This window comes from Schistosoma mansoni, assembly GCF_000237925.1.
Source record: "Schistosoma mansoni, WGS project CABG00000000 data, supercontig 0062, strain Puerto Rico, whole genome shotgun sequence".
NCBI lineage: Eukaryota > Metazoa > Platyhelminthes > Trematoda > Strigeidida > Schistosomatidae > Schistosoma > Schistosoma mansoni.
This window is the reverse complement of record NW_017386029.1, coordinates 967,179-1,070,556: the sequence shown is the minus strand read 5'-3', so window position 1 is coordinate 1,070,556 and position 103,378 is coordinate 967,179. Positions and strand designations below refer to the sequence as shown.

General features: G+C 36.0%; 3 protein-coding genes and 3 non-coding genes across 7 annotated transcripts; 3 read left to right on the top strand and 3 right to left on the bottom strand.

The window, feature by feature from the left end:
* Window positions 1–15,304: 15,304 nt before the first annotated feature.
* On the bottom strand, window positions 15,305–22,048 carry Smp_044680 (hypothetical protein; the record flags this gene model as incomplete). Its single annotated transcript, XM_018790559.1, has 3 exons — window positions 15,305–16,245; window positions 20,870–21,684; window positions 22,023–22,048. 3 exons carry the CDS (start codon window positions 22,046–22,048, stop codon window positions 15,512–15,514), a joined length of 1,575 nt encoding a protein of 524 aa, XP_018646189.1. The 3' UTR covers window positions 15,305–15,511.
* A 286-nt stretch (window positions 22,049–22,334) lies between these two features.
* On the bottom strand, window positions 22,335–50,849 carry Smp_146260 (hypothetical protein; the record flags this gene model as incomplete). The annotated part of the gene is made up of 5 exons (XM_018790558.1): window positions 22,335–22,378; window positions 26,130–26,262; window positions 43,526–43,671; window positions 43,915–44,181; window positions 50,843–50,849. 5 exons carry the CDS (start codon window positions 50,847–50,849, stop codon window positions 22,335–22,337), a joined length of 597 nt encoding a protein of 198 aa, XP_018646188.1.
* Window positions 31,325–33,572, top strand: Smp_sma.28s-95.1. Of its 2 annotated transcripts, none has more exons than XR_001974609.1 (1): window positions 31,325–33,018. It is a non-coding gene; the product is annotated as a ribosomal RNA (ribosomal RNA). The 2 variants fall into 2 exon arrangements; XR_001974608.1 differs by having other exon boundaries at window positions 31,880–33,572.
* Smp_sma.5.8s-114.1 lies at window positions 33,684–33,837 on the top strand. The gene has a single exon (XR_001974611.1). It is a non-coding gene; the product is annotated as a ribosomal RNA (ribosomal RNA).
* On the bottom strand, window positions 33,686–33,839 carry Smp_sma.5.8s-23.1. Its single transcript, XR_001974614.1, has one exon. It is a non-coding gene; the product is annotated as a ribosomal RNA (ribosomal RNA).
* Window positions 50,850–61,386: 10,537 nt separating the features above from the next.
* On the top strand, window positions 61,387–80,523 carry Smp_146250 (alpha-l-fucosidase, putative). Its single transcript, XM_018790557.1, has 5 exons — window positions 61,387–61,597; window positions 69,425–69,755; window positions 76,644–76,985; window positions 78,246–78,448; window positions 79,660–80,523. The coding sequence occupies exons 1-5, from the start codon at window positions 61,389–61,391 to the stop codon at window positions 80,084–80,086; spliced, it is 1,512 nt and encodes a 503-aa protein (XP_018646187.1). The 5' UTR covers window positions 61,387–61,388; the 3' UTR covers window positions 80,087–80,523.
* The last annotated feature ends 22,855 nt before the right edge of the window (window positions 80,524–103,378 follow it).

The window sequence follows — 103,378 nt, the reverse complement described above, 5'->3', positions numbered from 1 at the left end:
CAAATTCATAAACACTAAACAAAAGAAAAAAAACATAAAAAGTCGAGAAAACTAACCAGAATTAAGATATTGCCCCATGGACTTTTGTGCGAAATCGAAAGCACAGGGAGAGATAGTTTGTATGTTATCCTGAACTAGGTGAAAATCAATAAAACTTGGTTCATAAAATGCTTAAGATCTATTGTGAAACCAGATAGGGAATATGGTTTGGTACTTAAGCTAAATTACAATTAATACTTCCTAATATAAATTGTTATTTGCTATTTTATGATATGATGAGGTCTGATTTACTTGTATACAAACTGCGTATGTTTTTGAGATACATGAATCATATAGCGGAGGCTGATATTGGTGTTCTGGTTTCAAACAGGAAGGGTTAGGCGAGAAGAACCATTAAGAACTTATACTTGACTTTAGGCTGCTCGTAGTGGTTAATGAGTCATTGGTCTGGTCATATAAGTCGGCATTTCTACTAGAGATTCAGTCACGTGATATATTTAACCGACCATAAGGACATAACATTAACTCTAAATCTTAATTATGGATAAATATAGGATCAAAAATAAAATCAATAGGAGATACAATCAAAATAAAGAAGTAAACAATGGCAGGTTAAAAGCCAATAATAACCAATCAACTTTGAGGTCTACAGGATAAGCTGTAAGCCATATATAGAGAAATTTGAACACTTCTCTTCTACCTGGAATTTGTGCCGATGATATCGTTCAGTATAACGATGAAAGCTCCACGACCAAACCATCCAGCTTAGAGAACAAAACTCCATCAAAATCTAAATTTCATCCTCAACTTTCTTAAGTCGACAAACAGAAGGGTAAAAAAGTCCCATTGTGCTATATTTTATGTTAGTTGGTGACGAAAACACTACAAAGTTACAATCCTGATTCACAACACTAGGCTCAATCCTAATATGTAAACTTATTTTTCTCTTTTACGATAGTGAATAATTCAACATCTATGGTTTAATTATTCATGTCAAAACTACGACTCCATTGTAATTTTATTGCTTTCCATTGTTTATTATTATGCAACTAAACACTACTTCCTGGTTGGCCGTTCAAGGTCGTCAGTATTGTATCCCAAGATAACATGTCAATATTATCGCCGTAAACAAAAGAAATCAGACAGTAACATGTACTAGGCAAATAAAACCTGTTGTTGTTCAAATGTACCATCGGCAAACTTGGATTAAGAAGTAATTCCCACATTTCTCAGTCTGTTTATCCACTTTTTTTGTCTTTAACAAGAAATGGGGTATCCTGTTGATATTATGAGCAGATGAGATTATACAGTTGACATTAAACAGTAAATCACTGACTTATCATGCAATCAACTGCTTTTCAAAGATTTACCACAATCAATCCAAACAATAACCTGTTCTTTAATAGTTGAAAGCGTGAGTCAATTGAAGCTAGACCACCATCAAAAACCTGGAAGCACTGGACGGCTGTTTCGTCCTATTATGGGACACCTCAGCAGTGAGCATCCACGATCCCGCACTCGCGAGATTCGAACCCAGGACCTACCAGTCTCGCGCCAGAGCACTTAACCGATGCTGAGAACTCCCACAACAAGATGAAACGGCCGTCCAGTGCTTCCAGGTTTTTCCTGGTGGTCTAGCTTCAATTGACTCACGCTTTCAACTATGAAAGTACTAAATCTCCACAAAACCCCTTCTGATAATAATCTGTTCACTGTGTTTCGATAGATATCTTTTATTCTAAGAAATTAATGATTTTATGATTACACTTCTCGTTATCTACTAGAAATGAATGTTTTCTTTGTTTTCAACTTGCATTTTTTTGGCACAAAAACTATTTGGCATCTATTCAATAATGTTTTAAAACATTACGAATAATTAAAAATAGTCACCTAGAGACATATTTTCAATCAGTTAGTTTTATGAAAAGCTATTGATTAGTACAAACATCTAACAATCCTGCATTCAGACACGAACATATTCATTACTTAGTAATGAAAAGGTTATCAGTATAAGAGTAAATAAAAACTAAGTTCGACCAGTGAACAATAAACATAGACTAAACTCGAAAAGATCACATAAAAAAGCTCACTAATCTAAACTGTATGACCTCTCTAGTGATTCACTATACTTTGAACATTCTGATGAAGCATACAAAAGTGTAAAGAAGTATTTTAGTATTTATATATATTACATAATTCAATTTACCTAAACTAGGAACATTGAAGGCCTAGTGTCATGTATGTCATGTATATGTATTAATGTCCCAGCAGATTTATGGACCACTATTACAGTCTTCAGCATTTCAATTTTGAACGAAATCAGCAACATAAATGAAGCTTAACTTCTGAGATTAAATCAATTGTATACAACGAATGTGATTTGTGGTGGTCGATATTTGATATTATCCTTAAACCTAGTATATTGTTCGTCCGGCTACTAGATAACGCCCCAACAGTGTATAAATCAGAATGCACATACGAAGTGTTGATTACGTTTATTATTGAACCACACACAGATATCCAAAATTACAGGCACGTTAAGCAAGTGAATGAGTGTAAGAGTCAGATGAGCGAGCGAGTCAGCGAGTCAACGAGTAAGCGAATCAGGTTTAAAATGTACATTATATACGTACGGAAATGCATGAATCATCGAATCAATTAAGCGATTAATAGTAAGGCTAACAAAATGAATATATGTGTAGGCAGTAAACAACGCTCAAGCGTACATAATAGAGGTAAAATAGTATATATAGGTTGTTATTGTACGAATAACTGTCCGTTAAATAAGTTAACAAAAGGGCTTAACCAAATTAGATATGAACAACTTGTAGTGGATGTCGAGTCGAAGACGGACTATGATCACCACTACAATTCGTTTACGCGCCCAGAAACGACTTGGTTCCTTTGATAGCTCGTAAATCAGAAGGCTTTATTAATCCAGATCAAGTATATTTATTGGCGATCTCGTGGTATTGAAGTAATACCGAGACGTGCCAAAGAGTACAGGCAAAATGGGCAGTGAGTGAGCAAGTTCGAACCAAACAAGGCGGAGAGCGAAACAAGAAGTGAAACTGATACAGTTAAACAAATACAGTAAAACAATCTCTGGTACAATTGGTTACAATAATAATAATTGTTTCCGTTATTCCAATCGTGTTCTTATCGAGACTGGCCGGTCACTACAGGAGCCCCCCGCTAGAAAGGGTTTACACTTTCGATACGTAGCGGTTTCGTTCGTGGGACTGATCGCGAAACGTGAAATTGTAGGACGAAGGCGTTGGCAGAACAGGAAGTGATCGTTGATCCTCGAGTTGCCACCAAAAGTCTTTGACGTAGAACGGTACAAGAAGGAACGTACTGTGTTGATTGTTTGGATTAGCATGCTACACCAGAGTGGTTTGTATCCAGAATCTGAAAGTTGCGTTCGTAGAGGTCCGGACCAGAAACGCTGCAGACGTAGGACGAAACCAGATTGAGCCAAGGAACCAGATGCGACCAGGATAACCATGTTCGGGACCAAATGTATACTATACGTATTTGGAGCCAGAGAGGTCGACTGAGTGCGTTGACTAGAGCGTGGGTGATCAAGCCAGCTTTCGCCAAAGTTGACTGAAGTCGACGATACCGTAACAGCGATGGTCGGAGGCGTAGGCTCGGGGTAAACAAAAAAAATTGAGAGAAAAAGAGAAAAGTGTAGCATTCGTGTAGTATAGGGTTAGGGTCCTATACTGTATCCGCAGTTGGTTATGAGGTTAGTCGAGAAAGCGTACGGGTAAGCGTACTCGGCGACCGGAACGTGAGACGGTAGTCTCGTTCGAACCTCGTGAGCCTGCAATCTCATCCGCAGTCAAGGGCGGTGTGGTCTGCTGGTCTGGACGTGAGACGGAAGTCTCGTCCGTAGACGGGGCAGATGACACGTGCTGTTGACTGGGACGTGAGAATGTGGTCTCAGGTGCATCTAGCGTGGGATCCAAAGTAGATGTAGAGATCCCGCTAGAAGCTTTGATAGGTCTAGCATTGGGTCTCGGCTTATCAGGTAGGGCGCTGTCATCGACGTGTGCTGGCATGAGACGATCAATGCTGGCTATTTCGACGCGGCCATGTCGATCAACTTTGAAGGTCTTTTCGTGACGGGAAATCACGTGAAAAGGGCCTTCGTAAGGCTGTTTGCTCAGATTGACCGTAAGTTGTCGTGTACCATAGTTAGGAATGACTGAGTCATTCGCAGCGCGTAGTCGAAGCATCGTAGCTTGAGACTTACTGTTACTGATAGGTACGACGGAAACTTGGGCACCTGTATCCACTAGGTACCTAGCGTTAGTGCGATAATCGTGCACGTATAATAAACGGTCAAACTGAGGTGAAGGCCCGGTGAGTACGGCCGTATTTACTCACCGGCTCGGGAGTTTCCCGCCTTGTATGAGCAGGGAGCTCGACAATGACGGGCACCGGCCCCGAAGGCACGGTGGAACCAGCACCAACTCGAACTCGCTTCCGAAACCGCCTTCTGGCGTGGCTTGGAAGATGCTCGCTTGGGGCGAGTCGTTAAGGCTTTTCGAGATTGTGACCTGGGTCGGGGGACGTAGGGGGCTGGCACATTTGAGCGGTCTCGGAAACTGAGACGAGTATGGATACATCTGTCCCTATCCCCATGAGCCGAAGATCGTCTAGTATCGAAATCCATGTTTGTACGAGAAGTAGAGGCAACAATATAGTTGTCTTTGGCGCTAGCACGTGCTAGAATTTTGTCTGCTATGAGGGCCACCTTGTTCAGTGGGGTGTCCTCGAGCAGGGCCGTAAGAGTTGGTTGGATACTCGCTGGTAATGCTTCGAGCCATAACTCTTTGACTATTTCGGAGTCGGTTGTCGTGTTTCCTGCAAGGGATTGCAGGCGCGTGAGGTGGTGGCTCGGCTTAGCATCACCCATAGGGTGACGTGCTAATAGAGTCCCCAATCGTTCCTCTCTTGATGGGAGGAAATGTCGAAGGATGGCATCCTTAAGACGGTCGTAAACGTTCGGAACGTTCGGATTGAGGACAACCTCACGAACAGCAGTTAAGTGATCCCCGGGCAATGATTCCAAAGCATAGGCGTACTTTTGCCTCTGGTTGGTTATGCGGCGGATCTCAAATTGAGATTCCATTGCCGCGAACCAGACTTCTGGATCATGAGGGATGAAAGGAACCGGTCGAAAATTAATAGCCTGTACCTCGGAGTCTATAATATTTATACTATTCTTATCGTTATCCACCATAGTAAGTTGCCAAGATATTATATATTGAAAATATCAATACGAATATATGCAACAGAAGTGGATAGATAAACAGACTCACCGAATTGATCTGGGTTGGAAAAATGGCCAAGTTTGAACTGTGCTCGATGAATTGGGTTACCAGTTTTGGTTCACCAGATATTTTGCGTGTTCCGAAATACGGCTCACCAGTTTGTAGTGGATGTCGAGTCGAAGACGGACTATGATCACCACTACAATTCGTTTACGCGCCCAGAAACGACTTGGTTCCTTTGATAGCTCGTAAATCAGAAGGCTTTATTAATCCAGATCAAGTATATTTATTGGCGATCTCGTGGTATTGAAGTAATACCGAGACGTGCCAAAGAGTACAGGCAAAATGGGCAGTGAGTGAGCAAGTTCGAACCAAACAAGGCGGAGAGCGAAACAAGAAGTGAAACTGATACAGTTAAACAAATACAGTAAAACAATCTCTGGTACAATTGGTTACAATAATAATAATTGTTTCCGTTATTCCAATCGTGTTCTTATCGAGACTGGCCGGTCACTACAGACTCAATCGTACGTGAGCTGCCATAGATTCATATAATTCCAGAAGATTTTTAAAGTTTCGCCAATATTGGTAATAAAATTTTGATTAAGGGCATCAGAAAAAATGCTAAATTTATTTACTTTCCTTATTTTATTTAGAGGTTTCCGAAATACACTAATTGGACAAGCGCAGACGAGATCATAATTTCTGAACAAAGCAATCAGATGCGAGGTAGCAAGTTTTGGACTTCAACGGCATTTCATTCATCTATATGACTAAGCAGTATTTTGGCATTATAACTGAAATCAGTTCAGAATAACAAACTTAAATCTAATCTTCATTTCTAAACTCTAATTACTCACTGTCGTCAGGCCATCAAAAGTAGTTGAATTCTGTCGATCACTTTAACCCTACTCAGAGCCCGCCCTCAAATTATCGTCCTACCCAGGTGTAAAGTCGAGGGAGGATTTTCTTGCTTTCCAGAGAATTTTTACTGGCAGTTATAAGTGTCGTTCAACATCATTTCTGCTTGATTTTTCATTAATTTTGTTATGTAAATTTTCTTAAAAAATTTATCAACTCACTCAGTTTTTAATACTTTGCTAGGGATGTATTGTAGTATCAGTTGTTATGTTAAGCCCACATACTTTATTCTAGCTACTGGCCAAGCCAGTTCACCTGTATATTGAGTCATCTTTTGATCTTGTTAATCATTTGCTCATTAACCTTGAGTACTTTTTATATGAGCGTATATGTGTGCACACTTCGTTCTTATTCATCATATGTCTGTCACTCATTTTTGTCCGACTATAAATGTTGATTAACGCTTGCTTAAATCGAGTTGGCTTCCCAGCCATCTCCACTGCATGTCATTTCCGCCTCGTTCGCTTCCTTCACTTATTCGCCTGTTCACTCGCTCGTTATTATTCGCTCAGGTGTTGTTAACTTTCTGACCTGAGTTATTCGACAATAAACTGTAGTTGCTGCTATCCTTTGTCTTCTGATTTTACGCGCCGTTAAGTTGAGGATTATAACGGTCATCGAAGTAAACGATTAACGAATCGCGGCACTACAGTATACTAATTGCTGATAAATTACTTCAAAATAATTACTTACGTACATCTGTTACTCCTCGTGGAGGAGCATCTTCACCCAACTCCGATCTGGGTAATCTTTTTCAGTTGTTTCCAAATAATAATAGATTAAAACCCATAGGACTTTCGTAAATTTCATTCACGTACATTGAGTAACAGCATACATCGAATTCCGAATGTAAACATTAATAGGTTATTACTTGTAGGATTCCGATTGTACATTTGATGGTATATTTCATTTTATGAAATGTGCCTTATGATTTCGTAATTACACCATATAAATAGTATTAAACAATTTTAATTGTATGACAACAGCTACATAAAGCGTGAACAACTTCGTGTGGCATGTATTACATATCAGTTGAAAGAAGTTTCAGAGTATCGTATCATTACGTAAGAATATTACTTTAAGTATCACAAAAGAACTAACTTTAATTGTGTTGTATTAAGCAAGAACTCAGATGGGAAAGATAAATTTATTAGTTAATACAAAATTACAGAATGTCTTCGTAAAATACGAAAGCTGTACATCAAATACTTCATTTCCAAGTCTCCCATCAATTGTCTCTAACAAATTTCGTCGTTTCTTCATTCCTGATGTTATTACAATTACTCTCTGTTTACGTTTCTTTCCTCTTCAATCCGAACATTCTTCTGCCAGGCATTCCACTTCTGATTCGTGTTACATACTACTTATGTCGGCAGACATAAATAGAATACACAATAGTGCAATTTTTTACGGGGAAAACATCAAATGAACGATGAAAACATGTCAACTCAGAAGAAATAAAAGAAAATTGGGTAACAGCCAAAAATACCGTTAGATGAAAATAGGCAATAAAAAACATAGGGATGGCTAGATATAATCAATCAAGTAACTAAATTCAACAGCCTTCAAGTTATTCGCATGAGACTGTTGCTCAGTGGAGGTAGTAAATGAGAGTAAAGCAATTTCGTAAATTGTAAGCAAAGATGGATAGTGGCTAGCAGTGGAATCCAGGACGCGCGTTTCGTTCAATTTGGGACTCGTCAGCTGGATGTACCTGCATCTCAGAGTTGATGTCCCAGATGTGGGATCTTGGATGCACGCTGGTAACGAATCTCATGCTAGAACAAAAAGGACGTTCAGTGCATCCAGATTTTCAATCATAGTCTAAGATCAGTTTGTGATATAAGCTGTGAAAATTCCACACTCCCCACAAAGCCTTCCGTAATATTCATAATTCGATTATGGAACCAATTAATTGATAAGCCTTAAATACGATTAGAAACCTGAATTTTACAATTTAATGAATGATGAAAGAAAAACAGGCACTTTCAACAATCCTAGTTTGTTTACTAGTTAAACAAAGCTATTGATAAGCAGATAGAAGATATTTATGTAGTTCCAAATATAATCATTGTAAATTTCAAGCTAGACTAATGTACCTAGGGTAATTGCGCCTTCTACAAACAACAGTAAATAACATTATTTATTGGGTTCACTTGAAAGAAGAACAAGCCAGATAATGATTAATGTATTAAAAGTACATTCTATAGCGTAATCAAGAGAATTTAAAGTTAACAAATATAAATTTATCCATAAACACTCTATTGATTGTATACTGTTTGAAAGAATTTGAGTACATCTGTAAATGCCTGTCAGTAGGTGTGAACTCTTTGTATTGTACGGATGGTTTTATAGTCCCATTTATTGATAAACCTAACTGAAGGCTTGAATCGGTTTTCTAAACTCTTCTAATAACCACAGGCAAAATCTAAATGACAACTTAGACACGAGATAAAAGGGGAGAAATATGCAATGAACGCTTTACTCCAACGTTATTTTGTGAACAGAAAATTTAGGGTATTTATAGCATTTTAGACGGCATTAGGCTTCTGGGAAGTCCAAGGACCCTTCTAAAGATAATAGCAGGATAGGTAATCATTCAATCAGATGTTTCTGAGGTACTTCCATTCAGCCCTGATTGAATAAAATGTTTCCCAGCGTTTTCAGAGCCATTTGGGGCCTTTCTCGAGGAATATTCTGGGTCTCTGTGATGATTAGAAGTATTTGAATTATTATACAAACTAGAAATCTCAGAAATAACGCAATTTAACCAAGAAGAACTACATGTACATGAACGAACGTTTTGTATTTGTAATTGGAAATCAGTCATCAAGTATAAACGAATCACTAGTTCATACAAACTTCACAGTTTCCTCAACAGTTATTATCAATAATGCTGTTTATTGCTTTATGATTAATCTAACAGGGTTCTTTGTACCGTTCTAGTTGCGCCATATGGTTGAACTGTGCTATTCAGATTGTGAAGAAGCCTAGGTAGTGTCTGGTTTATTTAAAATCTAATACAGAACTACTCTCTCACGGCATATAATTGTGAATTGAATAACTGTGAATGTTTTAACGATTATTGACTCATTTATTTAAACCTACATATATTTATTTAAAACGGAAAAATTACAGCTTATTCAACTATACACACACTCATGTGTACTAAATGTACTTACTCATCGATGACTGAAGATTTTCACTCACTCCATCTTAGATCAATAGGCAATACTTACTAACTTAAATCTAACGCCTCTCTTTGAAAATAAGTTGCTGGCAAGAGATATCCAGAAACCTGTGTCCTAGGCTCCCTTTTCCGGCTGTTACCAAGTGAAATTCATGATCTAAATATCCACTTCCGATTCCCAGATCTTTAAGTTATGTGAGCTGCATCTCTTCCTTTTTCCTTGAGGATTTCAAGGTAAGGCTTACAATGTGATGGAATGTGATGATTTTTTTCTGAGTGTGGTTTATCCACTTCAATCGTCATTTCTGCAATTTCCTTCTAATCCGTAAGTTGGTTTATTCTCACAAGATGTTTTAAATTCATTCTTTGAAAGCCATCACCATTAACTGTTGGGACTTCTAACGTTTATAAATACCCGTGTATTTTTGATAGAGATCGTAGTTCACAAAGTTTTAAGTCCGTACAACAGGAATGTCTTGACGTTTGTATTGCAAATTATGACTTCGGTGTTGGCTGACAGTTCGTTTAAGTTCCGTATGTCCTTCAATTTGAAGAATGCTCCTCTTGTGTTAGGAGTTTGTGTCTTCAATTTAGCACCAGATGCTCCTTGTTCATTAGTGAAGTTGCCCAGGTACGTAAACCTTTCCACCTCTTCCAAGGTTTTTCCATCTAGTGTGATTTGTTTGGTGCTCACTGTTTTATACTTAAGGATCTTACTTTTATTTTTTTTGAGTGTCGTAAAGTACTGCTGCGGAAGCCGCTACTACAGTAGTTATAGTCGTCAACATCTGTTATAGTGTGTGTAATAGAAGAGCTAAATCATCTATAAAGTTCCAGTCATCCATCTAATTCAAGAATATGACCTTTAACTCTAACTTATTAATATATCTGTCGTACAGTTTATGATTACACATAGTGATTATGTAAATTAATGATCAAATATTTTTTGAATTTAGACCTTATCTTAACATCAGACAACATTGAGAAACTTTTGGTAATTACGCTATAATCAAAATATAGAAATTTTTGTCCTGTCATTAAATTGAACTTACTGTAACTTTATATATGATTAAATATATTGACTCAGCCATTCAACCTACCTGCATATTTAGATCGAACTTTAGATGAACATATTCTAATGATAATAAGAAATCATTTGAATACGAATTAAAGCACACAACTGCGCATAAAGTTTTAAGTCTGTGTTGGTTACTATATATGTACTTGAAACCAGGATCCAACACATTTCTGACGAAGCGAAATAAGCGCATCAAGGGGATTTATTAACCCCAAAACACGACGGCGGCCCTAGTCGAAAATTCACTCACTATAGATTGATGGTTCACCCATTTTGATTATGAATTAGAATAAAATCACATATGAAAAATACCCAAAATCATAATAAATCACATGCTGAATGTCATACTGTTACGTCTTTCATCTGTTTACTCAATAGTAAACAGAAGATAACTCTTATTGATCTATGTTTCTATGATTCTATGTTTATACAAACCTTGAAAGCAGTTTTCTGGACTGTCATTGACTTGTCTGCATATTATCACTTGTCACTATTGTTTACCTTCGCACTAGACAAGTCCTTACACTTATACCTATTACGTCTGAAAACCAAAGAGGTACGTTTTTTTTATCTACGATGCACTCCAACTGCACCTCCAAGCTCAATGATATCTGCAGCTACCATGTAATAATTTTTTTTAATATGATGGGGATTTTTAAACATAACACGATAGCTAGTAATCCCTTGTTTATTCTTTCAGATCAACATGGATTATTGTTTTATATACAGTTAGTTTCCTACCGGGGAATGCAAAATTCGAACTCTGTTGGTGTTATTAATTGATATGCATATTTGCGGCACACCGTTTCCGAGGGTATTTGCAATGTTCCTGTTTGTTTCTCAGATATCATTTTAAATGAAAATAAGTGTATGATATCTCGGTTCTTCGATTTCTGCGTATCACTTCTACGTTACCATTATACGGCTGTTTTATTTGACATTATTCTGTATGCCTATCTTTGTCTTAGGTCAGTACTCCTGAAGCTATAGCAACCATCCTATAATCAATTCCGATTATAGTCAATTTTGGTTAGGACCTTTTTATAACTTAACAGACATCGTTATTTGGATAGTAACAATTTGCATACTCTTTACACTGCTATACCACTAGAGCACATGACGCTCTATCCGAAATGTTGACTACTTAAATATCATTCGATGACTCACACTCCTCCCCATATATGTACGCACGCAAATACTATTATCAGCCTTTGTTTTGCTTTGTTGTGCCCTTATTAAATGTGACTATAAATTGCCTGTGTAATTGCTTGCTATTCGCTCGCTTGCTCCTCGTTCGCTTCCTTCGCTTGTTCGCCTGTTCACTCGCTCGTTGATATTCGCTCAGTTGTTGTTAACTTTCTGACCTGAGTTATTCGACAATAAACTGTAGTTGCTGCTACCCTTTGTCTTCTGATTTTACGCACTGTTAAGATTAGAATTATAACGGTTATCGAAGTAAACGATTAACGAATCGCGGCACTACAAACCATATTTTAAAGCAGAAGTTGTCCATGGTCCCTTTGGGAAGCACCTGATCGGTAAGATGCAAGCATCTTGGGAGTCGACAGCCCGAAGAAACGTTATGTTGATTTGATCACTTATGATATGCCCTTAAATAACTCTGAGTTAATTGGAATTGCAGGGGCTAAAAACACCAACACTACATAACACAAATCCTTAAGACAGCTTTCTTGATATCTAGAATAAGTTTAATGTTGCTATACACTCCTTATCTGGGACTGGGGATTTTGAGAATGCGTAGGAGTTATTTTCACAGATTTTCTTCAAGTTAGCACATCTGGTTTGTACTGAGCCTAACTACACGTGTCAGGATAGTAAACATGAGTTCTATGTTGATTATGTAATCTATAGACGATTAATTTATATACACGTCCCATATGTGAATGACATTAATCAAGTAGTATACACACCAGTAAACGGAATAAGATACCTGTTCTCAATTCGGATGACATTCTCTACTACTAGATTACCGGGTACGTGATCGGTATATATATATCAGATGTGAGGGCGAGGATCGGCAAAGCAAGAGCAGCATATTTACAACCGAATAACATCTGGAACTCCAAACAATTGTCAACCATCACCAAGATCAGAATTTTCAATACAAATATCAAGACAGTTCTACTGTATGGGGCGGAGACGTGGAGAACTACGAAAGTCATCATCCAGAAGATACAGGTGTTTATTAACAGTTGTCTACACAAAATACTTCGGATCCGTTGGCCAGACACTATCAGCAACAAGTTACTGTGGGAGAAAACAAACCAGATTCCAGTGGAGGAAGAAGCGCTGGAAGTGGATTGGGCACACTTTGAGGAAATCACCCGATTGCGTCACAAGACAAGCCCTCACATGGAATCCTCAAGGCAAAAGGAGAGGAGGAAGACCAAAGAACACATTACGCCGAGAAACAGAGACAGACATGAGAAGAATGAACAAAAACCGGATAGAACTAGGAAAGAAGGCGCAGGACAGAGTGGGTTGGAGAATGCTGGTCGGCAGCCTATGCTACATCGTGAGTAACAGGCGTAACAAAACAAATATATATATATATATATATATATATATGCGTACAAAATACTCTGACCCTTCACTTTCAAGAATGCTGACGACAGTAGTGAAAATAACATATACTAATTTCATGTGTTGATGTCATACTTTCCCTGACGAAGCTCGGATCATAAAGCCGTGTGTAACGTTGAAATTATTTCCAGTTTTAAGCGTCGAAAACTTAGCGAAATTTCTTCTTCATATTATCATATAACCGTCATAATATTGATATACGTTTTGGAATTTTTCGAATTACAAATTTGGATAGGGTGCGTCCCCGTGAATTTGTAATGCATCCACCTCCTAATGCTCAACATGTGTGCAAAATACAGTATTTTTCCGTTGATTTAGTGGATAAATGCTGGACATAAATTCATAATTTCCAACGACCATTTGATTCGAAGCTCTAATTTCCACTTTATTTGGTTTTTTTTCTATCCGGCAAGTTGAGATGTGCTACAGTGTCGTGCTCACTGATGACATATGTGAATAACTTTAGATAATTAAAATGAAATAGTAAGTGACAATCATGCTCTTATATTTAGGACTGTAAAATTTAGTGGACGGAAAAATAAAAGATATTGCATTTTGATTTGACTTTGAAAAAAGAATGGTTATTTACACACTAACAAACTACATCCAACTTTTTGTAAAACATTTTACTCATTCATATGGAAGACAGAAGAGAATCCCTTCAAAATGTAAACTATTTTCATAGTACATCATAAAGACAAGTTACTAGATTTCAGGTCTTTTGTCATATGACCTGAAATATATATGTAATGATTCTCTTTTATACTACTATCTAATATCAAGATTTATTTATAATACTCCATGACCTACACATATTGATCATTTTGTTTTGTCTTAACTCTCTAATTAGAACAATGAATTACAGATTCATCCATGCTGAAAATGTTTCTTTGACTTGAAATGGTTACTCACACCATGTACTTCAATACTATGACTATTATTCATTGTAAATTGTATGATTCTTAAATTTATCTCATTCTCTCCATGAACAACAAAACATATGTATGTAAGATATTGATTAAAAGAACATACTGGTGATATAGATATATATACCAACACCTAGAATATTTGTATGCAAGCCAACAGTGATAATAACATATTATTACTGAATAGATAAATGTATACAAAAGAATAACAGTGACGAACAAAAGTTACTGTAATGACTAGATATCTTAAACATGTTTCACCGACTAAAACGTTAGTAATTTTATTATAAAACAACTACAAATACGATTTTGAAGCTTTAGTTAATAAGCTTATTGAAAGATGCAACCATCCTATTGAACTATTCATTTTGCGAGTTTTGTAAGACACTTTTTCAGCAGAGTGTTGCTGTCCCTAACCGACTTTTTCCCTATGAAGGTAAAAGTAGTCTAACCACATTTTCATGTTGAAGTAAAATCATTAAACCACACTATTTTTGTAGCTAGAAATTCAATATGGTATTATTACCGATGGTTCGAGGAGTGAGTTTCATTAAGTTACTATTCATCATATAGAAAAAAAAATGAGTGGGATAATAAAACTACCCAAGTAGGGTTGATTTTACATTGCTTGATATTTTGGCTTTGTATCGAATGAAAAGCGTCGATATGAAATACCCCAAAACCGGATATACGCTACCAACAGGAAGCAATAGATTTGTTTCATACCAGAAATTGTCACTAGTCATCTTGAAGTGACTGTAAAACTGCGGGAATGAATATTTTACAGAGGGTTCAAACATTAATTACTCAACCATTCGGAACTATCTGGCAATATCGTTCAACTACCTTAAAGCCGATGACCTCATTCATAAATTGATCAACAGATCTGAATTTTTATCAGAAACTAAATAACCATAGAGTGACTGGTAAAAACTGAATGCTTACCTTGAAGGCTGACCTTCGACGTTCTCAAGAATGTTAACCATAGAGTGACTGGTAAAAACTGAATGCTTACCTTGAAGGCTGACCTTCAACGTTCTCAAGAATGTTAACATTCTTCAAACAACGATGGTAGTTTTTGGAATAAAGAATAGCTAAAGTTATGAAAGACGGACTAATAAGAAAAATACTTAGTCAAATAGATTTATGTTCCTTTTCTTTTCTCATAAAAAACGGGTAAACTTATGAAACATGGGGAGAATATATATAAATGGCTTTTTTTTTTAATGAATGAACAATTTGATTGGCTTTATTAACTCTCAATATATGAGCTTAACTTCGAAAAAATGAAAAAAAAACTGATTCGTTCAGAGGTTTAATTATACAACTTGAAATACTTCAAAGTTTAAAAACAAATAATTGAGTTCATCTGTTTTTTGCGATAATACAAACGTAAAACAATAATTACCGAATTGTCTAATGCACAAAGAAAACAAATAGCATGTAGTCTGATAAGTTTAAACATATCCAGAATAGTCATTATAACTATATGGTCAAAACATTGTACTTAGGCACTGGCTTCAGCTGCAGGTGTTATTCGAGTAGATTCAACAGCAGGTTCGAGTGAATTCTGTAAGTTAGAATTTGTGTTCACTTCATTGTGTTTAGTTTCATCAGATGTTTTTAAATCTCGATTAGAAGATAATTGATTCTTATCTTTTCGTTTCACTGGATGTCCACGTCCTCCATTCGTCCAATTACTACGTCTTCCAAACCTGCTACCATGATTACGACGTTGTCCAGATTCACCATCATATATCCCTACATTTCTGCTTTCCTTATTGTTAAGTGTAGATACCCCTGTACGTGAAGGACGAACTTCACGTCCGTGAGTACGATTTTTTGTATTGCTAGTGTCAATTAGATTGTTCTCCTCGTCTATTTCTATGCCATTCACTCCACCTGACACATTAGACGTATCCTGAGATGAAACTGTTGTACGTTGTTCCTTATGTGTTGATCTATTTTCAGTGTTTCCATGGATAGATGAGCGTATGGCATATTGATCTTCCAATCCTAAACTTTTTATCACCGTATCTAACCTTGAGCGAAAACTAACCAAATCCTCTAACGGAATGCCGATAACATTACGATGTAGATCTGTAACTTGAGAAATGTGAATTCGTTTTCCCCATCGAGTATCTTTTAGATTAAACAAAAACCTTCTTTCACCCGATATACTGTATAGTGATTGAACTTTTGGAATTAAGTCAATTGCTCGATAGCGTGTCACAACATCGGCTGCAAAGTAAAATAGCAAAAATAGCTCAAAGATCAATTACAAGGGATTTCTAGATTTAACTTAAACCGATTATATCTATATATCGGGTATAAAAAAATATCAAATCATTAATAAAGCAATATGAAAAAGAACATAAACAGGATACAGCTTTAAAATTCTTTCCTTGATAAAAAGCTTTTGAATTAACATTTGAATTAATGTAGATGAGTAACATTTCTTACTTACTTACTTACGCTTGTTACTCCCAAGAGTAACATTTCTACATTCATATTAAATAAATCAAATAACCAAGTTTAGACATATTTTCAACATAGAAATGTCTAGCAGAATGATCTCTAATAAACAAGTCTACAACTTTAATGTACTCAGGGAGAAGAATATTCCACTTCAAATAAAAAGGAAATGGATGAAGTCCACCTAACAACCGGTGTTTCACAATGTAAAGTGACTTTAGCAATCAGACAATCATCTCGTGAAATTTCAATGAAAATGATCCCCAAAAAACAAGTCCATCATCACCACTTATATTTAGAACACCAAAATAGGAAGCGCATATCATTGAATGGATCATATAAAATCACTCATGTTGACAATATAAACAATTGAATCACAATGATTAGGATTCCCCACATGTGAAAGCACCATTTATAGATCACTCAGTCAAAATAATAAATGGAAAGTAACCGACACAAAAAAGTACAGCGATCCTGATGGAATCATAGCCTCATATTGAACCATGGAACATTTCACCGTACGGTTTAGAAAAAAGATGACTTACTAATTATAATTTGACCGCACACTAATAGAACAATTTAAGGATAATTTAATTGGTGATGGAAGCTTTCAAAAATGGTAACCGATGGCCAATTGAACATATCTGATTAAAACTGTACACAAATCATGTCTATGAAAATTGAATAAGTCTGTAACAATCATGAGCCATTTAACCTGTTTGAAACAACACAACGTATCATAATGTTTATAAAAGTTTACTTCACTAACATTCACATAATCTCGTTAAAAGGTATTCATACAGAATTTTAAACCTGAAAAAGTTCAATAGATTTCATTGATGAAAGTCTACCCTGAATTCGATGTGCTTTTAAAGCTGAGGTCCAAATGTTAAGGAAATTAAAATTTAGTATGAGATACATTTACTATTTTATTCAACTCTGAATTCGTAGAGCTCAGATTTAATAACCAATTTTAAACTTCTAAATCGCAGTTATGTGCACTGATCATACATATATAGCATATGTGGACTACCAAAAACGTTATTGTTAGCTAAATTTGAAGTTCCTAGTAGACATTTAGTGTAAACATTCCGACGAGATTACGAAAATAATTGGTTCGATGAGTAACATATATCAGGTATAAAAATTACTGGCAATCACTGAATGAACTGTATGAATAAGTATAATATAGAGTCGAAGTGAGTATCGTTTGATAACACCGTAATAAATACTATGAATTTTGTTATCCTGGAGCTGATTATCAATAAACGTGCAATGCATCATTATTAATTTAGTGCCACTGAACTTGAATCATATTAAGCTTGTTCGAATTTCTATTTCAAAGTTCTCCATCGACACTATTTGTTGTTGTTCTATGACCTGACATAAATAAAGCTTCTAGTTTCAAATAAAAACCTTTTTAACCGGATTATTTTTTCAGACTTCAATTAATAATTTGATGCATGTATTACTTTAGAACGAAATAACCATTTAAACCTTCGGATTACTTATAGTGTATGTTGTAACTTGAATCCAGGCTTCTTGTCCCTAGTAAGATGTTAGATACTCGAGTTGAATTAATAAATTGTATACGTCAAGGTTTTGTATACTGAAATCTGGAAATGGCAGTCACATTACAATCGTTGGAATTAAAAATAGTCAGTGATCCTAGGATACAGTCAAAAGCAATGGCATTTTGCGTAAGAAGAAATCCATTTACAATAGAGTGACCAATTGAACATATATGCTCAGAAAGAATCGAATACAAAAATACGATTTTCTTTGTGATTAATCCGTACCCCTGAGCAACATTATCTGGTATTTTATTATCCCTAGTCCTCCTATCCAAACTAAAAGGATACACTTTTCAGACTGATGTATGGGTATTATACTGATAAGAATACATTAAATCACGATACCTCTACAGAATAATAGAGTAGTGAGTCAAGATCTTAAATGGAAGCATAAGCTTTGTTTTCGCGTAAAAATGTATCAGCAGATTACAAAGAATGGTAAGATATTAACTATTTCAATGTTTTTTAAAATTCACAATGATCAAACACTTAAATTATAGGCTCGTTACAAGATATTGCCTTAAGAAATGCGGAAAAAACCCAACATTGGAATCAATATCTTGAAAAATTAAAAATTCTATCGTAAACTGAACTACTGATAATTAATCTACGCCCACTTTTAAATCATTAAAAACTGAATAGCCATTGCTAAAATTAAACTCAAATCACTTGGTTACATAATAAATAAAAATTTTAACTTAAAGCCTATTTATGAGCACCTTATAAGATTAGTGAGGACACAATAGCTTTTTTAAATACTGATATTCAGGGGACAATCACAAATTTAGTCAATTTACAAACAATGACTGAGAAGTAGTGGATTGACGATTCATAATGAACATTTTATACAGTGGACGAAAACTTAAGTCAAATTCAATTTTAAACAACCCACCACTAAAACTTTCAGTTTTCATATCAAAAAGTGTGGCGCATATGTATCTGGTACCCCTTTGTACCAATATGTATGTGTTTAAATAAATAAATAAATAAATTATTTACCATATCAAAAAAGATCTCTATTAGTGGACTACACGTAGTGTTGAGAGATGTCAAAACCAATAATAAAAACCAACATTCTGTTTGAAAAGAGATAAGTTTGAAAAAACTTATCTTGCATAAAAACAGTTCTCATAAACACTGATTTCTGAAAAACCACAGTACATTGATTAGATGATGTGATTAAGAATGAATACACTTACGATTTGTGATTGTGAGATACTCATCTATACAACCAACTGGCGGCCTGCTTAAACATCTGGGCTTCCTGTTACTGTAATCTATATATTTCAACAACTTATCTAACTTAATTTGTTCTAATACATCAGTATGGCTATTAATCGCACAACCTAGTCAGGTGCGTTTTTGAAAAGTGTACAACCTTTCACTGTAAAAGTTACCAAAGGCCTAATCAGAGATATCGTGATTGCTTGCAATATACACCGAAAAGAATGTACATTATTCAGATGTCAATTGACTGGACTGCTAATTTCTAACTGGCGATTACTCAATATTTATCGTCAGGATCGACGAAGAAGTAAGAAACGGAAACTTGTTGAAATACTTGGTACTGAGGATTCGATATTGTACCAAAAATATGATATTGAATTAAGCTAATAATAATAAAAATAAAAAAATAAAAAACTCTTCTATTATCTTGAAGGTCTGTGGTTCCACAGCTAGTATAAAGAGACATTTAAAACAGTTAGAAAAAATATTCCTCTATGAGTTACACAAGTTGTATGACAACTAATGATATTATCACTCAATCTACATTTCAGCAGATCCAACATGATTTACTCCCTAGACGTTGATGCGGAAATAATGATTAAGTTCAACAGTGATGAAAATACCACTATGGAATTTTTAAATCTTTGAGATTTTAAACGTCAGAGGTGTAAAAATAAAAAATTCAACTCAACTAGATATTCTATATAATACTAAAAATTCCCATTGTATGGATAAGTACTACGCTTATACACGAGAACAATGTTGATGTCAATAAGAACTTCACGCTTTACATTAGTGACAGTAATATTCATAAATCGATCTAAGCAGTTTGTGAGTCAATGATAACAATGAAATGCATTGCACCACTAAACATAATAAGTTACAAATTAATAGTAAAATGAAATGTACTCATTGTGATGAGAAAAATAACAACTTGAATAGATTATTTCAACACACAAAGTAGGTCAAAATGTAGAAAAATAAAGTGATTAAAATAATAGTATCCACAACATCCCTTCTGATATTAAAATAATAATCATTAAAGACCACGTGATGAAAGGTATGCGAATAATCAATTTAGATGTATTAGTGAAAATCAGTTATGAAAGGGGTGAAGAAAAACAAACAATGGACGTGAATAACTGGTCAAGTCTATTAAGTCTAATCAGGTCAACGAACGGATACTATTACAAAATCCGTCTGAACACAGATCAGGATAGTTGGCTCGGATTATTATGGCTTCTGGTATATGTAAGAGATGAGACTGAAACCCATTGGGAAGCTACAAAGGTATACAGTGACTCAGATGACTGTTTTATCTACACCTAACCAACTTACCTACTATATATTACGTGTGGAATTTAATACTTTCATGTTTCTCACCAATAAAAATAAATGTTGCTCTATATTAGGGCAAAGTCTCTAGATCTAACTGAAACAATATTGTTCCCCTGTTATTATATATATATATATATATATATATATATATATATATATATATATATATATATATAGTAAAACGGCTCCCTCCTAGGTAAAATCACGGTCAAATCTTAGATTTGGATTGCTAAGAGATAAATATAACTCACCAAGAAATGTTAATAGCTGAGGCATCAAACTCGCATGCAGTTCCAAAGTACCACGCGTTTCCCAGGAGAACTGACGTCGACCACTTCCATTAGTGGTACTACCAATACCACTGCTATCCAAGGTTTGCTCACCATTTGAAGAATTATTTTTTCGAACTTCTAGTGGAGCTGAAATAAGCCATCGCTTGTCAGGATCAGCTTGGACTGTTTGTGTTGGTTCTTCTGAATTAGTTGATGTGTGTTTCGGCAAAGGATTACGTGCCGTAACCTCCAGTGTACATCCTGTTGCTTCACACACTATTCTAATAGGTTTTAATAAACTAAGCTGGAAGGTGTGGGGTTTGACTCCTGAAGACACTTTCTTGGTAACTTTTGCTCCCCCTTCAACCTGTGATACTGTTTCACCGGATGTTTCAGTTAAACTTGCCTCTTCTCCAACTTTGGGGGAAGGTGAAGAAGTACACTCAATTTCACTATCTTCAGAGCTTTCTGCTTGGTGGTCACCAACCGTGGCACATGTCATAAGGTGCTTCAACAGTGTGTTACAAATAGAAACAGGAAGACTAACAAAGTCATTTCCCTTATAATAGTCACGCACAGTAACCCATGGCTGGGGTATCATACTTGCAGTAGCTGCATTTGCGTTGCTATTAACCACAGGACCTTCTCTAACTTCTAAAACATATGCTTCACGGACTGGATTTGATCGACGACTTCTGATCACTTGTCGTAACAGTGGACGATTTGCTTCGCCAAAATTGAGTATATGTGGGGGTCTTCTACGAGGATTTCTGGTTGTTCGAACTGTAGGCGGTCTGACGAACATGTGTACACAAAACAAAATAAGCTTTCAAAGTTGAATGCTTGTTATGATAAATTTAACTTTTTTCACTAAATAAATAAATAGATGAATATTATGTACCAACAGCTAGTGGTCTAATCACAGATTTGATAGGAATGTACAAACAGTTATTACAGTGGAATGTATACAAGTAATCCTAAAATCAGTGAACGAGAATTCAACGCGTTGAAATCTTTAAAATGTATTTTGAATAATTGATTCCAATTCAAAAAAAACATGGTCGTCTTCTTATCGATCAATTATTATTGACCTACAAATTGCGTTAGAACATTCGTTAATAATAATATTAACCTTGTCATAGAGTGATATACAGACATGTTTTGTGCTATACAAGGCCGTAACTACGCATTGATATGTTGTGTGTGTATCACTTTTTTTTGTAAAGCGGTAGTGTCTAAATATTACAATAATTTATTTGCACATCAAGTTGTTAACCAAGTTTTGTTTTAGAATTAAATTTAATTGGTGTAAAGATGCTTTTCTCAATCCTATACTGCACATCAGTTTAAGGAAATCTGTTTGGTAATCATCCAATAAACCATAGATGAAATATTCACTAGTTGCTATAGTAATTTTGCAAAGAATTACTTTAATTCATATTTGTTATTCATACAAAACATTCCATAAATCGATTTGGATTTCAGCTGCTATTCAATAAAAAACCGTAGGAGGAAAATAACTTGTAGATGAGAGTAAATAAAGAAGAAATGTATGAAGTTTTCAGTATAGGGTTGTGGAGATTGTAGAATTTTATTGAAATCATGAACCGACCTAAGTTAGACCACCATTGAAAACTTGTAAGTACTGGATGACCGTTTCATCCTAGTATGGAACTCCTAATCTGTGCAAATTTACTATCTCACACGTCAAAAAATGCCCCACGACCCTTGGTCCCGTTTGTGGGACCGTGCATACACACAAATGAGATGTCTCATACTAGGACAAGATGGCCTTCCAGTGTTTCAAGGTTTTCAATGGTGTTCTAACTTAGATCGGTTCATAACTTAAATGAAAGCACTTGTAAAAGTTTATAACCTATCATGAAGAAAATTATTGTTGAATTGAAGTGGAACTATCATGGTGGCTTGCATAGTTCCTTCTATGTATATTTCTTGGAGAAACAACAGACAATTGAATTGAAATATGCATACGTTAAGCCCAGTAGACTAGGTGATTCAACAGTGAACTAAATACTGAATGGGAATTTCTTGAAACATTGAATACTTGTTCCGAGAATTTTCCACTGTAATCATATACATGATATTGAATAATGTAATTAGTAATATTAGACTGAGATTATCTGGAACTCCTTCAATGTTTACTGGGTGTGTCCTTCCCAGAATTGTCGATAATTTTTCCGTTTATTGAAGCTATTCAACAGGAAACATTGGACTCAGGTTTCTTACCAACTGCCACTCGTCATCAAAGCTTACCCCCAATACTGATGCAACTGATGCTCCTTGTGCTATTCGGACCCACGTCACATAACACGCTCTCATAATCACTGAGCTATTCAACCAGTGGCTGATCTCCTGTAGTATTGATTTATTCAAATTGATGGGTCACTGTTCAATGATCAATCACTTTATCATTAAATTATTTTTGCTAAAGTGATATTCAGGCTTGGAGAACAAAGCAAAATAATCTATATTCTCATATCAATTATATCTTCAGTCTAAGTATTGATAAAAAAACATCTGAAATTTATGCTGTATCGAAAACGCTTGATTGTAGATTGTATTGAAAAGCAACATTAAGTGTCATTGAATCTAAATTTTAAATCCGACAGTCCTCTTAAGAATTACATTACAAATTTATACAAATTTTTTCAACCTGAGATCTCCCTATCTATCACTACTATTATCTAGGAGATTAAAATAGTCAAAATGGGTCTTGAATAAAATTCTGTTGCTTCGTAAACACATAAAATTCAGTTTAACTAATATATATCACAGACAATGAGTATACTTTTACATAGACATTATAAACAAAGTGGGTGGTGGCTGGCAGTGGAATTCAGGACGCGGGTTTCGTTCTATTTGGGACTCGTGAATTGAATGTACTTCCATCCCGGAGTTGATGTTCATTCCAAAACTCGGACTCATTACCGTTCACTTCAAACGCCATCACGTTATCTACTTAGTTACTGAGTTCAGATAGCCACTAGCTTGTGAAATAGAGTGAAATTTTAATTCGTTTTTGTATTGTTTGTTTGAATCTTCCCATTGATGTTTAGGACTGCAGTTGATCAATCTCTTATAATGCTTGTGACTTAAGGTAATATTAAGTCAATCCGCACAGAATGCAGATATGCTAATAAGAAACTGATCGATTGCAGTCCTGATCATTAATGGGAAGATTCAAACAAACAATACAAGAATGAATTCTACGTAGACAGTTATTTATCGATTCGCAGATGATGCTATCGATGTTAGTTAATAGTGAATTTTGCATAAATACTTCATATTGTTTCAGGAACTATTGAATATACAGTGATCGCATTATGAGTTGCAGTTGTTTTAGATACAGGGTGGATTCCCTCCAACAAGGTGACTCAGAGCGACAGACTTACAGATTAAACTGTCTGTAATTTGGAAAGGTGAAAATGAAAGAGTTTGCTGAAGTGAATCTATTATGTACGAAATTGATATAAAAAGAATATATCTAGTGACAACTTCCTATTTTTTAGTGTATGAAGATAAAATTTGAATTAGACCAAATGATAGGTTAATTTAGTCGATTGACTAGTACATAACAAGTTATGGAGCTCTCTAATCACTTTGAATAACAATGAAAACACGTTTTCGAATGAGTATCACCTCTACCAAGTGTAAATTGTTGCTTCAGGATTGTTCTGCATAAACACTGATACTAATTATACGAAATGAATTAGTTGGAAGTAACAGCCACTTCACTTGTCTTGGAAGTCTCATTTCACCAGGTGGGTTGGTGTCCGATGATGTTCTATCATGGATTCGAAAACTGTATTGGCTCTAACCAGCGTCATTCGTGACTTAAGTCAAGTGTCTGCTAAACAACCAAAGGAAGAGTATACTGAACAAATGTTTGTACTGTTTTGATCTACGACTGTGTTATGTGACCTTCAAAAATAAAGGATATTCATCGGTGAATAGTATGTGACCATAGATGCTTTGAAAGCCTTGCTCGAGTATGCTGGAAAAATCGAATAAGGTTAGACTCATGGCATTAAGTTAAGATGAAAAGTCGATTGATGAGGTAACAGATCTTCATCAGTTCGAATGATTAGGATTTATATTATTTGTGCTAAACCATCACCGCTCGCCTAACGCACGATTTTACATAGTGTAGGAATGTGTTGGCAGAAAACTTGTAGCAGTTAAACCAAGACGTGGTAGCAATCCATAAATTCAATGACTGGTGGATTAAGCTAGGTTAGTGGATACAAACTAACTTTTAGAAGCCCTAGTGATTATCGTAATCAATGATTGGAGACAATGAATTACAAAGCTCGAAATTACTCATAATCATACATTCACTCCTTATGGATCGTAAGATCAAAAGTCCGATTACTAGTAATAGCACTACAAATATTCTTGAAAATAAAAAGTAAATTATTAACACTTCACTCTTTAAATCTTCATAATAAAGATGAATACATAATGGATTTTATGATCATACTAAAAATTTCAAAGAATTTATAAATTATACATTATTGAAGATTGAATCCATATAAATAAAATGAAAGGATAAACAATGAACAAATTTCATCATAGTTACTATCTGTTACTTCATGTTTCCAGGTGCACGCACACACACACACACAAACAAACCTGTACGTTATGTATACAAACATATAAATACACTATCTGAATCACACACTCACGCACACACACATATATCAATATTTGAATAGCAAAAAAACAAAAAGTCAATCTCTATAGAATATGATGATCCATAGCATATCAATTAAATAATGATAATAATTGATAATTGAATTATGAAATTGAATTTAATCCTTTAAAAGGAAATAATATATCTTTTCTGTTTAAGCAATTACAGTTTTATCTCCAGCCCATGCTTCACATGAATCAGTAAAATATGTAAATAATAAAATGATTAAAGCAGTTAAAAATATACCACCAGGCCATAGAAGACCATGTATAAACATTGATGATGTATATAAACGATGTAATATAGCTGCAGCATGATTAGAATCTAATTGTTGAGTAAGAGGTAGATGATATCGATTAGTTGGTGATTTATTATCCATTGATATTAGTGTAGAATTATTTAATATTGTAGAAGATTGTGAAATTGAAGAAACAGATGATGATGATGATGATGAAGAAGACGAAATGGTAGTAGTGGAAGATTGTTGATCATTAGTTAAAATATTATTGGAAAAATGTGGATTACTTGTTAGTGTTGTATGTGATGGTGTTGGTGTAGCATAACATCGAAATATATTACGTCGACTTAAATCACGTTTGAATTCTTCCACAGCTAGTTTATTATCTTCTTCACGTCGATGACATGGACTTGTTGCACACTAAGAGATGTAAAAAGAAGGGGAAATAATATGAGACTATGTAATATAAAATATGCGATTAGTTTTAAAAATAAGACATGACCCCTAAATAAGTAAATGAATATAAAAATTTAAAGAGGATTAATGAAAACTGTTGAATTTCATAGATATAGTGATGAATTCAACTTAGGCAATCATCGAAATGGAATGGATGTTTCAGCGATTCTTGCTTCTCAATTATTGTAACGTAAATTATATGATTCAAGAATCTGCACAAACTCTGCTAGTATATGATTTTTCAAGATAATTCTTGGAGCTCTAGTGAGAAAATGAAAGTGGTCTAGCTCATATATGTTGAAAGTGAGACAATCACTCATCAGTGACATCTGAATTTAAAGGTAGAACATAACAAATTGATTGAAATTAGACTTGTAAACCATCCGAAATCGACTTAGTGGTATATATATATACCACCTATATACAATGTATTGCCATTGCGTTGTATGGCCATTATTTATTTATGTAGATAGGTTATAGACTTCCAGGTTGGAACCGAAAAGATGATGGTGATCGATGATCTCATAAATTCGATGATCTCATAAATTGGATGGTATCACATAAAATTGATTTAACTGAGGTAATTATGGTCATACTTGATCTTTTATTGAATTATGTATTTCATGTCATTTCATATTATACTTTCTTCATTCTCATTCATTCTATTATGAAATAAATCCATTGAAACGGTTAGTACAATTGCACTTTCGCTGATGCTCACTATGTCAGTTACATAATACAATCATTTTGTATACATATATACATTAAAAGATTGGATATTATTTTTACGTAAATTTTTATTGATTAGTTAAGAGACTGAAAGGATGAAAGTTTACACAAGTCAAAAAGTGATAAATAGCATTAAGCAAAAATACCAAGTTTTGTTTTTATAATTACACTTTGATCTTCTATTGCATTTTTTTCGCACTTCATGATCTTATAGTCTATTTTACATGGTTCAGACATTTCTGTATTATGTATGATGATAAAAAAACTCTATGAATAAAGAAAATGAATTAGATATAGGTAATAATGTTGATTAGTTTTCCATTCACATTTAGTTTATGAGTTTTAGATATTAAAACATGATTTTTCATTGCCAATTTTTTAAAATTTTTAATCATTCAAAGCTATCTACACCTATTTGTCTACAAACATCTTGATAAGTCTTGATAATTGAACGCTATACTCGGATCGTAAGCTAGTCTCGTAACCCCTAAGCTAGAGCTACACAGCGACTTGAACACGAGAGAAAAGGCGCAAAATATACGGGAAGCACTTTACTCCAAAAGTTCATTTATGTACAGAAAACACAGGCTTTTTATGGTCTTTTATAAGTCCTTGGGATTTCGTGAAAATTATGGAATGCTACTAGTAGTGGTAGCAGTGTAGTAATCAGCCAATTAGAAACTCCATATATGTGACTTTTCACTTTCGTGATGTTTCTAGCAAAACTTCTAGTCAAACATTGATTGACTAAAATGCTTCTTAATTTTTTCCTGAGTTTGTCATGTCTATTGCAGGAAACTTTCAGGATCGCCCAAACACAAATTTCATCAGTTTATCTAAACTCTCCAGAATTAAAAAAAAATAAATAAACTAAAAGTTAGAACTTCAAATACTACAAACCAGATTCCAGTGCAAGAAGAAATCAGGAAGAAGCGCCGGAAGTGGATAGGACACACATTGAGGAAATCACTCAACTGCATCACAAGACAAGCCCTTACATGGAATCCTGAAGGCCAAAAGAGAAGAGGAAGACCAAAGAACACATTACGCTGAGAAACGGAAACAGATATGAGAAGAATGAATAAAAACTGGATAGAACTAGAAATGAAAGCTCAGGACAGAGTGGGTTGGAGAATACTGGTGGGCGGCCTATGCTCCATTCGGAATAACAGGCGTCAGTGAGTAAGTAAGTAGAACTTCAAATGAAATTCTCAATAGAATTTATATTCTTATTTATAAAATTTATTCATTAAATGAACTTTTACGAAAAAAAATAACCAAAAAATTGCTTCATACACTATTGAACATTGAAAGAATAAAAACATATCAATAATCTCATTCAATGGATTCCAACAAATTTTCTCAGTTATTTTGATTTAAAACCAAGAAAAAAAACAAAAAAAATTTTTTAATTTTTTTAAAATATTATATATCAATGTACATATTTATTCATCTGTAAAAAAATATTAAAAAAAATCGACCAATAATATATTGATTTATTGATTAAAATTATTGAATAAAAAAATATATAAACTATATATAGGTATATACAAATCTTCACTTAATAATCATACATTTAAATTATGATTTGAAATGATTTGAAATTATTGATTTTTATTGATCGATTTTTAAGAAAAAAAATAATAAAAAAAATAAATATGCACAATTTATATTCTTAACATATATTTGTTTTGCATTTTGTAACTAAACAAAAAAAATTTAAAAAAAAAACAATTACAACAACCTTAGATAAATAGATTCTTATGAATTATATTTTATTGCTAAGGCTATTTTGTAAATCAAATAAGAGAAATAGTTCACTAAGATAAAATAGTTTTATTGATTTTTATTGGTTTGTGTTTATGAAAAATGGTTAGACAAGAAATAAGTATTTCGGTAGTTTATAAAATTGCTTTTTAAAAAAAAAACAAACTAAATGTTGGTAATCAGTTTTTACAGTGGTATTATTTGATGCTTAAAAAATAGGTTGATAAAAATAAAGGAAAACTATTTCAAATAGATAATACTTGAAATTCATTGTCATGCACTCCTGAGTTGATGTTCACTCCAAGACTCAGTAGTTTAGTGGATAATGCGATGGTATTTGAAATCAATGGTACTGAGTTCGAGTACAGGAGTGAAAATCAACTTTGGAATGGAGGTACATTCAATTCACGAGTCACAAATAAGACTAGACGCGCGTCTTGGATTCAATTACTAGCCACTATATATCTTTGCCTATAGTTTTCAATATTTTTATTTATTTGAAAAGTGAGTTTTCTGTTCAATAGAAACTCTCTCCTCTACTGTTTGCCAATTTGATACAGTTGATAAAGATGGTATCTATTTGTGATGTAAGCTTATTGATCGACATTGACGAATATTGAGTAAGTTGTATTATAGAGCTGATGTGTGTTCTTAATGACGTCTTTCTATTAAATAAAACTTTAATCGATTATCATAGCCAAAAAAGTATGTATTTATTTGTTTTATGGATTTGTTTCAACTTCCTACAAACTAATAACAATAATGTTAATAGTTGAGAAAAAAAGACAAATATTATCTCCAATTATATAACTGATGACGTTACACTTCTACTTCTAAAAATTCTGTTCATACATTTTTTCTTGGCGTTTCCTTCTAGAATATTTATATATTTTATCAGTTGAATTCATGATTCCATCAAAATTAGACCGCCATTGCAAATAATCGATGAAGAGTTGCACAAGATCATGTGTCGATTGAAGCTAGACATTAACACCGTTGGATACTGGCTCACTGGTCTAGAGGTTAGACGCACGTACACTAGACTGAAGGTCCCAATGTTCGAGTCCTGCGTGCGATATGGTAGATGTGCACAGATGAGGATTTCCATACTAAGACGTAACAGACATCTAGTGCTTCCAGGTTTTCAATGGTTGTCTAGCTTAGATCGACTCATGGATTCAAATATTATAATTACTACAATCCCTGCAAATTCATATTTTGATCTATATATTTCACATACAATTAGAGACGTTCCGAATTATGTTGTTGTTTATATTCTTGACTGAATTCTGATAAGTCTTTGTTGGTATGTGTGAACCCTGCGTAAATTGTCTCGATATGAATACGTTGACATTTTCATATCCTTTTTGGCTTCTAGCTTAATTGGTCCAAAAAGATTGATAATTTCAACAGAAGTAAAAGGACAATGACACCTATGTAAAATCCGATCCTATCTGAATGGTTTTATGATACAATTATTGAACCATCAAAACGGATTACCAAATAACTGGTTTATTATTGAGTTGAAAAACACAACACAAATCAATAGGATATCAGCGTTTCCCATCACATGTTGACTGTTATTGTCCCATCATGATCGTTAACGTGATTATCATCAGATGTACAGTAAACGTTTTTCGAACGAGTCCTGCTAGACTAACTATATTAGAATGATAGAATGCAAAATCCAGTCGAAATGAATCTTAATTTTCACGTAATGATGTTCCAACATGTGAAATAATCAGACCTATTAGATGGGCCAAAAAGATCCCACAACTTGACAAGTCAGTGAAATAAAACTGGCAATTTATTTGATACAGATAGAACTTAGAGTGTCTTAATACACTTGACTAGCTCAACAACAAATGATGTACCCGAACACCTGATAATATACTAACCAAAGCACTAAAGTCAGACATAGGAGTATATACAATTATGCTTCACACTCTATTCAGGAAGATGTGGGAGGAAGAACAAGTGTCGTCAGACAGACTGGGAAGAAGGATACCTCATCAAAATATCAAAGAAAGGAGATCTGGGCAAATGTGAAAACTACAGAAGCATCACCAGGAAAAGTTTTCAACAGAGTGTTGCTGAACCAGATGAAAGACTTAGCAGTCGTTCAAGCTGTCTTTCGTAAGAACCGATCGTACACAGATCAAATTGCAACACTATCGATCATCGTTCAACAATCAATTGAATGGAACTCGTCACATCAACTTCCTAGGAAAACAATAAGGAAATTTCCTCGATACTATGGAGTGTGCAGCGGAGAAAATCTTCAACATCATACGGAATTCATACCACTGCGAACTACACTGCAAAGTGGTGCATGGAGGACAGCTGAGAAATGCATTCCAAGTGAGGATCGGTGTCAGAGAAAGCTGCGTACTCTCACTATCTTTTTCTTTCTGGTGGTTGACTAAATTATGAAGACCTCGGCATCTGAGAGGAAGCATGGAATACAATCGACAGCTTGAACGCAGCTGGACAGTTTGAATCTGGAAGATTACAAAGGGCTTTTATCATATGCACAGAGAAAGATGCAAGTGAAGACAGTCAGTGTGGCAGCAGCTTTCTATGCATCAGTCGGTATCAACGTACACAAGGGAAAAACCAAGATCCTAAAATTCAGCATGAAGAACACTAACCCAATAACAATTGATGGAGGAACTCTGGAAGAGTTGTAAACTTTCATGTACCCGATCGGTATCATCGATGAACAAGGAGGATCTGATGTAAACTTAAGGGGGACGATTGGCAAAGCAGGGACAGTATTCTCACAGTCGAACAAAGTATGCAACTCAAAATAACTGTCAACAATATCAAAGTCACAATCTTCAATGCAAACGTCAACACAGTTATATTCTACGGAGCGGAAACTTGGAGAACAACGAAAGTCATCATCAAGAAAGTACAAGTATTTATAAACATTTGGCTACACAAGATACTAAAAGTCCGTTGACTGGATACCATCAGCAGCAGCCTACTATCGAAGAGCACAAACCAGCTTCCATCTGATGACGAAATTATGTAAAGACGTTGGAAGTGGATAAGACATGCACTACAGAAATCATCAAGCTGTGACTATCGAGTAATTGTTTATCTTTTTAATAACTGTTTTCCATAGGAGACGATGATGTTCAGCACATATGCCTCTACTATTCATGTCCTTGTAATTCTACCCTTATACGTATGTGATTGCGTGTATATCAGTACACGTAATATTTTATCTAATGCCTGTTCCCTTGTTGCATTAATTATTACCTATTTTGGTTTATGTCAACGCTTGTCACATTTACCTTTCACGCTTCGCTTCTCACCTTCCTGTCGATTGGAGAAAGTGAATACCTAAAATAAATTTATCTAACTTTATTCTTTATTGCTTTTGTGTTACCGCTGTCACACAAACAGATTTACCTCAAGCCTAATATACAAAATTAATTGTTAAACTTATATTCTACACACAATTTCAGGAGTGGAATAGTTTGACTCACACAAACTGTTTATGCTACTAAATATTTTGTTAGTAGGCAGTTGGGAGAACGAAATTCGCTTGTCATGAGTTAACTCCACCCGTTTACCTTTGAACGGTTTCACACACCGTTTACTCTCTCTTTAAAGTACTTTTCAACTTTCCCTCACGGTACTTGTTTGCTATCAGACTCGTGTAAGTATTTAGCCTTGGATGGAGTTTACCACCCACTTTGGGCTGCATTCACAAACAACCCGACTCCAAGGGTAGCACAGAGCAGAGCTATCACACTTGATCTCTGCCCCCACGGGTCTTTCACCCTCTTTGGGCCATAATGGGAAGCCGTGTAGAGGATTAATTCCTCTATATCTGACTCCAGATCAGAAGGCTGCGTGTTAGGATCACGTCGGGCTCACCAACTTTGTAGAATAATGGTGCGTGTTCAAAATGCGGCTCACCAATTTTGTAGAGGATTATTTCCTCTATATCTGACTCCAATAAATAAATAATATCCCGCTAACTGAATATTTACTGCAGGCTAAATCTCCTAGTAGAATTACGGGTTTACTCGAGATTTATTCAAAAGCCTGAACATCAGTTATAGAGATAGTTTATTGTTGAAGCTCGGTAAAATCCGCAAGCGTACAGATAGCAAGCACACCGGGAAAACAAGTGAGTGTGTGTGTGAGTGTTCAAAAATCCATATATATTTATTAGTGTTAATGGATTGTGGATAAATTATTGATTGTCTTTGTTTACAACCAATGAGAGAACAGATTAAGGATTGATGTGCAGACATGCGCTCAATCAGACTCACACATAAATTTACAGTGGGTTAAATATTAGGATTACAGAGAGCACACAAAAAATACAGTAGTTGAATGGGCTTGCTACAGCCGTACTCATTGCTGGACTTAGGACAGAGAAGTAAAGCCTGAAGCCAACCTAAACGCCACATTGCCTCACGATCAATTAACCGCAGGCTTCTGTGTTGTGCGAATTCCTGTTCAGTCGCAGTTACTAAGGCAATCCTTGTTAGTTTCTTTTCCTCCGCTTAGTGATATGCTTAAGTTCAGCGGGTAATCACGTCTGATCCGAGGTCGGGGTCAATTAAATAATTCGTGCATAATACACACACAATCGGTGCAAACCATAGACCAAACCAGAGACAAGATCAAGTGATTAACGTAGCATACGATAGGTGCAAATTCTCCCGAGCGTGTATAATGTCATTAAGTCACGACTCGAGCACAACCCACTGCAGCATCTCAATCAAGTCATCTAGACCAGACTAGGCTGTGGCCGGATTATTAGGACGGAACCTCTGACCAGCAACCCGCGTTGATATACGGGTTTAAACGCCGGCAGGCACTCGCCCAATCCACGACTTAATGTGCGTCGTGATAGATGAAAAGCCGACCCTCGGACAGGCGTGGCCACAGGATATCCCGTAGCCGCAATATGCGTTCAAGATGTCGATGTTCAAAGCAGTATGCAGTTCACATTAATTCACACAGTTGGCTGCACTCTTCATCGACACACGAGCTGAGTGATCCACCGCTCAAAGTTGCACGCCAATAATCCCATACATCAGTTACCCAAATACATAGAATTAATGGTTAACACTGCAGCTCAGTATATTTACCGCTAAGCCAGCGTACATGCAGTCCAGCACGAAGCCAGGTGCATGCCAGGCAGCAAACCCGTGAATGGAAAGCCAATCCGGATCGCCTCAACAGTGTAAAAGGTTTGAAATAGGAACAATAACGGGGCGGACTTGCATGCATATAGCAAACAATTCTCTTTGAACCTAGCACACAACAATACTATTATGCACTATCCCATCGCCCTTGGCAGATCAGGCGACCCGAAAGTCACGAGAACACCATCAGGGCATACGACAGGCTAGGTACCCCTGTCATGAATTAGAGAATGAGATATTTCAACGTAGAAAAATTCCTAAGTATACTGTTCGAGTAATTGGCATCAGCTCAGTCGATTGATATATTTACATGTAATCAGTTCATTAAAAACTATAAAAAATATTGTTAATCATGAATTTTCAGATTGAAGTTGTGGATATTGAAATCATGAACTAGTGTTAGACCACCATTGAAAACTTGGAAGCATTTGACGACCGTTTGGTCCCAGTATGGAACTCCTCGGCAGTACACATCCACAACCCACACGTAGGACTAGAACCCAGGACTTTCGGTTCCGCGCAAATGGTTGGCCTCTGGATCACTGAACCAGGCTCCATGGTAATAATGTCTAACTTCAACCAATCCACGATGTCGCTCAACCATCTCTTATACTAGAACAAAACGACCATCCAATTCTTCCAGGATATTCATAATGATTTGACATTGATCAGTTATTGATCTCCATGAAAGTATCCATTTCATTATGAAAAGTATTAGGGGATGTCGTTTGTAACAATAATAATAAGTCTACTATCGAAACGCTTATACGTTGGCCGAGTTCGCATAAGTCGTACGCTGTTTTAAAGATTGGTTGTTAGCGGACAAAGCAATTATGATAGGTTAACTGTAAGGGATCACTGTTAATGTTAGATGGAGTTAGGTTGATCAGTAACAATGAGGCAGATTCATCCACTCCTTATTTTTTCTTGGATCCCAAGTTTATTTCGTACTTTTTATCTCGCAAACTCATTTCTCTCAAAGGATTTTTTATGACTATTCTTCCTCATTACATTTATAAATAGGGTTCTGATATAATGTTATTAGTCTCATTGTCGTGTTACTGTATTATACGAGTGAAAGTGAACAAAAGTATTTTAAATATCCGTTATAATACTCCCATACTAAGACGATACGGCCGTCCAGTGCTTCCGGGTTTCCAATTATGGTCTAGCTTAGATTGACTCATGAATTAAATTCAGAACATGTCTTACATTTTGATATTTAATTTAAAGAATTAAACTCCATTAAAAAGCTCATAGTATTAGTAGTAGATTCATTGTCGTCTAGGCGATCATCAATGTCACCCTGCTTGTTTTGAAAAGCGTCAAATAAAATCAGTGGGTAGCTCTATTTTATCAGACAAGGTCGACAGTAGTCATACGATAGACAAAACTAAACATTTCCTAGTGCGGTACTGTAAACGTTCACGACTTCATAATTAGTTTTGGTCTTATGTTTTATGAATACTAGGAGGTTTAAGGATTTGAGCCAACAGTTCTACTCTTTGTTCAGAAGGGATTTATAAAATCTCCATCCGTTTCGTGACTTGATAAGAATTAATAGATGATCTTACTAATTACAAACTTTCTTTCATCTATTTGTTTATCTCCACCCATTTTTTCATTACTCATAAACCTTATAGCACTATTCACACACACCTCTTATTATGTGATTTATAACAATTATTATTCCAATACATTTTTTAAGTGTTGGCCTACATTTTATGTTGAATTATTTATGCTACATGTTATTATTCTCACTGGTATTTGACCACAGCTGCCTTGAAAATATTACTTATGTCTTCTGGGATCACTGGGTAAGTAATAGTGAGGTTAGACGTCGGGTATTAAGGAATGATGGTAAATCAGTTGATGAGGTCATAAATCTTCATTGACTGGGATGGTTGGGCCACGTGTTACGTATGCCTGAACACCGATTACCACGACGCGCAATGCTAGCTAGTATCGAGGATAGCTGGAAGCGAGTTAGGGGCGGCCAAACCAAAACGTGGCATCGGAGCTTGAGGTCACTAACTTGTAGTCTAAGCCATGTTGGTAGATGCAGACTACTTGGTTGGGGTCCGCGTGAATATCGTGACCAGTGGTTAGAGACTCTAGGTGACATGGCTCAGAATCGACCACAATGGCGTCGGTGTATACACTCTTTATCTTCCTTTAAACCTTGAGATTAGAATTGCTTCATAACTGTCTTCTTTCCTATACTATATCGTTATATACAACCTTTCTTTTATATATTACCACAACTAAATTAACTACTTCTATGAATTCGGTGTTTATCTTGTTGTGCTGATGAGGTATGGCAACTTGGACCGATGCATATGTGTGCTTAGTCCTAATGTTAAAGCTGACTGACTGACTATTATTATTCTCATCACTTCTAATATATCAGTCATTTTAGATTGAATTTACTTTTCTTACTTGTTCATTAATGTTGTTATACATTTGTTATATATGCTCATAAGTATTAGTATGTAATGAAAAGATAAGAATGTAATTGAATACAAAACTGTTTGCTTGTATATGTATTTAGTTCTAATTTTCAAAGAAAAGGGAAAAAAAAAGTTGGGTTTATTATTTTTCAGCTAATTAACAATTTCATGACTTAATACTATTAGGGAAAAAAATATTTCAATAATAGTTTCCTTATTTTTAACCTAATTCATGAAATCACATGGAGTTTGTACGAAACGAAGTTTTTTTGAAGAAGAAAAAAAAAGAAGAAAAAGAAGAAGAAGAAAAGGAAGTCAAAAATTTGTTTTCATTTGAGGTTAAATTTTAATTCTCTCAATAGATATTTATTGTTTTCATTGAACATTGAATGTAATGTTTTCGTTTAATAATCTAGATTCAATTATAATCATTTACGGAGTACTTGGATTAATTACTGTTCATTATAAACAATGGGCTCTTTAAAGTGTAAAACAAAATAGTGTTGTTTTGTCTCTTTCTCTATCTCTATCCACTATATTGGCTTAAGAAAGTACTGATTATTTGAAGCTAATGTGAATAGATTATAATCTTCCCATAAAAATAATGAAATAGAATTGTATATTCTTGATAGAAAAATAGAATGAAGAGAATTGGAAGACAATAAAGCTTATATAACAATCTGTAGTTAAGGTATTTGTCCTACTTTATAACTAACCAATCACCGGAATCAAAAATAAGAAAAGATTTTCTTAATTCGTTTCAATTACTCATATGGAGCTAGTTGGGACGGGTTGGTAATTAGTCAAATCCACTATGGAATTTTCAAACATCATCCTATTCCGTTGTGTAACGGACAACTAAGGTCAATCAAAAGCTCTATACGTGCTAATAGTACATTTCATTCGGACGATATTTGATAATAACAAGAAAAGTGTGAATGTTTAAGAAGGAAAAATGTAATTAAGTGATTTATAGAAAACTGTTCATTTAGATAATAGTTTACACTAAGAATCAAGATGTTACGTCAGTTCGTAAAGTCATTAACTGTTTTTTCGAGCTTCATCAATATTTGGATGCTTCTACGTTTAATTTTATTTATTTTATTTTATTTAAACACATAAATATTGGCACCAGATACATATGTGCCATACAAATCTCGTTTGATTTATGTGAGGGCTGTGATACTACCCGGGTGCCCATACCGAAACACGTGGTTTTCTTAGGGGGCCACACCCGCAGCCTTTGCCCTTAAGGTCTGATCCACAAGACAGTGGAGCATCGTGAGAAGATGCAGTCCCATGGTAGCCAGTGACCAACGATTTATTCATACGCCGTTTGTTCCCTCAGGAGACTGGAGCCCATGTGCACCATTGGTTTGGAATCAGGGTTTTCCAAGTCCTCTACGTGAACTTTCCGTGTTCACCAACCCCGTTAAAGCTCTGGACATTCGCTTTTCGTTATCTCAATTTCGTGAACAACAGCGACGAGAAGGCATTGTGTAGGACTTCCCTGGCAGAGGCTATATATTCGCGCGGCCATGTGAGAGCATTTCTAGGTTTAGATAATCGAGATAAATGTGATCAATAGAAATGAGACATTGAGTGATATGACTTGAAATTGATCACAATGACTGTGGATTCATAAATGTTATTCTTTAGTATTGTTTATTTCTTCTGACCTTAGCTTATCATTATGTTTGATATTGTTCCCAGTTTTACATCTTTAATCCTGTTAATTTTCTTATATACCATAGTGATTTGAGGTATGGCAACTTAAATCGGTAAAGTAATATGAAAAAATTATTTTTTTCACAACTTAGGTCGTCATGATGATTGTTAAATGAAAACAGATTATCGAAAAACATTTAAACTTTCTTCAATTAATTATAAACACTATGATAAAAAAGATATCATTTATTGGTATAATAAAAGGTTATTTTGTTCTTAGAGTAAATGAATTGAATGTATAGATGGTTAACTAATGATAATTAAGGGCTCTGCGGTTACGCTCCTAGGTAGCTAAGACCACCACCGCTATACCAGCTTTCTCTACAGGTCTATCGAGAAGGAATATTCTTCCACGATGTGGGCAGCCGGTAAGTGACAACCACCTTCATACCTCAATGAGCATCTGAGATCACCTTGTTGACGATCAAATCCCTCCCTCTTCTCTTAATAATTCTTCCACCCCCAAGAATAACTCTCTTCATATACTTTTATCACCATGCGTCACCAATGCTAATGATTTAGGTTCACGAAATGTCATTTCTGGTCTCTTGAAACCACTCTCTAAACTACGTGTTGGAGCTTCTAATGCTCGAGTCTAACGTTAGATAGGACAATAGGCTTCTTAAGCAAGCTCTCTAGAATCTCGCGCCATCGATGTATACTGCATTTCCGAGAAGCACATTGAGAATCTAAGTACAGCCATTCATTTGACTTCATCTTGTCAATATAAAGAACCGGCACGATTTACCCTTTGAGTTCTGGAGACCCAACTGCTACTTCCCATGGTCTTGCTAGTTGAGGTATAGCGTTAAGTTCAAGGGCAGAACAGGCTCTGTTAGATGGATTCCAATAGACAGTCTTTTATGCGTTGTTCAATTAAACAGGACAGTAAGAACTCGAAAAGATAGGAACGTAAGTTATCGCCTCTTCGTCATCACTGCCTACGCTACCACTGATTGCAGCTCACGGGGAAATTAAAAATGAGTTTTATAGGAAACTATCTAATCTCTTTCAAAAAGCTGAACGCTCTGATGTAGTTGGTAGGTGATTTTAATGTTCAAGTAGGTAAAGTAAATCAAACTTAAGGGCCCTTAGGTGGTGTTGAGGCTCAGTGAACAGATACTGGCGACCGTCTGTTGTAACTGTGATCACATAACAGTCTATTTCTGGCAAACATCAACTTTAAGCATAAGAAGAAACGTCATCTGACCTAGCGACCACCACAGTCGGTTACAGCAGATAGCTATCTAGACCTATAAAGAAAACGAGTATTTAAAATCCTGTTGCTAGTGAAACTATCTCGGAAAAAAACGCGACATTTATTCATTGTCAATCCAAGAGATTGGACCGATGGGCAGCACATTTTGGGTAACAGTTCAACAGGTCTTCAGCCACCCTTCTGTTACCCACTATCTCCAAGCAACCTGAATGGAGAACTAACATAAATCCTCCAACTGTTAGTGGGGTTAAAAAGGCTGTAAGTAATCTAAAACAAGGAGGAGCAGCAGGATTTGATGCATGAACCCATCAGACCTTTAAGGATGGAGGTCTAATTTTAGCTATTAGATAAACTGAGGTCTTTGCTAGAACCCAGAAACTGACTGGTGTCGATCGCTGATTGTCCCAGTTTCTAAGAAAGGACAGAACTTCTTTTATGACGACCGCAGAGGAATCAGTTAGACTAATATCTTATCTAAAATACTAGCCCTAGTAATACTTCAACCTTTAACCAGGAGCTTTGAAGAGAAAACCTCAGAAAACTAGAATGTTTTCAGACCTGGGGTGGATATATAGACCAAGTACTCACCCTTCGGAAAATTCTGGAATAAAGACACGCTTCTCGATGTTCGACTGAAATTATATTCCTTGATCTTAAGGCCGCGTCCGACTCCGTTGATCTTGATGTTCTGTGGCATTGTCTGTGATTGAAGGGCGTACCAAAGGAATACATTAATCTAGTACAGTCTCTCTACTCGAACACTATTGTTTCAGTAAGAGCTTATGGTGAACTGTCATGGGAATTGGTTACTTTAAGTGGTGTTCGTCAGGTTTGTCCGCTTTCCCCACTTTTATTTAACTTTTTCATAGACATGCTTTTAGAGATAACATTTTCATCGCCCGACTTTTCAAGGATTGATCTTCTATCAGAAGACTAACTTGTTGACTTAGAATAGACAGATGATATAGTTCTGTTTGATGAAGACGTTGGCGTAATGCAGTCTTCTGACCGCTCTTAGCAACAGTACAAGCATGTGTGAGATATAATTCTCTCCCTCCAAATGCAAAATGTCATTTCAGGATTGGTTTACATCACCTCCTGAATTAATTTTTGGGAGTGAAGTAGTTTAACAAGTTGATCGCTTCATTTTTCTTAGGAGTCTCATCAGTACTAATGGTCTGGTGTCTGATGAAAACTCGACACGAATTTAGAATGATCGATTGGCTTTTGCCAACTTGCATCACATGCAACGTAGGCGAGATATCCGTCTTCCAACCAAAAGACGAGTTTTTTGTGCAGCTATTCGCTCCCTTTTACTTTATGGATGTGAAACATAGCCATTAAAAGTAGAGGATATGCGTAAGTTAATGGCATTCGGTCACAGACGTCTACGAAGTAGTGCTCATGTATTTTGGAATCACGGAATAAGGAATGCCTGGCTCAGTAATAGAGTTCTAGGTAAGGATGAAAAATCGATTGTTGAAGTGGTAAATATTCACTAACTGAGGTGGTTGGGACTTGTATTACGTATCTCAAACCAACAACTACCTCGACAGGCGATGTTTTCTGGTTTGGGAGCAAACTGGAAGAAAGCTAGTGGTTGCCAAATCAAAATATGACATCAGTTCATGAAGTCATTGACAATTAGACATGGGCATGTTAGTAAGTGTTGACTACTTGGTTAGAGTCCGCATGAATACGATAACCCATGCATACAGATGTTGAATGACATGGCTCGAAATCGTTTTCAATGGCGCACGCATATCCGTCCTTGGTCTCCCCCAAAATCCGGAGATTCTAAATTCCCCATAACGTTTTCTGTTTATATTTAGCCAATTTATATTTCATTTTTGAGTTGTATCCCGGATGCCTAATCTTTCATATTACTATTGAAAATGTTACTACCTCTACTGTTCTGGGATTTGACCTGACAATTTCATCTCGGTATGCTAATAAGGTATGGCTAGTTGACCCCATGTACATACGTACCAGATTATACGATGTGACTCTTTGAGTTAAATAAAATATGGTGATAGATTCTAAATAATATTTGTGTGAATGAAGTTTTGATAATTAAAAGGATCTGAATAAGTATTCTAAATATCTAACTGTTAAGTAAATGATGGTACTTTGTAAGTTTACAATATAATTTTATAGTTAATGAACATAACCTACGTACATGGCAAATCATTTATACACATTATGGGATAGCATACGAAAATTTGTAGTGCATCTGGCTCTCGATGATTAATGTGTGTTTAATATCTGACATTTTTCAGTTCATTTAGTGAGTATGTTCTGAAAATAAGAAAATAATTTTTACTTAGGATTTCATTCGAAGCTATATCTCACACTGTGTTTGGTTTTTATTATCTAACTGGTTAGAATGAACAACAACGGCGTGTTCACATAAAATTTGTAGATATCTTTAGACAAGTAAAATAAAATCCACAGTGAAAATTATGTTCCTATATGCTGCACTGGTGAATTAAATGAATGGAAAACTGTTCAAAGACACTAGATATTGAGGTTTGATTGTACACTGAAAAATGAGGATATTCGTACACAATATAACTTTTTAAAAAAATCAGAAGGGGGGTTTTTGTGGAGATTTAGTATTTTTATAGTTGAAAGCGTCAGTCAATTGAAGCTAGACCACCAAGACTAGTAGGTCTTGGGTTCGAATCTCGCGAGGCGAGATCGTGGATGCGCACTGCTGAGGAGTCCCAGAGTAGGACGAAACGGCCGTCCAGTGCTTTCAAGTTTTACCTGGTGGTCTAGCTTCAATTGACTAACGCTTTCAACTTTCAAAAGAAAATAAACATTTCACAGGGTTATTCATTGAATTTTCAAAATACTCTATTTCTCAAAAAAAGATGTATGTGGTAATTTCATCAGTGTTTTGTTTAAATAAATGGGAAGCTTATTAAATTAGTGTTGTATCCAATTACTTTTTTATTGGTTTTTCTTCAAAGCATTAACTGTTCTCAATGAATTTAGAGTATCGAGAAATGGATAAGTTTTATCAGTAGTGAAGGCATTTTTTAAGTTGAATCTTCGATGTTCAACCTTTACTAAGACACTTGTGACAAGTACTTTCCTGACGTTGAAATTATCCTAGTTAAACAACTGAAAGCTTTACATATGATTGAATTTTCATTGAACTCTAACTTCGAAATTTAATCTCTTATCGCAGTATCTCGTAAATTATGACGGACAATAATTTTAAATAATGGAAACAATAATAAAAATAGTTGAGATCATGAACCGATCAATGTTAGACCATCATTGAAAACCTGAAAGTATTGGACTACCGTCAAGTCTTAGTACGGAATTCCTCAATAGTATGCATCCATGATTCCGAACAAAGAAATTGTACTCAGGACCTTCGGTCTGGCGAGAACACTTAAGAGCTAGAGCACTGAGTCGGGATCCAACTCTGTTATTGTCTAACTTCAACCAATCTACAATATTCTGCGTTCATTCTCCATTGTCTAAGCTGAGCAACCGTCTCACACGTGACTCAGGGTTTTAATGGGGTACAACAACTATCCTACAACCAATTTTGATTATGGTTAATTTTGGTTAAGCCCTTTTAATTAACTTGCTCAAAAGACATCGTCATTTGGATAGTAACAATTTGCATATTCTTTGTACTGTTATGAACACTAGAGCACATGACAAACTTTAGCCAAAATGTTGATTGCTCAAGTATCATTCGATGACTTAATACTCCGCCTCCATTATATATATGCACGCGAACCCTATGAACAACTTTTGTTTTGTCTTGCTGTGCCCCCTTATTAAATTTGACCAACAAATTGCGTATGTAGCTGCTCGTTGCTCACTCGCTGCTTGCTGATATTCGCTCCTATGCATGTAAATTTCTTGTCTCCGTCATTTGACAATAAACTATAGTTACTGCTTCTCTTTACCTTCTGATTTTATGCACCGTTAAAATTGAAATTATAACGGTTATCAAAAAGAACGATTAACGAAGCATGGCACTATAGGTGGTCTACTATTGATCGGTTCATGATCTCAATTAAAACTCAACAACGTTTACAACCCTATACTACTAATAATAGTTATTATTATTATTATTAACATAGCTATCAACATGTTTTTGTAAACATTCAAATTTTAACCCAACTTACTCGACTTGTTTTATATGCTGTAAATGTACTAAAATAATCATATAAATAAACTATACGTGATTCTGATGATTCAAAATCATAAAATATAGTATAATTAGATGTATCTGTAGAAATAATTGTAGCATCAGATGTAACAGTTGAATAATCTATCATAGATACAAATGAATGATCTATAGAATGATCATTATTATTATTGTTACTATGATAGTTTTCATAATTTATATAATTTTTAATCAATTTTTCATTTGATTTTTTATATGGTATAATATGTATTGGTGTAAATATAACTTTTAATTGTAAACATGGAAATGTTGAACGTTCTTTAGAACATTTATTTTCACAACGTTTATTTGAATCATCACGACGTGAACTACTATATTTACACATACCTTCTTCAAATATTGATTCAGATAAATATGGTATAATAATTAAATGTAATAATATACATTCAATAATAAAACTAGCTGATATTAATGTAGCACATGATAAATAAATAATTTTTAAACATGAATTAGAACAAATACGATTTTTTAAACGTTTAGTAAAATTATTATTATGATTATTACGTATGGATATAGATGATGATGGTTTTAAACGTTCACGTTTAATTGATGCATTCATAACGATTTCGGATACATTTTCTTTTAAAATTCTTCCTTTATATATAAAATGAAGAAAAAAAAGTGTTGATAATCGCTTGTTTCAATGATTACATCATATGGATCATTTTTTTTATTACAGGGGTATGGGGCATAGCAACAATTATAATAATGATAACATTATAATGTTCTTTTGTTTTTTCTTTTTTTTTCTAAATGACTTACATTTAACAAGATCAAAAATTCTGCATTAATAATCCGTTCATTTTCCTAATTTTATTTTTTTATTTTTTATAAATCAATGATCCAATATTTATATCAATATGAATATTATTTGAAATAATTTGAGTAGATAGGATTGATCTTAAAATTCATTCGTTTATAGGTTGATTCAAATTTGAAATGGAATAACCTTGGGAAATCATGTTGATTGGATTATTTTGAGAAGTTATTGATTTTTTTTACAATGAACTAATCTAACCATCTATAAATTAGTTAACTAGACAGGTATTCAAAAAAATCAAAAAAAAAAAACTTAAAAGTAAAGAAAAAATGAAAGAGAAAAAGGAGAAAAACAGAAATTTAAAAAAGGATAAATAAATGAACCGTTTATTGGTCAAATTTATAATCAAAATAAACAAAACAATTTTAAGTATTAACTTTTTGTTCTGATTTCGTAATAGGATGAGATTAATTAAAAAAACTATCTGAATAGTTTTACTTAATAAGTTTATCAATTTGAAGTTTTAGAGATTGTTAAGTTTTGATTGAGATCATGAATGGATGAAGATAGTTGCGCAATTTCATGGATTAGTTCAAGTTAGATATTAACACCTTTCGATAATGGCTCATTGGTCTAGAGGTTAAGCGTTCGAATGAAAACTCGGAGGTCCTGGGTTCCAATCCCGCACCACTGAGGAATTCTATACTAGGACGAAACGGTCGTCAAGTTATTATAATTTGGTTTATTATAAATTTGGATTCCCTGTTGATGTATAACGTGATAATACCATCAATTAGAGAGCAGTGATTTATTGATCGAACCAGTGACGCATAAAACCCGTTCGAGCAGTCTAGATTACTTATCGATCCTGTTTTCTGCCTAGCCCATCCAGTTAAGTCTAGAACACCAATCTCAGCTTCTGTAGCATGAATTTTTTATTCCAAGTATACTAGGTTTATATGCCAACCAGACAGATCATGTCGTATTATGAAATATGAAGCAACATTTGTACAAGATTTAGCCAAATGTAGCTGTGAATAAAGAAGATATTAATTGATAGACAGGGCATAACTTGAGAATGGTAAGTCGTATAATAATAGTTCGTAGGTCAAAAAAATCTTATAATAAGAGGGACATAAATATGAATAGTTTAGTTATTTAACAATTATACGATAAAAATGTACGCCTAGTATTGGTCCATGAATGAATCTTAAAAGCTACTACTCATTATTCTTATCGGGTTATAACACAAGTGCTTCCAGGTATTCATTGATGGTCTAACATTTATCGATTCATGATCTCAATCAAAACTTTAGTTTACATTTAAGAATAGTTATTTTAGAGTGAAAATAGATTCATCGCGAATATTATTACTCAAGTACTCTCGTCATCTGTACATATAACATTTCTTAATTCAGGTAGTGATATATATTTTATCAGATTCTAGATCATTATTTCAAATTTTGCACTGTTACATTATAAGAACAATCGTTACTGTTATTTCGAATACATCATTATTCTTTATCACAACCATATTTTAAAGTTACTGGATAATTGGTACTTTTAATAGGAATATAAGTTCAATGTATTTTGTTCTTGTAAAACAGTCCAGGGTTGTATAGTACTTAAAGAAACCATTATTATTACAATCGAAATGAGTTACTTCACTGTCGGTTATAGAGTCTGTGACATAACCGAGAAATTATTATATATTTAAGAGATTTGCAAAAAATGAAACGTAGAAGTGATCAGATTTATTTTGTTATGTTTTTTGTTTGTGGTTTACCGAAATTCTTCTTTCTTACTTAATATGATGTATCATATGAGATCGTAAAGTAGTGTGATATATCGTTGAAAATAGAAATCCTCTCTAACAATTATACAATCTGTCGTATGATGTTCTGTTAGATGAAAAATAGTTTAAACTTCTCGATACACAACAGTAATCATCAAGATCAACACGAATAAGCTTGGGATACATCCATCAAAGATATACACAACCTTCATTATCGATCCTAGTCAAATGGTTTCGTTACATCATTCTGCGGTACATTTTAAACTTGAAGGACTGCATATTTTTTTTCCATCTAATACCATCGGTAACATGAAAATACTTTTTTAATGTAAAGAACTAAAAGCAATGACTGATCATTTCGTAGTGACCAACTGAGAGCAAATGATATAGAGTTCAAAGTAACCATATACTATAATGTGACTTGCCTTACAAATATGACACTGTATTGCTTAAAGCCAAGTAATTATCAAAAAGACGCCTAAATCGCAATACGGAAATGAAGTTCAATATTAACACATATGAACTATAGTAAAACAGCATAATATCAAGTTTTATATGTTTGCACTGGTAACACTTTTAAACTACCAATTCGCATTAGACTGAAATTTATTAAATCTATAGATTACATATTCATTATAGTTCATATTTGTTCTCTCAATTCTTATTCCATATGTGTTTACTATTTGTTTGAACGTACATTGGATACTTTGGTTTAGTTTGCCATAGTACTATTATTATTATTATTATATTATTATTATTATTCAACATAAACAAATCTGAAGTACAGTTTTGTGACGGACTTTTTCATGTTTACTAATTAAATAATTTATTCTCTTAATGTGGGAAAGTTATTATAAAGTAACGGCAGGCACAATTAATATTCCAGTTTATAGAATCTTAAAAGACATAATCGAACGGAGACATTATAAGGTAGTGGCTTTGCTTCGTTAATCACTTACCTCGATAACTGCTATAATATAAAACTCAATAGTGTTTGAAACCAGAAAGCAGAGAGAAGCGGTAACTATAGTTTAATATCGGATTAGTGCAGACCACAAAGTTATAAGAACACAGAACGAATTTGGCGTAGACAGGCAAATGAGTATATTTGAGCAATTACATAGGCAAATTTATAGTCAAATTTTATAAGGGTGCAGCAAGGCAAAGCAAAAGTTAATAATAGAGTTTGAGTAGATACATATATACTCTTCTATACTATGGAATTCCTCAGAAGATTGTCAACATGATCCAGAACTCATACGATGGACTACAGTGCAAAGTGGTGAATGGAGGACAACTGACAGCTGCATTTCCAGTAAGGACTGGAGTCAGACAAGGCTGTCTACTCTCCCCCTTCCTCTTTCTTCTAGTGATTGACTGGATTATGAAGACATCGACATCTGAGGGGAAATATGGAATACAATGTACATCTCAGAACCAATTAGATGATTTGGACTTCACAGATGACCTAGCTCTCCTATCTCATACACATGAACAAATACAGACGAAGACAGCAAATGTAGCAGCAGCCTCTGTATCAATAAGCCTCAACATACACAAAGGAAAAAGCAACACCCTCAAATACAACACGGAGAACACCAACCCAATCACACTTGATGGAGAAACTCTGGAAGAGGTGGAAACATTCACGTACCTGGGAAGCATCATTGATAAACAAGGAGGATCTGATGCAGATGTAAAGGTGAGGATTCGCAAAGCAAGGACAGCATTTATACAATAGAAGAACATATGGAACTCAAAATAACTGTCAACTAACTTCAAAGTGAGAACCTTCAATACGAACGTCAAGACAGTCCTACTGTACGGAGCTGAAACGTGAAGAACTACTACATCCATCGTCAAGAAGGTACAAGTATTTATAAACAGTTGTTTACACAAAATACTCAACATTCACTGGCCCGACACTATCAGCAACAGCGTTTTATGGGAGAGGACAAACCAGCTTCCAGATGAAAAGGAAATTAGGAAAAGATGTTGGAAGTGGATCGGACATATATTAAGGAAATCACCTATGTGCATTACAAGGCGATCGCTAACTTGGAATGATGAAGGGAAGTAGAAAAGAGGAAGGCCAAAGAACACACTGTGTTGAGAATTAAAAGTAGGTATGAAAAGGATGTTTTTTAACTGAAAAGAACTGGAAAGGATTGCCCAGGATAGGGTTGGATGTAAAATGCTGGTGAGCGGCCTATGCTCCTCGACGAGGGGTAACAGACGTAAGTAAGTAACATACATATATGAGGAAGAAGATGAATCATCGAGTGAAAGTTAAGCAATGAACATTCTAGTTAGAGTAATAATAAAAACGGTAATAAAACGTCTTAACCAAAATTAATCATAATCGAAATCGGTTGTAGGATAGTCGCTATAATAACATATTATCATTATTCCAAGTAGCTAAGTGGGTATTTATTTATTTTAACATCATAAATAACGTTTAACACATTGTCATCCTTCATATTATTAGTAAATTAGTAAATTCTTCAGACTAACAGATGATTTCAATATCATTCCATTATCTATACAAACGTCCCATATATATCGTATTTATAAAAATGAGGTCACTAAAAATTAGGTGTGAAAGGAAATTCCCGACCTTCTGATGAAAAGTTGTGATCTGTAGGATTGGACTGCGTTGTCTATAAAGAAGTTATTCATAGACGAAAGCGGAAGATAATAAGGCATCATCGCAAACGGATTGACATGTAGGCTGTCGAATGCAAACTCAGTGGTTCAAAGATTAAGCATTCTCAGAGAGACCTAAATGTCTTGAGTTCGATCTCTGGTAGGATTATTTGTACACGACGTAGAAGAGTTTTATACTAAGACGTAACACTTATCCACTGCTTCTAAAGTTTTAACGATTCTCTACTTCTTTGCCCTACCTAATAACTCTTAATGCAAATGCTAATTGCTCTCATTTGACCCTAGTAAGTAGGCGAACTTTATCAAGGTGTTTTTTGGGTCGCTCAAAAGTCGTCCGTAAATTATGATCTCACCGAAATAACATATAAAAACCGAAGGGTAGTAGAGAGAGGTTTTCTTCTAGTATCGAACTCATTGCTAATGCTTATACTTCATCTTTAGATTTCGTATCATAGTCTTAACCGCTTCTTGCACTGAGTTGTCATTCAAATAATCCATTTTTCCAATTCCGATCAGTTGACAATGGAGTAAGCAATGAATGTCTCTCTTCTAGCATATCGAGTGACTAACTTTAATGGTTGGTAAAATATCATACAAAGTAAGCTAGTTTTAGTTTAATTTTTTAGGGCAGAACAATATGAGAGTTTTTTTTCTAAATTAGTCGATATTCATATGCATGAAATCGTTTATTTTGAGTGACTGACCATATATTTATATATATGTATATAATCCGACCAGTGTTTGTAGTAATATCTGTGTATTGATTTTTGGGAAGTAATGACCGAAACGGCAGTATTGTTATTAAAAAGGCAGCTACTTCCATAAAGTAATTAGCAAGAAGGAGTGGACTGAATTTCAAAGTTCAAACCGTTTGTTTGTTTAAAAACGTATATTTATCACTGAGCTGTAGACTATATTGGACAAAATTGTAGAAATGTAAGAATATGGTGTTATTCCTACAAAATATGTGTGTTTTTCATAACATTACTTTTACTAGGTATATGTGTGTTTGATGACGGTAGTTCTTTGTTTGTACACAGTAATAGAATGAATCAGGATCTTACACTGACCTAATGGAGGGTAGCAGATATGACAAAGGGAATTATTTTTTAAACACTATCATCATGACTATGTTAAAATGTTCCAATATTAAATTTTTCATTGAAGAGTCAAAAAACTGTCAGGAGTAGACAGTAACATCTTTTTCAAGGCCTTAAGAATTCCTCAAACCCACATAGGTTATTCTAGCTCCCGGAAAGACCGATCTATTCATTCATCTTGAGTCACATTTTGAACTTGTCAGTTATTCACTCATTTACATTGACTGTTTTTTGAGCGTATAAGTGTATAGTTATCTAATTCATTACATCTTTGGCTTATTTTTGTCTGGCTATAAATATTGAGTTACGCTCTGTCAAGACTAGTTGGCTAATTCGCCTTCTCCGCTTCGCTTTCCCACTACTTATTTTGAATGCTTGTCCGAATAAACCAATGCTTGAAATAAAAATCATCCAACAAAACCCATATTTGACTTCTTATTACAGTCATCGCACAAACAGGGTTAGCCTAGGTAATAAACGGAGTTAAATCGAACATCTTTGTTTATCCAAATTGGATTCAGATCAAAGGGTCACAAAAATCTTATCTTTGCATTTGTTCAAAGTTTCTGTTTCACTATTTTCTCAGCAAAAAACATTCATATCTATGATCATTACTGGATTACTTGGGAAAAAAGTATATAATTATATTGGTTTTCCTGAGACAGTTGAAAAACCATTTAAATAATGGAATATAAATCAAAAACCAACATTAAAATCGGACATAAAAACCTTAAAAATTTCAAGAATAAGCATAATACTACTGACAGATGTAAAACGAAGTAGTTTGTAACGTTCGAAAACACCAACGGTCAATTTATAACGAGTTCGTGTTTCTATGAGTGAGCAAATCAACTAACAAAAGGCATAAAGTGTTGATTAATTTTTGTGAAAGTTTTTTAATCCTAAACGATGTTTAGCAAAGATGACACTTACTTATCATAACATAATAGAAATATTTATGAAGTCTCCGTGAAATAAGCAGTTCTCAAGTGATATTTTGTATCAATTTGGCTTTATCAGTTCGACTGAAGTTACTTTATAAATAGTATATGTTAGGAATAGAGGATTATCAAAATTTTGGTAGCTAAAATGGATGAATAGAATGATAACCAATACGTGATATACAATGTTACAAAATAGTTGATCGGTGACCAAATTATTGACGCAAGTTCCTGATTGCACTGATATCAGAATAAAAGACATTTGCCTTAATAGAATGGGTTATTTATTTAATGTAATAAAAATACTTATTTGAGAAATATCAACATAAAATAAACACGATCAGATTTTACAAATGATTAGATAATATCAACTATATAGACCCTCCATTCTCCAATGATTAGGCGTCTGACGGTCAGGCTTCCTCACCATCTTGGTTCTCTCGAAATATGTATTAAAAGATGTTTGTTCAACTCCCTGATGAAGTATAAACACAGCTTGACGATTGGATGAAATGGCATTTTTATTGTATTGCAGCGAAAATACGAAGACGTGCATCGTATATATATAAACACATGAAATTAAACCAAATAGGAAAACCTTAATGGTCGCACATTATTATGGATTGTTTGAATTTAGATATTAACAGCGATGGATCCGACTCAGTGTTCTAGAGGTTAAGTGTTCTCGCAAGATCGAAGGTCCCGGGTTCGAGTCCTAGTTTTGGGATCATGGATGCGTACTACTGAGGAGTCCTAAACTAAACCCATGGCTATATGAAATGTTATAAATACCTTAAATTATCTGTACATAACTAACCTATATTTCGCTCCATTTCTCTTGTGTTCAAGTAGTCGTGTATATTTAACCTGGGGGTTACTATAATAGCTTAATAAACCGAATCAAGTAGTCGGTCAGAAGATATATTAGTTATTACTTATATTGAAACTCAGTAAGCTTATAAATTATGATTAATTTCAAGTCTACCTATAAATCTTTAGTTGTTTTGAATCATAATCAAAGTTTCAATTAACACCGTCCATTTTAATTTTCATGATGATGAGTTGATTTCAGCATTGGTCGTACTCTTGGAATTGTTTGTAAATAAGCCAAAACAGTTAATAAGTAATAATTGCCTTTTAGTGCCCACTGTTTAACTGTAATATGATCGGATAGTGGTAACTCTAATTAATTAACCTATTTAACTTAGTATATCTCTCGTCGACTAATCACGTCAATACAACATAAAAAGTCTATTACGAGTTATGTTTATGAAATTTGCATTTCAAAGCTTCATGTGAACAGGTAAACTGAGCAAGTGAATATGGAAACTGAATAGATGAAGACGGGACAGGCTTCAAAAGACTACTCATTTAGCAATGAGTGACTTGATCTCTACATACGGTTAATAATGCATGAATTATGGACAGCTATTTAGAGTATAGATGTCATACACAAATAAATAGAGGACAATTAGAATATGTTTAAAGTTAATTGTGAATCATTAGCAAGCTCAGATGCATGAAAATAATATGACCCATATGCGACTGTATAATTTTCACAATTTAAATCATGAACTGATCTTAGCTAGACTTATTACCAAAAACCTCGGATGCACTGAACGACTGTTTCATGCTAGTATGGGTCGCCTCAGCACTAGACGTCCACGACCTCGCGTCAAGAAACCGAACATGGGACTTACCTTCACCCAAGCAAAATCAAACTGGGGTCTGGCTCAGTGACCTGGAGATTAAACGTTCGGATATGAGGGTGAAGCTCCTTGGTCCGAATCTTGATGCAGGGTCATAGATTCTCAACATTAGAACGAAACGGCCGACTAGTGTATCAAGATTTTCGATGGTGGTCTAACTAAGATCTGTGAAAATACCTGAAAATAGATAAGGAATGATGTAGGCATATGGAGATAGACATGCATACAATATTATGAATAATATTACAATTAAATATCTGAAAGTCATTAAACGGTCATACAACAGTTTGTATTTGACTGTCATACTAATTGACTACACATTTGTAAACCCGAATAGGTATTTACGATTTGAGTGTATGATGGCTACAACAGGTTACTACAGGATTTTTCGATCCTATAAATTTTATTATAACAAGGAACTGTCATCATTAATTGTGTACAGTTTTGCAATATGATTAACATGTATTCATATTGTAATTATTCGGAAGTCAGAACAAGGTTGGCATGAAAGTTGATCAAGTGGTCAAAAGAGAAAATCAGTAATGAAGATACAGACTTTTCTGTCAACGGAACGTCGGTCGATAATAATTACTACTATTTAGAATAATAGTCACATAGAACCATGCATGTTTTGAGATAAAAGTGTATTTGAATTTTAGTTCGTAATGGTTTGGATTATCCCGTTGTTGCAATTTTGATTGAATTTCGGTCAGTTTTAGTTGGCGTGTGTACATCCTGTGTGCTTTACTTTGATACAGGCATTATAGCACGAATTTATGTAGAACAGATAGAATCTGGCTAACACCGGAACCCAGGATGTGCGTTTATTTTTATTTCGGACTCGTTAAATAGGCGAATCTTTATCCAGGATTCTAGCGCAGTAGTTTTTGCTTCAAACACAAATGTGTTATCCACTTGGTTAGTGAGTCCACATAGCCAGCAACGAGATGAATAAAACCATTACAAATTAGATTATAGTTCATACCGTCACATATGTAAATGGGTGTTTGGATTCAGTAACTACATGAACAACACGATGAGGTTATTACCGAAAGATGCAATTATTTGAGTGCACATCAAATCTGGGTTCCAAATACATATATTTAACGAATCCTATATAAAACGAAATGTGAATCTTGAATTCCACTTTTATCCACATTTCATCAATGTATGTATTCAAAATTATTACTTGGGATCAGAAGTAACACTAGAAGGACTACAGGCTGGACAGTATCATTGATGAACATATGAAGGCGAGGATTGGCAAAGTCAGGGTGGGATTCCCACAATCAAAGAAAACATGAAACTCTAAGCCTATGCTCCTCCACGAAGGGTAACAGATGTAAATAAATAATAATTTATAAACAACTATCTACACAAGATACTCTCCAACTGAAAGGGAAATTAGGAAAGGACGCTTGTGATGGATAGGCTACACATTGTGGGAATCACTTAACTGAATTATGAGGCAAGGATTAAATTGGGATCTTGGAGGCAAAAGGTAAAGAGGCAGATCAAAGAACATTTTGCTTGGGGAGTCGAATACAGATATCAAAATAATTAATACCACTAGGAAACAACTGGAAAGAAGAACTTAAGACATAGTTGGTTGTAGAATTCTGTTCGGCAGCCTAAACAGGAGCAACAGGTGTAAGTAAGTAATATTTTCAGTCAATGAATAATTGGACACAGTCCCTCTTCGCTTTTGATTAGTTATTTTCATAGTCTGCTTTCATATTTTAAAGATGATCTGTAACCAATGGTTGAAAATGTTGAATGACATGGGTCAAAATCAATCAAAATCATACAGATCTAATCATCTTCCATTATCGTCTGTTTTAAGATTACCTTTGGATGCCGGCTCAGTGGTCTAGAGGCTAGGCGCTGATAGATCCCTTGTTCGAATCTCGCGAGTCGAGATCGTGGATGCGCACTGCTGAGGAGTCTCACAACAAGACGAAGTGGCCGTCTAGTGCTTCCAGGTTTTCCATGTTGGTCTAGCTTCAAATGATTCATGATTTCAACCATAAAATTATTAAAATCTCCCCGAAAACCCCTTCTGATATTTTTTAACACAAACTCATTCTTTCTTGTCGAATCATATTGGTTATCCCTAATCTTTTCTACTACCGCTTATGCTAATAATAACTCTACTATTCCAGCATCTAATCATAGTTATATATATTACTTACTTACGACTGTTACCCCTCATGGAGGACCATAGGCCGATCACCATGATTCTCCATTCAACTCTGTCCTGAAAAATCCTTTCCAGTTGTTTCCAGTTCCTATTCATCTTTTTCATATCTGCTCCTAATAGTTATGTATTGTGTCAACTTAAATCGATTGAGCTATATGTCATATTCTATATTGTATATGATTCAATGATTAAGTTTGTCTTTAAATCCATCATTACATACCGATATATTCTAGTTGATAAGTGAGTAAATTATATAAATAGCTTACTCAAAACAACCATATCTTGAAAAGTAAATATTTATTGTATATCGATCTTATGGAGAAACAAAAATCTTCAAACTGGATTTAAACTTAATTTATCTTATTTAGTTGATAAGAGAACAATAATAAAACAAATAACAGCAAACAAAACAAAAAAAGCTTTTATCCTATATAATCTATCTTCTCTACAGCTATGAGACCACATATGTATTTGAAACTATATATTGTTGTCATGGCATCTAATCATTATTAAAAACCATTGTTGTTTTTTTCCAAAATTCAGTGTTAACTAAATGTCTTATAATAAGTTCATATAACAATATGTAACCTTGTAACTATTTAATTAAATGGAATTGTAAATTGTATACATATTTGTATTCATTAATACCAATGAAATAACTTGACTCATTAGTTGAAGTTATTCTGAAGACTTTACTTGACTATTTCAAAGTATGCAGTAAAAGGTTTTCTTGAAACGAACCTATGGAATGGAGCAAATAATAAATCCCATCATATGATTGTAAACAAAATTAAGGAATAATTAGTTTGTTCACTCGTAATATTCATTCTCATGCTATACAGAATAGATGAACTGTGGGTAGCAGTAGAATCTAGGATAGGCGTTTTATCCTATTTGGTTGGGACTTGTCAAATATATATACCTGCATCCAAGGACGAACCATGTGTTCTAAATTTCACTGCCACCTACAGTCCATATAAGCTTGTTAAACTATGATTAGATAGAGGGAATCTACATAGGATGTACATATACCAGCTGAGACTGATCGAAATTCATTCAAAATATCAACAGCGGGATAATTAAAATTATTGCAAATTGAATTAAATTTCATTCCATTTTGAAACACTTCAAAATGACGGCTGATGATAATTTTAGTGAGTTTGATTTAGTCGATTTTTTTAAAGATCGTTGTTATATTATTTAGAAGTAATCACTTGAGGGAAGTTTCAGCGAAATGTAAAATTCAAGATTATATTGACCAAGTATACGACTTGAATTCATGGACTACTGGAATTTCCTAAGAGAACAACATCTTTTACCATTAAGGAATGAACTTCATATAGCGGAACCAGTTGCAAGGATTAGTGAAAGCTATTTGTTCTTTAATCTTTCTTAATGCAAATTTAAGACCTAGTCTATGATAATAAACTAACATATTTATATTGGTAGATTAATTTAGCCATAAACTGCTCTTTGCCTTATATTATTCAAATAAACAACGTTATGAAATACCCGAAGAATGAAGCTGTGAAATTTCTCATATTCATGTATTCAATCTCAAAATGTCCTACCTTAAAATGATGATAAAAGTGTCCTCCACTTGGGATCGGGATGAAACAATAAAGTTTTTAATGACTTCATCAACAAACCTTGGTCAAGTCAAAGTAAGCAAGCATAGAGATCAACACAAGATCACGTACAATGTTCAATAGTTTCTTTAAATTAAAGTATTTAAATCAACTACCTGAAATACGGTCCCTTAGTTCTTGATATTCCATTGCTGACATATTAGGACTTTACATTTTCCTATCTTAAGCTCTAGTTTCACTGGTTTGAAGCTCTCTGATCATGATTTATTTCTTACTTTGAATTCGTAATTCCTAAAAGATTTCCAGCTTGATAATACAATGACTATTCATCATACTGGTGACAATCGGTCCTAAGAAAACGTTCAACAAATGAATATATGAACTTCAGTTATGAATGATAAATTAACAGATAAAGAAAGATAATTCATGTGTTTCTTAATACTTAAATTCACTATGGAATAAAATACCTAAGAAGCTCATTTATGTTAGATGACAAGAAGTTCCATAAAATTTTATGTTACGGACCAATTGTTGAATAAATTCTTGTTGTCTGTACAACGATATCGACTGTCTAGAATTTTTTAGTGTGAAAGATTTTTCGAAAGTCATTTTATAGTTGAAATCGTGAGTCAATTGAAGCTAGACCAACTTGGAAAACCTGGAAACACTGAACGGCCGTTTCATCCTATTGTGGGACTCCTCAGCAGTGCGCATCTGCGATCCCGACCAAGCGAGATTCAAACCCAAGACCACTAGACCACTGAGCTGACATCCAATGGTGTTAATGTCTAACTTTAACTGATCCACAAAGTTGAGCAACCGTTCACCATTGTCTTCAGTGACTTGATATCTCACAACAGACCATGTTTGAAATCCACTGGTTACTGCTTCTCACTAGAACTCCAGTAAATATCTCTTGAAGTCAGTCACTAGTGAGCATATGATTTTTATCAGAAGGGGCTTTTATGGAGATTTCAGTAATTTTATAGTTGAAATCATGAGTCAATTGAAAGCTTTAAACGCTTTCGAAATCGAAACAAATTGATTCAATCGATCAGATTTCATGATTGTCACTTGTTGTCCTTGATATCGGGCTACTGGTTTTGCACGTCCAGAATACAGAAATTCATTTACTTAAAGTGTTTTAAATGAGAGTTTTTGAATAATCTTCAAATAACATATTTATTTACAGTAAATCACTTGTATCCAGAGCTCCTTTCACGTTGAAGAAACTTTTCATTTTGCAGGAATTAGCTTAAGTTGAAAATTATGACGAGTCACAAATTGGACGAAACGCGCGTCCTGGATTCCACTGCTAGCCACCATCCATCTTTGCTTTTGAGACATTTGATTTTTATTTATTAATTGGACATTGTTTTTGGTCATCATCACAAGATAAGAAGTTCTTCGATTGTATTTCATTTAGATCAGTACTACTGATATGTTATTTAGTAAGAGTGAGCTGATTATTTGATTGATTAAATGATACATGTTCGTAAAGATAAGAAAAACTGTTTACATCTTCACGAACCAATTAAATGAAAAAAAATATCAATGTATTGAACTTAACTTTTGGAAGTTTTTGTATCTCCGATCCATGTTTATAATATAGAAAGAGAGGAATAATAAGTAAATAAAAGGATCTTAAAGTTGAAGGAATTCGTCTAATTTAAAATATGCGTGTTATTAAGTTGGTCAAATATCAGATAGCAGTTATCCTTTAGTTAGATTGAGGTAAGCTGCATTTCTAATCTGATTCTGTAGATGAAATTGAAATACAATCAATCTGCACTCAATTTCGATATTATATGTTTTAATACAGTAAACAGTAAGTCTTGGATCTAGGTTCCATGCTAGTTAGTACTCTTCAGTAAGTCGATAGACGTATCTATCAGCTTTGTGGAGCGAAGATGATATTGAATTCTACGCATTGATCAATGTAAACACCTCAGTCGTACAGAAAGTTATCTGTGCTTAAATGGCACTGCTTTTGACTATGAAACTGATTAACGCGGATCCAAATCCTACAAAAAGTATGAATTTCTCCAGAATTATAAGCACGACTTGCTGACGATTGTCAACTAAAATAAAGTTTGATCCAAGCTTTACAACGGTTGCTTATAATCGCTCAAATTAGACGTAAACTGTATAGTTTGATTGCGATGGATTCAGAGATCGACACTACATGCGAAACGTTATTTGCCAGTTAGTGTAATACCGTCAAAATAAATTTAAGTTCATATTCGAGTATTATCTTATTTTTCAAATATTCTTCCAGTTTGAAAAATAATTGTCCTTCAACTGAGAGTACTCACATTTTTTATTATTAATAGCTAAACACTCATGTGATTCTTCCGATTGTTATTTAAATCGATACTTAGAAATTCGGAACTCGGTATTTTCTTTCAATATTCACAAGTTGGACTTATATCACTCACTGATGTTCACCCGACCGTATCCATAAACATCACTAGATACACTTATTAACAATGAAAGATCGTGGATGCACACTACTGAAGAGTCCCATACTAAAACGAAACGGCCGTTCAGTACTTCAAGGTTTTCAATGATGGTCTAACATCGATCAGTTCATGATCTCAATTAAAACTCAACAATCTCCACAACCCTAAACCTATAAATTTTGTTCAATGTTTATAAGTTCTATGCTCTTATGAAGCAAGTCTTATCGTTCAAAGCTCATACTCATGAATACCTTCCATCATGGCTGAGCAAAGAGGCCGTGAACACGGAAACCATCTCAATATTATCTTATTTAATGCAAACTGATCATAGTCAAGAATTTCTGATCATTCATCGGGTCGGTAATTTTCTACTCAATTCAGTCAAAATTACACGTTCTCCGAACGGAAGAAACAGAAACCATTCAGATTAAGGAACAGGACTTATGTGTTCTAAAGAAATAGGTTTAATCTGTTACCTTGTGGCCACTAAATAAGTGATAATCCTAATTATGAAATAGGCTAATTTGACTAATACACGTAGGAACTTGTCCGCTTATGTATTTTCTCAAAGTGAAATTAAAGTTATTCAAATATCATTGTCGGTGTTATTATTCTCATTGTTGTAACATCTCTATTGATGTTTCGTTCACACGAGCGCTTTAGTTAGCACTCACTGTAAATCATTATTTTTAACTGAATTCATATCACTTCATACACCGTATAGCACTCCAGTGAACATTTAGTACGATTTATCATTACATTATTTTCATGGATTTTATATCACAAACTGATGTTAATTAGATCACCGTTGGAAACCTTTAAGGATTATAAACCCGTTTTACGCGCAAAATCATAGATCTTGAGTTCGATTTCTGATGCCTCCTACTCACAAGTCTCAAATTATGACAAAACGGACGTCCAGTGCTTCCAGGTATTCAATGGTAGTCAAACTAAGATCAATTCGTAATATAAAATCTACGAAAATCCTATGATCTCATAAAACTCTGTACTGATAATTTTATTATTATTTGTTCTCTCGCATCGCATATTACCCTAGTTATTTTTATTCTTATCTTATCACACCAATCATTCTTTGTTCTCGTTCTCTTATCTTTGATCTTCTTAACTTTCTGCCTTCAAGCATTTCCTTTTTGATTGATGATACATACAACTATTATCTATCGACACCAATAGCACTCATCACACTGTTATAATGTTTTGTTTTAATTAACGAAAATATTCAGTTTATTAAAATGCTCAGTTAAAAGCAAAATTTATAATATATTATTCAATAAATTTATAGTTGAATTCATGGGTCAATCGAAGTTAGACCGACATGGAAAACCTGGAAACACAGTACGGCAACCTCATCCTATTGTGGGACTCCTAAGCAGTGCGCATCTAGAATCCCGCCTCTCGAGATTCAAACCCAGCACCTATCAGTCTCGAGCACGAACGCTTAACCTCTAGACCACTGAGCCGGCATCCAACGGTGTTAATTGTTACATCCTAAGACAGAAGTAAGTACAGATAACTTACGGGACCTATTATTGGACTATTATTCTATGTATATTCCTATTGTATAACTATTCAGTAACTAGATTATGTATATCTATATTCATCTTATTATAAACTTCATTTTGACCTATTATGAATTGTTATACGATTTACTATTCCTAAATTATACTCAATTTATTGATTACTGTCTGTCATGCACACAGCCACATTTGGCTTGATTTTGTACAAATATTATTTTCTATTTTATGATGTGATGTGGTCCGTCTGTCTGATATGTAAACACAGTATGTTTGAAATAAATGATTCGCATAACAGAAGCTGTCATTGATATTCTGGACTCAAGTGGAAGGGCTAGGCGGATAAAGGACCAATAAGAACGCTAGATTACTCATACTAATCGAACGTCATTGATTGTCACAGTGTTAAGGTCGTAAAAGTCGTAATTCCATTGGTGGATAATTCACGTGATAGAAGCCGGACCTAAAATCGATAACGAATTAGGATACGTCCTTTGATTATTTTGTAAAGCCATAACAAATTGGCGACGACCTTGATCAAGTCATAACATTAATGTCTCACGTCAATCAATTCACGAACTTGAGCCACCGCCTTCCATTGTCTTCAGTGAATGACTATATCACAACAGACCTAGTTGGTCTCCACTGGTCATGGTCGTGGACGCGTACTACTGTGGAGTCCCACAATAGGATGAAATAACCGTCCAGTACTTCCAGATTTTCCATGTTCGTCTAGTTTCAATTGACTCATGAATTCAACTATACAGTTACTAAAATCTCCACACAAAAACCCTCTTCTAATAATATTCCATAACTGTTAAGAATATAACTAACTTAACATCACATGGATACATAAATATCTTCATCATATTCAATTAATTTCATTGTAACAACAATAAACAAGGTCAATACAATATTATCCAATCTCTAATTAAATATTTGTATTCGTTTGTATTGGTTACATTGGTTATATATTCTATACAATAAATATGAAATAACATAATGAATATTGTATTATACTACCAAATTACTATTATAAAATAATGAAAATTTTTTTTTCATTTATTCAATTTATATTACTATATTATATCATTGAAATAAGTAGTATTATCTATACAAAATCAATAAAACAACCTAATAAATATGAACCAAATTGGAATTCATTAGATAAACGTCCATTACCTAAATGGTATGATGAAGCTAAAATTGGTATATTTATACATTGGGGTGTATTTTCTGTACCTAGTTATCGGTAAGTATAAGTTATAGAAATTATAGATATAAATATTGAATAATGAAAGTATTTATATATATATTTTAATTCACTTAGTATTGTTTGTTTGAATCTTCCCATTGATGTTTTTGGACTGCAACTGGTCAATCTCTTATCGGCATATGTGCATACTGTGCGTATTGCCTCGATATAGCCTAAATTCATAAGCATTATAAGCAGAGATGGATAGTGGCTAGCAGTGGAATATAGGACGCGCGTTTCGTCCTATTTTGGACTCGTCAGCTGGATGTACTTGCATCTCAGAGTTGATGTTCACTTTGAGACTTGAACCCATTAACTTTCCCTTCAAACGCCATCGCGTTATCCACTAGGCCACTGAGTCCTGATAGCCACTTGCTTGTGCAACGGGGTGCAGTTTAAATCCACTTAGTATTGTTTGTTTGAATCTTCACATTTATGTTTTTGGACTGCAACTGGTCAGTCTCTAAATTTGTTTTAGTTTATATTCAACGTGTCATAGAGTTGGAGACATTATAATGTACCGTGGATAATTAATTTCATTGCTAATTCTTATACATTCAAAAGTAGTATGAAATTTGATTATACCTCTAACTGTGGTGTGAAAAAAAGGTAGCCATGGTGAGTGCTATTTTCTCATGTCCAGTTAATATATCACGTGACTAAAATGCTAGTAGAAATGCCGATTTGTATGATCAGATCAATGACGCATTAACCATTACGAGCAGCCTAGAGTCAACATTTGAGTTATTATTGGTTCTTCTCATCTAGCCCTTCCCGTTCGAATCCAGAATACTAATATCAGCCTCCGCTATATGAATCATGTATAGCAAATATACGCAGTTTATATACAAGCAAATCAAACTTCATCATAACATAAAATAGAAAATAACAATTATACAAGATCAGGCCAAAAGTGGCTGTGAGTGTGAGATACTGTAACTAATAGATTGAGAATAACTTTAGAGTAGTAAATCGTATAACAGTAGTCAATAGGTCAAATGAAAGCTTATAATAGAAAGAATATGAATATACAAATAATATAGTTACCTAATAGTTATACAACAAGAATGGATCCTAGCAGTTGACATTTATTTATTTTTTCGTCCGGTTATAACAGATACTTACTTACTTACTTACCCCTGTTACTCCCAATCGAGCATAGGCCGCCGACCAGCATTCTCCAACCCACTCTGTCCTAGACCTTCCTTTCTAGTTCTATCCAATTTTTTTCGATCTTCTCATGTCTGTCTCCATTTCTCGAAGTAATGTGTTCTTTGGTCTACCTCTTCTCTTTGGCCTTCAGGATTCCATGTGAGGGCTTGCCTTGTGACGCAGTTAGGTGATTTCCTCAATATGTGTCCTTGTCTACTTCCAGCGCTTCCTCCTGATTTCTTCCTCCGCAGTTATAACAGATAGGGCAGTTAGAGGATATTTTTTTCTAATTTTTACTATATTCAGTGTTGATTTTATATGAATTAGTTCCTAGTAATCTACTAATAAGTAATATCATGTGCACAGTTGCCTTTATTATCTTGAAGAAGACAAAAATAAAGTTTTGGACAGTAGAATAACATTAACTCATTGTATATAGTTAGGTTCATCTCAGTTGCATAATATTTTGTAAAAATGAATACACTAATCAGGTTGGTTGGAAGTTGTTATAAACATGTATTGGCAATGTATATCACAAATATGCTAATAAATAAATATATTGCAAGTATGGTTCATAGGTAGAAGAACATAAGATTCCTCAGCAGTGCAAATCCACGGTCCCGCACGCAGAACTCGAACCCAAGAACTTTGGATTCGCATGGGTACGCTCGAACTTTAGACGACTGAGCCGGCATCCGACGGTGTTACTGTCTAACTTCAACCGATAAATGATCTTGTGTAACTCTTCATCCATTGTCTGAGGTGGATAACTTTATCTACCCAACACGGATTGAACTACACCTGTTAACGCTTCTCGTTAGAGCTCCAGGAAATTCATCTTGAAGCTAGTCACTAGTGAGCATGTGATCATTATCAGTATGGTTCAATGGTGGTCCAGCTTACATTGACTCCTGAATTCAACTGTGAAATTATTCATAAGTTCTAATTAATATACCTTCATGCAAACTCTAAACTAGCGTAAAATGTTTAACAGTAATTTTCCAACAAATAATATTTTTTAGCTTAAGGTTTCGTTGACATCGTTCGATTTCGTAGTTTTTGAGTACGAATTGACTTTAGTTAGACAGTTATTGAAATGGTGACGTATGGTGGTGGCGTAATATCGAAAATTGACTGAAGTTAGAAATATAAACAATAGAACGGTAAGGCAGAAGTCTAAACGTTCGGTGCTCCTAGCGGAGCTTGAATGTCTTTGGTTAGATTCTTAATGGAATCATGGATCATATTTTGCAGAACAGGTTATACGATACTGGCTATTGATCGATGCCCAATCATTGCAACTATTTTATTTAAACAAAGCTTTTTACTATGAAACATATCAATGGAAGTTATACGTTTATTGTAGTTCTAAAAAGAAAAGTACCGTGGACTCATTCAGACTGAAATACTGTGAAGAATTTCCGGATTTATTTAATAACGGAAACACTTTTACGATAAACAATTTGTGCATAATTCTATGGTGACTAACATCGTTGAACTACAAACCTGTTTACTTATGTCTTTTAGTCTTTCAAAAATATTCTATCGAAGTGAAGAATCCATTCTTAGAAGATGGTGAAAATCTTTCTCCAAGCTAGTCATCATTAATAAATTACTTTTCAACTAAGCTTAATAATAAGTTTTTTAGTTGTAAACTTAGTGAGTAGAATTTGAAATGTATGTCGTGTCTATTATTGACTGTAAATCGCAATGAATTTCTCAGTTTTTTAATTAAGATTTTATACATATTTTGGATACGAAGTCAATTAACTTTAGTGAATTCAAAAAACACTTAAGTATTTAGCTGAAGGATTCAACTGTGCACAGAGTAATGATGCATTTGTTCATCTGTAGTAATGGTTACTTACGTAAACATTGATAATGACATCAAGAATAGTGGTTATGTCGAAGAATCACATTAGGAAGAAACATTAATACAACTAGAATTCAGAAGGGGTTTTTGTGGAGATTTAGTATTTTTATAGTTGAAAGCGTGGGACAATTGGTGAATGGTTTCTGAACTTCGTGGATTGGTTGGAGTTAGACATAAACACCATCGGATGCCGACTCGTTGCTCTGGCGCGAGACTGGTAGGTCCTGGGTTTGAATCTCGCGAGGCGAGGTCGTGGGTGCGCACTACTGAGGAGTCCCACAATTGGACGAAGTGGCCGTCCAGTGCTTCCACGTTTTCCTTGGTGGTCAAGCTTCAATTGACTCACGCTTTCAGCAACTACAATTATTACTTCAAAGTGTATACTTTTAGGTTTCACCAATATTTTGTCCCAACTACCGTATTCATACATAAGTGTTATAAATGGTATAATACACTGAAGCGTTACAAAACAATGGTAATGTACATTGTTATTAAAATATTTAAACTGTCTAATAAGTAAAAAAAGCCTTTAACTCATCTGAATGTTAGTTTTAAAATGGATTTGAGATGAATAGTTACAACTAACTCAGGTAGACATAGATATTGTGTTATTTGCTCTTAGGTTTATGTTTTAATTAGAGAGGTTTCTTTTCATTTCTGAATAATACTATCATGACCTGCTTCGTGCAGACCCATGGCTTTGATTCTTGACTTTCAAGGAATAATCGAAAGTTTCAAATCATTTAATTGGAGTTCAGTTTTCTAGACTTTTAATTTCAGTGTAAGAGGATTCTCAGTTTAAGGAGTGACTTCACAAAGATGTAATCGATTTAAGAGTTCGTGACTTCAAGTTAGAACTCCTAGAAATCTATTTTTGGATGTTAGACACTGTTAATTATATGATTATTTACTATCATTTATTTATTTAAACACATAACTATTGGTACTTATAGAAAATAAAATAAGTATGCTCCACACAATAAAAAAGTGTGGTTGTGAGGCGATAGGTGAAGGAAGGTGAATATAATAAAAAGCAATAAAAGAATAAGAATAAGTGAATAACAGTAAAAATTATTATGAAAGAAGCAGTTCAGTTAGCAAGAACACAACTAGAAAAAAACTTATCAACAAACAAAATTTCTGCTGACTTATATGAAAAAAATAAAATAAAATTACAGCAAGATAGTTACTGTCTTCTATACTTAATCATATCTGATAACTTCTCAGGATGCTATATTGCACAATCTTTAGAACTTTAACCGGAGGACCAAACGATACCAGTTCTATAAAGTTTTCTTTCATACTATGACGGCATTTCATATACTGACGATCTCTCTTCTTTTCCCAACCAGTCCTAGGGTTGAGATGTAACGCGTGATGTGCATCCGTAGCATATATCCGAGTTACCCAAGCATATGTTTCAAAATGGTGACATTATTCATATCATCGTGACTGTCCCCAAACATATGTTGACGAATCTCTGGCTTCTTAACACAGTTTTTTTGTTTTATTATGGAACAACATTTTAAAAAGGATAAAATAATCATTTATTACTCATTCATTTTATTTTCAGTAGTGCTTTTCTTCAGATCAGTTGATTACTGATTGACACAGTCATAACTTTACAATTCCATTTAAATCTATTAATGATACATCTAGTAACTTAATTATTGATTTAGTTATTATCAAAATTATTTAATCATATAGTAAGTAGTACAGTGTAATTGTCATTTTATCAATCTGAATGGCATAACTATATTGGTTTCAATAAATTTACTTAAATATATGAATGTTCGTATGTCTATCACTTACTCAACACAGTATTAAATAATATATTAAGATCAGAAGGGGCTTTCGTGGAGATTTCAGTATTTTCATAGTTTAAATCATGGGTCAATTGAAGATAGACTACCAGGAAAACCTGGAAGCACTGAACGGCAACCTCATCCTATTGTGGGAATCCTCAGCAGTGCTCATCCACGATCCCGCCTCTCGGGATTCGAGTCCAGGACCTATCAGTCTCGCGCCAGAGCACTTAACCGATAGACCACTGAGCCGACATCCAACAGTGTTGATGTCTAACTCCAACCAATCCACGAAGTTTGAGCGACCTGGGTGGGATCGTGGATGCGCACTGCTGAGGAGTCCCACAATAGGACGGAACGGCCGTCCAGTGCTTCCAGGTTTTCGATGGTGGTCTAGCTTCAATTGACCCATGATTTCAACCATGATAATATATTAAGTTCGTAGCCTTATAAGTATTCTTTTAAATACGGAGTTTTGAAGACTGTTGAATTCTATAGTTTACGTCAATGACTGATATTAATTGAAAAACCATTGAAAGTCAGAAAGCATTAGACAACTTTCTCATCTTAGTATTAGGTTCTTCAGCAGTACCCATCCACAATCTCAACGGAGATCGAACCCAAGAACCTTATTTCTTACTTGAGATGAAATCCATGACAACCAGACTTTGTTAAAAGCTCCTCATTGTCAGATGATTGGTTTAACATCTCAAACTTCAGTATATATAATACAAATTTTATTCATTATCACGGTCTGTCTTTAATTTAACTTAAATGGCTATGGTTTCTCATTGAAATTCTGGTAATTAGCCTTTAAGGTTGGTTACTAGTAAACACATGATGACTTCTATTATTCTAAACTAACTGGTCAGATAACTATTCATTTGTTCAACTGAATTATAGATAATTTATTCAATTAAATCTATTCTATATATATATATATATAGATAGATAGATAGGTAGATAGATAGATAGATAGATATAGATATAGATAGATAGATATCAACTTGTCGAATGATTCCAAGTGTGTGACATTAAAAATATAAAAAAAACACAACTAAAACAAATTATACCGATTTATCGAACTGGTTTTAATGCTACTTATGGTTTTTAATTCATCAATTAGCACTGAAGGATAGTAATCGTGGTTTTTCATGATGTTAACTGCTACTGAGATGATATAAATGGGTCGATTTCCATATAGCTAAATATAATCATTCATAGATGATAACAGTTTATTTTATTAATTGAAATGGTATTGTATTTTTCAGTAGGTGACCATTGCGATTTAATAGTTAATTGGATTAAAGGGTCTGAAGAAGCAGAATTAATGAAAGTTTAAAAGACTCCTAAGGAACAACAGGTATTCAAAGAAGTTCATTATGAAATGTGACGAAAGTAACGATAAAACGCCTGAAGAAACCACAGTAGTCAAAGAAAAATGGTTTTTCATTCAACTTGAACTCAAAAGTGACAATATTACGACAAAAATAAACAGAATATTAAAAAGCACACTGATCAGAACGTATCGCGCAGCCACGTTAACTGTCATTTATAAAACAATATGTTATTAACTTCAACCAAAATTCGTTAGACAACCCTTTCTTGTTACCGACAACTGTGTAAACAAGTTTACTTGCAACTGTCAAAGCAGTTACATCAGCAGAACAGAAAGAAGAACGTACGTTCGATTACAAAACACCCTCGGTAAATAGGATTAGAGACCATTCACAGCGCTAATGCAAAACATCGCTACGACAGAGGGTATCAAGTTGACAGACTGAAATCGTTCAGGATCATCAATTGACAGTTCAATACCACTCCTCTCAAATTCACTGAAACTATAGCCATTAAATACCTCAAGCTGGACTTATTTATCCAATGTGAAACAGTTGCAAATCTTTCTTTACCATGGTGACTTTATTGTCAGCTTTTTTTACACCATTCTTGGGATTTTGTCTCTCTCTTATTTTGACTTCATGGCTTCTTAATTGTCTGATCTCAGCTCATGTTTTTTAACTGATATGATTTTTTATTCAACCTCTTCATTACATAATCAACTTATTATTTTATTGCCTTGATCTCTTGTTATTAAACCTGGTGATTGAGAATCATCTCTCGCACATTACAGCGCTGTTTATATATCTTTAATCCGATTACTGCACCATGATGGTACATGTCCAATTTTATTGTTATAAGTATGTAAACTTTACAATAATTTTGATATTACAGGTTGTAAGTAGCTGATGAGAATCTAGCGAAGTAAAATGAATTTGTTACTCTGCTCAATTCTTAGTTCTTTCTATCTTCGAGTTAATAAAGGGAACTAAGTGTACTAAACATCTTAGCAGTTATGCTCCCGTGAATCTGGTTCGAAGGTTTTGTGCCGATTATTTTAATCAGTAGTTGTTTTGCATTATTTAAGGAGAACACTAGTGATACTGGTGAAAATCAGGAAGGATTAAATGCCTATTCGGTACCAGTATATAGTTTAGTAGCGCATACTTATTACACAACATTAGTTTAAAGTTTGGACTTTCTGTACACAAGGTGAGGGTTTAAACTTTAACCATGAAGTGATATCCAAAGGTCCACATTTTAAATTTATTTGAGTTTAATTAAGAACATGACGATCATCCAATAACGTCAATGATGAATTATGTACCTTAGTCATGGCTGGAGACTCCACCAGTTCCCATAACACAATTGGATTTTAGCCATGTTAAACCACCAATTAATTTAAGCTGAAAATGTAGGACACTTCATTCTAACTCACGCAACACACTTTTTTGAGCTGAAGGGCCTGGCTTCGGACCTTGGTGGAGTCATGGGTTTACGCTGCTGGAATAACTTTTACTCGAAATAATTCTCTGTACAACGATTTATTGTTCGTGATGATTCTCTAACTAAAGTTAGTGAATGATATAAGGTCACATTGTCAGTACCTTTTGATTGGTTTTCTAAGTATTTTTTCCTTTCTCTCTCAAACTACAGGACTGAATGGTTCTGGTGGATGTGGCAAGGTGATAAAACAGCAATGCCTGAAATACCGGAATATATGCGTAGATATTATGAACCAGATTTTGCCTATGCTAATTTTGCAAAACAATTTCATGCGGAATTTTTTCAACCTGATAAATGGGCTGATTTATTTCAGAAATCAGGGGCACGTTATGTAGTACTTACTGCGAAACACCATGAAGGTTTTTGTAATTGGCCGTCTATTACTTCATGGCAATGGAATTCAATGGATATTGGTCCAAATCGTGATTTAGTCGGTGATTTGGCTACATCTATTCGTAAAAGAACTAAATTGAGATTTGGTGTCTATCATTCATTATTTGAATGGTTTAATCCATGCGATGATGATGGTGGTGATGGAGATGGCGAATTCGACGAATTTGATTCATTCTTCATTTATTTTTGTTAGTGATCGAATGATTCTGGATTTTTTAAAATCCAGCTCAATAATACTGGTCATTTTGTGTAAAGTGTTAAAATGTTAAGGTGACAGATTTCCATTGAACTATATCACAATAAAACGATTAGATCATATCCCGCATGCGGATATTTTAGGCATTTACGCGCCAGACTTATCGTCCTGGGTTTTTATCCCACGTGCAGGATCGTGGATGCACACTACTGAAGAGTCCCGTACTAAGACAAATTGGTCTTCCAGTGCTTCCAGGTTTTCAATGGTGGTCTAACATCGATAAATTCATGGTCTCAATAAAAACTTAACAGTCTTCACGACCCTATACTGACATGAGGTTACATTTCCATGTCTAATAATTGGGTAAACGTTTGTTTATATTTACGTCCTCTTTTATTATTTAGTGGATATATTCGAATTAATATAACATCGTAGACTTTTAGTTCCTAGGTACTTCTAAGACAAATTTTTAAGATTGTGGGATTTACTTAATGAATTTTGAGAAAACGCATACAAATAGTTAACTAAAACTATTGAATTTCGACTTAATGATGTAGATATAAGAACTCTCTATGGGATCTTTATTTTAAATGTTTGTTCGGAAGTAACGTTTTAACTGCTTACTACTGAGATATTTCTCATTGAGATAAAATGGCTATCTATTAATCCCTGGTTTTTTATTAAATCTTCAGTTGATGTCTATCCCATAGCAGAACTATCTCCAATGTGGATGACACCCTAAAACTAATCTAACTAAGCACGTATGTGCACTCATTGATTAACTTAGAGGTAAATTCTCAAAATTCTAATGAAAAAGAATGTTGGTATGTGAATTAAGCCGTATTTTACGACCAATACTGGATTATGATTCAGTTATGTATCAGATCGACTGTACTCACAACTGTTAACAGCCTGATTTCAACTCACTCACTGATTTCAAGCCCACCTACGTTATTCTAACCTCTGGACAGACCAATCTGCCCAAACCACATTTTTAACCTGTGGCTTATTAATTCTGACTGTTTTTTTATATGGTTATGTGTGCTAATGACTGACCCTACTCATTATGTGTCTGTAAATTATTTTTGTTCGACCATAAATATCGATGCACGCTTGTTTGAATGGAGTTGACTCACTCACCTTCTCCATTGCGCGTCATTTCGTTTTGCTTCACTATCCGATCAACGGTTGTATAAAACATACGTATTGAAAACATCATGTTCGCATTCGGCTTATCTAACTTTGTCATTCACTAACGCGAGTCAAGTCGATAATTATATGCAAGGATTGGTGACATGTGTGTTTCGAGAGCAATCGTTCAATAACAATCATTCATAAGATACAAATGTAGTCAGATATTCCAGGGACACTAAAATGTAACATTTTAGCTGAGAGACTTCAAGGTTTTAGTTTCAATCTTGTGTAAGATCTGAGATGTGTACCTATGAAGACTCCGAGAATGAAATAAATTTTTTAGGCTAGTATTACAAGGTATTCAATGGTATCAATTCAAGACAAAGAGTATCTCTTATCCAAATGAGGTTTAATATGAATTATTCTACAAGTGTATTGAAACAAATTTGTTCATGTATCGTTTACACACTTTTATTGATCAAATATTATTCTGTTTATTTGCACTTATATAGTCATATTCAGTGTAATTAGCATTCATATTAGGTAACATCAATGTAATCAATTGAAATTAATAGAAAATAGTTGTTAACAGTGAATTTGGAAGGTATCGATTTTATCATTTCAACCTTTTCGGTTACTAAGTAGTTAAGTTTTATTCCTAGATTGTCATAACTTCATAGAGAAACAAATGATTTTTCTAAGTAATTTATATACGGACACTATTTAAATACTTAACCGAAGTTAATTCTCGGGTAAAACTGGGGTTAGTCGGACTTAGTCTTACTATCAAGCTTGAAAGATGAACCAAATGCGTCTGTGAACCAAAGTTCATTGATTAATGTCCTAAAACTGCGTTTCTTCATGCATGTGCCTGTCTTCCAAAGTTAGTGAGACAAGAGGTTAAAATATGCAACAGTTGACAGTGTGCAGATCGATAGATAAAAGAATGAATATAAATTATATGTAAAGTTAATTCATTCTTAATATTTATAAAGAAATTCGAATACTTATGATTACTGCATAGATGAATGTTTGACCCAAATGTTTAATGATTTATATCAACTGTTCATATGTAATATGACTATCTGGAAATCGATAACGTTGCCAAAATTTCGAACCTTTAACATTCATAAATATATTTTTTAGTTCTAAATACTTTACACTATTGACTGATCACTGACCAGTAGCAAGTGTTATATATATTATACAGTTTCACAATCTAAGATATTCAGGCCGTTGCTCACTTCCTACAGGTTGTTATAAAGTACACTGATTGGTCACTGAATAGTGGCTAGTGTCATTTTTATCTTGTACTTTAGTACTAATCTAATTCTACCTATCAAGTTGAGATGTGACCAATGAACTTGGTGAATTGACATCGCGAGTAGTATATTGAAAGGTTAGGCATTTGGAGATAATCAGCGAGACTGGATAAATATGACGTTGGTCGCTAATCAGTAAGTAATTAATTGCCAATATACCGGCCAAAGAAAACGTCACTAACCACCATGACTAGGTCAGTGGTAATTTCTTAGATTGTGAAACTGAGTGAATCGAGTTCGAATCCACTCAGTCAGCTACAACGTAGGACCAGGCACATATATGCATCGGTCCAAGTTGCCATACCTCGTTAGCACAACAAGATCAACACCGGATTAATAGTAGTTAATTTAGTGTTGGTAGTAGTATATAAATTATAGGTTGTATATAAGGATATAGTATAGGAAGGAAGATATGAAGCAATTTTAGTCTCAAGGTTTAAGGGAAGATAAAGAGTGTATACACCGACGCCATTGTGATCGATTCTGAGCCATGTCACACAGAGTCTCCAACCATTGGTTACGATAGTCACTCGGACCCCAACCAGGTAGTCTGCATCTGCCAACATGGCTCAGACTAGAAGTTAGTGACTTCAAGCACTGATGCCATGTTTTGGTTTGGCCGCCCCTAACTCTCTTCCAACCGTCCCCAATACTAGTCATCATAGCGCGTCGTGGTAATCGGTGTTCAGGCATACGTAACACATGGCCCAACCATCTCAGTCGATGAAGATTCATCACCTCATCAACTGATTTACCATCGTTCCCTAATACCCTGCGTCTACCCTCACTATTACTTACCCGGTTATCCCAGAAGACATAAGCAATATTTCTAAGGCATCTGTGGTCAAATACTAGTAACCTACGAGTATCTTCTACTCTTAATGGCCATGTTTCACAGCCGTAAAGTAGAACAGAACGAACTGATGCGCAGTATACTCGTCCCTTAATTGATAGACGGATATCTCGTCTTCGCCATAGGTGACGTAAGTTGGCAAAAGCCAAACGAGCTTTCTGAATCCGTGCTGAGATTTCGTCAGACACCAACCCATTAGGGCTGATCAGACTTCCAAGATAAGTGAAGTTGTCGACGCGTTCGACTACTTCACTCCCTATCCTTAGTTCGGGTGTTGACGCAGGCCAGTCCTGGAGTAACAATTTACATTTAGATGGGGAGAAACGCATCCCAAACATCCTGGCATTATTACTGAGTTCCAACAGAAGACTCTGCATTTTGTCAGCGTCTTCACCAAACAGGACTATGTCATCTGCGTATTCTAAGTCGATAAGTGAACCTCCTGGTAGAAGATCAATTCCTGAAAATTCAGTCGACGAGAGTGTTATTTCCAGCAACAGGTCTATAATGAAGTTAAACAAAAACGGGGATAGTGGACAGCCTTGACGGACACCACTTGAGGTTGTAAAATCATATGACAGTTCGCCATAAGCTCTCACTCGACTGGTAGTGTTCGAGTAAAGAGCCTTCACAAGGTTTATGTACTTCTAAGGTACACCTTTCAATGAAAGACACTGCCACAGAACCTCTCGGTCTACAGAGTCAAATGCTGCTTTCAAGTCAAGAAAAACTATCATTGTCGGACGCCGATAAGCGTGTCTGTGCTCTAAAACTTGACGAATGGTGAATATGTGGTCGATACAGCCACGACCAGGTCTGAAGCCAGCCTGATTTTCTCGTGTTTACAGTTCACGAGTCTTAGTTAGACGCCCGATAATTATTGAGGCTAGTATTTTAGATGCTATGTTAGTCAGACTAATCCCTCTATGGTTATCACAGGATGATTTGGACCCCTTTTTATATATTGGGACAATCAGTGATTGTGACCAGTCGGATGGGATTACATCCGTCTCCCAGATTTTAGCCAGAATATTAGTCAACCTAATCGCTAAAATTGGACCACCATATTTAAAGACCTCTGGAGCATATCCATCTGGACCAGCTGCTTTTCCTCGTTTCAGATTACTTATAGCCTTTTGAACTTCAAGTAGGGTTGGGGGGCCTACCTCAATGTTCCATTCAGGCTTTCTGGGAATAGTGGGTAGTTGTGCAGTAGCTGAAGGCCAGCTAAACTGCTCCTTAAAGTGTTCCGCCCATCGTTCTAAACGTTTAGGTTGAGAGCAGATAAGGGTTCCGTCTTTTTCGGAGATTGTCTCACTTACACTTGACTTATTAATTCCGGTTTCTTTTATTAGTCTGAATAGTTGCCTGGTGTTGCCTACAGCCGCTGCCTTTTCCATCTCTTTTGCTTTCGTTGCCCACCACTGCTCACGATCGTTCCTTAGACTTTTAGTTAACCTAGATCTAATTTGTTTACGCTCTTCGTCGTGTTCAGAGCCTGATGGGATGAGTTTACGCGAATCCATCAGTGAAATAGACTTAGAAGAAATCCACTGGTTTTTTGGAGCCCTATGGTTTAAATGACTAATAGATGTGACTGCTGTTTCCACAGCTGTTCGTATGTCTTTCCAAGCAGCATCTGGGTCAGTCTCGTTTACAGAACTGCCTAGATGTGAACTCAGTTGTTTCTGGAATTCGCATTTGGCTTTCTCGTCCTCCAGTTCAATCCTAATGGGTCTTCTTAGTGTACTTTTCCTGCGTCCATTGAGGCGCAGACAAATGCGCGCTCGTATTAAAGCGTGATCAGAGTCTAAACAAGTATTCCAATACGAGCGACAATCTTCTATTGAGCCTCTCCAACGATGACTGATGACAATATGGTCTGTTTGAGTCCATCGTTGGTTTGGTGCAGGTGGTCGCCATGTTAGACGATGTCTCTCCTTATGTTTAAAATTAGTGCTTGCCAAAAATAAACGATTGTCTGAGCATAGTTGCAACAGACGATCACCATTATCGGTTCGTTGAGCCGGAATACTAAAACACCCACCTAAATGTCTTTCTGTTTGATTTAAGCTGCCTACCTGGGCATTAAAGTCACCCGCTACGACTACTGTGTCTGAGCGCTTAGCTTTCTGAAGAAGCTCAGAGAGTTTTCTGTAAAAGTCATCTTTTGCTTCATCATGGCTGCAGTCAGTGGGAGCGTAGGCAGAAACGACGAAAAGGCAACGACGTGTGTCCCTATCCTTCCGAGTTCTTACGGAGCCATTTAGCCGGACAGCACACTGGCGACTGTTAACGGGGATCCATTCTAGTAGTGCCTGTTCTGCCCTTGTACTTAGTGCTATGCCTACACCTGCAAGTCCACGAGAACTAGCCAACGGGTCGCCAGATACACGGAGGGTGTATTTCGTTAGCTGTCCATTTTGGCGAGGTGAGGTCAAGTGAATGACCACACTAGGATCCTGTATGCGTGTTTCGGAGACACAGCATACATCAATGGTACGAGATTCTAGAGTTTTAGCTAAGGAGGCCTGTTGACCGATTTGGCATAGGGTACGTACGTTGAAGGCTCCAATGTGTAGTTTGGAGCGAGGTTTTAGTAGACCTGGGACAGCGTTTCGCGCACTAGAATCGTTGGCCATGGTGACACTTGAGGAGGAAACCGAAAGAGGAAGTCTAGTGTTGAAAGTCAAGGTAGAAGGAATAGTAGGAATTGAAGAAGGAGATTGATTATGAATACAGTGGTCTTGAGTGTTGTTAGAGGTATGAGGGCAGTTATCACTTCCCGGTTGCCCACACCGTGGAAGGATTCTTCTAGAGGTACCTGAAAAGGAAATTGGGTTAGAAGTGGTCTTAATGACCTGAGAGCGTGACCGCAGTGCCCAAGGGACAACTGCTTGAGGTCGGTCACACACGACCTTTTTGTGGGTAGTTTTTGTGTTAGCTCCGTTCTTCAAAAAAACCTTACCGCCGGAGACGGATATCTGTGGGATAAGGCGAGGTGTCGACCTTTTCTAACCCCACCCCTCCTTGTGGGGAGGCAGCATCGCTGTCATGCTGGTTGTCTGAAGGAAACACCTTACTGCTGTCACACCTCTGTACAGTCAGCAGTACGACTTCGCCTTCGGACCTTGGGTTTGCTGCTTTTAGTCTCACCGCTCTTCAACCGACCTGTCTGGCATGGTAGGACCTCGAGGAACGATTGTTCCAGCCAGCATAGCTCGATTGCTTCATCACGATAGGCAAGCCCGACCACCATGTCAAGGTAGCAGCAACGATCGGGATTCTTTTCGAATCCACTAGGAAATATTAGTTCCAACCAGATTCCTAGTATGTCTTACTGATATGCAGGAGCTATCACGAAATCTGTGTTTCGAATTTCAAATTTGCTACCTCCAAACACAAGACACAAATACTTTTCAACATTTAATTCATAAATTATAACCCTATCTATATTGCCTGAATTTATAGACCTTTGTTGAACAAAAAACAATGCCAGAATTATATGATTTAGTATTACGTTATAAACCAGAAGTAATTTGGTCTGATGGTGATGCTGGTTCAGATACTTATTGGAATTCAACACAATTTCTTGCATGGTTATATAATGAATCACCTGTAAAAGATACAGTTGTTACAAATGATCGTTGGGGTGATGGATGCATATGTAAACATGGAGGTTATTATTCATGTGATGATCGTTTTCATCCCGGTAAATTAGTAAAACACAAATGGGAAAATTGTATGACATTAGATTGTTGTTCATGGGGATTTAGAAGAGAAATAACTTTAGATAAAATATTAACACCAGAAGTAAGTGAAAACTTTTCATAAAATTATTTTTTTCTTGTTTATTCACTGAAATCGGACTTATAGATCATGGTGTAAGCAAATTTTATTTCTCGTGAACTTCCGGATGCGAGGAATAGAATGTATAAAAATTGGAGTAAGAAAACATAATATCAGTTTACTTCCCAAATTGAAGTAAAAACTGAATAGCTCTTAAATTACATTTCGAGACACTTTAGTACCAAACCCTCACGAATTGGAAAAAGCATTAAATTTAGGATCTTCAGGTTAGGCCTTATTCTATTAGCTTACTTCTAAGCTCAAGTAATTGACAATATTTAGTGAGAGTTATTGTGTTCTCACAAAGCTTCAGTAAGAATTTATGTTCAGTGTTGCTCGAATACATTTGGAGTAACATAGATATCGTCTACAGAAGAGAATGAGTGCCATGCCATCTATTTAGGTAATTGTTTGTACGTATTGGTAGTAAGTAATGAAAAAAGTGCAACAAATGGTGTTATCAAGTCATAGAAATCGAAACATAAAATAGTGATTGATGCATAAGTTGAAACTAACTTGCCTGAAATGTTAAATCAGTCCACTGATCCTGAGTTCAAGTAGGAATTACGCTTTGAAGCCTTATAAGTCAAATGAAAGAAATTTTTATGTATTTCTATTAAAATTCAAAATAAAGCAGATATACTGTAATGGATTAGCTTCGATATAATTTCTTAGGCTTTGTATATCAATTGCCCTGATGTTTATTATTTATTTATTTAAACACATAAATATTGGTACAAGGGGGCACCAGATATATATGCGCTGCACAAATCTCATTTGATTTGTGTGCGGGCTGTGATATTGCTCGGGTGCCTAAACTGAAGACCTAAAGGTCTGATCCACAAGGCAGTGGAGCATCTCAGTGAACTCAAAGAAGCTCTGAAAGAGCCGATTGTTTAGAAGAACATTTCAGAATCTCGACGTGAAATTTCTCAATTCAGCAAATGCTAAAAACCACTGCATGAGGATTAGATGATTGTAAAGATTATTTGGTTTTTACTAAAAACTATAAATACTCAAGCGCTTTGAACAATATTTGGTACTAGTTAGAATAAGATTCCTTTCCATTCGTCTTGTGTCTTTTAACTTGCGACTTTGAGGGTTCAAGAATTCTAGTGTACAAGTTGTCCGCGAACTATCAAAAATTCAAGTTCTAGATATGACAGCAACCTCAGAACTTTCTCTAATTCTCCAATTTATTCTTCAACAATTTTCACTTTTAAGCAACTTATTTCTGAAGTCATTGAAACTGTTACTTTTGGTGGAAATATTCTCATTAATGTTGGCCCAACTTCATATGGAACAATTTCGCCTATTTATGAAGAACGTTTATTACAATTAGGTGAATGGTTGTCTATAAATGGTGAAGGTATTTATGCTACTCAACCATGGAGAATTCAAAAAGAACCAAATTATGATTTTGTTTGGTAAGCATTTTAATTATGTTCGACAGGTGTGATGTAACAAATTGTGTAATAGAATATTATGAGTGTTTTTTTATGTATTTGCAGAGAAGATCTGACCTGGGCAATTTCTCAGTGGACATAACTAACTCCCATTTGAGCTTCGAAAAAAGCCTGGGAAAAGGGTGTCTAGCTTAATCTATAAGGGGTTTGTATTGAAAAAACTATGTTATTATTTTCTTGTAATCAAACGTTTCATCCGATTGCTGTACATTCATTCAAGTTGTAGTTTCATGTTCAGGATTCGTCAGAGTTAAATGTCCCAATAAACATACTAAATAGATAATCATACCCTTCAATAGCAAAAGGTAATTACAAAGATCATGATTATTAAGGTTGTAACATTATTTAAAGCTTTTTATGAAAATCACGTAACGCATATTCATAATTTCTTAGAAGACGTAATCACTCGAAAATTTAAGTCTTTTTTTAAACGCTAAGAGGATAACGCGATTCCGTTTGGAGCAAACGTTACTGGATTCGAGTCCCAGAGTGAACATCAACTCTGAGTTGTAGTGTTATATCTTGTGGCCGAGTGGATGCCTAGTTAATGTGTGGCTTGATAAGACTGTCAATCAGAGAGCAGCGAATTATAGATTGGAACAGTGACACACAAAAACCGTACGAGCAGTCTAAAGCGCTTATCGATCCTGCTTCTGCCTAGCCCATCCAGTTAAGTCCAGAACACCAATAACAGCCTCTGAGGTATAAATCATTGTATATCAAACATACTGAGTTTATATACCAAACACACTGACCACATCGTACCAATAAAATAGAAAATAACATTTGTACAAGAGTTAGCCAAATGTGGCTGTGAGTAGGGGGAGTTGTAATTAATAGACTGGGTATAACTCAGGAATGGTAAATCGTACAATAATAATCCAGGGGTCAAAATAAAGCTCACAATGTAAGGAACATGAATATGAGTATTTTAATTATTTAGCAAATATACGATAAAAAATATATGCCTAATATTGGTCCATAAATGGATCCCAAAGTTACCATTCACTATTGTTATCGGGATATAACATGTAGGTACATCCAACTGACGAGTCCGAAATAGGTCGAAATTTGCATCTTGGATTTCACTACTATCCACTATCCATCTTTGCTTATAATCTAATTAATGATTATTGTTTTAATCTAAAATCATAATTCTATTTATATTACAGGTATACTTATAAACCAGTAAAGGATAGTGAGGATATAAATGAATATATCAAAATGCCATTTATATATTTACTTCAAAGAATATCATATATTAAACAGAATCCATCTATAGTATATGCACATTTAACAAAATGGCCAAATAAAGATTGTAATAATGATTTGACAGAAATCTCATTACTATCAATGAACTATCAAAAATCAATATCCTATTGTAAAAGACAATTAAATTTGGCATCAATTAGTGTCCAACCAAATTTATCACAATTTACTTTATTAGATGGTAGTTTAACTGGTATTCAATTATCATATCAAATAATGAATAAAACTACAATGAATGGTGTCATTATTAATTTACCTGATTTAATTATAAATGATAATGGAAAATCATTAAATTATGCATGGACAATACGTATGACCAATGTATTTTAATAATTTATTGCACATTATGATTTGATTGAAATATTAGGTAACAATATGAATTGTCCCATAGCAACAAAAAGAGAAAAAATACAAAAAAAAATCAATAATGACAACAACAACTGGATTTCTAATGCTTCACAACTTAATTTGTTTCTGTTTTAACGATTATTCATAAAATATGATTAACATAGTATATACTATATGAGGGTAATGGGATGTAATATTACAATGACAATCAATAATTATATAATATGATTAAAGTTAGATATATGGGTATTTTTTTAAAAAAAACAATTTAAGTTTCTATACATTGAACCAATCACTAATGTATGTGTTTGTTTTTTAGTTTTTTGTTTTACTAAACTTTTGTGAATTTTTTTGAATCATTTTGATATGTACTTTGATTAATTTGATATGACCATAGAAACTATTTAATTTCGAATTTCTTGTTTCTAAGTAAATCGAATGAAAAAGTTTTGAAATCACCTTTCTTTTTTTGTTTAAATAACTGTGTTTTTTTTTCTGTTTATAAGCAAAGATAGATAGTGGCTAGCAGTGGAATCCAGGACGCGCATTTCGTCTTATTTAGGACTCGTTAGCTGGATGTACCTACATCTCAGAGTTGATGTTCACTCTGGGACTCGAACCCAGTAACGTTTGCTTCAAATGCCATCGCGTTATCTACTTAGGTACTGAGTCCTGATAGCCACTTGCTTGTGCAATGGGGTGAAGTTTAAATTCACTTGGTATTGTTTGTTTGAATCTTCCCATTGATGTTTAGGACTGCAATTGATTAATCTCTTATTGGCCACTATCCATCTTTGCTTATAATGCTTGTGCATTGAGGCTATATTGAGGTAGTACGCACAGTATGCACATATGCCAATAAGAGACTGACTAGTTGCAGTTCTGAACATCAATGGTAAGATTCAAACAAACATTACTAAGTGTTTTTCTGTTCGTTTGTTTTTTCCTCTTATGTATTGTGAATTTTTGCTTTAAGGGAAAAATTTGATCATTATTTTGATCATTTCACTAATACTAAGCAGTTGAAAATATGATTTTTTGTAGTCTTATATTATAGATTAACATTAGTTAGACAGCTGGTGGAAGATAGGATGCATTGTATGAAAGTCTCATCCTAATATAGAGCCTTTCAGTAATATGTACTCACAACCACACTGTTAGTCGAGGCCAAGACCTAATAACATTGCGGTTTGTGATTGTTATGTCTTTGATCTGTCTACCCATTAATATATAGAAAATAGCTTATCTCAATCTAGATTAAGGCCTAGACAAGGTGACTGACTGGTTTAACCTGTAGGCTTGTATGCCTAAGTCCGAAGTGAGACCAACTGTTTGGGATAGAGAGATAAAAAACTATTCTATAACCTGATTGACTGACAAGCGCGCGAGAGAGAAGACGAATTAACTAGAACACTACTCGATTTATTCCGGATTCTGATTCACACTCCGATCTGGTTCTCATTGAGATTAATGTAAAAAGAAACATAAATAAATAGATAACTAACAAGACCACAACGCACAAAGAGTCAGGAAAATACAACTATGTCCAAAACTGGGGATTAGGGTAAGAAAATAGAGAACAAAAGAATACAATCAGAGAGAAGTTTTTGGGGATATTATGGTGATTTAATAGTTGCCTTTATGAGTCAATTGAAGCAAGACCGCCATGGAAAACCGGGAAGCACTGGAAGGCCATTTCATCCTAGTATGGGACTCCGCAGCAGTGCGCGTTCACGATCCTGCCTCGCGAGGTTCGAACCCAGGACCTGTCATTCCTATTAAATTAGAAAAGATTACATTTAAATTACAGTAGCTTTGGAATAGAAAAGGGTATGACAATGAATCATACATCAAAAGAAAGCTTATGGTCCGTAGAATAGACTAGTGACAAAAATGAATGTTAACATTTAACAAGCTTTGAATTAAATGAAATAAAGTCTGCAGAAATAGCTTTCGTCTTTTGTCAAGGCTTCTTTTCCCTCTGTTCACATTAGTGAATAATAATTGAACTGTTTAGCTAGGCTCATGTAGTATACATTTCCAAATTCGATTCTGTCAGGATGTGACATGACAATCACTCTATGAAATGGATGACATCTGTATACGTACAGATATTTCTAAACTCAGTTGCTGACAACTTTCCACCAGTACTTCAGGATTAAAAGCCTAGCATTCATGTAGTTAAGAAATCGGTAGTATTATTGGATTCATTAGTCGTTGAAAGTATGTTCAACAACCATAAATTCATGCGTTAAATCAATTAAACAATCAGATTTAATAGAGCTCACTCTGTCATTGAGCTAATAGAATATTTTGAAATTTAGCCAATTCATTATTTAAAATCATCAGTGAACTTTGTTTTACACTTAATTTAAGAGAACTTTACGTTTCACGCTGCTCACTAGAACATTGAGAGTGTCATCTTTATGCTATTCACTACTGAGAGCACGGCTACGAAGTTATATTGTGTAGATTTTCTGCAGTCGAATGTATATTGTTATGATTGCATAGGAAAAACTGTTTTCAAATAACTTTTAAATGTAGATCGTTTTCTAATTATATACCTGTTTTTAACTAGCTAGTTTTTTTTAACTCTTCCACTTATTACTAATAGTCGATCATGAAATGATTGACACTGTTTTAGACAAATCATCGTACATTTGCTCGTTGTACCACTAGAATATTGATTATTACAGTTACATAAATAAGACTGTTTGAGTGATCGAGTTACCCATAAACTTATCACATTACAGACCTTCTGTTATGAAAGACCACCCATGGATTTATAAAACCCAACGCAAATGTAATCCATAAGACAGTAGATGAATATTTTATTTTTGTCCAAAATAGACTAATAAGGTTTCAGTTTGATTGCAATGAACGAAAAGAAGGTGGGAAAAGCCAATCCATTATTATACGCACAATTACACAGCGGTTTACTTAAATGCAAAAAATCAAATGTTAAATACTTCATTTGCACATCTTCAATCAATTGTCTCTTACAAACTTTATTATTCCTTCATTCCTATTGTTATTACAATTACTCTCTGTTTACATTCCTGTTCTCCTCAATTAGATCTTCCCACCATTCTTTTGACAGACATTCCACTTCTGATTAGTGTTACATACTACTTATATCTGTAGACGTAAGTAGCATACACCACATGATGACAGATCACATAAACTGACCCTAACTGAATAAAATTATTTAAGTTAAATTTAATGAGGTATTGCCTGGAGTTCTAGTGAGAAGCAGTGATCAGTGGAGTTCAACCGGGTCTGTTGTGAGATAGTAACTCACTGAATACAATGCTGGATATATCGCTCAATTTTGTAAATCGGTTGAAGTTAAACATTAACACCGTTGGATGCCAGCTCAGTGGTCTAGAGATTAAGCACTCGCTCACGAGACTCATAGGTCTTGGGTTCGAATCTCGCGAGGCAAGATCATAGACGCGCACTGCTAAGGAGTCCCATAATAGGACGAAACGGCCTTCCAGTGCTTTCAGGTTTTCCATGTTGGTCTAGCTTCAATTGATTCATGATCTCAACTATTGAAAATAAAGAAATTTGTTGATAGATTATTTAATTAATTCCAGTTCACTGTTTAGTATAGTATCACTATAGTATACGACTTTATTGTTATTATTATTATGAATATGGTTGTATCATCACATTTTTTGACCCGTTTAACATTTATATTCAACCTCAATGTTTATTTTCATTCATATCTGATGACATTTTATTACATAAATATAACATATTTACACAATAAAGCAATGTAATATTGTTACAAATAAATGATTTAACTTATTTCAGTGATAATATAATTGACGGCTTGAATACATTATTTATGAAACTATACTGAAATGTCTAATTCAACAAATCGGTAAATTGGTAACTTATGAAATAACTTCTTAGTATTGAAACTAATGAACATTTTACTCGTATTTCAACTTTGAGAGATTTACCTAAATATACTTGAAATCATGAGTCAATTGAAGCTAGACCACCATCGAAAACGTGGAAGCACTGGAAAGCAGTTTCGTCCTATTGTGGAACTCCTCAGCAGCGCGCATCCACGATCATGCCTCGCGAAATTCGAACCCAGGACCCACCAGTCTCGCGCGAGCACTTAACCGATAAACCCTTGAGCTGGCATCCAATGGTGTTAATGTCTAACTTCAACCAATCCACGAAATTGATCAACCATTTCACAAATGTCTTCAGTGAGTTGATATCTCCCAATAGACCTGGATGAACTCCACCGGTTACTGCTTCTCACTAGAACTCCAGGAAATACCTAGTGGAGCCAGTCACTAGTCAGCATATGATAAGTGGGATTTGTTTATATTATTTAAACACATAAACATTGGTACAAGGAGGCAGCAAATAGATATGCACCACATAAATAGTTCGAATTGCATTAGGGCTGGGATATTGTCCGGGTGCCCAAAATGAAACAAGTGGTTTTCTTAGGGGGACACACTTCAAGTCTTCGACCTAAAGGTTTGATCCACAAGGTAGTAAAATTGACGTTAGGAGATGAAGTCACATAGTAGCCAGTGATCAACAATAGTTTCATACGCCATTCGTTCCTTTAGGATCCTATAGCCCATGTGTACCAGTAGTTTGGAATGAGGGTTCTCCAACTCCCCTACGTGAATCCTCCATATGCACCAACCCGGTTAAAGCGCGGGATATTTGCTTTTCGTCCTCTCAATTTCGTAAACTACAGTAATGCCGTGAGTAGTTAATGAGTAAGACTTCCCTGAAAGTGGTTGTGTGAACGTGGCCATGTGAGAGAATTTCGAGAGGGAGAGCTGACTCTCTTCACTCTCGGTCGTACCAGGGCATTTGGAAGCATTTTGAGAGATAAATACGTTGAACAAACAAATCTCATAAATATGGGACAAAGCTTGGATTTCAATCTTAGATAATTCATAGAGTACAATATTTTAAAATTAATCACAGCGCTTCCTTCAAATCATACTTTTCCTAATGATTATCATGCTTTTATTAGTAGGCGGATTTTGAAGACGATTTGTTGAACAGCTAACTTATTATACCAAAATTAGGGAAGTTATTTATGGTTGACCGTCGAACATACGAAAAACAGTAATCAGTATTATACTACTGAACTTGTAAAATGAAATATTATTCCTTTTTACCAATAATTTGGAGTTCTGTATATAATTCTGCCGATAAAAATGACTAACCTTCCTGAGACGGCTATGAATGACATCATGAATAATTCCATTGATAACACATTGAGTGACTCAATTTCGAGTCATATAAGGTGCATTGCTACCTTTAAGATTACAAATGCGTTGGGTTATCAAGCACCAGGTTGTATGAAACATAGATCTAGAACTTCGTGCTTGACAACATAACAGATTTGTCGTGTATGCTAAATATACATTTTGTAACCAATATGTTAACATATTTTATTATCAACGCTGACTTTTCAAAACATTATTGGCCACTGAAGCTAAATCACTGACTAATGTACATTATATCACTGAATATAAACTATATATATATATATATATATATATATATATATATATATATATTTGGGACTCGTCATCTGGATGTGCCTACATCTCAGAGTTGATGTTCACTCTGGGACTCGAACTCAATAACTTTCGCTTCAAACGCCATCGCGTTATCCACTCAGTCCTAATCATCAATGGAAAGATTCAAACAAACAATACTAAGTGTATTCAAACTTCAGCCCATTGCACAAGCAAGTGGCTATCAGGACTCAGTAGCTTAGTCAAGATATAACTGTAACGCTTTACCCAGTATCCTAGCTTCAGTTTTTTCCCTAAAATGTGTTTCAAGGATAGTGAATTTAAAATATAAGTAATGTTAAAATTTACCTACTTACTGAACATCAGATAGTTCATTTATAATGATTGTTTGAATATTCCCGATGATGTTTAAGACCATTATCTACCAGTCTTTATTGAGATTATGTACATCCAGTGCCAGTTGTCTCAACATTCTCATTAATTCACAAATGAACGGTACTGAATTCGAATTCCGGGATGAACATCAATTCTCGGATGCAGGTACAGTCAAATGACGAGTTTCAATGCTAGAGAGGTATAGATTGAATTAAAACGTGTTCCGTACATGATTGTGTTGGGGCACGCTTATTGGTTAAAAAGAAGTCTATAGAATATTCTTGTGTAAAGATTATAAATATACTAACATTTTCCTTATTGTGATTCCTATTCACAATCAACCTTGTTTATTTGGAATATAAATACATTCCTGTTCAATCGTGTTCTGATTTGATGACTTGTTGAATGAAGTAATGTATGAGAATACTAAGCAATAAAAGTAGCTGGGCCGTAATTTAGAGAGATCATAGCACCCAAGTAGGATGAAACGTATGTTCTGGATTCCACTGCTAAACGTTATCCAACTCTGCTTATAAACACTAGATAGTTATTAAATTATTTGATTTAATATTGAAAAATATTTCATATAAACACTAAGCTAGCCACTATCCATCTTTGCTTACTATGATTATGAATTTAGGCTATATTGAGGCAATACGCACATTATGCACATATGCCAATTACAGACTGACCAGTTGCAGTCCTAAAAACATCAATGGGAAGATCCAAACAAACAATGCTAACTAAGTTATTTATTTATTCATGAAATGAATATAACTAGAAAGTTAACTGAAAAAAACGACACATCAATATAAATTGACCTTGTCTATTGTAATTTGGATAATCTAGATATTATTGAACATATACTATGGGTTATCAGTTCATTCATGTTATAGCCAACTACAAAACTAAGTTCGGCCAAAATATGACAGAGTAGAAAATTTACTTCAAATAAAGTGTAGCGACCTACTTTTCATGACGAGAACGCGATCGGTATAATGGAAACATTTGTTATTATAGCCTATTGTACCAGTGATTGTTTTACTGTACTTGTTTGTTTAACTGTACCAAAAGCACTTTTCGTTCTTTTGTACATCTTGTTCGTGAGAACGCTCTTACACTCTGCCATTTTGCCTGTAATTTCTCAGTATTCTTTCGATACCACGAGATCACCAATAAATATATCTTATCTGAACCAATAACAACCTTCTGGTTTTCAGCCTATCGAGGGATCCAAGTCGTTATCTGGCACGTAATCTTATTGTAGTGGTGATCATAGTCAATCGCGACTCGACACCTATCTACAAAAGTTATTGTTCGTATTAGTGAACTTTGACCATGAAGATGCCATAGAGGATATGCCTTAAAGCTGTTATTATTAAGTTATCTATCAGAGTTTTTTCTTACGATGACTGATTCTAACTATTCTAAATGAAACGCTTATTTTCTGAGGTACAAACTTATCCGTAAGGTTAGTTAGAAACTGTAGGTCTAACAACTACCACTAATAAGATAGAAAACTTCTCAGTATGACAATAGTTCTTGGATAGTAAGACGGTTTTCTTAAAAGTATTAGACTCATACCCTAAAAAAGAAGGGTTAATAAAAGGTCAGTTACAAAAAAACTGGGCATTTAATCTTAGCATATAGCTTCCAGTTATCTGTGTTAAAGTTTTTTCTGGAGATAGAAATTTACTTTACATATCGTCATCAATATAATGTTTTTTTAACCTGCACTAATTGGGTACTTCTTTCGGGGTCTCACTTCATGTGACGCTAATTTGTCTCTTACTTTAGGTTCTCCAAAATGATTTCTACCTTAATCAAAACGTACCGACGCTCTTCATCCATACTTTAATACTTAAATTAATGTTGAATCACTTTATATTTATTCTTTCTGTTATCTTCATTTAATTCTAGTATTAGAAACATTCTCTTCATGGCTATTTTCTTAATGGCTATTGCCAATCGTATCTGGTGGATTGAAACCAATGAACTTGTAGTGACCGGCCAGTCTCGATAAGAACACGATTGGAATAATAGAAACAATTATTATTATTGTAACCAATTGTACCAGAGATTGTTTTACTGTATTTGTTTAACTGTATCAGTTTCACTTCTTGTTCCGCTATCCGCCTTGTTTGGTTCGAGCTTGCTCACGCACTGCTTGTTCGCTTGTACTCTTTGGCACGTCTCGGTATTATTTCGATACCACGAGATCGCCAATAATTATACTTGATCTGGACTAGTAAAGCCTTCTGATTTACGGGCTATCAAGGGAACCAAGTCATATTTGTACGCGTAAACGAATAGTAGTGGTGATCATAGTCCGCCCACGACTCGACATCCACTACAACTGGTGAGCCGTTGTTGGAACACGCAATACAGCTGGTAACCCAATCCATCGAGCACAAGTCAAACTTGGCCAATTCTCCAAACCAGATCAATCCGGTGAGTCTATTTATCTATCCACATCTGTTGCATATATTCGTATTGATTTTTTTCAATATATAATATTTTGGCAACTTAATATGGTAGATAACGATAAGAATAACATAAATATGATAGACTCCGAGATACAGGTTATCAGTTTCCGACCGGTTCCTTTCATCCCCCATGATCCAGAAGTCTGGTTCGCGGCACTGGAATCTCAATTTGAGATCCGCCGCATAACCAATCAAAGGCAGAAGTACGCCTACGCTTTGGAATCATTGCCCGGGGATCACCTAACCGCTGTCCGTGAGGTTGTCCTCAATCCCAACGTTCCAAACGTTTATGACCGTCTTAAGGATGCCATCCTTCGACATTTCCTCCCATCAAGAGAGGAAAGATTGAGGACACTTTTAGCACGTCACCCTATGGGTGATGCTAAGCCGAGCCACCACCTCACGCGCCTGCAATCCCTTGCAGGAAACATGACAGCTGACTCTGAGATAGTCAAAGAGTTGTGGTTCGAAGCCTTACCAGTCAGTATCCAGCCAACCCTTACGGCTCTGCTCGAGGACACCCCGCTCAACAAGGTGGCCCTCATAGCAGATAAGATTCTGGCACGAGTTAACACCAAAGGCGACCATTTTGTTGCTAGTTTTTCCCGTTCTAACGTTGATCTCGATGCTAGACGACCTCCGGCTCATGGGGATAGGGACAGATGTATCCATACTCGTCTCAGTTTCCGAGACCGCGCAAATGTGCCAGCCCCCTACGTCCCCCGACCCAGGTCACAATCTCGAAAAGCCGTAACGACTCGCCCCAAGCGAGCATCTTCCAAGCCACGCCAGAAGGCGGTTTCGGAAGCGAGTCCAGGTTGGTGCTGGTTCCACCGTGCTTTCGGAGCCGGTGCCCGTCATTGTCGAGCTCCCTGCTCATACAAGGCGGGAAACTTCCCAGCCGGCGAGTAAATGCGGCCGTACTCGCCGGCACTTCACCTCAGGTTGGCCGTTTATTTTATGTGCACGATTATCGCACCAACGCTAGGTACCTTGTGGATACGGGTGCCCAAGTTTCTGTCGTACCTATCGGTAACAGTAAGTCTCAAGCCACTATGCTTCGACTACGCGCTGCGAATGGCTCAGTCATTCCCACCTATGGTACACGACAACTTACGGTCAACCTGAGCAACCGACGACAGTATCTGTGGACGTTCATCATTGCCGATGTTCCCACAGCTATACTCGGTATCGATTTCCTACAGCACTATGAATTGCTAGTCGATTCACGTAGGCTGCAGCTAATTGATACTTCGTCGAACAGCAACTTTATGGGCTCTAAAGCCCACACAAACGCGTACCGAATCACAGGTGTATTTCATTCGCGTGACGATTTATTCCACGTTTTATTTCAGAAATTCCCCAAATTAACTAAACCTCTCGAGGAGACTCCATCGGTGACCAATCGTGTGGTACACCACATAGTCACCCGCGGACCACCAGTCACGGCAAGACCTCGCCGACTGGCACCGGACAAATTAGCTTTCGCTAAACGTGAGTTTGACAATTTACTAGCTACTGGTATTATTCGTCCTTCTCACAGTCCTTGGGCCTCACCTCTCCACATGGTTCGAAAAAAGGATGGGGTTAGTTGGAGACCATGCGGAGACTACCGAGCGTTAAACACAGCTACACGTTTCGATAGCTATCCCATCCCCCACATACATGACATCACGGCATCACTCAAGGGCACGACAATTTTTTCCAAGATCGATCTGATACGAGCATATCATCAGATCCCAGTCGCTCTTGAAGATATAGAGAAAACTGCTATCACGACTCCTTTCGGTTTATTTGAGTTCCTACGAATGCCATTTGGATTACGGAATGCTGCTCAAACTTTCCAAAGGTTTATCGATAGCATTGTACGAGACCTAGATTTTGTTCACGTCTATATTGATGACCTGCTAATCGCATCATCAAACGTAGATGAACATTATCAACACCTGACGCTACTATTCCAGCGCCTTTCGGATAATGGAATAATAGTCAACTCCGACAAGTGTGAACTCGGGAAGAAGGAAATAAAATTCTTAGGTTATGTTATTATGCATGAGGGTATTCTACCTTGTGAGGATAAAGTACGTACTATAATGGAGTACACTGTACCGTCCACACTCAAGGAACTGAAGGCATTTCTCGGTTTGGTCAACTTCTACCGACGCTTCATTTCGCACGCGGCAGAACAGTTACGACCGTTAACTGATTTACTTCGCGGTAATCCACGCAAACTGGAATGGAACGACGCCGCACGTACTGCATTTTCAGATATCAAAACGGCCCTAGCTCAAGCCACACTTCTCGTGCATCCTGACCCATCAGCCACGCTTAGTATAGCGGTTGATGCATCGGATTTCGCCATAGGAGCCGTTATGCAACAGAATATCTCCGGTAGTTGGCAGCCCCTCGAATTTTTCTCACGACGCCTCACTCCCACGGAGACGAGATATAGCGCTTTTGGTCGCGAACTGCTAGCAGCCTACTGCGCCATCAAACATTTCCGGCACGCTGTAGAAGGTCGTAAGTTCATCTTATTCACGGACCATAAGCCCTTAACATATGCTCTGCATACCAAGTCTGACCGCTACTCACCACGAGAGTGCAGACATTTGGACTATATCTCCCAGTTCACGACAGACCTTCGTCACGTCAAAGGCGAGTCGAACTGTGTTGCTGATGCTTTATCACGTATCCAACTTAATGCAGTTACTTTGCCAATGCTTGACCTACCTGCTATAGCCGCCGCCCAAGCAAACGATACTTCATGCACGGAAGCACAACAGTCTACGTCCCTTCAGTGCCGGGAAGTACCCCTAGCTACTAGCTCAGGTACTATCCTATGCGATACTTCTACGGGCCTCCCTCGGCCCATCGTACCCTCCGCTTATCGCCGTCTCGTCTTTGATGCCCTTCATGGTCTATCTCATCCTGGTATCGCAGCCACCCTACGCCTCATCGCTGCACGATACGTCTGGCCGTCAATGAATAAAGATGTCCGTATGTGGGTAAAACAATGTTTACAATGTCAACGATCAAAAGTGCACAGGCACGTAGCTGCCCCTATTGGCACTTTCGCTACGCCTGATGCTCGCTTCGATCACGTTCACATAGACATTGTAGGACCATTACCACCATCGCACGGGTATGATCACATACTCACATGCATTGATCGTTTCACAAGATGGCCCGAAGCTATTCCCATCACGTCTATTACGGCGGAGACAGTTGCTCACCGCTTCGTAGAACGATGGATAGCTATGTACGGTTGTACCTCGACTGTCACGACTGACCGAGGACAACAATTTGAGTCCGCATTATTCTCCTCACTAACACGGCTGCTTGGTACGGAACGCATACGCACTACCGCCTACCATCCAGCATCAAACGGTTTAGTTGAACGGTTTCATCGCCAACTTAAAAGTGCTCTTCGAGCACACGAAAACGACAATTGGTACGAAACCCTTCCGCTCGTCCTCCTGGGAATCAGAACGAGTCTAAAGGCAGATATTCAATGTTCCGCCGCTGAACTTGTTTACGGCACGACATTGCGTCTGCCTGGGGAATTTTTCACACCACGGAGCAGCACTAAGTTCGGCGAATCAGACTACGTCCAACGACTGTCTGCATTCATGCGAACACTGACTCCGGTGTCAACTCGTATACAACATCGACAGGTCGCTCTCCCTCGAGAGTTATCTACCTGTTCACATGTTTTCATACGAGTAGATTCGGTACGCAAACCTCTACAACAGCCTTACGAAGGACCTTTTCACGTGATTTCCCGTCACGAAAAGACCTTCAAGGTTGATCGACGTGGCCGCATCGAAACAGTCAGCATTGATCGTCTCAAGCCAGCACACGTCGATGACAGTGCTATACCTGATAAGCCGAGACCCAATGCTAGACCCATCAGAGCTTCTAGCGGGATTTCTACATCTACTTCGGATCCCACGCTAGATGCACCTGAGACCTCATTCTCACGTCCCAGTCAACAGCACGTGTCATCTGCCCCGTCTACGGACGAGACTTCCGTCTCACGTCCAGACCAGCAGACCACACCGCCCTTGACTGCGGATGAGATTGCAGGCTCACGAGGTTCGAACGAGACTACCGTCTCACGTTCTGGTCGCCGAGTACGCTTACCCGTACGCTTTCTCGAATAACCTCATAACCAACTACGGATACAGTATAGGAATCTACCCCTATACTACACGAAAGCTACACTTTTCTCTTTTTCTATCATTTTTTTTGTTTACCCCGAGCCTACGCCTCCGACCATCGCTGTTACGGTATCGTCGACTTCAGTCAACTTTCGCGAAAGCTGGCTTGATCACCCACGCTCTAGTCAACGCACTCAGTCGACCTCTCTGGCTCCAAATACGTATGATATACATTTGGTCCCGAACATGGTTATCCTGGTCGCATCTGGTTCCTTGGCTCAATCTGGTTTCGTCCTACGTCTGCAGCGTTTCTGGTCCGGACCTCTACGAACGCAACTTTCAGATTCTGGATACAAACCACTCTGGTGTAGCATGCTAATCCAAACAATCAACACAGTACGTTCCTTCTTGTACCGTTCTACGTCAAAGACTTTTGGTGGCAACTCGAGGATCAACGATCACTCCCTGTTCTGCCAACGCCTTCGTCCTACAATTGCACGTTTCGCGATCAGTCCCACGAATGAAACCGCTACGTATCGAAAGTGTAAATCCTTTCCAGCGGGGGGCTCCTGTAGTGACCGGCCAGTCTCGATAAGAACACGATTGGAATAATAGAAACAATTATTATTATTGTAACCAATTGTACCAGAGATTGTTTTACTGTATTTGTTTAACTGTATCAGTTTCACTTCTTGTTTCGCTATCCGCCTTGTTTGGTTCGAGCTTGCTCACGCACTGCTTGTTCGCTTGTACTCTTTGGCACGTCTCGGTATTATTTCGATACCACGAGATCGCCAATAATTATACTTGATCTGGACTAGTAAAGCCTTCTGATTTACGGGCTATCAAGGGAACCAAGTCATATTTGTACGCGTAAACGAATAGTAGTGGTGATCATAGTCCGCCCACGACTCGACATCCACTACAAACTTTTGCATCATATTCTATTTTGATGTCTGTTTGTCTTTGAGTGATCGACAAAATTTAGTATGTCGATTCAATGTCTAATGTTCGGTGTTCTTATTCGTTTATTTTGTCTATTCAAACAATATGTTTGGATAATTACTTCAAAGGTTTTCATCTAACTGAATTTATCTTTTCCATTCAATATTCGTTAGCAGGTAGACAGTGGTCTATTTGAAAGCTATGTTTCAAAAGTCAATTTACTTTAGATAGAACAAGCGTCTAAAACATGAAAGCCGGTTTACGTGCAGTCAATAGATTGAACATTTTTAAGTCAGCTTTCTTATCCGCTTATCGGATCGATATGAGATTACTTTATTCAAACTTTTCTCAATTCAATCCGTTTCTTTTGTTCTATGCTTTCGAAAAAACCTTCATTACTGATTAGAAAATTCATAATGATTTCATTAGTGTATGTTTTATATTGTCATTTAAATTAATGAATTCAATGAATAAAATCTAAATTTAACTAAAGTAGTTACTAGTTGAGATTGAAGAATTCAAAAAAATGTTAGAAAGTATCTGAATTTAGTATCGAAATTACTATTGCTGGTTGAAATGATAGAGAGTTTAGTTAAGGTCACCCACAAAGTTTTTAGTATTAATTAAGTTTGTCGTATCTTGAAATTTAAATCTACCTATAGCCCCTCCGGGGGCTACTGCCGGTCCCAAGCCCGGATAAACAAGGAGAGTTGGGCGTGGGGTTAGCGACCCCATCCTGTAGAAAACTCATTCGTTAAAAATACGCTAACCAGTATCTTGAAATTTGGATTATTTCTCATTTCATTTACTGAGTTAGTTCTCAATACTTAAGTGTAATTTTTACAAGGGTTTCATTTCAACTCATAATCGTTTACTACATTCGTGTTTTTCATTTGTAATGATGGAATAAAAAGGAAAAATCAAAAGTTGACTTACTGTAATTTTTAGTCATTATAACGTCTGTCCTTTTTTGAAAAAAAGTTCAATATGATGGGTGTTCTGAGTAGTAATTGTTTTGTTTTCCATGGTGATATATTATTCGGTATAACATTGATATATTTAAGTGTGATGTTTATCCAAGATACGATATTATTGCATTAAATTAACATGAACTATATTCATTATGACATGCGGCATGTGACTTCTTGAAGCCTTAGATCATCCTTAATCGGGATCACTCGGACGGGTAGTTTCATGTATAGATGAGTATTTACCATATGTGTGACTTACGTTAATTAATAATCAAAATAAATGTCCAATCAATATATAATGAGTGCATTTTTCGACTAGGGTCTTCGTCATGTTTTGGGGCTAAAAAATGTTCATTCGTATTAGTTTTGGTGCATTTAGTTCGCGTTGCGGGAGTTTCAGTGGTTACTCGTTTTTTTTAAGCACTAGTAATAAACGATGTGAATATATCAGTTAGCGACGGAAAATACATGATTAACTTAATAAGATTTTCGAACATCTGCATACGATATTTGAAACACATTTTCAGCCTGCGGTTAAGATGTTAAGGCGTATTAATCAAGTTCGCATATATTGATTAGTCTCAAGTGAATCGAATTAGTCACGCTATTTATTTATCAATAATTTCGCAGTTGCCACAATCAAGATTGTCACTGACCTATATTTTGATCCTGATGAAAATTTATTAACCTGTTACCGTTTTGTGAAAAGTCAAGCGACAGAAGGAACATCATAGCTACTTTCGTGTTACGTGAAATAAGAAAGCAGTTGTAATTTGCGTTCAGTTCCCTGAGTTTATTAACAAATTGTTTCAATCAAGTTTACTATTTCCTAACATTTTATAACATCTGTTTTTATTTCTATGATCTGTTCATAGCATATTGTTCTTCATTCGTAAACTTTGCTACTCTCTGTTAAACAAATTGGATTTCACCATGGTCATGAAAGACATATAAAGTACCTGGATGTCACCTGAGGTATGCAGTGTGACAAATACAAAGGTGTTTTCTCTCATACTCGAGTCTTCTCCCTGGTGTTCAAGTCGCTGAGTAGTTCTAGCCTGAGGTTATCAGAATAGCTTAGGATCTGAATATAGCGTTCAACTTACAAGACGTAACAGATCCTCTCAGTGAAATTGTGTCCCCTATCACAGGCCCCCTAGATGCAACTGTGGTGCTCGAAAATTTTGTGAGTGACTGAAGTCATATCAACAGGGTTAAAACGGATAGAGTGTCATCGTCAAAAATACTAAACACCTTAGGTTCAGTTAGAAAATTAGCTGGTGAAGTAGTTGTGTAATTGTGGTGTTTGTATGAACCGAAGATTCCCTTACACTTAATGAGTGATTGATTTCGAGTTCGAAATACAAAACATTCGTTCGTGCACATCTAGTGCTTCTTGATTAAGTTGTGTTATTTCTGGGATTCCTAGTTTGTATAATCGTTCAAATACTCGTAATTATCACATTTATATACCACTGTCAGCAAAGATCACGGGGATCCGAAACTCAATCTAACCAGCAAACAAAGGAACCCAAACCTCAACGTGCCCGAAAACCTGGAGAAACGTTCACCAACTCTAAAAACCTTGTGTAGGTAGGTTGCCTATTCATTCAACTAAGGTTTATTTAGGTGAATAGAGAGGTAAAGCTCACGCGTTTCAAATCGAAAGAATTAACTGCCCATAAAAACGCCACGAGTTTACCAAACAAGATGAAGGAGTCGCATAGACTGAGGAATGCCTATAATACTCATCTGACAGGAATATCTGAAATATGCGCATCTTCTCAAGTTATGGACAACGAGCTAGCGGTACCAGGGATGTCTTTGTTTCGCAACAACAGAAAAAACGGGAATGAGGCGTGGGGCAACCCTGTACCTATGATCTTGTTTGGTAGCACACCAAGTGTACACCTAAGAGTCTATCAATCTTAATGAGAATGTGTGGTGCTCAATAAGATTGTTTAACCCCTCGAGATGTTTTGTCGGAGTTTTCTACAGGAAGCCCAATACTGATACCTAGTACGACATTCGTATGCTGGGGGGATTGTCGTGCTCTATTCGTCTCGGACACACACATATACTAATTCTAGGGGACTTCAATCTTCCTGAAGTAAACTTCTCTCAACACACGTATGTTGGAAATGACAACTTTATTGGAGCCGGGTTCTTCAAGCTTATCAAAGATCAAGGATTATTCGAAAATGTGAAGTTAGTGACTTGGTTAAGAAATAGTTAGATGTCTCATACAGCATATTCAAAACGGAGAACTGCTAACTGATAACCTCCGAATTCACACTACCCTGGGTAAAGGTGATCATGCCATCACAGCCTTCAATTTTATCAGCAAAACAGCTGAAATATTTTACCAGCAACATCGTTGAGATTTCAAATGGTTGAATGTGTCAGCTTTACAGACCAATCTAAAAGATATGGACTGGGAAGCCCACCCTGAACTTAATGTGGACACCCATCAGGATTTCTTGTTGCACTTCGTTTTATGTGCTACAGGACATTCTGTCGTGCAAACGGTCCTCGAAATTTACAAGCAATGTACACTCGCGAAGAATCACACTCTTCGACCATCAAGACTCAAAAGTCACTACTGGACGGAATATAAGCGATTTAGTGGCGACAACACATATGGGCAGTTTGAACAAACAACAAAACAATGCACAGAGGAAATAAGAGAAAACAGGCTTTGGTATCAGATAAAGCTAGTCAATAAATTTATCTATAATCCGAAAAACCTATTCCGTCTGGCAGCCTCTCTTTACGAAACCGAAACTGGGTCGTCCCACTTGTTAAGTCCTGATAGCAGAACCAAAAACGACAGTGAAACGGTTAACCTCCTGGCGAAACAGTATTTTCAGACATTTCAACTAAATCACATTAGCTCCATCGGCAGCGGCTTCACCTGGGTCTCAACAGGACATTTAGAAGTGAACCTAAGCACTTACTCAGTGTACAAGAAGCTACAGAATCTAAACGAGGACACTTCTCCTGGCCGGGATATAGTTCATCATGCTACATTGAAGGAAGCAATTTTATTCATGGCAAAACCACTTACTTTGATGTACTGACGTTCGCTAAACTGAAACATGATATCAGAGCTGGAGCTGGCTTACAACACACCAATTTTCAAAGGATGTTGTCTTAGCCGACCTTATAGCTACCAGCCGACAGCCCCTCTCTTAATGCTTTCAAAAATTATGAGATCTCCGATATGCGATGGTCTACGTGGCTACTTACTAACCATAAAATTCTCAGCCCAAAAGCATGGCTTCAGGAGGGTCTACTCCTGTATAACAAACCTGCTGACCGCGGTGGACAGATGGGCGAAAAACTCTTCATCTCAAGGTGAAGGTCGATGTCATATAGCTTGACTTCTCAATAGATTTTGATAGGGTCAATCATATATGTCTCATCAATAAGCCAGAATGTTTACTCACCAACTCATCGCTACTAGATCGGTTTAATTCATATCTAAATGGTCGACTTCTTGAGGTCAGGGTAAACTCCTTATTTTTAAGGCTGTAGAATGCCCTAATGTCGAACCTAGCCTGATTACCAGAACCTCTTCCTTTATTAGTCCATATAACCGACTTTCCTCAACTAGAATCGTCAGATGCGTTACTTTTCACTGACGATGTGAAACTCTGGACAGACGTTTGTAACCTTGATGTTAAGCTGACACTTCAAGAAGTTCTCATTCCAGTTCAAAGTTGAACAAATAACAACGGACTCACCTTAAGGAGTTCAAGGTGTAAAGAATTCCACCTGAAACATGTTGCAAACTGTGAATAAAACATAGGTAACTGGTCTCTAGAGGCAACCTATGTTGAATAAGATTAGCAAGTGTTGGTACCCAATGATTTGAAGTTTTACGCTAACTGCGACAAAAGTGCCTTCCGAGCACACTTTGCACTGGTAAAGTCGGCACGCATTTTCTGCCAGTTAGGCAGTAGAATTGGTGAAATAATCTTCAATAGTTTTATTTAAAACCATTTGAAGTTTGGAAACATAGTGTTTCCTCTCTCACTCCAATGCAATAAGGAAACATTGGAACGTGTAGTGACCGGCCAGTCTCGATAAGAACACGATTGGAATAACGGAAACAATTATTATTATTGTAACCAATTGTACCAGAGATTGTTTTACTGTATTTGTTTAACTGTATAAGTTTCACTTCTTGTTTCGCTCTCCACCTTGTTTGGTTCGAACTTGCTCACGCACTGCCCATTTTGCCTGTACTCTTTGGCACGTCTCGGTATTATTTCTATGCCACGAGATCGCCAATAAATATTCTTGATCTGGATTAATAAAGCCTTCTGATTTACGAGCTATCAAAGGAACCAAGTCGTTTCTGGGCGCGTAATCGAATTGTAGTGGTGATTATAGTCCGTCCTCGACTCGACATCCACTACAAACTGGTGAGCCGTATTTGGAACACGCACAACATCTGGTGAACCAAAACTGGTAACGCAATTCATCGAGCACAGTTCAAACTTGGCCATTTTTCCAACCCAGATCAATTCGGTGAGTCTGTTTATCTATCCACTTCTGTTGCATATATTCGTATTGATATTTTCAATATATAATATCTTGGCAACTTACTATGGTGGATAACGATAAGAATAGTATAAATATTATAGACTCCGAGGTACAGGCTATTAATTTTCGACCGGTTCCTTTCATCCCTCATGATCCAGAAGTCTGGTTCGCGGCACTGGAATCTCAATTTGAGATCCGCCGCATAACCAACCAGAGGCAAAAGTACGCCTATGCTTTGGAATCATTGCCCGGGGATCACTTAACTGCTGTTCGTGAGGTTGTCCTCAATCCGAACGTTCCGAACGTTTACGACCGTCTTAAGGATGCCATCCTTCGACATTTCCTCCCATCAAGAGAGGAACGATTGAGGACTCTATTAGCACGTCACCCTATGGGTGATGCTAAGCCGAGCCACCACCTCACGCGCCTGCAATCCCTTGCAGGAAACACGACAACCGACTCCGAAATAGTCAAAGAGTTATGGCTCGAAGCATTACCAGCGAGTATCCAACCAACTCTTACGGCCCTGCTCGAGGACACCCCACTGAACAAGGTGGCCCTCATAGCAGACAAAATTCTAGCACGTGCTAGCGCCAAAGACAACTATATTGTTGCCTCTACTTCTCGTACAAACATGGATTTCGATGCTAGACGACCTCCGGCTCATGGGGATAGGGATAAGTGTATCCATACTCGTCTCAGTTTCCGAGACCGCTCAAATGTGCCAGCCCCCTACGTCCCCCGACCCAGGTCACAATCTCGAAAAGCCGTAACGACTCGCCCCAAGCGGGCATCTTCCAAGCCACGCCAGAAGGCGGTTTCGGAAGCGAGTTCGAGTTGGTGCTGGTTTCACCGTGCTTTCGGGGCCGGTGCTCGTCATTGTCGAGCTCCCTGCTCATACAAGACGGGAACTTCTCGAGCCGGTGAGTGAATACGGCCGTACTCACCGGCCCTTCACCTCAGTTTGACCGTTTATTTTACGTGCACGATTATCGCACTAACGCTAGGTACCTAGTGGATACAGGTGCCCAAGTTTCTGTCGTACCTATCAGTAACAGTAAGTCTCAAGCTACGATGCTTCGACTACGCGCTGCGGATGACTCAGTCATTCCTAACTATGGTACACGACAACTTACGGTCAATCTGAGCAAACAGCCTTACGAAGGCCCTTTTCACGTGATTTCCCGTCACGAAAAGACTTTCAAAGTTGATTGACATGGCCGCGTCGAAATAGTCAGCATTGATCATCTCAAGCCAGCACACGTCGATGACAGTGCCCTACCTGATAAGCCGAGACTCAATGCTAGACCCATCAAATCTTCTAGCGGGATCTCTACATCTACTTCGGATCCCACGCTAGATGCACCTGAGACCACATTCTCACGTCCCAGTCAACAGCACGTGTCATCTGCCCCGTCTACGGACGAGATTTCCGTCTCACGTCCAGACCAGCAGACCACACCGCCCTTGACTGCGGATGAGATTGTAGGCTCACGAGGTTCGAACGAGACTACCGTCTCACGTTCCGGTCGCCGAGTACGCTTACCCGTACGCTTTCTCGACTAACCTCATAACCAGCAGCGGATACAGTATAGGACCCTAACCCTATACTACACGAATGCTACACTTTTCTCTTTTTCTCTCAATTTTTTTTGTTTACCCCGAGCCTACGCCTCCGACCATCGCTGTTACGGTATCGTCGACTTCAGTCAACTTTGGCGAAAGCTGGCTTGATCACCCACGCTCTAGTCAACGCACTCAGTCGACCTCTCTGGCTCCAAATACGTATAGTATACATTTGGTCCCGAACATGGTTATCCTGGTCGCATCTGGTTCCTTGGCTCAATCTGGTTTCGTCCTACGTCTGCAGCGTTTCTGGTCCGGACCTCTACGAACGCAACTTTCAGATTCTGGATACAAACCACTCTGGTGTAGCATGCTAATCCAAACAATCAACACAGTACGTTCCTTCTTGTACCGTTCTACGTCAAAGACTTTTGGTGGCAACTCGAGGATCAACGATCACTTCCTGTTCTGCCAACGCCTTCGTCCTACAATTGCACGTTTCGCGATCAGTCCCACGAACGAAACCGCTACGTATCGAAAGTGTAAACCCTTTCTAGCGGGGGGCTCCTGTAGTGACCGGCCAGTCTCGATAAGAACACGATTGGAATAACGGAAACAATTATTATTATTGTAACCAATTGTACCAGAGATTGTTTTACTGTATTTGTTTAACTGTATCAGTTTCACTTCTTGTTTCGCTCTCCACCTTGTTTGGTTCGAACTTGCTCACGCACTGCTTGTTCGCTTGTACTCTTTGGCACGTCTCGGTATTATTTCTATGCCACGAGATCGCCAATAAATATTCTTGATCTGGATTAATAAAGCCTTCTGATTTACGAGCTATCAAAGGAACCAAGTCGTTTCTGGGCGCGTAATCGAATTGTAGTGGTGATTATAGTCCGTCCTCGACTCGACATCCACTACAAACGTATCCAACTGTCAGTTATGAAATCAGTTTGAAGACTCAAATTCAAGACTTTAAAGGATTGCTTTGAATCACTGAACCTATAACCATCACAATATACACGTCCGAGAGGTGATATTTCAATGACTTACAGCACCTTTACATTATAGTGTACGTCTAAATACCTACTGAAGTTGAGTAGCATCAAAAACTTTAGAGGCAACATACAAAAGTTGGACACACAACACAGAAAAAAAGGATTTAGCACACTTTTAGATCCTTACAAATAGTCAAATTTTGGAATCTGCTGACATTTGAGGTAGTCTGAGAGACTTTTCAGGAGTTCTTTAAGAAGAAACTTGATATTGTTTTAAGAACTAAGGATAGCATCTAACTGTAATTTACTAATTTTTTTTTCTTTCATCGTTACATATACCTAGGTTCCTTGCTGAAGGAATCGGTGATCCATTGCTATTAAATATGGAAGCCCTCGTATACCAATGTTCCTCCTACTGTACCCAGAACCGTTTGAATTACCTGACTGTGTATTGGCAACAATTTTAACAAACATCATAATAACACCTTAAATAAACAGAAACGTTGAAAATGTACTTGTAAATCATGCCAGGAATAAGTTATTTTCAGTTAATAAGTCTGTAAAATATATTGTTCATTGCAGTGGTTTATATGACCTTTAACGCTACTCTCCGGGTAATCAAAAATTCGGTTGACCTTGAGAGCTGAGCATTCTTTTGGGCATGGTTGCGACTATTGGTGAGTTATTATGTTTGTAATGGTACTGTTGTCAATCCTTGTAAAAGCCGTTGTGGCAAAACTTCGACAATTTTAGTTTTTATCAGTTTAGGGCGATCAGCTGTCATCGTAAAATTTCTTATGAGTAGAAATTTTATGTTGAAAGTTAAATGGCATTTGATAATATTAAAAAATTGTTTATAAACTGCTGAATTTCTCGAACTGCTGCTTCAGGTGTTGTTAGTGAGAGTTTAGTTGATGAGGGACCTCCACCTACGTAGATGAGCTTACTTCTGACTTCACTATAATTTCGGTGAGACTATGATTTATGGACGACCTTTGAACGAATCTTAAGTGACCTTGAAACGTAATAAACAGTCAGCATAAAGTTAAAATATAATATACAAAACCAAATAATGGAAGTGGATACACTTATTTTTATATGGTCCAAAAACATATCAAGGTTAGAAAGAGTTTCAAAGGTTCTAAAATCGTAATACATAAAGTAAAGGAACTCATTCATATGGCTCCATAATAGTCGGTCGCTGGAGCCATGATAAGGTTTTAAAGACTCTCAGGCTCGACCACATAGCTTCACCATTGTTTGCGTGTACTCCGGCTGTGTAAGTTCATCATTTTTATCATGGATATTTCCCCACAATACTCATACCACTGAACAGCTGAGGCTTCAGTAACATCTGCGATTATCGCAGCCAATGTTACTGATTCTTTTATTATATTATTATGTTTTATTATTATTATATATACAATTATTATAATATGCCTTAGTCTCAATCTGGATGGAGCGATAAAGGTTCCTTTTCTAGCATGTATTACATCGAAAGACAATATCACGGTAGTCTTTATAAGGTCTGCAAGTCATTTAATCACCGCAATTACAAATACAGGAACTTCTTAGTAGTCTTATTTGTTGTGGCCGCTTGATTGTCAAGTCTTCTCCCAAATCCTATGTGAACCGATCGTACATGAGCATCAGGTACTGAAATTGGCACTGTGACCTTGAAA

Bases quoted from the DNA above. Each gene is read 5' to 3' on its own strand.
- Smp_146250 (XM_018790557.1), top strand. From the start codon at position 61,389: ATGAAAATTTTTTTTTCATTTATTCAATTTATATTACTATATTATATC. The intron at 61,598-69,424 runs GTAAGTATAAGT...CTCAAACTACAG, and splicing joins TTTTCTGTACCTAGTTATCG to GACTGAATGGTTCTGGTGGA. The intron at 69,756-76,643 runs GTCTATCATTCA...CTGAATTTATAG, and splicing joins GAACTAAATTGAGATTTGGT to ACCTTTGTTGAACAAAAAAC.